The 126,362-nt window shown below is 43.4% G+C and overlaps 17 protein-coding genes and 1 long non-coding RNA gene across 24 annotated transcripts in view; 7 read left to right on the top strand and 11 right to left on the bottom strand.

The window, feature by feature from the left end:
• Positions 1 to 2,241: 2,241 nt before the first annotated feature.
• Positions 2,242 to 8,576, bottom strand: LOC103461855 (sterile alpha motif domain-containing protein 9-like). The gene is made up of 4 exons (XM_008404213.3): positions 8,341 to 8,576; positions 6,294 to 6,355; positions 6,183 to 6,221; positions 2,242 to 5,742 (listed from the first exon to the last, which is right to left on the bottom strand). The coding sequence occupies exons 3-4, from the start codon at positions 6,204 to 6,206 to the stop codon at positions 2,386 to 2,388; spliced, it is 3,381 nt and encodes a 1,126-aa protein (XP_008402435.2). The 5' UTR covers positions 6,207 to 6,221; positions 6,294 to 6,355; positions 8,341 to 8,576; the 3' UTR covers positions 2,242 to 2,385.
• Positions 8,577 to 9,545: 969 nt separating this feature from the next.
• Positions 9,546 to 19,968, bottom strand: lss (lanosterol synthase (2,3-oxidosqualene-lanosterol cyclase)). The gene is made up of 22 exons (XM_008404212.3): positions 19,834 to 19,968; positions 18,807 to 18,975; positions 18,391 to 18,529; positions 17,659 to 17,767; positions 17,314 to 17,435; positions 17,110 to 17,206; positions 16,881 to 17,016; positions 16,130 to 16,238; positions 14,844 to 14,962; positions 14,674 to 14,771; positions 14,558 to 14,585; positions 13,947 to 14,003; positions 13,793 to 13,864; positions 13,653 to 13,703; positions 13,393 to 13,542; positions 11,875 to 11,971; positions 11,540 to 11,645; positions 10,688 to 10,753; positions 10,538 to 10,618; positions 10,296 to 10,466; positions 10,149 to 10,227; positions 9,546 to 10,073 (listed from the first exon to the last, which is right to left on the bottom strand). The coding sequence occupies exons 1-22, from the start codon at positions 19,845 to 19,847 to the stop codon at positions 9,936 to 9,938; spliced, it is 2,208 nt and encodes a 735-aa protein (XP_008402434.2). The 5' UTR covers positions 19,848 to 19,968; the 3' UTR covers positions 9,546 to 9,935.
• Positions 19,969 to 22,557: 2,589 nt separating this feature from the next.
• On the top strand, positions 22,558 to 29,441 carry LOC145550893 (uncharacterized). The gene is made up of 5 exons (XM_081604745.1): positions 22,558 to 22,721; positions 22,803 to 22,854; positions 22,956 to 23,346; positions 28,909 to 29,155; positions 29,263 to 29,441. Exons 3-5 carry the CDS (start codon positions 22,962 to 22,964, stop codon positions 29,414 to 29,416), a joined length of 786 nt encoding a protein of 261 aa, XP_081460871.1. The 5' UTR covers positions 22,558 to 22,721; positions 22,803 to 22,854; positions 22,956 to 22,961; the 3' UTR covers positions 29,417 to 29,441.
• Positions 29,442 to 31,863: 2,422 nt separating this feature from the next.
• Positions 31,864 to 32,883, top strand: LOC103461853 (uncharacterized). Its single transcript, XM_008404211.2, has 4 exons — positions 31,864 to 31,930; positions 32,004 to 32,042; positions 32,118 to 32,422; positions 32,612 to 32,883. Exons 2-4 carry the CDS (start codon positions 32,024 to 32,026, stop codon positions 32,663 to 32,665), a joined length of 378 nt encoding a protein of 125 aa, XP_008402433.2. The 5' UTR covers positions 31,864 to 31,930; positions 32,004 to 32,023; the 3' UTR covers positions 32,666 to 32,883.
• A 2,648-nt stretch (positions 32,884 to 35,531) lies between these two features.
• hibch (3-hydroxyisobutyryl-CoA hydrolase) lies at positions 35,532 to 55,821 on the top strand. The gene is made up of 14 exons (XM_017303702.2): positions 35,532 to 35,683; positions 36,181 to 36,223; positions 37,595 to 37,726; positions 38,605 to 38,689; positions 38,767 to 38,847; positions 38,974 to 39,026; positions 49,641 to 49,719; positions 52,362 to 52,507; positions 53,531 to 53,617; positions 53,717 to 53,775; positions 53,874 to 53,955; positions 54,321 to 54,440; positions 54,560 to 54,593; positions 55,174 to 55,821. Exons 1-14 carry the CDS (start codon positions 35,652 to 35,654, stop codon positions 55,287 to 55,289), a joined length of 1,149 nt encoding a protein of 382 aa, XP_017159191.2. The 5' UTR covers positions 35,532 to 35,651; the 3' UTR covers positions 55,290 to 55,821.
• Positions 41,030 to 41,612, bottom strand: LOC145550894 (uncharacterized). Its single transcript, XR_014086718.1, has 2 exons — positions 41,310 to 41,612; positions 41,030 to 41,069 (listed from the first exon to the last, which is right to left on the bottom strand). It is a non-coding gene; the product is annotated as an uncharacterized LOC145550894 (long non-coding RNA).
• On the bottom strand, positions 43,133 to 48,018 carry LOC145554338 (uncharacterized). Its single transcript, XM_081613909.1, has 3 exons — positions 47,812 to 48,018; positions 43,418 to 47,571; positions 43,133 to 43,218 (listed from the first exon to the last, which is right to left on the bottom strand). Exons 2-3 carry the CDS (start codon positions 47,322 to 47,324, stop codon positions 43,133 to 43,135), a joined length of 3,993 nt encoding a protein of 1,330 aa, XP_081470035.1. The 5' UTR covers positions 47,325 to 47,571; positions 47,812 to 48,018.
• An 811-nt stretch (positions 55,822 to 56,632) lies between the features above and the next one.
• On the bottom strand, positions 56,633 to 62,161 carry akap19 (A-kinase anchoring protein 19). Of its 2 annotated transcripts, none has more exons than XM_081604748.1 (2): positions 61,894 to 62,161; positions 56,633 to 60,707 (listed from the first exon to the last, which is right to left on the bottom strand). In XM_081604748.1, the coding sequence occupies exon 2, from the start codon at positions 60,573 to 60,575 to the stop codon at positions 60,315 to 60,317; it is 261 nt and encodes an 86-aa protein (XP_081460874.1). In that variant the 5' UTR covers positions 60,576 to 60,707; positions 61,894 to 62,161; the 3' UTR covers positions 56,633 to 60,314. The 2 variants fall into 2 exon arrangements, with proteins under 2 accessions (XP_081460874.1, XP_081460873.1); XM_081604747.1 differs by having other exon boundaries at positions 61,734 to 62,161.
• Positions 62,162 to 63,155: 994 nt separating this feature from the next.
• gstt1b (glutathione S-transferase theta 1b) lies at positions 63,156 to 67,507 on the bottom strand. Its single transcript, XM_008404209.3, has 5 exons — positions 67,321 to 67,507; positions 66,636 to 66,723; positions 66,408 to 66,558; positions 65,263 to 65,439; positions 63,156 to 63,604 (listed from the first exon to the last, which is right to left on the bottom strand). The coding sequence occupies exons 1-5, from the start codon at positions 67,430 to 67,432 to the stop codon at positions 63,407 to 63,409; spliced, it is 726 nt and encodes a 241-aa protein (XP_008402431.1). The 5' UTR covers positions 67,433 to 67,507; the 3' UTR covers positions 63,156 to 63,406.
• A 737-nt stretch (positions 67,508 to 68,244) lies between these two features.
• ddt (D-dopachrome tautomerase) lies at positions 68,245 to 72,807 on the bottom strand. Its single transcript, XM_008404206.3, has 4 exons — positions 72,676 to 72,807; positions 69,652 to 69,780; positions 68,828 to 69,003; positions 68,245 to 68,562 (listed from the first exon to the last, which is right to left on the bottom strand). Exons 2-4 carry the CDS (start codon positions 69,757 to 69,759, stop codon positions 68,490 to 68,492), a joined length of 357 nt encoding a protein of 118 aa, XP_008402428.1. The 5' UTR covers positions 69,760 to 69,780; positions 72,676 to 72,807; the 3' UTR covers positions 68,245 to 68,489.
• mstnb (myostatin b) lies at positions 70,742 to 77,817 on the top strand. Its single transcript, XM_008404207.3, has 3 exons — positions 70,742 to 71,611; positions 72,711 to 73,084; positions 76,260 to 77,817. The coding sequence occupies exons 1-3, from the start codon at positions 71,236 to 71,238 to the stop codon at positions 76,638 to 76,640; spliced, it is 1,131 nt and encodes a 376-aa protein (XP_008402429.2). The 5' UTR covers positions 70,742 to 71,235; the 3' UTR covers positions 76,641 to 77,817.
• Positions 77,818 to 89,357: 11,540 nt separating this feature from the next.
• On the bottom strand, positions 89,358 to 103,905 carry pms1 (PMS1 homolog 1, mismatch repair system component). 3 transcript variants are annotated; one of them, XM_017307983.2, is made up of 13 exons: positions 103,703 to 103,905; positions 102,558 to 102,691; positions 102,299 to 102,481; positions 101,115 to 101,217; positions 100,876 to 101,039; positions 98,577 to 98,687; positions 95,464 to 95,586; positions 95,250 to 95,396; positions 94,540 to 95,177; positions 93,974 to 94,441; positions 93,774 to 93,901; positions 91,266 to 91,411; positions 89,358 to 89,985 (listed from the first exon to the last, which is right to left on the bottom strand). In XM_017307983.2, exons 2-13 carry the CDS (start codon positions 102,687 to 102,689, stop codon positions 89,794 to 89,796), a joined length of 2,535 nt encoding a protein of 844 aa, XP_017163472.2. In that variant the 5' UTR covers positions 102,690 to 102,691; positions 103,703 to 103,905; the 3' UTR covers positions 89,358 to 89,793. The 3 variants fall into 3 exon arrangements, with proteins under 3 accessions (XP_017163472.2, XP_017163470.2, XP_008402425.2); XM_017307981.2 differs by having other exon boundaries at positions 91,266 to 91,414; XM_008404203.3 differs by lacking the exon at positions 103,703 to 103,905 and adding an exon at positions 103,406 to 103,668 and having other exon boundaries at positions 91,266 to 91,414.
• Positions 103,906 to 103,998: 93 nt separating this feature from the next.
• ormdl1 (ORMDL sphingolipid biosynthesis regulator 1) lies at positions 103,999 to 107,333 on the top strand. Of its 2 annotated transcripts, XM_008404201.2 has the most exons (4): positions 103,999 to 104,156; positions 105,666 to 105,840; positions 106,347 to 106,498; positions 106,593 to 107,333. In XM_008404201.2, exons 1-4 carry the CDS (start codon positions 104,002 to 104,004, stop codon positions 106,726 to 106,728), a joined length of 618 nt encoding a protein of 205 aa, XP_008402423.2. In that variant the 5' UTR covers positions 103,999 to 104,001; the 3' UTR covers positions 106,729 to 107,333. The 2 variants fall into 2 exon arrangements, with proteins under 2 accessions (XP_008402423.2, XP_008402424.2); XM_008404202.3 differs by lacking the exon at positions 106,593 to 107,333 and having other exon boundaries at positions 104,047 to 104,156; positions 105,597 to 105,840; positions 106,347 to 106,502.
• Positions 107,334 to 108,316: 983 nt separating this feature from the next.
• On the bottom strand, positions 108,317 to 113,940 carry adat3 (adenosine deaminase tRNA specific 3). The gene is made up of 2 exons (XM_081604751.1): positions 113,822 to 113,940; positions 108,317 to 109,514 (listed from the first exon to the last, which is right to left on the bottom strand). The coding sequence occupies exons 1-2, from the start codon at positions 113,896 to 113,898 to the stop codon at positions 108,464 to 108,466; spliced, it is 1,128 nt and encodes a 375-aa protein (XP_081460877.1). The 5' UTR covers positions 113,899 to 113,940; the 3' UTR covers positions 108,317 to 108,463.
• On the bottom strand, positions 111,164 to 113,954 carry alkbh6 (alkB homolog 6, nucleotide demethylase). The gene is made up of 2 exons (XM_017303726.2): positions 113,822 to 113,954; positions 111,164 to 112,649 (listed from the first exon to the last, which is right to left on the bottom strand). Exon 2 carries the CDS (start codon positions 112,642 to 112,644, stop codon positions 111,946 to 111,948), a length of 699 nt encoding a protein of 232 aa, XP_017159215.2. The 5' UTR covers positions 112,645 to 112,649; positions 113,822 to 113,954; the 3' UTR covers positions 111,164 to 111,945.
• An 82-nt stretch (positions 113,955 to 114,036) lies between these two features.
• Positions 114,037 to 118,006, top strand: osgepl1 (O-sialoglycoprotein endopeptidase-like 1). 3 transcript variants are annotated; one of them, XM_008404196.3, is made up of 7 exons: positions 114,037 to 114,242; positions 115,410 to 115,797; positions 116,266 to 116,470; positions 116,534 to 116,682; positions 117,362 to 117,492; positions 117,566 to 117,637; positions 117,849 to 118,006. In XM_008404196.3, exons 1-7 carry the CDS (start codon positions 114,037 to 114,039, stop codon positions 117,931 to 117,933), a joined length of 1,236 nt encoding a protein of 411 aa, XP_008402418.2. In that variant the 3' UTR covers positions 117,934 to 118,006. The 3 variants fall into 3 exon arrangements, with proteins under 3 accessions (XP_008402418.2, XP_008402419.2, XP_081460876.1); XM_008404197.3 differs by having other exon boundaries at positions 117,785 to 117,874; XM_081604750.1 differs by having other exon boundaries at positions 114,107 to 114,242; positions 115,415 to 115,797.
• Positions 118,007 to 118,721: 715 nt separating this feature from the next.
• fkbp7 (FKBP prolyl isomerase 7) lies at positions 118,722 to 122,119 on the bottom strand. The gene is made up of 4 exons (XM_008404195.2): positions 121,865 to 122,119; positions 120,403 to 120,554; positions 119,925 to 120,052; positions 118,722 to 119,263 (listed from the first exon to the last, which is right to left on the bottom strand). The coding sequence occupies exons 1-4, from the start codon at positions 122,068 to 122,070 to the stop codon at positions 119,102 to 119,104; spliced, it is 648 nt and encodes a 215-aa protein (XP_008402417.1). The 5' UTR covers positions 122,071 to 122,119; the 3' UTR covers positions 118,722 to 119,101.
• Positions 122,120 to 122,522: 403 nt separating this feature from the next.
• glsb (glutaminase b) overlaps positions 122,523 to 126,362 on the top strand; it is a 48,284-nt gene continuing 44,444 nt past the window's right edge. The window contains 2 exon segments of the mRNA XM_081604758.1: positions 122,523 to 122,601; positions 122,604 to 122,985. Coding sequence (XP_081460884.1) covers positions 122,538 to 122,601; positions 122,604 to 122,985 — 446 coding nt within the window. The 5' untranslated portion in view covers positions 122,523 to 122,537.

Genomic DNA, 126,362 nt, shown 5'->3' on the forward strand with positions numbered 1-126,362 from the left:
ATGGATGGATGGATGGATGTTGATGCTGTAGGATTCTGGATCACCAAGGACATTTGAACTTGAGTATCTAGCTTATGTTTTAATTAGTTCAGTTTGTGACACAGCTGGAGTTGAACTTGATAATGGGTATATTATTCACTCTTCATTTTAATGTCTTCCAGCACAGGGGCCCACTCTGACTGTCAGTGGGCAAGAAGAGGGCAATAATTTTTAATGCATTTCTAAGAATTTATTCATGTATTTCAGTTTATTACAGGTCTTAACACACATCAGTTGGCAAACATCAGAAATTAAAACATGTCGTGTCACAGGACCATTTTCCTCTTTATGTTTGCATCAAATTACAGTAGACACTCATGTTTCACTGCATCTTCATCAAATGTCACTATTTCCAAAATTAAACATTCATTGTTTTTTTAGAAATATAAAAAAAATTGCAAGTATAATCACCATAGCAATGGGGTGCATAATAAAACACATTTAATTATTGTATAGATGAGAAAAATACAAAAAAAAAAGATTTTCAAACTTTCTCCCTTAAGAATGAGTTAAAGATGTCAAGTCAAGAATAAAACACCAGGTAAAACATTGAAACTTATCAGTGCAGTTATCAGTTCTTAATTTAAGGCAGTTTAATAAATGGATTTGTGAGTTGCTGAATGTTTGTAACCCTTCTTTTCATAATTAAATAAATAAAAAAGAACCTTGGTTCTCAAAAGACAAACTGTTTCTCATATCATTTAAGTTTGACAACAAAAATCTCAACCTAAAAATAATTTTAAAAACCTTCTAAATGCATCAGCAATGTGCCAAATTTATACTATCACCTAGATACAGTATGTTTCAACATTAAAGGACCCCAAATGGTCCCAACGCTACCTTACATAAACAATGAAATAATATGCATAATACACAAACATCTTTTTTTATCCTCTCGTCATAAATAAATTGTTTTTACATTAATAAAAGATCAAATTCTCTGGTCCACAGCAGAAAACAGAAACCTGTCTTGACTGACCTTATAAAAATTATGACAAACATCCAGAAGCTCTTAAAATATTAAAAACATGATCTAAAAAACTTGTGATCCATTTTTGACCACAACTTTGTGAGCAAGTTTTTCCAGTCTAAAGGGGTTCAGTATGATTATGTTGTGGTTATTTTCATATCTTGATTAATTACCAGTGAATGAGATTCTTGGTTGGATTTTATAAAATGAAATCATATCCCTATTTTAGTATTAATATGGTCAAATTCATGGTTAAGAGTCTTGAATTTCAGAGAGGCTCTTTAACCCTCTCAATGCCAAGTGCCAGTGGGCCTTTCATAGAGAAACCAATGAAAAATGACACCTTAAACCCATCTAATCTATTAATCTGACTTCTGAACAATGGAATCACTTCCAGTCTCAGATTGCTACTGTTATCTGCCAGTATCACGTTGCCCTTCACAAGACCTATGACTCTTTTAAGAAGACCTCTCACTTTCTCATCTTTCCATATTTTGCCATTTCCCCACTGAGACACAAACTGTTCCTGTGTCCCTGTGATGCAACTTTGGATTGCTTTTATTTGCAAAAGTCTCTCGTAGTTAGTCTTTTTTCCCAACAGGAAATGGACAATTGGGCGCTTCCCATTGAAGACTTCCTTCATCTGTTCAAAGTAGCAGGTCTTCAGCTGTGAGATGTACGGCCCCAGCTGAGTACAGACTTCATGTTCTGATGTTGGCCACAAAAGCACAACTGCAATAAAGAGTAGTGAGAAATCCTCCTCTGGCTGATGTGTCTCCTTTAGAAGTGCAGAAAGGATTCTAAGGAGGTGTTCGTATGGCACAGCAGCTGATTCTGGTTGGACACAGCCTAACACAACGTTGGCATAAATCATATTGATTATTTCTATTGTTTTTTTGTTGTGCTTAGATTGGTAAATAAAATTATACTGCTTAGCAATTTCCTCGATCTTCTCAGTTGAGATGTCTTTTGTGAGACAATCCAGAATCCCAGAGTTGGTATCGGCTTTTTCTTTCTCTAGGAACTGTCTTGCCTGGTGGGGTTCCAGGTTAAAATTGTTCTTTTTCAAAAGACGTTCAGATTTTGTCTCACAGAAAGCCTGTGTGTACCTGTCAAAACACTCAGAAATTTCCTTTCGACCTACTTGCTCCCGATTGTTCTTTACTCCGGTTATGGTACCAAGATTCACCTGCATTCTGTCAAGGTGGTCAAAGTTAAACTTCATCCTTTTTCTAAGGTCGCGAAGCATATACTCAAACTGTTGAAGAATCTCATAATAGGATCTGTTTTTGTTGTACTGGGGATCCGTTCTTTTTATGCTCTCTATTGTAATATTTCCAGAGAGGAACTCGCTCATTATATCGCGTCGAACATCATCAAAAGAAGGCACAGGAGTTTTTTCTAACAAGCCTAAGATAAGAACTCCAACCTGGATTTCTCCAAGAAACCCTGATGTGTTGATTGTTTGTTTTGATCTTATTTCTGTAAAGCGATTCCTTCTTAGCCAGGTCTTGTGTTTTCTGAAATGCTTCCCTTGCTGATTGGGCCATTTTGAGAGCAATTCCCAATTTCTCTGGGCTGATGAACTGTCCTTCCTTGCAGTTTGAAATTTCATTCTTTAGCTCATGCTTAAAAACTTGTGCTGATGTGTCTGCAATATAAGAGTTATCTTTGGAAAGTCCCATGGCTTCTTTTGCCCAATTTTTTGCAACAGTGAAATCCTTCTTTTTCAAATAGTATCTGGCCAACAACTGAGAGACAACAGCATCATTCTCTAATCTTTTTGCTGCATTTGTCAGCACAATCTCTTCCTGTCCAGGTGTTTCTTTTGCAATTTGATGAATCAGAGGAGAGAACTGAGAAACCTCAGATGAAGAAAATCTTTTCACTAAAATATCATGCACATATTGAAAGAGATTGTCTGTGCCTTGTGTATATTCATACAGCTGGTCAGTGGTCAGCAGAAACTTAGTAATTTTAGCTTTTGTGATTTTGTGTGTTGTTCTTATTTCCTCCAAGCATTGCCTTGCAATGATTGAGTATGTTATTTGTACTGCTATGTACTCAACCTTATCTTGATCCCAGCAGAAGGAAATGAAACTGGAAAATTCCCCAAAGACGTCACCAATTCTGAGATCTCCACAAACAGGGACTGTATGATCCAAAACATCCAGACATAGATTCCAGGAAAGAGAGGAGTACTTGCAGTAAACTCTCAACAGAACCAAAACTGCAAAGAGTTGTGCATTCTTTTGGTTCATATCGAAGTTTTTCAGGGTGTTCCTTACCACCCTTTCGATATATTCTGCATTGAAGTTCTCCTTCATAAACATGAAGCCATAAAAAGTTTCAAAGTCACAGTGTTGTTCTTCTATTTCCTTAAGTTTTACCTCAAACAGTTTTAGTTCTTTGTCAGAGAGGTTGTTCCCAATGAACACAATCTCTGTTGTTAGTTCTGTCACTGGATTGGACTCTGACCTCATGCAGTTCAGGAGGATGACCTTTGCAGCCTGGATGTCTTTTTCAGTACACTGTGTTTCAATTGCAAACTGTAATTCTTCAACCTTCTCCATGTCCTCAAAGTCATCAATCATCAGCAGTACAGGAACCCCTGGTGTTTGCTCATCATATTGATACATTAAAAGTTGGATCACATGATCGGCCACAGTACTAAAGTCAGACTTTTCCCTGAGGACGGCACAGCGATACCTGTCCCTAAGAGCCCACAAAACATGCATGGCCAAGGTCGTCCCACCACAACCAGGCAGATGGAGGAGATTGAACAGGACACAAGCTTTAGGTAGGGAGCATAAATCTGGTATAACTGTGTTCACAATGTAATCAAACTGGACCCGTTTAATGAATGGTGTTAATCCAGGTAATTCAGAGAAATGGAAATTCCACCATGATACCTTCCCACCTCTATAGAAATTCTCCTCTATGGCAACTCTGTCCTCATTTCCTCCTTCACACTGATTCACACACAAGATCTCCAAAGTATTCAAGGTTTGCTCAAATTTTTTCTCCAGAGGCACCTTGCTCTCACCCCCACATGGTAGGAACCGTTTGGCTCTGCGATTTTCTGACCAGAGACTGAGGACGGTTCCATTGACTTCAGCAAAACTGAGCTCAGAGATGCATCTGTCAGAGACGCCGACTCCACACTTGGCCTCAATGAGATCCCTCCATGAAATGAATGTGTTCTCATTGTCACAGATACAGAGGATCTGTCCTGGCTTTCTGAGCTCCTGCAGGAACATGCTGAAGGTCTCAACAAGGGGATCCATTTTCTCCCTCACTGTTGATAAAAGTAAGAAAATTACAAGGAACCTCTTGTTTAGCACATCTTTACGGCACAAGAAAGAAATAACATCTCGAATCGAGGCGCCCTTTTCCATCAACCACTGGTCAACCTCTGAGGGCTCCTCTTCCTCAATACCTCCATTGCAGAAAACCCAGCTTGTGCTTTTAGGTAATTCTAATTTGGCAGCAGTTTTTTTTACACTTTCCATTATTTTGTATTTTGCTGGTAAATGTGAGCTCACTGTGCTCTGCTTTTGAAAGTAAGTCTGCAATCCTTGTTCAGCTGATTCAGGATCAAAGTCTAAAACAGCAGCTGGTTTGAGCTCTACGAGAAATCCCAGATTTTCAAAATGGCTTGGATGAGATTTGTTTGTCACGATGACATAATGTTCAAAATTGGAGTTATCCAATGATGAGGCTCCACCTGTTATCATGTGAATTAACCTGGAGCCTTGAGTTGTGCTCTTTATTCCTTTGAAGTGCTTCTCCTCTGCTTCTTTGCGGTACTGTGACAGTTGAGGCATTTTGTCCTCAAACTGATTGTACTCTGACCTGGGTTTGGAAGATGTGCTTGGTGCTAGCAGGTCTCTGCTGCTGCCACCGTCTCGGATGTAGAGAGACTTTGATGGTTGTGATTCAGTTCCTTTGGTCTTCTTGCCTTTTTTTGTGCCGTAAGTGTGGAAGATGTTTTCTTCACAGATGGCAGACTGAGGCTCAATGTCCACTTCAATCACAAATTTGTCAGATGATGTTGTATTTCTGTTCAGAACCTCAACAAATCGAGGCGGTTTGATGCACATTTGAGCTGCATCCTTGTGCTTGTATTCAAAGTAGCCATCAATGGCTGATTTTAGCTCATTTGCATATCCCTCTTTGTCATCAACAGTGACTCCCACTACCTGACCATGGTCATAGTCTGGTTTGTCTCCGATTCCAAAATGTATGGTACCATTAGTGCGGCTATTCATGCAGGCAGCTGCAAACCGAATGACCTCAGTGGTGAACTTCTCCAGTTTAGCTTCATCAGGTGTCTGATAGAAACCTTTATATTCATGACAGGGTTCAATAAAGTCTAAGGCGCCTGATTCTGGGACGTCTAGAACGCTGCCCTCTACATATCTGAATGTATCGTGGTATCTACCGAATGGATACGGCTTACTGGGTTTCCCAGGCTTGTCAGAGGATCTTGTTGGGTTCTCGCTCTTTAATTTGATTAATTCATCTCTGGCATGAATAATAAGCTTCGCTGGTCCAAGCTTCACACCCCTTTCAGTTAAATCTGATTTATCCAGAAGCAAAAGACTGGGACCACAGATATTTTCTTCAAACAGCAAATCTGCAGTGGAGACATCCAAACCCTTCAGTCTAAGGGCCCAGACCCTTACATGAGATGTACTCCAGTCATTGACATCAGGAGGCAGATCATCCTCCTGAAATACAAGTAAAAACAAAAGGTGCTCTTCATGATCTCCAACTGCAAATTCTGTATTTAAAAAATAACTACATGAAGAATTTATTTCTAAGCTCTGTATGAATCATGTGTTTATTTTTTTTACATAGAAACTTTAATAAAATTATCTTCAAGATTTGTTTAGACCAGTGGTTCTTAACCTTTTTTGAGGTACCGAACCCCCCCAGTTTCATATGCGCATTCACCGAACCCTTCTTATTCCTCCTCCCCCCGCCGCCAACACACAAAATACTTTGCAGTATTCTGATTTAGTAATATCATTATATTAGCTGTGTTACCACCCCCACGCCACTAGAGGCAGTAGCAACCCCAAAAAGATGCGACCCCCAGGGGTTCGATCAAACCACTGGTTTAGACATATTGCCCTTCAAAAAGCTAATACGTTTTAATGGTACTTACTTTGGTTCCAACATTTTCTGCCATGGTCACAAATGGAAGCTGCAAGAAATATTTCAAAAATGAATCATTGATACAGGGAATAAGAATTTCTGATAAATCATAATCATTTACCTCATATGTTGTTGATAACCTGTGGCAGTCTGTCCAAATGTCTCAGATACCCAAATATTCTGCTGTAAAATACAATATAAGTATTATTTTTTTTGTACAGGACAAATGTCAATGCCAATAAACAACAACAATTAACTTTGACAAAGTACAGCAGAAAAGACAGGAAACACAAGAGATTGTTAGGCAACAGAAAAATTATTAACCAGTGGTGGGCACTGCTACCTAAAACGTATGTATGTAAGAGAAGCCAATGCTAAAGCACTAAATGTAACCATGTTGATATCCAGATGTGTCATGTTCTGTTGAGGACATTACTGCCTCCGTCCTGTGACAGATATGAGATGAAAATCATTTTAATGCAGATTGTTTTCTGTGCCTTGGAGTGCGTTGAGTAATCCAGGAGGATTTTTATGAAGCGTATATTGAGGCTTGTATTTATGCAGGTTGTGACGTTTGAAGCCTCGCCAGCGGGCCGAACCATGTGACCGATTCAGGAACTGGTTCACCAGTTTGCTTGCGGATTGGAGTAAATGGCAGCAAAACGCTGCTGTTTCACTATCACATTTTCATGTTTTAGGATTTTATTGCGTTTGCAATTCATTGGAACGTCTTTTTTTACAATGGACCCAATTTTCTCACTCCTGCAGCTGCAACAAACCTCAAAGCCTCCAGTGTTTCTTCCAGCCTTTTGTCATCCAAGTCACCAGCATTTCCTTAACGTGCCTTTTCTTGTCGACTCGAGGAATGAAGAATAACCCATCACTAGACAGAGTTAACAAACTAGAATCAGTGAGAAAGGACTAATCACTAATCTGAACTACAACAAAATAGAAACAATGCAGATGTAATGAAAATAAGAAGCACAATAATAATGGAACTAGAATGAAATGACCTATGGTTGCAACATACATTAGGCTGCTAAAGTTGTGAATTTCATTGGTTTGATTTATTTATTTAATTGAAAGTTACAGAGTTTTTGATGTTTCATTGGTTTATATCATGCAGAAATTGAAAAGATGACTGACTGCCACAGGTCCTGAGTATTTTTTTTCTTTAGTTGTATCAAAGATGTTCATAGAAACATTAGTTGGAGTCAGAAAAAAACATGCAAATGTGTGATTTGAATTTATTCTAGAATCTGTAGGCATGTCGTTTCATATGATCTCTCTGTTTTCTCTAGTTGCTTCTCACATTCAGCAAATAATATGGGAATCCATTTCCACTACTCCAAATTATACCAATTAAACATCCAGCATAATCAAAATCATAGCTATACAATAAAAGGAAATCCTAATCTGATTTATAAATCTTACGTTAAATGCCTAAAGGTGGGTTAACCACAGTAAATATGGTTTCTATGAAACCAGGAAGGTCCTCTGGTGTGTAAATTTAACACATGAATTCAGTTAGTAGACGTAAGAAAGGTTAAACAGCTTGGACTGAGGGAAATAGTCCAGAAACACCATCTGACGGAAGCAGGAAGTAGCCGATTCCCAGTAAATGAAACCTAACCAGTCCACACAGAGAGGTCACACCCACTGGCTTCCTCAACTCTTTCTTTTTATCCATAATGAAGAGAATTAAAGTGAATCTAATGAATTCACTAATTTAAGCTATTTTAAATTAGCTTAAAATAGTTCAAGCAGTAAAAGCTATCAGGCAATATTCAAATATTTCAGGCAAATGCATTTATATAACAGGATCAAATTACAAAGTGACATTCTGGTTACATTTTGTATTTTCCTACCACCCAAAAAAAGAAGTGCCTTGTGCTAATATGAAGTTACAAGTTTACATTTATGGGGTATTACCTCAGTCTGAACTGCATTTCTGCTGCCCTAATATGGTTATTATGAAACCAGGAAATCAATCTGACATGTTCATTCATCACATGATTCTAACAGAGGAGATGCAGGATCATTTCATTTCAGCAGCTGAACATGGACGGCTCAGAAATACAGAACCTGTATTTCATCAGATCACAGAATCGCGTTGTGAAACAGGTAACGTGTCTTTTAGTTAGTTTCCATAAAGTTATGTAACTTACCGACTCCAGAAAAACTCCCAGAGATGGTCAGTTTGATGCTGAGCCGTCGATCAACAGGTCAGACTGAGGAAACATAAACCAGACGCTGAACCGCAGAGAGGAGAGGCAAACTGAGAACAGCAGGAAGTCATGAGGAGGGCTTTCATTCTCAGTAATGACTAAGCAGTACACACACACACACACACACACACAGAGAGAGAGAGAGAGGTCACACCCACCTCAACTCTTCAATAGTTTTTTTTCTCCCAGAATACATAAACGTTTTAATGGAAACTAATTCAGCTTGACAGAAAGCTAAATAAATTCTCTTTTTCATGCTTTGTAATGCTAAACTTTATTTTATAGACTTGTAGCCGGCGTCGTGCCTGTTGATCATTAACAACTAGACTCGACTCAGTCAGGTTAATAAAACTGATACATGTTCATAGACCTGGTTTCATCTTACCAACAACTTGAGCCAGTTCTCATTTCTCTTTCTAAAGCTGGTTTTAAGGGTCTAATTCAGGGGTTTCCTGTATGGAGGTCTCATGTTGAGGAGAAGTTAATCACTGATTTTGGAAAATCAACACAATGGCCTGTTCAGCAGTTTCTAAATATCTGTGCTCCCACATTGCCACTACTGTTTAGTTCTACTTTTAACTGGATTAAAATGATTTCTCTTAACACAGAACCATTGGTTCTTAACAATGGTTAAGAACCAATGTTCTTAACCATTGTTAAGAACATTGGTTCTTAACAATCTACACTACACATGTAGAAGTGTAGACGAGCCAGCGAAGCTTTGCCTCGGGTCCGACCCGTTCCTCATCAGGCAGGGCAGGATGGAGACTCTGGGTCTGGTATGAGCCTGACCCTCACATGACTGCAGCCTTCAAATGAAAATGTTTGCCTTTTCATTAGCTGGCTGAAGGTAGAGACTGTGTTTCACATGGAGCTATTGTTATATTGATTTATAACTACACTTACAGAATAAATTGATCTGATTTCCATGAATGTAATCCTATTCAAAAATGTACATACATTACTAAAACACATGTAGCATTTTATGCCACTGATTTGAACATTTGCAGTTTGTTTTTCACTTAAACTCCCACAATCCTTCACTCTGGGCCAGACTTGAGAAAGAGCTGGGCCCAGAACCAGAATTTGTTTGGGAACCCTAAAGATTTTCCTTTTGTTGTTAATAAATGCATATTTTACAATGATTGTACTTTATGTACGACTCATAGTCAAGTTTATTGGTAGCATAATTGCAGCAACAAGGTAGTTAAATGTGCCTCACATCATAAAAACATCTTATCAAAATCATCCATACACATCAAACATGTTGATCAATGTTCCATTTATAATGTTTCACAGCAGCTCTAACCAAGTGGAGCAAATCATTACAGGTCTGGGATAAAACCAGAAAGTAAACTGAGGAGAATAAACTGTAATGATGGATCTGTAAACTCTTAGGATTCAGTCATCAGTGACTCCAGTCGGTTTAGCAGATTATTCCTCTTTCACTGATATCAGTGTCTCTGATTGTTGTGAAATCTGCTACAGCTGATGGAATAAGAAAGAAAACATGATTGGGGTCAGAGGTCAGGACTTCAGAGCTTCAGCTTCCCGGCCAGCGGGCTGCTGGGGTAGAGCCTGCAGAATCGGCCCAGGGTCCAGATGGGGAAGACGTTCCTGTAGGAGGTGTAGCTGATGGCGCAGCTCTTGTTGAACACACCAGAAATGTTTTCCTGAAAAGCAAAACAAAAGTTTTCTCACTGCCACTGGATCTGGTTTCAGATCGATGATCTGAGCTAGAGGTTCACCTGAGGCCAGTCTCCGTTGAGAAGCTGCTTCTGGACCAGCAGCTGGACTCCTCTCTCGATGGCCTGCTGGTCAGGATGTCTGCAGAGACAGCAGGAACCTTCAGGAACCTTCTGAACTCTTCCCTGACATCCGGCTCGGCGCCTCACCTGACGGCCATGAGGCCCAGCAAAGCCCAGCAGGTGTTGTGGATCTGAGCCGCGCGGCTCTGGACGTAGCGCCGCTGCTCACACGACTCAAAGTCCTCCCCCCAGCCTCCGTCAGGCATCTGGTGCTCCAGCAGGAAGCGGCACGCCTTCTGCACCTCCACCGGAACCTCTCTGCTCACAAAGAGGACGGACTTTAGAGTCGGTGTTCCTGAAGGCAGCACATGCGAGTTTGTCCGTCTTACTCGGCCTTGTAGGTGTGACCCATGCAGGCGAAGGCTTCCAGACCGAACCAGGTTCCATAGGTGAAGCAGACCCCCCAGGATCTGAGGAACAAGCAGAACAAAACCCAGTTACCTCTGATGGATTTCTACCAGAGATGAGAACAGGCTCACCCCTCCCAGGATCCATCGGTCCTCTGAACCCGCCGGCAGAACTCCAGGCCGTCTGTCAGGGTGGATCTGAGCAGCAAGCAGAACTTCAGCTTTCTGAAACGTTTCGGTGGCTTTTTCCTTCACTTTATTAAATTATTTTTATTCTAACCTCAAAAAACACACCACAGATTTCCTCCTGTTGTTATTAAACTAAAACAAAAAACTGTGAAATTTTAATCATATTTCAAAAACTCAAACAAAAGACATAAAATCCAAGAATTTAAAGGAAAAATAATTTTTATGATGCAGAAACAAAAACAATCTCTGAACTTTGTCATAAAAGAACAGAATGTAGAGATGATCAACTCTGGTGAGTTAAACACTTCAGGCAAGTTAGACTTTCAGCTGCTTCCTTTCTCTACACACATCCTTTGCGCAGTCACTGATTGGCTCACTAACAGGAAGTTTTCTCTTCAAACTGTTTTTGGGAGAAATCGTCTGATTCCAGAATAAAGATGCTGGTCAGAACCTGAGTAGAATTCAGGACTTCTTATAATTTGAGTTACTCTGTTAGCTCTGAGCTACAGTCAGCCTGTGTTCGCCACCGAGCTCTTAAAACTGCAGATGGAGTGCTGGGTGGTTAGGTCTCTGTCCTGCTGTTATTTGATCCTCACTGAACAAACTGATGTAAAATGTTCAGCTGTTGAACTCCCACCTCTAAAATTGGCTGCATCATCAGTTTTTTCTTCAACATTTCTTCATTATAATATGTAATAATTGTCGAGACCTCGAAGCCCGAATGTAGCTGAAAGTAAACTGTGCTTCCTGCGTATCATAAAGTCTGATGATGGTGAAGCAGGCGGATGTTCCTACCCGATCTCTGCGGCGCGGTGATCAGGGTGAGCCTGGAGGAAATGCCTCAGAGCCTGCATGGCTGCAGACGTGCACTCCACATAGGTGTAGTCGATCATGATGTCGCCTGGTGCAGACAAGCAGAGCTCAGAGTTACAACCTGCTGCAAGGCTGAAAAACCACATCAGCCCTAAACCTGTGAACAATCTGGAGGTTCAGTTCTATTTTCATGGAGCCTAAACTGCATGAAGGGAAGAATAAAAATACATTGAATGTTATGTTACTACAATTGAAACTCAGATTTGTTAAAGTATCTGTAGAAGCAGCGATTTGCTCTGAGGCTTGATGACATTTACCAAACACTTCAGACGGGTTGAGCAGCTCCAGGAGTTTTCCTCCCCGTTTGGTTTCATACGTAGCAAATCCTCCGTCTCTGTTCCTCATGCTCAGCAGCTGCAAGACAGAAACAGAGATTAGACTCAGATTAACGCAGACGGAGCAGAGAGGCCTTCAGCTGCAGCTGTGTGGAGACGCATCCTTCTCTGTCCCTCCATCATGAAGCCACTGGAACGATCAAAGATCCAGAGATTCAGGCTTCGCTCTCACTGCAGCTCTTCATGCTCAGCTTCTGGTTTCACTGTGAAAACTGGTTTATTTTTGATAGTAAATGTTATGTGTGAACGGCTCCCTGCGTTTCCAGACGAAAAACGAAGCTGCCCTCCAGTAGCGCTCTGTTTACGGCAGTAAAGATGGCCGCCGCAGTAAAGATGGCGGCCGCAGTAAAGATGGCGGCCGCAGTAAAGATGGCGGCCCTCTCTGGATGGATTGTAAAGTTGTTGTGAGCAGACGAAGGAGGCTGAAAAACAGGAAGCTAACAGCTGCAGCTTCTGACTCGGTTCTGATCCAGTTCTGACCCGGTTCTGATTTGGTTCCTATCCAGTTCTGACTCTGTTCTGATCCAGTTCTGACTTGGTTCTGACCCGGTTCTGATCCAGTTCTGACTCGGTTCTGATTTGGTTCTGATCTAGTTCCGACTCGGTTCTGATCCGGTTCTGATCCAGTTCTGACTCGGCTCTGATCCAGTTCTGACTCGGTTCTGATCCAGTTCTGACTCGGTTCTGATCCAGTTCTGACCCAGTTCTGACTCGGTTCGACCCGGTTCAGATCCAGTTCTGATCCGGTTCTGATCCAGTTCTGATCCGGTTCTGATCCAGTTCTGACTCGGTTCTGATTTGGTTCTGATCTAGTTCCGACTCGGTTCTGATCCGGTTCAGATCCAGTTCTGACTCGGCTCTGATCCAGTTCTGACTCGGCTCTGATCCAGTTCTGACTCGGCTCTGATCCAGTTCTGATCCGGTTCTGATCCAGTTCTGATCCAGTTCTGACCCGGTTCTGACTCGGCTCTGATCCGGTTCTGACCCGGTTCTGTTTGGATGTGTTGTCGGACCGATGGGGTTGAGCTGTGATGCTTCATTATTGTCATTTCCAGACTTGGCTCAGATGAACCGTCTGCTGGATTATGACTCAGATCAGATGAAATGCGATGATCGTTCAGCCTGCAGACGAAGACAATCGGATACAGTTTAGTTCCACGTTGGAAGTGGAACAGTTTGGACTCTTTCAGGTGAAAAGATCGAAATTGTGTCGTTCAAACTGCGGTGAAAAAGTCGGATTATGAGTTTCATTCGCCTGCTGTGTGAATTCAGCTGGAAACTGGATGTTGGATAAATTTGTACCAAAAACATGCAGAGAATCAGAGTTAGACAACAAACTGTCAGGACGGCGAATCCAGAAACAGAATCTAGTTAATGATGGAGGAAATTTCCCAGCATGCATCACAGAATCAATAAAAGCAGCACAATAATCAAACTGACCACATTAACGGCGTCGTACAAATGCTGCGAGCTGATTGGCTGCCTGATGGAGGGACAGAGCTCCTGCAGCAGCATCACCGACTTCAGGCCTTCAGCCGTGCAGTCGGCCACGATCCAGCCACAGTCCCGGGTGCTGAACGGGAAGCCGCCCTGACCAGCACAAACACGTTTATGTTACATATTTCCACACAGATGAAAATATACAGGTTTGTTTGTTTGAGTTTGGAGTAAATCTGAATAATTTCTGATTTTTCTTGCACCTTGTTCATCTGTCTGTAGTATTTCTGGTATTCAGGCGGATTCTCAGGAATCTGTGGAGGTGGAGGAAGTGGCTAAAGATCAGGAAACATGTTCAGGTCTCCATGCTGGCTTACAGCAGGAGGCGCCAACGAGCCGTAACCTGAGTGACCCTGAGGAAGTCATGGGCGTCATGGAGACATCGGAGCAGCCTGGGGTCGTCCTGCGCTCCAGCCTGAGGGTTTCCACACAGAAACAACGTCAACAAGCAGCAGAGGGACATGGAGGGAAACCGTGGAGACGCGTTTTCACGTCACCTCCAGGAAAGCCTGAACAGCGAAACACGTGTCCCAGAGCTGAGAGCCGTTGGTTCCCTGAGGACGAAACGACACGGAGAAACTTCACTGGCAAACACAATGAGAGGAAACATCTGGAGATCACAACTGTTCCAGCTACAAACTGCAGTGAGTTTATTGAGTCACAGACGTGACTGAGCAACACGAAGAAGGAACATTTATGATGTTCTGCAGGACCGAATCCACAGATGGACGGATTTTACTGCTTGGTAAAAGTTTTCACACCCCTTGAACATTTCTCAGTTTTGTTTTGTTGAACCCAAAGCAGTGAGTAATGAGCTGATGCATTATTGTGAGTTTATTACAAATTACAAATAATCACATTGTGTTGAAGTGATGCTAACTCCCACCTGCAGGTGGCAGTATTTATTTTATTACACTGCTGAGAGAGAATATCACAAAATTTCTCTAATATTTTAAAGTAGCACCACATAATCAGTAATTCTGACTGCAAAAAAGTCACTAAAACAATTAACAAATCCGGGCAGGAATGTTAAAGTAGATTATTTCTTTTCTCAAAATGAAAGTGGTGAAAATAAAAACAGTAAAAACTGTTAAGGCTAAATTCTCACCTGCATTTTCATCCCATCCAGTCCCAGCCTGTAAGAAACACAAACAGCAGCTGAACTGGGCCGTTCTCCTGGTTACTTTCCATGTTCTACGTTCCTGATCGGAACGTTTCACTGACCACAGGTAGTCTGGGATCCTGGAGACGTGCTCCTGAAACACGGCCGACGTGGGGCCGTCCACGTACCAGCGAACCAGCATGTTGATCGTCTTAGAGATCTGCACCAAAACATGAAAACCGTTTCCTCAGAGCTCTCAGCTCAGAGCTTGGGAGAAGTGATTCCTCCTCACCGGCCCGATGCTGATGCACTTGGTGAAGCGGTCGTCGGCCTGGATGTGGTCGTACAGCTCTCTGACGGCCATCTTCCTCAGCGCGGTGCTGTGATGAGCTTCATACAGGTTCAGCACCACTGCAGACAGTCACACTGTGAGGCCAAACAGCTAAACATGAAGGAAACATCTGGATCAGCTCAGTGCCAGGATGACCTTTGACCCAATACAGGAAGTGAGAGACACATGGATTCTGGATAAAATAATTCTAATAATAATGTGGACGTTTCCCTCCCATGGATGAAACTCCTTCAGCCTCAGGCTGCTGCATCCTCTGTGCACAAAGGAGCGTAATCACAGATCCTTCCTCCCAGCAGCTGGCAGACTTTCTAACAATGGGTTCAAATCCCTGATGGTGTTTTCCAGTCTGCTAACGTTAGATTCTTATTCCTACTTTATTTCTATATTTTGTGCCTCTAACTGAAAAGCACCAAACCAATGGTGTTCAGTGGAAGCTAATGATGTAGCGCTAAATTCAGCCATGTTTACACGCCCCATATATAAATGAGAAAATACTTTCCAACATAGAAAATCACTCTCAAAAGGTCAAATTTTCCATCGCAGACTTTCATGTTTCCACTCCAGGAAGTGATTCTCTGGACAAACTTTCACTCAGTTTCAGTTTTGTTAGCTCTGTTGCTGTTTTAGCCGAACTGACGACCGAAGGCTTCAGTCATCAGCAGGTTTTAAAATGTTTACTTCTACAGCATTGCATTCTGGGTACAGAATGAACATCATCTCCTTCACCGGATCATGACAAAACTCTTAAAAGTTTCTGTGAATTTTTACATTAATTTATTTTATTAAGTGATGTTTCTTCTACAAACCTATTTTGTTCGTTATATTTCTGCTATTTGCTCAATAAGGTTTCTTTAAAAGGAGAGGAAGTGGAACTGCTGCGTAAACAGTCTTCACCCACTTCAAAATAAAAGCATTAATATAAAAGTTTAACTACTTGAAGAATTTTCAACAGTCGTAACACAGATAATGAACTTTATTAAGCTGAAAGTTTGTAAAATAACCAAATTAGCACTTTAAAATGTATTAGGGAAAACTAAGTGTGATACACATTTTCTAAACTAGCAAAAATTAGCTCTGCTGTTAGCGTATTAGCACATCGTTGACGATAAGCTAGCCAGGTTCAGGCTTTGGTCAGAGCGTTTCTGATTTTCTACTGAGCCAGAACCAGAACCTCTGCGGTACCACTCCACGTGTTTATGACTGAGTCATGGTCAGACGGTTCTTACTGTAGGCGACAGACAGCAGCCTGCTGTGAGGAGTGTAGAGGTCGCAGGCCGCCACGTTGTTCCTCTGAGCGCTCCAGCTGATGGAGGCGAAGTCCTGGACGAAAAGCTCCTGAGGAAAAACAGAAGAATCGGTTTGTGGAGCGAGTTGGCAGTGATTTACCTTCCTGCTGCTGTTACTCGTTTTGTTTGCTGTGTTTTTCTGTTGCATTTGTGGTTTTTGTGTGTTTTGCAATTTGCATCATTCGTGTTTCTGCAGCGTTTCGTCGTTTGCTGCACATTTTCACATCATCACTTTTTACCAGAAGCATCACTAGTAACAAGTTATTTAACTCTGAAAGGATTTAATCCAGAGATGACAATCACATGTTTAGGATGTTAACATGAGTTCAATTTGGACTCTAGGGGAAAAACTGAAGTTTTTTGTTGTTTTGAGAGATAAATTAAAGGTTTAATGAATCAGAAACTGTTTTATAGACGAATGATGAAAATTCACTCCAGATTTAACGCCTCCAAATGCTGCAGTTCAAAACAAGACTCTTTCTAAGGCAGTCCAAATAAAACCAGAAAAATACTGTTTAAAACTGTTCTTTAATAAATTCATGTTCAGAAAGTGCAGAACAATCTGGTTAAGGTTTGACTGTCTCAGTAAGTTAGAGTTTTAAAAACAGTGAAACAGCCCTTCAATAGTCTCTGTAATGTAATATGTTTATCTATTGGATGAACTCATGATGTGGTAGCATCATGGTGTCACCTGTCGAAGGCTGAGAATCAGAGGGTCTTCCTCTGCCGACAGCCTGACAGCGTAGCAGTAGCTCATAGGCAGGTAGACCTGGCGGCAGTGGCACCACAGGGTGGATGGGTGGGCTGGCATCCAGGCGGGGAACAGCCTGAAACAACCCGGAACCGTCTGAGAAAGACCCGATACTGGAGAAGACACCAGTAGCCAAGCAGCCAAAACCGTGTCCGCCTTTAAAACCCACCACATCTCTGGCAGTAACGTGTTCAGCCCTTCCCAGCTGTAGACGTTCAGAACCGCCAACCAGAATTTACCCCATGATGGGATCCCGACGGCGCCACCTTGAAAAAGACGTATGGAAACACCAACGGTTCGTCACCAACAACGTTCACATGTTCAAGGGAAGCAGTGAGTTTAACATCTGTGAGTGACTGGATCTGATCCAAACCTTTGCTGTGCAGGTTGTTCCGAGCACGAACCAGATCTGGATCATCAGGATCCACTCCCAGAATCCTCAGAGACGTGTAGCTCAGCGCCGTTCCAAACACTGTGGATTTATCCTCAATGTGTCTGAGGCAGAAACACAGCAATCATTTCCCAACAAGCAAAATGAGGAGAGTTTTAAAGACTTTTTGGAGTTCAAAGGACAAAATAACTCTTTGTCTCTTCATCCTCAATGCCTGAATGGCTTTTAGTTCTGGGAAGAAAGTTTGGCTTCCTTTGTCAGGCGGTTCTACAGTTACATGGCCACTAGATGGCGCTGTTTCCCAAGATAAAAGCCTGGTTGACTCACAGCCCCCAGCCTCCGTCGGGCAGCTGAACGGAGCGCAGGTACCTCACCATCTCCCTCTTCCAGGCCTCTGGCAGAGGAATCTTAGCAACATGACATGTGATCAGGAGACCTGGGAAACAAACACAGGCAGAAATTAACGCTGCATTCACATCAGCTCTGTTCAATCTGCTTTTATCAAACTCGACTTAGTTTGCTTAGAAAGTCCGGTTCGTTTGGGGAACTGTGAATACTGATCGAACCAAAACGGCAAACTCTGTTCCGCCTAAAAACCTCAGTCTGGGTTTGAATGGATACGTGGATTCAAGCAGGAAGTGGACTACAGCGCAGTGCATTCTGGGTAAATACAACCAAACAAACATGCTAGCCTGGTGCTAGCAGTAGAAATGGCTCCTGCTCTTTAGCCAAAGACAAAAGTGAAATCCTCCAAATCTGGTGCCTCCATTTTTGTTTACATTTTGGGAAGGAGGAAGTTGTTCTCATGTCTTCTTCAGAGTTTTTGTGTTTTTTGCTTTAGTAATTCGTGGTGCAGCGCCCCCACAGGCTAGGAGGGGAACAGGTTGCTCAAAGGGTTTGGATCCTTTTACACAGCAAACCGTATCAGCTGGAAATGTAACAAATGTTGAAGTTTTGGTCCCCAACCGAACAGAGTCTACTGAACTATCAGATGTGCAAATTCTACATGTTAGGCTCCAGGATGGTTTCTGTTCCTGTCCGCCGGGTGAGCTGGTTCACCTGGGAGCAGGAAGAGGGGTCCACCGTAGTCCCCCGCCCAGTGGCCGTCCTCAGCCTGGAGCCGTCGGTAGAAGTTCATACCTTTAGCTGCAGCATGCAGAGCCGTTTCAGAGGCCGAGGAGTCTGACACAAACTGACTCTGTGGACAGAAATCCGGATCAGACTGTTGAGGCAGACCTTATTTCTTTACAACACACCTACAGCAGCCAGACTTGCGCCAGTTCGTTGGGTTTCTTGGGGTTTTCTTTGGATTTCTGTTGCATTTACAATCATCAACTGTCCAGTTTCCCTTCACTCAGTTAAAAAGCAAGACTTTCAGCTCTAGTTTCCTAAAGCATCAACAACCAAGAGCCTGAGTTTTTCAGCCCAGTTAATAGAGTGAAATGTGGAAAAATATAAAAAGACTGAAGACCTACGATGTCCAGACCCAGAGAATGAGCTTCCAGCATGGTCTGCTCCCTGCTGGGCGTCTCCTGCTCGTCCACGTAGCTCCAGGTCTGCCTGCCCTCTGCGTTTCTCAGCCTCCAGCGGCTCAGGTCGGTGGCCGGCTCCGTCTTGTACGGCCCGCCTCGCCTCCGCAGCTGCCTGCCACAGAAACAACCAAACAGCAGGTCGGATTTTACCGCAGAAACTAAAGAGTTTCTACAGAAACTTTAACAAGCAGCAGGAAATGGTTCTGCACCAGGTGCTGCTTATGTGTCATCAGTGCATGAAGAATGTGTGTAGATATTCTTAAGGGACTGCTGTCTTATGTTTTCCATGAGTTGTGGGTTTAGCCTTTGCATGCTAACAAGACATTCAGTCCATTTGATTCCACCTGAGCCAGCCTTCTCTTTAGTTTAAAACTTTCAGTTTTTAAACAGCATTTATGTTTAACTTTGTATCTCAGTTATGCTTTTTATCCTCTAGGCTGAGATTCTGACATGATAGGTTCAATTTGCTGCAACAGAAATGCATCTGAACATCAGGTAAACATGGGAGGATCATATGTTACTAATGCTGAATCTATAGATGGGAGCAAACCGAATCTTCGCTTTCCAAAGAGTCCAATTTAAGGGACAGATTAGGTCTCAGCACTCAGTGGGCCTGTTTCAGCTTCGCTACTTTCATGGAGAAAAGTGAGCAACCAGGAAGTTGTTCCACCCGGATTATTCAGAGGTTCTTCAGGGTCCTGGACCAGAAACAGACCCATACCTAATTTTGATGGCCTAGTCAAAGCCCTCCCTGTCTTCAGGTCTGAGGTGATTAAGCTCTTTACAGTTTCTGCATCATTACACTTTATAAAGTCACATATTGACACTTTATGGACAGATGTTTACATATAATCTATCACATAAACCTCCAGAGCTGATGGAAGTAGTTTGGTTTAAAGTTTTTTATGTATTACAATTAAACTCCAGAGTCACTAACTTTATTTAAATAGAAAGTAAAACAAATACTCACGTTCCTTCAGACATTTCTGCTGATAAACTCAGAAACTGGATTCTTCTGAAGGATGTGAATGAAGTTCGTCACCTGGTGCTGAAACTCCACCTGCTGCTCTGTTCGTGGGAGTTGTAGTTTCCACAGCGCCGCTCACGGGTTCAATGAATACAAGTTAACACCACATTTCCCATGAACCCCTGCGGGGAGCGGCCTCTGAGGCGTTAGCTGCTTGGTGAATGTGGAGAGACATGAGCAGAGACTCAGCTGGCCAATCACAGGCGGGCTGGGCGGAGAGAGGGCGGGACTATGCCGAGTTTGACCAATGAGATTCCTCCTGAGGTAAACACAACACATGTGCTCATTGTGGACCCGGTGAAGGGACAAAGTACCGTCTGATCCTATAAATGAAAACACCACTAAAGCCTTTAGGTCTCTTCATTATGATATTCTGTTTACATTTAATGAATTTAGGACTAGAGTTTTATATCAGACTAAAAAAAACAATAATACATAAGTGTGGGTTCAATAATAAATGTGTTAAAGACGTTTTCAAAAAATACTTTAAATCTGTCAAACAAGAGAATACTGATTCTAGTTTAATCATTTAATTTCAGTCACTTACCAGTTAAGAATATAACATAAGATATAAAATCAGTAATAATTGTAGGAGCTATTTCTCTATTCTCAGTTAAATCTTAGAATTCAGATTATTTACTTTATTTTATTTGCTTATTTTCTGGTTAGGGCTGCACAGTGGCGCAGTTGGTAGAGCTGTTGCCCTGCAGCAAGAAGGTTCTGGGTTCGATTCCCGGTCTTTCTGCATGGAGTCTCCATGTTCTCCCTGTGCATGGTGGGTTTTCTCCAGGTACTCCGGTTTCCTCCCACAGTCCAAAAACATTACTGTCAGGTTGATTGGCCTCTCCAAATTGCCCCTAGGTGTGGTTGTGTGTCTCTGTGTTGCCTTGCGACAGACTGGCGACCTGTCCAGGGTGACCCCGCCTCTCGCCCGAAACGTTAGCTGGAGATGGGCACCAGCAACCCTCCTGACCCCACCAAGGGACAAGGGTGCAGGAAAATGGATGGATGAATTTTCTGGTTAATTTATAACTGGAAATTTTGTTTAATTCTAGTTATTTAGAAAAAGTTTTTGGGCTAGTAATTCACACATTTAGGGATGCACATTGGTGGTCACATGGTTTTGTACCAGTCTACCAGTCAGTCCACCACTCAGTCTTTGACAGTCAGTCTGTCCACCACTCAGTCTGCACTCAGTCAGTGAACCGGTGCAGGAATCAGAGCAGAAGAAGCAACAGAATCCTGCAACTTGTTTGCTTGAACTGTGAAATAAAGCAGCAAAGAACTGCATGTTTACTTTTGGTCTTTTAGGAAATGCGTAGGTCAGAAACCCGCGGTGCATCAAGTGGCTGTTTTAGTTGAATTCACTTTGATCACCTTGAAGTCTTAAGTTTTTTATTTTTGAATTTTGAGTTTTTGGACAGATGGGTGGGGAAGGTACTGTTATTTCTTCACACTCAGAGCTGAACGAGGTCTAAAGTTAAGTGAGCAGGACTGGATTCTGAGTAAAACCAACTGAGTCTGAGGAAGGACTGATGGATACATTTACGCTTTCACTGTGTCAGACTGTCAGCGTTAACATAAATGTTAAAGTCCCTCATCATAATCACCTTATCAGTATTTAACAGTAAATTATGTTTATGTTCATGTTGTCTATGAAATGAGTAAAGGCCTGTAATTATTTTATGTTTCTCTTCAGTGCCGTATTTATCTCTATTCAATTTGAGGAGAAGCCGTAGTAGAGCTGATGCTAAGCTAGCGCTAAGCTAACTAAGCTAACGAGCCCTTAACATGTCGGGAAACATTATAAGACACGAAGGGTTCCCAAAGAGTAAAACGCAGCAACAGAAAATATACTTAGAAATATTTATGTGTCAGAATAAATCTGACACATAAATATATTAGGAGGGCGACTGTGGCTGTGTGGGCACTGTAGTCATCTTGCGATCGGAAGGTTGTAGGTTCGATTCCAGCTTCTTCCTGGCACATGTCGATGTGCCCCTGGGCACTTGACCCCCTTTATGGGTGTGATTGGTCAAAATGACTGGAAAAGTGCTATATAAGTTCAGTCCATTTACCCATAATAACTTGATAAGGTCAAATCAAGTCTCAAACAGCAATAATACAGAAATAAGTTTTACTCAAACGCAATACCTGTCCAGAAATAAACATTTCCATGAGGACCCACTTCGTAAAAAAAATCTGCGTAGTTAAACGTGATGTTTGAAAGGTTTTGTGTTTGGAGACTCCTCCATTCTCAGTTTCTGAAGAGCTGACCAAACTGGAAACTGTTTGTCATCAGACTCAAGTATCAGTCAAAGCTTGTTGAATTATTTATTCTGTTGTGTAACAGCTTACCGTAACATAGCCTTCGGTTTTTAAAGCATAACTGTAAATGTTGAAATACTGAAGGAGCTGTGTGTTTCACAATAAGATCTGGTTGGAGCGTCCAAGCTGTGCAAACATGTTGGCAATCGAAGTCCATCCATCACGCTGTGCAGAAAGGATGAAACAAAGACTCACTTATTTGATACGAAGGCTGGGTCACAGATTAAACTGTGAGTGTTTTAGAAAATACAACATGAAGCAACAGTTTCTCGGATCTGACATGACTTTGAACATAAAGATAATGAATGGAGCGGATTATGAAAACTGGTGATGTCATTCTTTAAGCCAAACTCAGGATGACAGCAGGAAGTTCAGACGCAGTGATGCTGAAAGGATTCAGGCTGGAGGAATCACATATAAACAGCAACGAGGTACAGAGCAGTCAGTGGATCGGCTCACCTGGACAGAACTCTGCTGAGGATTCTTCCTCTGCATCACCACAGGTAAGAGCGGTACATCAGAGTCAGGTAGGGTATTATTTTGATTCCTCTGAAGTTTGATGATCATCTGGTACTTTTAAACAGATTTTTCTGAAGAGAAACAGCTGAAGCTGTGAGATGGATCGACACGGACAGGGTAAATCTGAAATATTGATTTTTTTATTACAAAGAACCAGATTTGTGGCTTTACCACCACCCAAAAACTGGCTTTTAATTGTCTTTTATATACGTTCTCAGGAGGACATGGACCTGGTGGTTGTGGTGGGAAGGGACCTGGACCTGGTGGTTTTAGTGTCACATACCCTGGACATGTTAGCTGTGGTGAAAAAAACCTTGGACATGGACATGGTGGTTGTGGTGGGAAAGACTATGGACATGGACATGGTGGGTGTGGTGAGACAGACTATGGACATGGACACGGTCATGGACATGGTCATGGACATGGACATGGACATGGTGGGTGTGGTGAGACAGACTATGGACATGGACACGGTCATGGACATGGACATGGACATGGTGGGTGTGGTGAGACAGACTATGGACATGGACACGGTCATGGACATGGACATGGTGGGTGTGGTGGGAAGGACCATAGTCACGGTCATGGACATGGACATGGACATGGACATGGACATGGTGGGTGTGGAAAGGACAAACAGAGACGGAGGTGGAAGCGTGGTCACCAACACCAGAAGTGCCACAAGAAGGGGAAGAGCTGCCACGGGGTGAGAGCCTGTTCAGTTCTCCACTCCTTGATCTTCTCGACGTTTTCTGCCTGAATATTATTTACAGTGTCAGACTGAACATGATCGATGTTTCTGTTTCCTCTCAGTCCTCCAGCAGCTCCTGCAGCAGCGACTCTGATTAGATGGAGACGTCTCAACCATCTTCATCTCCAAAAAACAGCAATAACCTGTTCCACTGTACTCACTATAAAAACCAACAGTAGAATGAGATGTTGGATTTGTTTCTTGGTTAGATTTTAAATAAAGCATGTGAAATCCAAACAAATGACTGTGTTCAGTTTTTCATTTCATCCAAACTGCTGTTCTGGGTCTGGACAGGCAGTGCTACCAATCCACCGTGAGGAGAGACCAAAGAGAGTCTAACATTCAGTCAGAACACGGCCCGGTTTGATCCCGCAGAACCTGCATTGCAAATCAGCTTAGGCTGTAAATGCTATAGTATTATGTATTACGGTATAGAGACACCAGACTGACGTTATAAAATAGAGATCAAGCCTGAAATCTGGGTGTAGTGATGACCTCTGACCTGAACCTGACATTCTACCAGCTGAAATCAATCAAACTAACGGTCCAGAAGCTGCTGCTGGAGTTCTGACTAAAACCAGGAAGACAGAGACACCACCCGGTTCTACACCGCCTGGTTCTACATCACCCAATTCTACACCCCCCGGTTCTACACCGCCCGGTTCTACACCACCTGGTTCTACATCACCCGGTTCTACATCACCCGGTTCTACACCGCCCGGTTCTACACCACCTGGTTCTACATCACCCGGTTCTACATCACCCGGTTCTACACCGCCTGGTTCTACATCACCTGGTTCTACACCACCTGGTTCTACACCACCTGGTTCTACACCACCTGGTTCTACATCACCCGGTTCTACACCACCTGGTTCTACATCACCCGGTTCTACACCACCTGGTTCTACATCACCCGGTTCTACACCACCTGGTTCTACATCACCCGGTTCTACATCACCCGGTTCTACATCACCCGGTTCTACACCACCTGGTTCTACATCACCCGGTTCTACATCACCCGGTTCTACACCACCTGGTTCTACATCACCCGGTTCTACAGTCCTTCAGTGACAGAATAGACATTAAATTCTTCACAGTTTATTTATAATTGAAACCATAAATAAAGACACATACTAATTTCTTTCCCACAGTCTGAAGTTAAATCAGAACAAATTATTCTTACTGTAGGTTAGTTAGAATTATCAAAATTTGTCCAATTTACTAAATGCCAGAAAACTTAACAAGAAATGTTTTTAAGATTTTTTTGTAGCTTTCTTCAAATTCAGAAGTTTCATACATTTGGTCAGTGTCAGGGATAATTGGATAAACGTTTGGATTTCCTTCCTCAAGCTTCTGCCAATAGTTTGCTGGAGTTCTGGTCCATTCCTCCAGACAGAACCAGTGGAACTGGATCAGGTTTGTAGGCCTTTTCAGATTTACCCCTGGCTTCTCTGCAGAACCGATCAGAACTTTGCGATGGTCACACCAGAACAATGACTTTCCTCTTCTGAAACCAATTTATAACCACTGAGGAAGGAAGCGGAAGGTCCATGTCTCCATCCCTCATCCTCTGTTTCCAAGCCTGCGTTTTCCCTGTTTCACCACAAGGTGTCACTGCAGATCCTCCAGTCTTTAAGCCTACACTATGGACATATCGTGATGACGTTCTCCCGCCATTTTTTTATGGCCAAACGACTGAGAATTACTATTTTTTTAATTACTAAAAGACTTAATTACTTTTGGTTTTCTGAACTTTCAGGAACCAAACCTGTGGAAACCTAAAGCCCTTTATCAGAAGTAAAGGGAATAAAAGCCCCTGTCATGGGCTAAAGAGGCCGAGGCCTCAAAGATGATTTGTTGGATTCTGTGAAGATGTTTGTATTTTAAAGAGGAAAACCAAACTCTAGAGCCTCACCTCTCCTCAGGCAGAAACGTTTGAAATATGATTAAAAAGTATGAATGGTGTGTATGAACAAATACACTGCAGAATTTTCCCTGCAGGAGGTTCATTCAAGGTGAATGTTTTGAAAGACACAAAGAGGGAATTACAGAAAAAAAAAAACAAATAGAAACAAAGATTGTTTGAGCTTGAAAAACTAAAGAAATGTTCAGAAAGCTGGACGACAGAGTGAGAGGAGAGAAAGGAAGAAATATAGTTTTAGAAATATTTGAGTGTATGACGACTCTGGGGCCGACATGAGAATGTTTCTGTCTGTAATCCTTTCTGTGGGATGAAGGTTCTGTTGAAGATTGAGACACAGAGACTCAATCTTCAGTTTACAGAGGAGATCGTGATCCACTGAAGGCATCACTCCTCCACCACCGTGCTTGACGGTTAATTTCAGGTGTTTGTGCTGATCTGATGTGTTTGGTTCTTCTACTCTGGTCTCATCAGATTCATGCTGCTCATTTAACAATTGTTTGCACTATAGAATATTTTATCTGCAGAAAGACAGACCTCAGATAGTTTGGAAATAAACTGATCAGCAGCAACATTCCCGTCAGAAGCTGCTTGATGTTTGCAACTGGAAGATTTGACCTGTGAGTCTCAAGCGCCAGTTAAAGTTGTTGTTGAATTTTTTTTTCTGTTGGTAGATATGGAGATAACAGCTTGGAACACTGAGCTTTGATTCTTAAAGAATGACTGCGTCTCAATTCAACAGAAAATGTTGGAATACTAGTTTGGTTGCTTGATAAGATCTGGTTGCAATGTCATGACCTGAGAGAAGACAAAAGCAAAGACCGGGTTTGTTTTATATGAAGGCAGGGTCATAGATTAATCTTGTGTTTCAAAGAAACCTTCTGGTTTCTATGAAAGAAACCAGTTTATCAACTCTGACATGACTTTGAACATAAAGATAACGAATGGAGCGGATTATGAAAACTGGTAACGGCATTCTTTAAGCCAAACTCAGGATGACAGCAGGAAGCTCAGACGCGGTGATGCAGAAAGAATTCAGGCTGGAGGAATCACATAAAAACAGCAACGAGGTACAGAGCAATCAGTGGATCGGCTCACCTGGACAGAACTCTGCTGAGGATTCTTCCTCTGCATCACCACAGGTAAGAGCGGTACATCAGAGTCGGGTAGGGTATTATTTTGATTCCTCTGAGGTTTGATGATCATCTGTTTCTTTTAAACAGATTTTTCTGAAGAGAAACAGCCAGAAGCTGAAGCTGTGAGATGGATCGACATGGACAGGGTAAATCTGAAACTAGAAAATTCCTGCAGAAATTTTAAGGGGCATGCCAAAGTGTGCCCGTCGGCTTTGACCCAACGTTATGATGCTAAAAATTTGCATTAATCCTAAAGAAAGCTGCAATGTAGTCAATAACCTGTGGAGAGGCAGAAGCATGTTGGCTAAGCTGTACTCGTACCATTCATTATGTTAAAATTAATGCATAAGCTAAAACTAGCCAATATGCTAAGTTTAGCCTAAATGCTGGCAGTAGCATGTGGAGCAACAGGACCATATTGTTTTAATTTTACTTGCTCCGTTCAGTATACTAAACATGTCTAATTAATGAGAAAATTAGCTAATAGCTAACTTTAGGTCAAAGGCTAGTGCTAATGCACAGCCTTGCATCAAGGGCAGTGAAATGCTGACATTTGTGCTGGTCATTATCTTGAGAAATAAAAAGCATAAAGAAGGCTGATATTATTGCACCGCCTACGGCAGTGCACTAACCTGAGGGGAATATGCAGACTTTTATTTTGAAACTTTCAATAAGCTTCATTTTGACTACCTCACCAATTCAATGTGTAACAGTAGTTTGTTTAAACCAGTCACATAAAGCCCAAAAGAGCAATTACCTGATGTAAAAAATGTCAAGGCTTTTATTTTGAAATTTTCAGTAAGCTTCATTATTGTTACACATTGGATTAATGGCCACATTAATCCAACGGGTAACAGTCCAGCTATATAATGCCCAAAACAGCAAGTAGTTGTAAAGGCCAGCTCATCCCTAATGTGTGGGATCTGAGAGTTCCGCCATGTTGTAGTTCTGACCTTCAGTCATTGTAGTTCTAAAGAGCAGCTCAACTATCATGTGAGTGAGACACACAGGGAGAGATTGAATTCTAACTGTTTGAAGCAGTTAGTTTTTCTGAACAAAGCAGTCCAAACAGCTCCTTTCTGTTCAGGATCTGCAAGAGTGATCAGAAAACCGTTTGAAGCATATAAGAGGGCAATTTCTTGTCTCCAATAGTACTCCAATTTATATCTGTAGCTCTCTGCATTAACCTGAGCGAAAAACATAATAAAGGCCTGAGAGCTTCTTTATACAGGCTTTTATTTTGAAATTTTCAGTAAGCTTGCTTAATTTTAAATGGCCACACTAATCCAATGTGTAACAGTGGTTGGGTTAAACCAGTTATATAAATCCCAGAAAATTCTGCCCTGTCTGTAGTTATAACATTCTGTTCACCCTCCTTCTGTAGTAACTCAGAGTTCCATTATTATGTAGTTCTTAACTGCCAGCTCAGCCCTCCTCTGTAACAACTGAGTGTTCCGCCATGTTGTAGTTCTGACCTTCTGCTCTGCCCTCTGTATTAGTGTTTTGCCATGTTTAGAACTACAGAGTCTTTGTAGTCCAAACCAGCAGCTCTGCTTTCTATGGATTCTGTTGCCATAGCGAATAATCCTCAACCAACTGCTGTGTGTGTGAGAGACTTTATCTAACTTAATGAGACACCCAGTCAGTTTTAATGAAAAATACATTCCGAACGACCCCTTCCCGTTCAGGATCCGTAAGGCCGATGCAAAAACCGTTTGAAGCGTATGAGAGGGCTATTTGTCGTCTCAAATAGTCCAGTGATTCATATCTGTAGGTCATTCACAGCAATTGCAGTGATGAGAGAAATATGGTGTGCGCTGAGCTCAGAAATTTTTCAGAAATGTTTGTAAAACACTGGGGAGGAGCGTCAGTTAGTCCTGTCCCATCACTTTGCTCTGAAGCACCTTGACAGAAAACTGTAAGCCCTAGTGAAATTTCGAAAACATTTTACCGGAGCAGGCATTCGGTGCGATTTCATGACCAACTTTCATACCAATAGTACAAGTTTTGCGGCCATGAGAGTGATTTCAAAATTATTTGGGGGTCAAAATTCCACCCTGTTTCTCACTCTAAAAAAGCGGCAGTTGGTGTCAGTTACACTCTGTGTTTCGGCAGTTGGAAATTTTGCTTGTTTTTCGCTTTTTACGTTGCCGTCGTAACTCTGATCCCCAATAAAAATAATAGCTCCCTTCCCTGGATTGATAATAATAATGATCTCCAACTGATTTTTTTATTACAAAGAACCAGATTTGTGGCTTTACTACCACCCAAAAACTGGCTTTTAATTGTCTTTTATATACGTTCTCAGGAGGACATGGACCTGGTGGTTGTGGTGGGAAGGACCATAGTCACGGTCATGGACCTGGACATGGACATGGACCTGGACATGGACCTGGACATGGACATGGACCTGTACATGGACCTGGTGGTTGTGGTGGGAAGGACCATAGTCACGGTCATGGACATGGACATGGACATGGACATGGACATGGACATGGAGATGGACATGGACATGGACATGGTGGGTGTGGAAAGGACAAGCAGAGACGGAGGTGGAAGCGTGGTCACCAACACCAGAAGTGCCACAAGAAGGGGAAGAGCTGCCACGGGGTGAGAGCCTGTTCAGTTCTCCACTCCTTGATCTTCTCGACGTTTTCTGCCTGAATATTATTTACAGTGTCAGACTGAACATTATCGATGTTTCTGTTTCCTCTCAGTCCTCCAGCAGCTCCTGCAGCAGCGACTCTGATTAGATGGAGACGTCTCAACCATCTTCATCTCCAAAAAACAGCAATAACCTGTTCCACTGTACTCACTATAAAAACCAACAGTAGAATGAGATGTTGGATTTGTTTCTTGGTTAGATTTTAAATAAAGCATGTGAAATCCAAACAAATGACTGTGTTCAGTTTTTCATTTCATCCAAACTGCTGTTCTGGGTCTGGACAGGCAGTGCTACCAATCCACCGTGAGGAGAGACCAAAGAGAGTCTAACATTCAGTCAGAACACGGCCCGGTTTGATCCGGCAGAACCTGCATTGCAAATCAGCTTAGGCTGTAAATGCTATAGTATTATGTATTACGGTATAGAGACACCAGACTGACGTTATAAAATAGAGATCAAGCCTGAAATCTGGGTGTGGTGATGACCTCTGACCTGAACCTGACATTCTACCAGCTGAAATCAATCAAACTAACGGTCCAGAAGCTGCTGCTGGAGTTCTGACTAAAACCAGGAAGACAGAGACATCACCCGGTTCTACACCACCCGGTTCTACACCACAGTTCTACACGACCCGGTTCTATATCACCCAGTGGTGTAGAACTCTTGGTCTCGATGAAGGCGGGCGGTTTTTCCCTCTGCTGCCTCCCTTCTCCTGCTTACTCTGTTTTTGTCTTTTTCTCTTTTTCTATATTTTTTTGGAGCCTTTCTTTGCACATCTTCCTAATCTATAAATTATGGATCTGGTCAACTGGTCTCTCGATGCAATTGATCAAATTTTCTCGACGGCACAGGAGAACGCTCTTGTCCTGTGGGGACACATCCGGCGGGATTCACCCTGGATTTATTCATGATAACAGGATTCCTGCTGTTTGGAGCATATTTTTTCTTCCAGTAGGTCAAAACTGGAGGTTTTTCTATGGAATTGGCTGCAGATCTCTGGGCGTCGACATTCAGTTCGGTTGGTGTTTGTCCTTATCAGCTCGTCTCCACTGCTCCACTGCTCTGTGTATAAAATCTCATGCCCCACCTTTGTCTCGGTATCAGGGTGTGTCTGAATAAGAACCGTGTGCTGATAGGTTCATGTTTGGCCAAACTGGAGTCTTTAATTATGAACACTGGCAATGTTCTGTTGCCATAGTAATTAATGAGCGCCTCTCAATGGCTGCTTGAGAGCAGATTGATTTCTGGCATTCAGAGCAAATGACATTGACTCAAGGAAAGGGTTCGAACAACGTGCTCCCATTTGGAAACCGTATCTGAATATTTTTGGAAGAATGAGTGTTTGTCTGTGATTGTACCAAATGTCACATCTGCACCTCATTCACAGTGAAAGCATGGATCAGAGACAGATTATGAAACTCAGTGAAATGAGTGGCAGACGCTTCCATCCAGCTCTGCAGCTGCTTTGCAGAAATCCATCGGCCCTACAGCGATCCAGAGATTTATGAAAACAGAAATACAGAAAAAATGACCAAATATTATAACCGCCAGTTGCTACCAGTTTCTGAGCTCCCAGCCTTCTGCTCAGCTGTGCTGCCTGGACTGTTTGTTTTTCTTTATTTAAACCATCATCATTATTTAACAACCTGGTTCCTCCACTTCTATCCTCACCAGCTACACTACGATTCATGACACAAAGCACCGATTCCTGAATTATTCCTCTTTACTCCCTCTGCTCTCATCTGATCCTGATTTCTCTGTTTGCCTTTTCTGAAGGTTTGATGTTTGTTTTTTATTGTGTTTTGGTTTCTATGGCTGGTTGAACTGTGACCTTTGTTCTCCAAACACCAACACGCCCTAATGCTCACCTCTATGATCATTTGACCATTTATATCTTTTATTGGAAACATTTGTTCTAAAATAGGGAGCAACTGTTGCACAAACGGATCTAAAACGTTGCACTTTGGTCCTAATCTAACAGCTTTTATCTGGATCAGAATTGGGTGGATCAATGTTTTGCTTGTTTTAGGTTAGAAACATAAAACTGTTGAACTAAACATTAACTGAGGGCGTTGACTGCTGAGTCTGCAGATTCACATGGATGGATGGAATTTCATGTTAATTTAGAGATTTTATAGATTTATGGCTTGATTTTTTTTTTCTTTAATCCACAAAGGGTCAAAATTATACTTACAGGTTCAAATGCATACTAACACTCCCACTAAGATTTTATTAAATGTTTACTCAATCACATGTTTTGTGATTGCAGGTGTTTCACCTTTTCCCAGGAAAGCTGCTGTCATGACCTGGCAGACCGAACTCAACCCCGTCAGGCTAAATGACTCCAGGTTTAACGGGTCAGTCGTGTCCAGGAGGTTCATGGCTCAAATGAGTAAACTCATCAAAATCCAAGGTTCTTCAACAAATTACCAAAACATTCTCAGATGTTGATGTCTGGCCAACATCTTTTAGCTGCTGCTAGCGGCGACGCCTCACTCGGCCCTTTGGTCCATGTCTGCAGGCTTGGAACGCTAATAAAATGGACACAGAGCAGAGGAGTGTTAACATCCACCTCAGAGACAGTTAAAGTTAATGATTACACCATGCAGGCAGTAAAGCTCTACATCGATAGTTTGATGAGGACTTCCTCAGACTGAAGGTGCAGCACAGCATAAAAGCGGCTGCAGGCTGAGCTGAATCAGGAGATCCTCTGGAACCAGGTACGAAACTCTGACTGCATCCCTTCTTCATGGTAAACACTGCAGAGCTTATTGAAACGTTTCTCTCTTTCAGAACTTTCAGAGGATTTCTGAATGTACGGCCAGAACCAAGGTAAACCGTCCTCTGATGAAAGTCATTTCATTCTGTAGCTCTCATTGAATAACTCTGGGCTTCCTTTGGGTTTAGGGAACCAGTATCCAGGAGGTAACCCTGCTTTTCCTCCACCAATGTCCAACTGCCCTGCTGCACCTGGACATCCAGGACACCCTGGACATCCACACGGTCCAGGACACGGCCATGGACACGGTCCTGGACACGGTCCTGGACACGGCCAGGGTCAGTCCCATGGACATGGACACAAAGACAAGAAAAAACACAAGGACAAGCACAAGGACCAGCACAAGCACAAGGACCAGGACAAGCACAAGCACAAGCACAAGCAAGGCCACAAACACGGCCACTGCCACAAGAAAGGGAAGGACAGCCACGGGGTGAGCCGATCCTCCTGCTGCTCAGATTCCAAAATAAATAATCTCACTGTCAGTTTAAAGGTTTCGCAGAAAGTTAAGACCAGAATGTCAAGAAATGTTCAGTAAAATGTTTTAGCTTTGAATAAAACAGACCTGAGAACTGTTAAAGACGAGTAACTTGGTTCCTGAACTTGTTTTGTGTTTTTTCAGGCGTCCAGCAGCTCCTGCAGCAGCAGCAGCAGCAGCAGCAGCGACTCCGACTGAATGAACAACCAGCACTTCTTCTGATTTTAATCTCAGTGGTTTTGAATTTTACAGTAGATGCACAATTAAACCCACTAACACCAATAATCAGTCAGAAAATCTGCACATCAGAACTGGTCAGCCTTTATCATGTGGAGAATATGATGTTAGTCCTGATGGATTTTGTTTTCTGAGTGGAAAAAGTGATTGCAGTGTGTGATAAATGTGAATACACAAACCACAGCTTGTCTGTCTTTTATTTAAAGCTTCTGTTTGTCCAGAGTCACACCCTGTTCCTGCTGATATGAACTTGTTTTGATAACCGTCACAATCTGTGGATAGTGAGGAGCTTTTTCCCCTGGTTCACCTTAAAGTCAGCAGTTCCTCATTCACTGCATCAGGAAAACTGGTTCAAACCTTCATTTTATTTTTATTCCATTCACTCAGCAACACATATGAATCAGAAAACAATCAGAAAAAAATACAAATTTACAATATTTGCTTCCTATTGACATAAAAAGAAAAATTAGCTTCTGAACTCACTTCATCATCATAACTTTCACTTTTCTTTGAAATGCATCATGATCCATTATTCCATCGAAGCTCTTCTTTTACCAAACGAGGTAAAATTTTAGAGACTTTGTTTCTCTAAAATCACTGTGAATACAGGAACACAGTGTGTTTGGTCTATAGCAGAGGGTTGGGGTAGCCAGACAACGTTCATGCTGTTGGACTGTGGGAGGAAACCAGAGTTCCCAGAGAAAACCTCCACATGCACTGGGAGAGCAGGCTGACTCCAGCAGGAAGACTCAGACCCGGATCAGAACCAGAACGTTTGTGCTGCAGGATAAACACTGAACTTCACGTCGGCCTGTTTCTGTCAGCACTTCACACCGTCGACCTGGTGGAACACGTTAGGCAAACCTTTTCTTTTGGCTCTTTTCCACGTCGTTATCAGAAACACAAAGCAGTTCTGAAACATTTTCTGATGAAGTGCGGCTGCTGTCACGCTCCAGGTTGCAAAGTTCAAGTCTTTGTGATTCAGGTTGACGCCTGATTATGGGAATGTTTCTGAAGGCTGAGCAGGTTTTGTCATGATCCGTGTTTCTGTGTGTTTATTTTTGAGTTTTTCTGTGTGATCCTGTGAGTCCTGTCTCTGCGTCTTTCCCGTTGATTGTCTCCCAGGTGTGTCTCCTTCCCTTCATTACCCCACGTGTATTTAGACTCACCTGTTGTCTGTGTTCTTCGTCGGATCCTTGTCAATTGTCTAACGTGCGTCTGTTTCTGTCTCAGTTTGTATAGTTTTCCAGTTGTACAGTTAAGTCCTGGTTAACTAAGCTCATGTTCAGACTACGTGACAGTGCTACCGGTAACTAGCCGTGTGCTGTAGTTCTCTCCCGTGCTGCCTGTCCTGGACTGTTTTGTGCCTTATTGTCATCATTAAAACCATCATTATCATCAACATACCTGGGTCTCAGCGTCTCTCCTCACCCCAACAACCCCACCTTATGCCAGGTTTCACTGCTGACTCAAATCAGATTCTTAGAGAGTAAAGTTTCGACAGTAATCAGTTTATAAAGTGTTAAAATGACGAGTTGTACATATTTTTTTCCAGTCACTCAGTTGCATTTACTTGAGTAACTTTTTGGAACCAATTCCTTTTAGGAGCTGTACTTTTCACTTTACTTCAGTAATGTTATTATAAAGTATAATTTCTCTCACTTGAATAACATTTTTTGATCCTTTTTCCACTTTATTCAGTGAGAAACTTCAGCTTGATTTAAAATCACCAGACACATAAACTCACCTAAAGTTGTTAAAGTGAAACATCCTGTTGATAAAAAAGTTTCTGTTTTCTAATGTCACTTTCTCTTTATTGAGTCTTTTGGAGGCAAAGGGATGACTGTGTCTTCACCCTGCTTTACACAAACACACAGAGACTGTAAAGGTTTATATGAAATAAATTGCTTTTAAAAATATTTGGTTGCCTTATTTTATTTTGTAATCATTATTTATATAAGTTATTTTTTTTTTAAATGCCAAAATTTCCGGAAAACTTTATATTTTTGTCCATTTAATTATATAGTTTTGAAATATTAAATGATTAATGTGTTAATCGGTTCCTCTGTACTTGAGTTGTTGTTTCACCAAAATACTTTTTTACACTTTTTTTACTCAACATTTAATTTCCCTTGGGGGTCAGTACAGTTGAATTTTAATTTAAATAAATTGTACGTTTTTATAAACGTATTTAACCCTTTCATGCATCAATTGTGATCCTTCATGTCAGGATTTATTAACACAGTGTTTTCTTAAGGTAATAAAAAGGTGGGAAAAATTTTTAAAAAGGAAAAAAAAATCTAGGATTTTCCCCCTAAGTTATTCTAAATGTATTTTTCTCCAAATACAAAGTTGGTATTAGGAAAATACATCAATATTATTGGTCTTTAGGTCACTTGATGTCACAATATTTTTTTTATCTGCAAGAGTTTTGTACAGGAGGGACTGGGTTGGTCGGCAGGCTCTTTATATTAGATTTAACAAAAACATTTTTGCACTTGTAGTGGATGACCAGTGGATGACCACGCAATACACTATCACCTGATAGTGTATTGCATGATGCGTGTCCACTTCAGTGGTCTCGTCTGTGGGCATTTATAACATAAAAACCCACAAGAAACACAATAAAATGGCTTTTAGACAGATGTCCGCTGCAGTGACCACTATGCATGGAAAGGGTTACATTTTTAATACAGTAAATAGCATATGTACCACGAAAGGTATAGTATACAGTAAACCTCATCTTCTATCACCACTTTTCTGAACCAGGTGCATTCTTTCCGCTGACCAGAGGGTGGCAGTGTCGCGGCAGTGAGTACCCGCCAATCAGCGGCAGTTTTTTCGCTCTAACAGGAAGTAAACAGAGGAACCGGGAGCTCTGCTGCGGTGCAGCTTCTGGCCACCCAGAGTTGATCAGATCATCTTAATTATAACATTAATAATAATAATGCCACTAACGGTTCTGAGTTCTGCCTGCAGGTATGTGTTGTCACCGGAAGCTGGTGTAGCTGTACAGGAAGTGGAGTCGCTGTGGCCGTTAGTCGAGACATTTTTGTTTGTAACAACAGAGAAGCTGTTGTTTTAAAAGTTTAACGTGTAGTCCGTGTCTGTTAGAGGCATTGCACAAAACGGCCAGTGGAAATGTTATTCAAAGCGTCATTCTCCTAAACTCTGACTGATCTAACCGCCTCAAGCCTCCTCTCTCCTTCTAATAACATCATTTTAACAGCTAACATGCTGGTCACTATCCCTGATATCACCACCAGGCGTCGATGCAGGAAGATAATCAGAGGTCATAAAGTTCTGGCTGATCACTGAGTGTAACGGAATAAAGTTAACCAGTTTATTTCAGGACCAGGTTGAAGGTTAGGTTAGAATCACAGTCAGGCCTGTTGGCGCCGCCTGGCGGTGAAATAAAATAAAACAACATTAAATACGATTCATGTTCAGCTTGTTTATCATTAATTGTCTTTCAGACTGAAGCCTCTTTGGAGACTGCAGCGAATCCAGGCTCACATGGTGAGTATCAGCTGATGATGCACCGATTGACCTTTACTGACCGGCACCGATTACCAGATTTCTGTAAGGTTTTGATTTTCAAGGTTCTCATTTGTTCAAACCTTAATTCACCATTTAAATTTAACAATAACCCAACTGCTGGGTGGAGGATGACGTCTGCAGACCAGACACGTTCTGGACACAAACTGTTTTGACATTTACACACAATTCAGACAAACCATTAACCTCCAGAGTACCTGGAGAGAACACACACATCCACAGGGAGAACAAACGCCACGCAGAAAGACCCCAGACCTTTTTGCTGCAATGCAGCTACTGCACTGTGCAGCCTACCTTATCTTTATTTTTATTAATTTATAATAACTGGTCAAAATTAAATTATGTAAGATAATAAATAATTATAGAAAAAAGAAAATAAACAATCTAATTTAAAAATTAATTAAAAATAGGCATAAAAAATAAATAGACAGATTAAAATAAAAAATAGGAATAAAAATAAGTGGGATACAAATAAACAGTAAATATAAGTAGGGCAGCACAGTGGCGCAGTGGGTAGAGCTGTTGCAGCAAGAAGGTTCTGGGTTCAATTCCTGGTCTTTCTGCATGGAGTCTCCATGTTCTCCCTGTGCATGGTGGGTTTTCTCCAGGTACTCCGGTTTCCTCCCACAGTCCAGAAACATGACTGTCAGGTTAATTGGCCTCTACAGATTGTCCCAAGGTGTGAGTGTGTGTGTGCATGGTTGTGTCTCTGTGTTGCTCTGCGACAGACTGGCGACCTGACCAGGTGACCTGTCCAGGTGACCCCGCCTCTCACCCAGAACGTTAGCTGGAGAGGCACCAGCACCTCCTGACCCACTGAGGGACAAGGGTGTAAGAAAATGGATGGATGGATAAATATAATTACTAGTCATAAATCTAAAATGATTTAAGGAGGCCCGGTCAGTTGAGTTGCAGTGACCCGTCACACTGAGCAAGCATGTGGCGACAGATGACAACAACAACTTTCCTTTAAGAGAAGGAAAAACCTCCATCCGGATCAGAACCAGTGAGAAACTGAAGACAGAAACGGAACAGAGAATTTCAGCGTTTTAGTTTCCATCCAGATGGTTAAAGCTGATTAAAGTCTCTGGGTGAAGCTCAGTTATATAGATATTATATTAATAAATCTGCTCTCCATCCATCACTGAGATTTATTTGACAGATTCACTCAAAGAGAAAAACATCTCAGTCAGTTAAACGTGTAAAATAATCCGTTTAAACTTAAAGTCATGCAGCTACTGGACCTCAGTAATTTATGATAATTACTGAATTATTTCCTCTGGTATTTTCATCAGTATCTGTTTATCATTAAATGTTTCTGTTTCCCTCCAGATGTCGGGTCACGTGGAGCCGGAGGTTCTGCTGGAGAAAGCGGGCCGGGCCGCGGTGATCACCATGAACCGACCCAAAGTCCTGAACGCGCTCAACCTGAGCATGATCCGGCGGATCCACCCGCAGCTGCAGGTGGGCGGAGCCTCTCTCATCCCGCCGATCCAGAAGTTTACATACACCATTAAAAACACACGTCCATCTTTTTTACTCACTGAATTAAATCAGACAAAATTTATCCTGTTTTTGCTAAATTCCTGAAAACTTGGCAAAACTTTTTTTTTTTCTGTAGAGAAAAGCGAGAAAATCACAATTCCTAATCCTGGAAATTCCCAGAAATCGGTTTCAGAACGGGTTTAAGTTGTTCATCTTTTCCGCTCCTCGTTTTTCGCATTCTGCATCCACTCGCAAACCGCGGAGTTTTGATGAATCCTTTCACTTTTTTTATTCAAGAAAAAAGACAGACAGCCGAGCTAAACTGATGCTGGTGATTCAACATGCAGACATTTATTCACAAACCTACTTTTGTTTACATATAAACTGATGCAACCTGATGGAAGAGATGTAAATACATTTTACTTTTTTTTGCACTGTATCATAATTTAAACAGAATCATTAAAATGTCTGAACAGAAAAATCGTGTCTGAATCGAATCGTGACCCTAAAATCAGAATCGAATCGAAACACTGAACGATTCTCTGAGAAGCGACTTTTCAGATGAACAGTTAGCAGGTCGGGTTTAAAGTTTAGAGAACGTCCATCAGTGCTGCTCTGACTGAAGGTGATGTTTGTCACGTTTCAACCGTTTATGTCCTGCAGCTCCAGACTGAAGGTAAAATAAAAGTTTATTTAATGAGCCGCTTCCTGATTGGCTGATTCAGATCCTGTTGCTGTCAGACTAATTTATTCAAATTACTGTTATTTTGTTGTTTTGATCTCATTTGATAACAGATTCAGTTCTTCGTAATTAACTGATGGATGTTTATGATTTATTGAATTACTTTTGTTTCCAGAAATGGGAAAGTGACCCTGAGACGGACATGGTGATCATCAAAGCAGCAGGAGGGAAAGCGTTCTGTGCTGGAGGCGACATCAGAGGTGAAAGGTCAACCCCAGGGTCACGTCCTGCTCCTTCCTCAGGATTCTCCTTCACTGCTGTTTCTTTTCGTTCCCAGCCGTCACAGAAGCAGGGAAGGTCGGGGATTCCCTGGCGCAGGACTTTTTCCGGGAGGAATACATGCTGAACCACGCCATCGGTTTGATTCAGTGTTTACATCCAGCTGCTGACTTTCCATGTTTTGTCCCATCAAAACCACAAGATTCAGAGTTTTATCAGGATTAAATGTGATTTGCTGCCTCTAAGAGGTTTTCTGTCTCTTCAGGTTCCTACAGGAAGCCGTATGTCGCCATTATTGATGGAATAACAATGGGAGGGGTGAGGTGAACCTTCTATAATTCAGCTTAATTTAATCCATCCTGATTAGAATGATGGAGTATTACGGCTAAGAAAAAGCAGTTTACCAGAACAAAGTCACAAAAAATCATAATAATACTACAATAAAGTTGTAATAATACTAGCATAAAGTCATATTAATACCAGAATACAATTGTAATACTAGACAAATGAAGTGAGGATTTTACACTAAAAATAATTTTAAAAAATTAAAATGAGTCGAGCATCTTTAAGATGTTGAGCATCTTAAAGAAAGTCTTAATTTTTTAACTCATAAACATCAAATTATCATCAGTAGCCAAACTTTGAATCGATTGTTGAAATAACTGAATGTTTAGAGAAAGAATAAAAGACTCAGGCGTCGCTCAGGTCACTCAAGAGTTTTCCTCATTAAAACAACTTTGGCTTTTTTCTTAATTTTACAACTTTTTTCTGGTAATATTCCAAGTTAGTTTTGATAATAAAACACCTCTCAGGTTTTCATAACACTCTGTTATAGATTAGTTTCATTTCGGGCTCAAAATGTTTTATTTTTTATTAATGGACTGCGATGATAAAACAGGCCAGCAGGTGTCAGTAGAGAGCTTTGCTCCTGTGTTGCCTGGAAGCTGGGCTCTGATTGGAGGAAACCTGAGGCGACCGAACTGCTGCTGGAGCAGAACCTTTGACCCAAACGGGTTCCTGACTGTTGGAACTCGGACTTTGACTGGTCCGAAGCGGCAGCAGACATTGATACCTGCTGAATGTGACGAAGCTCTGGACACATGACGATGTTCAGGTCAGAGTTTCTGAGCCAGAGGTCGGCCCGTCGGTCACGGCAGCACAGAACCGACCAGGGGGATGACGCAGCGACTTCCTGTTCACAGATCAGATCCTGGATCAGATCCGGATCTGGGACCTGTCAGAGCTGAGGCTGAGTCATCAGACCTATTCCCTCTGACGTAACGGGTCGGCTGTGAACTTTGACCTCTGCGGGACAGAGCGGTCGTCGCCGGCTGAGTGCTGCTGAGAGGAAACAGTTTCAGCTCCCAGCTCCCTGGTTCTGGTTCTGGTTCTGTTCCAGGTTTCCAGCCTGCAGGTTGTAAATCAGAACCGGAGGATTGTCTGTTTACATCAGGCGGCCCAGACGCCTTATTTGGTGCCAGAACGTCCTGCTGCAGTTAGACTCACAATCCCTGCAGAAACCCTGGAACTGTTTTTATTTTCCTCAAATTTTATTTCATAAAAACTTTTAAAATCATCGAGAAATCCCCAAAACAAACCAATCAGATCATTTTCAGACCTGGGATCAATACTCTGATTGATCTGAATCTCATTTGGATCAACATGGATCTCATATTTATATAATGGCTGAACCTGCTTTGCTGGAGACACACTTGGGAGGGAATGAAATTGGGTTACCATGGCAACCCTGGTGTGTTTTTTCAACTGTCCTTGATTTATTATTTGCACCTTTTGACAGATTTCTTTCCTATTTCCTTGAACAACGTCACATTGTTGATTGAATCCTTGGTGGCGTCAGGATGGAGTTCAGTTAGTTAACTTCACAGTCTGAAGGACATTTCTGTTATTTTTCTCCAAATTAATCTGAAAACATTTACATTCTGAAAAAAATGTGATTTTATCTTCAAGAAATGGAAGCAACTGTACAAGTCAATTGGAAACTTTTAACGTAAATATCAAACTAAGATGATTAGGAGTGCACTGATATGTGGGCCGATAACCGATATTTACCAATATATCATATGAATTTCTGTGCAGCCCATCGCTCCACTCATCTATAGAAACACAAACAGGAAACAGATGGAAATAAATCGGTTATTAATATCAATCCAGGTTTAATAATCAAACCGATGCGATATGTTACAAAATGAGCCGATACTGACGATAAATCTTGTTTTAACAAAGATTGTGCCGTTACTGGTGCATGTCTGATGCAAAGGCTTTCTAACGCCTTTCTCATGTCACGACTCTGAAGACCGAAGGACGTTGTCAGCAGGTTTAATGACAATAAAAAGGGTAAAACTGAAATCAAGACAAAAAATACAGTAAATATGCGATCATATGCAGCATAAAATACACTACATTCAATTTCTACCGATCATCACATCTATATGCGTACATCTAGGCTACCAATTGCGCACCTGATAACCTCACGATAACCTCGCATCTAATTAACATAAACATACTCTACCTTAAACCAACACATTAGAGCGCTATCGCTAGACAGAAACAATGTTACAAAGTTACAAACTTAATACATACCGGCAATGCAACCATACATGAAAGATTTCAACAGTAACTTACACTAACGGACACTAACGGTGCCTATTTCTACCGTTTAATAAAGTTTTGTTTTGAACAACAAAAAACTTACTACGTTGTAGTATCTGAAAACAACATGAAAAGACAGGCTCTCTCCCCTTTTTCTTGTACACGTACTAAAACAACATTTATAACTTCAAAACGGAACACTCCCCGTCTGGCGTGAATAAACGCCACAAATTGGGTTTTTGCAAAAAAATATCTTATGAAGGAACCAAAACTACAATTTCTGAGATAGGTCTTACAAACTGTTTTAAACCATCTGCTTTGGCTACATTAACTTCTACTTTACGTACTCTATCATCTTTACTTGGAAACACCTGAGTTATAAGTCCAAGAGGCCATTCATTTCTTGGTACTTGACTGTCTTTGAGTACGACGACACTTCCTAAAATCACATTAAGTTGGTTGGATTGCCACTTGGATTGCCACTTGCGACGTGAAGAAATTCTTTCTTCCACTTGTCCCAGAAGACATTTGACAGGTGCTGCACTTGACGCCACTGGTGTCTGTAAATGTCCGAAGCTGTAAAGTTGCCAGCTGGAGCCTGAAGAGGGATAACTTTCTGCGTAAGAAGAGTAGCTGGAGTCAAGATGAAAGGGTCACTTGAATCTGAAGAGACTGGGACAAGAGGTCTTGCATTTATAATAGCTGACACCTCTGCCATGAAGGTGATGAGAACGTCATCAGTGAGTTTTGTGGTCTTGAGTTTGAAAAACATAGAGTCTAAAATTCTCCGGGCCAGGCCTATCATTCTTTCCCATGACCCGCCAAAATGGGAAGCATGTGGTGGATTGAAAGTCCAAGTACATCCATTTTCCTTTAAATAGGTCTGTAGAGCTACATTATCCAAGTTTGAGGGGATTTTCAGTTCCTTACATGCACTGACAAAATTAGTACCCCGATCAGAACGAATAGTTTTTACAGGTCCTCTTATAGCCAGAAACCGTCTAAATGCATTAATAAAGCTAGATGTGTCGAGTGAGTCTATCACCTCGATGTGAACTGCCCTAATGCTCAGGCATGTAAAAATGACAGCCCACCTTTTGTTTTGGTTCACACTTCCTCTGGTACGTCGGTAAGACACAAACCATGGGCCGAACACACCTAAGCCAACATTGGTAAATGGAGGGTCCGTTGTAAGACGGTCTGGAGGGAGGTTTGACATTTTTGTGTGCTCAAGGGAGCCCTAAGTCTTTTGCAGGTTACACAATTGTAAATGATTGTGCTCACCTTTCTTTTGCCACCCACTATCCACCATCCTGCAGAGCGTATAGCTCCTTCTGTGAACAAGCGACCTTGATGATGAACTTGACTGTGATAGTGCTTTATGAGAAGAACTGCAACATGGTGGTGGCCTGGAACTAGAAGTGGGTTCTTTTCACCATGAGTCAAGTTTGAGTCAGTGATACGACCACCTACTCTGAGGAGTTCATTTTCATCCAGGTAAGGGTCTAAGTTCTTAAGAAGACTGTTTTTGGGTAAGTTCTCATGCTTTTGTACACACTTGATCTCTTCAGAGTACACATCCTGTTGTACTGCTCGAATCACAATATTTTGAGCTTGTTGAAACTCATCCACAGTGAGTCCTATCTCACAGTAATGCCAACCACTGCAGTGATTGTTTGTATTTGGTGGTGATTTGAAGTTGTGGACGACATGTAGTAGTCTTGAAAGAGCACGGGTAAGTGATCTCCAAGTAGAAAACTTACTGAATCTTTCAGAACCAAGTTGCCTGGTTGAAGTTGTAGTTTGGAGAGTAGTTACATGAGGTCTAACATCTGAGTCCATGTTAGGGTCCACAAGATCGTAGGAGTCATTTGGAAACTCTTGGAGTTGGAGTAAGAAGCTGGGGCCAGTGAACCAGTTACAAAAGGGCAACTGGTATGTAGGAACAGAACGAGTGGCGTGATCCGCTGGGTTCTGACTACTAGCTACATAATGCCACTGGCTTGGTTGAGAAGATTTGCGGATCCTAGTTATACGGTTACTGACATAGACATAAAATCTCCTAGTTTCATTGTAGATATAACCTAAGACTACTTTACTGTCTGTGTAGAATATAGTGCAGTCTAGTTCGAGGTCAAGTTCATCTGTGATTAGATCTGCAAGCTGTACTGCCAATACTGCAGCGCTAAGCTCTAGTCTTGGTATGGTGTGATCTGGGCGTGGTGCAAGCTTCGCCTTGCCTATAATAAACCCTACTTCACAGTTTTTCTCTGCATCTGTCACTCTTAGATAAGCCACTGCTGCTATTGCTTTAGTAGAGGCGTCCGAAAAAACGCACAACTCTTTTTTTGTGGCTGTTGAGGGAGAAATGTCTGTGTATGTTCTAGGAATAATCAGGTTAGATAGTTGTTTAAGCGAGTCCTTCCAGAGAGTCCAGGACTCTTCCTTTTCTGGAGGTAATGGAGCATCCCAGTCTCCATTTTCAACTGTGAGTTCACGTAGAATAGACTTTCCCTGTATAGTGATAGGCGCTACAAAACCTAATGGATCATAAAGGGTGTTAATTGTTGATAACACACCTCTTCTTGTGAAGGGCTTTTTCTCATCTGGTATTTGAAAGGTGAAGCAGTCTCTACCTAGGTCCCAAAGGAGGCCCAGGCTGCGTTGCATTGGGAATGAATCAGCTTCAAAATCCAGGTTTTTTAGATCTTTAGCATGATCTGGTGTAGGGAATGCCTCTAACACTTCCTTTCTGTTGGCTGCTATTTTATGCAGTCTGAGATTTGACTTTGCAAGTGTGTCACGGGTTCTTTGGAGTAGGGACACAGCCATTTCAATGGTGGGAAGAGATTTGAGTCCGTCGTCGACGTAAAAGTCCCGTGTGACAAACTGTATCACCTCTGGATCACTGTCCGAATCGCTGTGTAGAACGGACTGATGCAAGCCATATATTGCCACTGCTGGTGATGGGCTATTTCCAAAGACATGGACTCTCATCCTATACTCCACAATATCTTTGGAAATGTCATTGTCGCGGAACCACAGAAAGCGCAAGTAGTTCCTGTCTTGCTCATGAACGTTGAAACAGTAAAACATCTGTTCAATGTCTGCTGTAAAGGCTACAGCTTCTTTTCTGAAGCGCATTAAAACACCTAGCAGAGAGTTGTTAAGATCAGGTCCTGTTAACAACACATCATTCAGTGATACATTCTCGTATTTGGCGCTGCTGTCAAAGACGACCCTGATCTGTTTGGGTTTACGGGGGTGGTAAACACCGAATAGTGGCAGATACCAGCATTCCTCTCCATCTTTTAGTGGAGGGGCAATTTCTGCATGTTTGTTTTTGAATACTTTGTCCATGAAAGTCACAAAGTGTTCCTTCATTTCCTCATTTTTTTTAAAATTACGAACAAGTGACATCAGTCGCTTCAGGGCCTGCGGTCTGTTGTTAGGGAGCTTTTGGCGCGGTAGTTTGAAAGGTAAAGGTGCTGTCCAGCTATTGTCATTGTCTTTTGTTAGTCCTTCTTTCATTATCTTCAAGAAGACTTTGTCTTGAATGGAAGGTGAGATGTAATTGTCATGCCTGGTTTGTTTGAATACATTACATCCTAAGTGGTCTGGTTCACAAGCGCTGTCCACAAACTGGGTGCTGAAGTTGAATGGAACTTGAATCTCACAATGTCTCTCTTTTATATTGAAAACATTGGGGCACGGTTCAAACATTGTAGGACGACCCTTCTCAGTGGCATTTGTGAACAGAGTCTTTACTGCAAGGGTTTTGTGAACATCACCAACACACACGTTTCCTACTATGACCCATCCAAGGTCCAATTTTTGTGCATAGGGTGCGTTGTTAGGTCCACTTATCTGTTTACGGACTTTGTGAACTCTAATAATGTCCCGTCCAAGGAGAATTAAGATAGGGGCTTTAGAGTCCAGTTCAGGGATGAGGTGAGCTACTGACTTCAGATGTCTGTGATGCATAGCTGCACTGGGTGTGGGTATCTCATCTCTGTCATTTGGGATGCCTTTGCATTCAATAAGAGTAGGCAGTGGAATGTGGACTGAGCCATCCAAGGCTTCCACTACATAACCTGTAGCTCTCCTTCCCATTGTACTTTTAGTTCCAGCACATGTCCTAAGTGAGTAAGGGGAACTGGGTCCACAGTCATTAAATACTTCAAAGAATTCAGGACGTGCTAAAGATCTGTTACTTTGTTCGTCATGGATAGCATAGAGCCTTACTGCTTGTTGTGGGTTGCCTGCTGGATACACTTTAACAAGACAGATTTTAGAGCATGATCTTCTTGCTTTATTCATGCCACAAACCTGTGTGCAGTTGGAAGTTATCTCTTCTAGTTCTGTGGAGTCAGGCTCCCCGCCATGCTCTACTGCAGGTTCAGTTTCTCTTAGCCAGGGAGCTGGCCCTGGGTGGAGAGCAGTGCAGTGTTTCTCATTGTTGCACTCAGAACACTGTACCTTGACTTTACAGTCTTTTGCGATGTGTGAAGATGAGGCACAGCATTTGAAACAAAAATTGTTCTCCTTTAAGAACATTTTCCTATCGTCCAGTGTTTTCATACGAAATGTCCTGCATTTTGAGAGAGAGTGAGGTTTTTTGTGAATGGGGCAAATCCTGTCACTATCCACAGCTTTGTTCTCAGATCTATGCTTATCTGCATTTGAGTAAGAGACAACATCAGTTTTGTGCACTGAAATCTCTTTTTGTCTGTTTGTTCTCCAAGGTGGCTTGTCTGATTTGGAAACATCAAGCAATGACACGAAGTTAAAGCTGGGATCATTTTTAGCATCCGCTTCTTGTGTGACAAAGTTCACGAACACATTAAATGGTGGAAACGGCACACCTCTTGTGCGTTTGTAGTTAGTTCCTACTGTAATCCATTTTTCCTGCAAGTAGAAAGGAAGTTTTTGGACAATAGGATTTACTCCTCTTGCTGTATCCAGAAAAGCCAAACCAGGGAGGTCTCCTTCTTCTTTAGCACACTGCATTTCCATGAGCAGGTCACTAAACTTCCTCAGTTTTGTGTAGTCTTTGGGCGTGATTTTTGGAAATGCATCAATTCTTTTAAAAAGTGCATCTTCAATCACTTCAGCCGAACCATAACATTGTTCAAGTCTGTTCCAGATCATGTTGAGGCCATTGACTGGGTTATTGATGTGTATAGCCCTAATTTGCTCCACCTGCTCAGCAGATTCTTTTCCGAGCCACTTTAACATCAAGTCCATCTCCTCACTTGCTGTTAGATCCAAACCCCTTATGGCATTTTCAAAGGAGCGTTTCCAAGCTCTGAAGTTTTGAGGTTTGTCATTGAACTGGAGAAGCCCTGTTGTTACTATTTCACGACGAGCAAAATATCTAATAAAATCACTTACATTAGAGTCTCGAGACTCTTGGCGTGGGGGTCTAGCATTGTAGAAGTTAGATTCTTCTATGTGATTTGACCAGTTGGGTCTGAAATCTTTATTAGTATGTGGAGACCTGGTAATGACTGGGGGGTTTTGGGGGTTGTCGAGATAACAGGAAGGACAGACTGGAACTTGCCGTGAATCATCTTTTTCAGAGTGTAATAACTCTTTGCTAGTGAACTCTGGTTTATTTTGAAGTGCATTTTCCTCTTCTGCTTGCTGAAAATCAGTATTTTCCTCTTCTTTTACAAATTTAGCTTGGCTGATGACATATTGCTCAGTACGGTCATCTGTTAATGAAGAACATGGGTTGCTGCGTGCTTCTATCTGTGTGGCAACAGCTGCTTCTAATGCCTCCGCTTCTGCAATAGCTGAAGCTACATCCTTTTCTTGTTGTAGAAATTCAATAGATGCCTCAATTTTGGCTTTTTCTACTTTTAAGTTAATTTCTTTAGCTGCAAAACTGAGACGGGCTTTGGCTGCCTCCGCCTTTGCTCTTGCCTTGGCTGCTGCAGAGCTTGTAGAGGAGACACTGGAAGCCTCGGACCGGGTCTTAAGGGATGACGTCTTGTTAGACATGGCGACGTTGACTAGGTGACGTTCGCAGGATCACTGCTGTATGCCGTGCTGCGTTAAGGCGTAGTAGTGGTCTGCTTCACTCTAGCTTCAACAACTGCGTTATCTTCTTCGGCGAGGACGTTGCCGTTTTACTGTGCCGTTACTGGTGCATGTCTGATGCAAAGGCTTTCTAACGCCTTTCTCATGTCACGACTCTGAAGACCGAAGGACGTTGTCAGCAGGTTTAATGACAATAAAAAGGGTAAAACTGAAATCAAGACAAAAAATACAGTAAATATGCGATCATATGCAGCATAAAATACACTACATTCAATTTCTACCGATCATCACATCTATATGCGTACATCTAGGCTACCAATTGCGCACCTGATAACCTCACGATAACCTCGCATCTAATTAACATAAACATACTCTACCTTAAACCAACACATTAGAGCGCTATCGCTAGACAGAAACAATGTTACAAAGTTACAAACTTAATACATACCGGCAATGCAACCATACATGAAAGATTTCAACAGTAACTTACACTAACGGACACTAACGGTGCCTATTTCTACCGTTTAATAAAGTTTTGTTTTGAACAACAAAAAACTTACTACGTTGTAGTATCTGAAAACAACATGAAAAGACAGGCTCTCTCCCCTTTTTCTTGTACACGTACTAAAACAACATTTATAACTTCAAAACGGAACAAAGATAATTATTCTACAAATGTTCACAATTAGTAAATTTGTCTTAAAATGTGTAAATTGAAACATTTAAAACTTGTATAAACATAGTTTTTACCAGAGGTGTGCCGATCGATCGGCCGATTTCCGTGAAAAAGTGTATGATCGGTGATCATTGGCTCTTGTTGCCGATCACCTGCATCTCATTTCTCAGCCTGCCTGTGCAGCTGGTCTCCTCTTTCCTTCACTCTGCCAAACGCGCAGCAACAAATCCTAAGCGATGTGGAACTATAACTATGACGCACTGAGTGAATGGGGAAGTTTGCGTGTTGCAGCAGAAAATTGAAGCAGGTCAAAATGCATCAACACAACGAAGCTAATACGGCATAAAAACAATGCCATACTTGATGGAGTTTGGCTACATCGAGGCTCACTGCAGTAAAAAAGACACGTGGAGGATCAGATAGCAGGTAAAGCAGCACAGCTACAAACACTCACCTGGATTAGCATGACGGTCAGAAAGCTAAACAAATAACCCTCAAAATGATTTAAGTCTTCGAGCTGCGATGTAAGACGCTGGTTCTGCTCTCGCTGTTGAACCGCTGCTACGCTACAGGTAGTAATATTTCACAGACGGAGCGCCGCTTCTGCTCCACCTGGTAGTGACTCTCACACCGAACCTCTGCTTAAAGCTGCAGCATCTAACCTAAAAAAATACATTTTACATACGTATTAAAACTTTCGCTGTCCTAACATGAGACAGATAATCTCTAAAAAATAATTAATCTGTTCTGCATAATTACTCCGCTCAGTCAGAAACAGCCACTCAGAACTAGCAGTAATCAGCTAGCCGCCATGCTAACAGGAAGTTTTCATTCAGTAACTCTGGATTGTTTATTGTAATGGATCCTGTATTTGCCTTTGAATGTTAAGTTTTATACTTGAATTTTTTTGGCGATGTTGAGAGGTTTTATTTTGGCTCTTTGCATCATTTAGCCTCTTCAGAGCCTCCATATGTTATCAGTCTGTTAAAGATTTTACTGATAGCAGGACAATTTGCACAATGCCTGTTTTGTTTAGTTTTCTTCTTGGAAAAAATTATTAAAAACAAGTTTTTGTCTAAATTAAGGTGAATTCATGGTTCCTTTGTCCACATAATGTAACCGGTAGTGTTTATGATAAAAAAATAATAATTATTATGTGATGGGTATCAGTGATTCGCCCTCATGGGTGATCGGAATAAGAATCGGCAGGAAAAAACCTGATCGGCACATCTCTAGTTTTTTTTATTGTTTTTTATTGTTGTTTTTTTTTATTTTGCTGAGAATCGAACACAGTTTCATGTCAGGATTATCTCATGCATGAAGCCTCATGCTCTTGGTTGCCCCCTGCTGGACGGAGGTTAGCTTCATGTGTGCTCAGTTTGATTATGCCTGGGGCCGGCTTTGGGTTTCAGCCTGCTTGGTTCAGATGAGCTGATGTTCAGCTTCGGTTCTGTTCTCCTGCTGGAAGCTGCGGTTCAGGTTCTGTCACCATGAAAGCTTCTGTTTTATGGTCTAGTCAAAGTTTGCTCTCTTTTTATTGGACTGTGCTCTGAGCCTCTGGTCAGCTTTTCATTTTGATTCGTTCTGTTTTCCTCCTGCAGGGCGTCGGTCTGTCGGTCCACGGACGCTTTCGGGTCGCCACAGAGAAGACGCTGTTCGCCATGCCGGAGACCGCCATCGGTAAGACGCCGCCTGCGGCCTCAGAGCCAGAAACTTATGGAGGAAATTTCAGAAGATTTTCAAATGTATACAATTTTTGGTTTTTGTAGATTAAACTTTTGGAAAATCTGGATTTCCTCCACAAAATTTGGGTTTCCATAGCTACGAGTGACATCAGCACGGCAGGGCGGCCATCTTGTTTGACAAGCGATCTTTTAGCTTCTATTTACTTTCTGAATTCAACTTTGAGAAATTCTGTTTCAGTTAAAAGAAAAGTTGTTAAATTAGCAGAATAAAGTTGATTTTATGATCATTTTAACATAAAAAATAAAACATTAAAATGAGGAACGGGCAGCATCTCGTGGAGATTTACTACTTTAACAAATAATACTTTTTATAAATACTTAATATTTCAACACATCAACATCACATTGTTATCAGATTCTAATTAATCTGCTTTCATCACATGGTACCATGGTTCTGGTTCTGGTTCCGGTCCTGGTCCTGGTTCTAGTCCTGGTTCTGATTCTAGTCCTGGTTCTGGTCCTGGTCCTGGTCATGGGTCCTGGTTCTGGTCCTGATCCTGGTCCTGGTTCTGGTTCTGGTCCTGGTCCTGGTCCTGGTTCTGATTCTGGTCCTGGTTCTAGTCCTGGTTCTGATTCTGGTCCTGGTTCTAGTCCTGGTTCTGGTCCTGGTCCTGGTCATGGGTCCTGGTTCTGGTTCTAGTCCTGGTTCTGGTCCTGGTCCTGGTCCTGGTCCTGGTTCTGATTCTGGTCCTGGTCCTGGTTCTAGTCCTAGTTCTGGTCCTGGTCCTGGTACAGGTCCTGGTACAGGTACAGGTCCTGGTTCTAGTCCTGGTCCTGGTCCTGGTCCTGGTTCTGGTTCTGGTCCTGGTCCTGGTTCTGGTCCTGGTCCTGGTCCTGGTTCTGGTCCTGGTCCTGGTTCTAGTCCTGGTTCTGGTCCTGGTCCTGGTTCTGGTTCTGATTCTGGTCCTGGTCCTGGTACAGGTCCTGGTTCTAGTCCTGGGTCCTGGTTCTGGTCCTGGTCCTGGTCCTGGTTCTGGTTCTGGTCCTGGTCCTGGTCCTGGTCCTGGTCCTGGTCCTGGTCCTGGTCCTGGTTCTAGTCCTGGTTCTGGTCCTGGTCCTGGTCCTGGTTCTGATTCTGGTCCTGGTCCTGGTACAGGTCCTGGTACAGGTCCTGGTTCTAGTTCTGGTCCTGGTCCTGGGTCCTGGGTTCTGGTTCTGGTCCTGGTTCTGATTCTGGTCCTGGTCCTGGTACAGTTCCTGGTTCTAGTCCTAGTCCTGGTTCTGGTCCTGGTCCTGGGTTCTGGTTCTGGTTCTGCTTTATTTACACTCGATTAGGTTGCAGTCAGTTGGCCTCCTGTGTAAACATCAACTCTTCCTGTAACCGGATTATCAGATTTATTCTGAGCCCCTCCAGCCTCCTGAACAAAAGCCGTAATCTGACACATTTCTAATATTCCAGCCGTAAATCGGGTCAGCTCATCTAATCCATGCTGCTTCCTTTCATGGCCGCCGCTTTCTTCTCACACTGAACCACAGGCTGTGAAAACCCAGAGACCAGGAGAAACTCCATCCTGTAAGGAGTACGAACCTAAACATCATAGCCGAAAACATAACAGGAAGTAGAAACGACCACAAACTGCAAGCTCAGCAGGTTTTAGTTCTTTAAAGCAACAACAGAAATAAAGAAATAAATAAATAAAATGTATAATATAACCAGAGACCTGATTCAGAAACAACCCAGACATCCAACTAAAAACACAACCAACCAACATCCAGCTAATTAAGGAAAACAACCAATCAACATAAAAACATCCATCCAGCCACAGGAAGTAGTCGGTGGTCCAGCCACAGGAAGTAGTCGGTGGTCCAGCCACAGGAAGTAGTCGGTGGTCCAACCACAGGAAGTAGTCGGTGGTCCAACCAACAGGAAGTAGTCGGTGGTCCAACCAACAGGAAGTAGTCAGTGGCCCAGCCACAGGAAGTAGTCGGTGGCCCAGCCACAGGAAGTAGTCGGTGGCCCAGCCACAGGAAGTAGTCGGTGGCCCAGCCACAGGAAGTAGTCAGTGGTCCAACCAACAGGAAGTAGTCGGTGGTCCAACCAACAGGAAGTAGTCGGTGGTCCAGCCACAGGAAGTAGTCGGTGGTCCAGCCACAGGAAGTAGTCGATGGCCCAGCCACAGGAAGTAGTCGGTGGTCCAGCCACAGGAAGTAGTCGGTGGTCCAGCCACAGGAAGTAGTCGGTGGTCCAACCACAGGAAGTAGTCGGTGGTCCAACCAACAGGAAGTAGTCGGTGGTCCAACCAACAGGAAGTAGTCAGTGGCCCAGCCACAGGAAGTAGTCGGTGGCCCAGCCAACAGGAAGTAGTCCAGGAGACTCTGACTGGCTGCGTGGAGCCGCTGGACTTTAGGACCTCCTGAGCTGATCTGAGTCCCGCTAACATGACGAGTCTCCGACAATGAAAACTGTTTGACATCACAAAAGGCCCCTTTAATGACATTAACAGGAATCCACCACATTAACACACAGCTGGAGGTCAAATGAACAGGAGAAACGGATGAATAACCCGCGACGTGTTGGATCATGAGGAGTCTGATGACCTCAGAGTCACCTCAGCTGTGGTTGTTTTATTTTGACAGGGCTTTTCCCTGATGTGGGAGGCGGCTACTTCCTGCCGAGGCTGCGGGGGAAGTTGGGGCTGTTCCTCGCCTTGACGGGCTTCCGGCTCAAAGGACGGGACGTCCAGCGCGCCGGCGTCGCCACTCACTTCGTAGAGTCTAAGAAGGTGAAGCAGCTCCAGCTAGCGGAGACGCCAACGAGGGCAAACGGGTCTGAGTCGGGCCGGCGCTCTGCGGTTTGGGCCAGATGTTGAGTCAGTGGGTGAATCAGGGTTTTTATTGTAGTGGTGCCAACTGGTCCTGACAGGCCCGGCGGCCAGGTGTGGGTCAGAGCAGCGGGCGGCAGAGGACAGAGCGTCCGCCGGATGGTTCTGCTGGAGCTCTGGATCAGAACCAAGCCTGTTGAAATGAATCACAGGACGAAGATCTGACTCTCCACTCTGTCACTTCATATTTACATCCCATAAGAAGAACTTTTTTATCCAGATCAACACTTTCAGTTTGAGCTCTGAATTAGATTTTATTTGATGAATGTTGGAATAAATAATAAGACAGAGAATGTTTTAGGTCATTTTTCAGATTCACTGTTAGTCCGGAAGCCATCTTGGAACCACCTAGTTGGGGCACATGGTCCACCTGGACTCCCATTTGGACCCGGTACAGTTGGGATGGTACAAGAGCCATTAAGCCCAAACAGTTTCAGTCTCATCAGACCAGGACTTTTCTCCAGAAATCAAGATCTTTGTCTCTGAGGACTAAACACTGTGTTGGTGTAGCGCTTTAGAGTTAGCAGTGCTAATGTTTATGATTAGTGCTTTAGGGAGCTAAAGCACTAATGCTAATGCTAAAGCGCTACACCGGTCTCCGTCCTGACCCGTTCCCAGGATGTTTGCCCTTAGACATAGATTCTCCAAAACAGTTTAAAGTCACGGTGACCTTGGTGCAAATTTCTAAGTTTGCCAAGAGTTTTTTAAAAATGTAATTTTCTTTAATCCTAACAGTAAAAACAGGAACGCTGTCATGTCAGGGATGTTAGCTTGTTTCCGTTTTCTGGTGTTTATTTAAATATCTGGTTTCATCTGTATGTCGTCTGTGAAACACCCGATCAGATTGATGAAAATCAATCAATCAAACTGTATTTGTATAGCTCATTTCAGCAACAAGGCAAAATGTGAAGTTTTGTTTGTTAGATCCCAGAGCTGGAGCAGCGGCTCGTTGGCCTGAAGTCTCCATCGGACTCGGACGTCTCCCGACTGCTGGAGTCCTTCCAGACGCAGGTCAGAGGGTTAAAGACGCTGTTTTCAGTAATTCAGTTATTTTTAAATGTTTTTTACCATCCGGCGGTTTTGTTTCTAAAGTCGTGTTTTTGTCCACAGAGTGATCTGGACTCTGATAAACCGTTCGTCTTGGACAAACATACGTCTGATATCGACAGGTGAGTTTTTACAGTGTGATAACTGACATGTAGCATGTAACCAGTAGGTGAACTGGTGGAAACCCTCACTGGATGCCGTGAACTGGTTCTCCTCCCAGGCTGTTCGGCTCCAGCAGCATGGAGGGAATCCTGCAGAACCTGAAGGCCGACGGCTCCGATTTCGCTAAGAAACAAGCTGAGGTTCGTCTTTAAGGCTGATTTACACTCAGAGCAGAGAAAGTGGCAGAAACCTGCTGACACCCTGCAGGTCGGCTCTGCAGCAGCGTTGGGCTGAACTGGGACCGTGTTCGGCTCTAAAGTCCTGCTGTCGTAATTATTCACCCAGTTTGGGGGTCAGGGTCAGGTTGAGGGTATTTTTGTGTTCAGGTAAATAAAACCTTTTCTTATTCACAAAGAAAACTCCGGACGTCTTCTGCGCCTGATTCCAGCAACATTAATAATCCAGTATTATAACTTTTCTGTCGTTTTTACTGCATCAGTGTCTCCTCAGAGCCGAGCCAGGGCAATAACCGTGTTGATTCTGGTTCTGATCACGGTTCGTCCAGATTCTGTCCAGAATGTCTCCCACGTCGCTGAAGGTCACCTTCAGGCAGCTGCAGGCCGGCGCCGCCATGAGCCTGCAGGACGTGCTGGTGATGGAGTACCGGCTGAGCCAGGCCTGCATGGTGAGAACCGGAGAGTTCTGCAGCGTTTTACACTCAGTGACGACTTCTCTGGGCCGGCCGCTGGATTGTTGTCGGTGTTAGTAAACTGTCGTCTGATTGGTTTGTTTCTGCCGTTCCAGAGAGGCCATGACTTCTACGAAGGCGTTCGGGCAGGTGAGTTGGCGCTGCGCTACGTCCTGCTGTTCTGTAGAGTCTGTAGGATGTTGAAGAGGAGAGAAGTCAGGACAGAAATGAAACTGGTTGTAGTGTTTCTGGAGCAGATATAACTTTAAATGAATTTGGTGCTCTAGTGTTAGCTTTTGCTAAATATTATGTTGATGTAATCATTTAGGATTAGTTTCTGCTACATGTTTGAATAGCCACTTAGCATTAGCTTCTGCTAAATGTTGTGTTTGTGTAGCACTTAGCATCAGCAGAGCTAATGTTTATGATTTGGGCTGTAGGGTTAGTTAGCGGCGCTAACCGCTAGTTCTGGTCCAAAGAAATCCACTCCAGTTCAGTCCAGTTTAAAGCCAGATTTTCACCAGTTGGATCCGGTTTGTTCCAGTTCTGCTCGTTGTTCTCTTCATTTCCATCAGATTCAGATTTCAGTCTAAAATCAGCCTGGAGGTTTTATCAGATCTCGCTCTCATGTTGCTCCTCGCTGCCTCAGCAGACGATGCGCCGCCGCTAAGCGATCTGCTGCTGATCACGCCGACCCGGTTAAATGTCACGAATCTCTCTGCCTCTCCAGTTCTGATCGACAAAGACCAGAACCCGCGCTGGAGCCCGCCGTCGCTGGACCAGGTTTCCGACCGCTTCGTGGACAACTGCTTCGCCTCGCTGGGGGAGAACGACCTGAAGTTCTGACCAACCCGCCGCTGGGCCTCATCTGAACCATCAGAACCAGACTCCTGGATCGGAGCAGCTCTCTGGAGCCGGCAGAGGAAGTGACCTCACCGCTGAGTGCTTTAGGACTTTTCCCCTGGGTGTTTGCTGATGCCACTCGGATCGCTCTCATCCGTTTCCTGGTTTCTCTCTCCAACACAAACATTCATGATTTAGTTCTTTTTTAATTATTAATAATGCAGCAACAGGATTTACTAGTGACTGTAGAGAAATCAAATATAGTTTCATTAAACTGAAATCTGTTTTCTGGTTTATTTCTAATCAGCTAATTGTTCTGTGGTGAGACCACTTCCCCAAACATGGCGTCTCCATCTCTGCATTATTTATGAGTCAGAAGCAGAAAGCAATAAAAAAAGTTTATTACGTAACTGACATTTTTTCAAGGTTATAACAGGAAGTGATGTGTTTGCATGTCTTACTTTAAAGTTTAATTATCGCCTGCTGCTCAACAGATCCTGGAATGTGATCAAAATAAATCAAATAAAATCATAAACAGCTTCATTTATGGTATCAAAAACAGAAATATGCACCAGTCACAGCATTCCTATCGCAGCAAACTAAAACTTTAGCATTAGCTTCAGCTGCAATCGTCTTGGTAACCATCAGCTGCTATCGTCTTGGTAACCATCCCCCGGCCTGACGTTGGTCCAGTTTCTCCAGACGTGAAGCTCTGGTCCGTCTGTCCAGATGTTTTCTCCTCACAAGTCCTACAAACTAAATATTTAGTTTTCGTATTAGTTAGCAAGCTAAATATGTAATTTAGTTACTAAGTATTTAGCTTGGCTGTAAAATTAGTTTATCATCTTAATGTTTAGCTTGAGATTTATTAGCTACAAGCTAAATATTTAAATTTTTAAATTATATGTTAGCAAGCTAAATGTTTAATGTTGTTACTAAACATTTAGTTCTTGATCTAAATATTTATCTTACTAAATATGCGTTAATCTAGATTTACTCTTTGAACCAAATTAGTTTGCCAACTGAATATTTAGCAAGCTAAGCTAAATATCGTTTGCTAAATGTTAGTTATCCTAAATATTTCATTTAAAAGTATTTAGTTTGTTTTCCAGTCACAGCTGTCCTGATGAGCCCCAAGCATCAGCCTTCCGCCGCCGTGCCTGGAGTTTGGTCCGTCTCCTTGTCCTGGCAGCCATTTTGTTTTTTTGGGGACGTTTGCTGCTTCATGTTGGTGAATCAGTTAAATGGAAGGTGTGTTTACGTCCTGCTGGCAGCTTCCTGTTCTCACCTGAAGCCGTTTTAATGCTTCCTCCACCGTAAAACTGACGCTTTGCAGCTGTAAATCCTTCTGTTTGTCCTTTGCTCAGCCTGACCTTTGACCCGCTCTAAAGCAAACACTCAGGCTGAAGGCATGACTTGTTTCCACATGCTGACGGTTCAGCCTGGAGGAGAGGAGGAGTCGTTCCTCCTGATATTCACTCACTGCTCTCATCTTTACAACCACTGAAAACAAGCATCGACCGTCTCAACGTCCCACTTTATTTACCTTCAACACATTAAATATTGTAATTAGGGGGAAATCTTTAGTCAAACCAAAAATAAAATTGTATGAAATTACATAATTTTTAGGCAGGTTTGTGGAACTGGCCCTTTAAAATTTAGTTCTGCAGGTAGGAAACTACAGGTGAGCAGAAACTACAAAACAAAAACAAACTCTGAAAATGTTCAGTTTGTAAAGTTACAGTCAAAAATTAACAGCAATAATTTAGTTTATTGTCAGAAAAAAAGAGGTTTAATTTTTCAAAGTCTTGTTTTCACCATTTTAGTAATTTATTCAGAAATTTATGTGAGTTTAGTCAAACTAAATACTTAAGTTTAAAACTTTACTAATTTGGAGCTAACAAATATCTGTTCAAAGACATTTTTTAGTTAGCAAACTAAATATTTAGTTTTTTCAGTATTAGATGGTGAGCTAAATATTTAGTTTCCAAGACAGACATTAACTACATATTTAGTTAATTAAATGTTTAGCTCAAAGCAAGTGTGAATATGTTGTTAGCTAAATGTTGCTAACTAAACATTTAGCTCCAAGCAAGATATTTCACTTTAAGCTGAAACTGACATTTATGAATGAACAAAATGGAGAAAAAACTTATTAACGTTTGTTTTTCTCTTTTGAAACTCAGATTTTTGCTGCTGCGAACTTCAGGAAACTCAAATGGCTTTTTTTCTTTATGGCTCCACAATTTTTCTCCTCAACAGTTAAAATTATTTCCCTGTTTTATGTTTGTTCCTGAATTCATCCAGACTCGCTGGCAAAACCACAGGTTTTATTTCTGAAATGTAAATTATGATTTGATTACAAATGATCTTTTCTCTGTTGGAGCAAAGCTGAGGTATGAAGTAAAACAGTTTAGTCTCAGATATGCGATTTGCTACAAACAGAAACCAACATGAGTCCCAACAGAAATCCTTCCCTGGCCTCTAAATGGCCCGGCGCCACACTTTGGACACCGCTGCTCTAAAACTGCTGATTTTGTGTTTTGTGCAGAAATATTTGCTACAGAGCTGATTCTTGATTCCTGGAGAGGATTTTTCTCTTTTCTTGGCAACAAAAGTTATAAAGTTTTCCAAAACAGAGCATAAATGTCCTTTAATGAGAATGCAGTAGAATCAAATCTGGTTTCTGTGTCTGTTTTGAGGTCGACGTGTTTTTGTCCTGCAGCTTTGAGTCGTTTGGATTTGTGGAGCATTTCCTCCGATCCTCCGCTGGTCTCAGGCCAGTTTCTGCTGCTCCACTTTAAATAACTCTGAGCCGACAGTTTGGATCCGAACGGGAAAAACATTTTCCTAAAGCTTCTGATGGAAGACTGAAGTTTTAATAAAGATTATTGATCTTTAAAACTCCCTGGAGACGCAAAAATCACACGATGCCGGTCGAACTAGAGGAGAGAAACCATCACCAAATGAAACCTGATTTATTTTAAACAGGCGGGAATTTAACGCCACAGAACAGTTTCAGGACCAGAAGACATTTAAACTTTTTCCTGAGGCCTTTTTGGTTCATTGTAAGGTTTTTATGACCATGGAGGCATAAATGTTTGGCAGATTTAGCCTCTGAGGTCTCAATCTGGATGAACACCGACGGAACCCGATCCGACTTTGACCCAAACGGGGCGGCATATTTAACCTGAGCTGAACTTTCCTGATTTATTCTGAATTTCTTTAAATTTTCCTTCCAGATTTCTGGATCTTTTTCTTTGGATTTTAGTAGTTTTTGTTTGTTTTTTATCAGATTTTTTTCTGTTTTTTGCTTGTTGAAGCCTCTGACCTCTGATGACCCAATTAGACATGAAAGGATAAACTTCTTCCTGTTTCTTCAAATAAATCCATAAAAAATCCCAAAATTAAACAATTTCTAGTGGAGAATTTTTTTTTTCCATAAACAAATTGTCTCTGATTATTTAATTTATTATCAAAAAATTAGTTTATATCTTCAAAATAGGGAATTTAAAATCCAACATGGCTGCTGTGACATAAACAACAAGAATAAACATCCACTAATTTCATTCAGCAAATACTAATTTAAATATTTGGAAATATTTGACATAATTATCTCTTCCAGGCCATTTTTCATGTTTATTTCTGCTGGAGATCTGAGTTTTGCATTTGGCTGCCTGTTTATCAGTTTTGATAATTTTTCATCCCTCTTAGTGAAAATAAAACCAGATTTCAGTCATTTTGTGAATTTAAACATTTTTAATCATCAGATTTGTAAGTAAAAAAAAACCTAAAACCCAAAGAAAAACTTTGAAAGATTCAGAAAGTCTGGAAAACGTTTGATGACGACGGGATTGAAATGTTTTTAGTTCCAGTCCTGAAACTCATCTTCAGGTTTTGGTTGGAGTTAAAATCCTTTTATTTTTGTCAAACTTTGTTTTCTTTGGTGTTTTTCATCGATTTAACTAAAGAAACGGAAGAAAAACTGAAAAACCCTCAACAAAGCCCGTCTGTCTGAGCAGACGGGTTCAGGCTGATGATCCAGACTTTTGTATTGTGGCTGTTTGGTTGCCGAGTTTCCAACGTATCAACGGCGGCACAAAGTTCACGTTCTCACAGCAGGTCTTCAGGCTCAGTTCCGATTTTTCGCTTAAATCCGATTTTTTTTCTGCGTATTTGTTTGTCCGGTGGATTCGGACCCGAAGCGGTGCGTTGGGATGCGCCTCACCAGCTGCGGTTCTATTCGCCTTAAAATTACGCAAACTGGAATTGCAAAAATAAATTCACTCAAAGGAAACACACCAATTTAGTAAAAACGTTTTTCAATAGAAATTTACTGCAATGGCAACACGCAGGATCAACAACAGGAAGTTACTACTGGAGGAAATGAAGAAGACAACAGGAAATGATCTTCGTGTAATTTTAATTTTCATTATTTAATGGAAATGACTAATGAAATTGTATTTTTTAGTTTTCCAACTGACTCAGACTTCGTTCATCAGTTCATGATTATAATTTTCATTGTTTATGTCCAGATTTACATCTTTCTTCTTCTGGTGCAGAATTATGACGCACATTCACCTCAACGACGTAAAAGTTGAATAAAATACATTGAGATGTTTTGGAAATAATCCGATTTCTTTTCGAACAAACCGGTGAAAGATCGGAAGTGGGTGAATTCGCCTGCTGTGTGAACGTAGCCAAAGTGGACGAACCAAAACCGAAACGTCTCGTCGGTGAGTCAAAGTTCCCAATCTGGAGAGCGCATCGTCAGCGGCCCAGAAGGCCCTCGTGGCAGAGGGCAGAGGTTAAGGCGAAGCAGTGGCAGTGAAAGAAGCTCCAGGGAGAGTTTCCAATCTAGGGTCAAGGGTCGGATGGGATTCCCGGGTTCACCGGTAATCTTCCACCTCATTGTCACAGTCGGGATCAGAGCGCTTTGGTCGGTTTGGAGGAAGGTTTCAGGACGAATCCCTTCCAGTCAGAGCGGATTCCCGTCGACTCGTCCGCCGCCAGGCGTGAAGGTTCCCGTCACGGAACGTCACACTCGATGTAGGGGATGTCGCTGTAGCGGCTGTCCACCTCCAGCCACTGCTGCACCGCCCGCGCCACGATGTCCTCCGACAGCCGCTGGGCGTACTCCAGCAGCGCCGTGTTCACCTGCGGCGAGCCGTCCGCCGAGCCCGGCGCCGACCCGCCCACCAGGTAGGCCTTCTCGCCCGCTGGCTTCCCCTCGGTGGAGTTGGCGTGCTGGGAGGCCGCGGCGCTCCGCTTGGATTTGACGCAGCCCATGCTCTGGAGGCGACCTCGTCTTCCTCCGTCTGGGAGATTTCAGCTGCTGTCATCCACTGGATCCCATCGCTGAGAGCCACGCTGGGCGATCAGAACATCCCGCTCCGTCCGACAGAGAGGCTCATGCTTCAGCTGTGGGAGACGAGAGGAAAGAGGTCACTGGTTTATGCTCCAGAAGGTGACTCAACAGAAACATAAAAGATTTTAGAAACCTCAAAGTGGACGGTAAAATCCCACGTTTGACTAGAAAGTTTGGTTCGTTTCAGGAGGTTTGAACACAAACTGGTCCGTCTACAAACCTCTACCTGCGTTTGTTTGAAATGAACTCTGGTGTGGTTTGAATGTGAAAGCCAAGCGGACTACAGCGCAGGGCATTCTGGGTAAATACAACCAAAGCTAGTGTGCTAGCCTAGCGCTAGCAGGAGAAATGGCTCGTTGTCTTTAGCCAAAGACTAAAGAGAAATCCTCCAACTGCTTAAATCTGTCGCCACTCCATTTGTTTGAAGGAAGGTTTTCAGAGGTTTTTGTGTCGTTTCCTTCAGTGGATCTTGGTGCAGCGCCCCCACAGGCCAGGAGGGGAACAGGTTGCTCAGAGGGTTTGGTTGGTTTGCGAAAGCGGCAGCAAATGTTGCAGTTTTGTTTCCAAGTCAAACCTAATCTACGGATGACCAGGAGGAAAAACAAGCTGAGGGGAGGAGGGGGGGGGCCGACTGGAGGTCAAGGCCTCCCCTGACCCTCTGTCCTGGAGAGTTTTATGACTCAATCCCCTCTGCCTGTGACAGTGTGTGTGTGTGTGTGTGTGTGTGTGTGTGTGTGTGTGTGTGTGTGTGTGTGTGTGTGTGTGTGTGTGTGTGTGTGTGTGTGTGTGTGTGTGTGTGTGTGTGTGTGTGTAAGCCTGTGTGTCCCATCTGTTCCTCTGCAGCCTGATTCTCCCAGCATGCGCTTCATTCAGGATCTTCCTCCACGCAGCTTGCAGGCCATCAATGATTTACATGCGGAGTGTCTGAGTGGGCGTGGGGGGCTCAGCGCCCCGCCTGAGCTTCTGACCCCATTAAGGAGCCGAAAGGTTATCAAGCATCAGGCAGACGAGGTCACAGCAAACGCGACTCTCACACAAACATGTTGCGTGGAAATGTGATCCAGCGGAGCTGTACGTACTTTATCTGCATTAAGGAAAACGATCCCGCTCCTCTCCATTCCCGGAAAATCCTCCCGTCCACAGCAGGAACAACGCAAGGTCGTTCAGGGATGAAATCCTGCACAAGCGGTCCAATAAACCCAATAAACCCAGCAAAATCCCAGCCCGGACACAACTTGCCTCTTCTGCGGGTTGTTGTTGTTCTGGATGAAGCGCCGTTTCGTGCCAGATCTACAGATAATCTGAGCGGGTTTAGACCGGGGGAACAATCCCGGGATGCTGGAGGCTTCCTCCGCCGCCGGCAGGTCGCTGTGCGGCCGCCGGAGCTCCGCAGCAGACAGGGAGGAGGGAGAGGCGGTCCGGAGCCGAGCGGGTCTCCGCCAAGGCGCAGCGGCGCTCTGGATGAGTCCGGGGCGCAGCGCGGCGCAGCGCGGCGCGGCAGCGGCAGCGGCGCGGCGCGGCGCGCTGCTGCCCCCTGCTGGACGAACAAACAGCCCGGAGCTGGAGGGCCGCTTACAATAAAACCCAAACTACGTCCAGAACATGACGACCCACTGACCGACAACAAGGCGGGTTATTCAGCAAAAAGGAGGAAAAAGAATCAAGGTCATATTTTCACCAAGTTAATTTATAAACGTCAGTTTGAAGATTAATATTTAGTAAGAGAGATTCATATTTTTTAGCAAACAAAATATTCAACTTGAAAATAAACATTCATTTGTAAAGCTACATTTAGTTGAAGTTAAATTCTTAGTGAAATATTTGAACTAAATATAAAAAACAAAATAGTCAAGAAAATATTTAATTTCAAACTAAATACTAAAGATACATATTTATATATTTACATACATAACGGTTTCCCAAGGATTTAGCTTCAAATAAAATATTTAGTTCCAAGCTAGATATTTAGCTACTGGATAAATATCTGCCTTCAAACTAAATATTTACAAAGTAAGTTATGCATTTATTGCACAATTTATATTTATATTATTTATACGATAGATTAAATATTTAGCTTGGTCACTAAATATGTAGTTTGAAGGTAAATATTTGGTTTCTAAATAGATATTTATTAAACAAGTGAAATATCTGGTCAAATAGTTTCACTTGAATTTTCCTTCTGAGGGAAATAAATTATATTTCTGCCGTAAGTTTGTGGTTTTAATGTAACTAATATAGAAAAGTTAAATAGATTCAAAGGCTGTGAAACTTTCCTAACCAGGCAGACTTCTTTAGTCTGACTTTTATCATTTTCTATGTGAATTTTGTTGCTTTTGGTTCTTAAAGTTTAGGAAATGATCGGACTTCCTGACTGCAGGTGCTTCACTTCCTCCACCAGGGGGCAGCACCTCCCCATTCCTTTTTAAACGGCTGAAGCTTTAAATTTCACTCTGACCCACATTTCTCTTCATCTTCAAAACTCCAAACACCAAATCATCCCAAACTGTTTCTTAAAGTTTATTGGAAGTTCAGGATTAGCACAGATTAAATCAGTAAACAGGTTATGAAGCAGAACTGAGCCGATGGCCTAATGACCGACATTCCACAAATCTCAGAGAAGCATCACGTTTCACTCCTCGGTTACACAATCAGTCCGTTTAGCTTAGTCAACCTTATGTAAGCGGGATCATTAGAGTAAAAGTTAAACGGAGGCTGAGGCTTTGTTACGACATCCGTTTTATCCTCCTGTTTTTCAGAAGAACAGCCGGAGGATCTTTGGCTTGAAGAGCTCCAGTTTGCTGGGATCCAGCTGCTTCATGCTGTCCTGCGCCCCCAGGATGCCCCGGTGGGCCTCGTCGAACAGATCCTTCCCGATGGAGGCCTGCACCCGGTCCCGCCAGGCGCTCAGCTTCGGTCGACCCTCGAACACGTCCAGCCCGGCGCCCAGCGGCTGGAGGACAGGAGAAGAAGAGAAACATTGCCGTGTCTCAGTCAGGAGGATGACTGAAGTTTTAGCTCAGAACAAAACACAACATGAAGGTTTCATTCGGAGCTTTTTGTGTTTAGTTGGCTTGTAATCAGAACTAAATATTTAGATATTATGAAGCAGTTCAGTGCAAAGTGGAACAAACATTCATCTGATAGCATCAGCACTGCTGACTTGGCAGCAATCCTTCATCCTCAGGAAGTGGTGAGGAATCACTTCCTCTTCATGCTTCAGTATCGTATCATCAGCAGGAAAAACATCAGTAAAGCCTGGATAAGGTACCAGAGTCACGTCGTCCTTCAGCTGAACTTTCCTGAATGCTGAAAACTCAGATTCAGGTTTGAGCTCAGAGAAGCATCACACTTCATATATTCTGTTAGCTAAATAATTAGCAGTTGCATGGAGTCTCCATGTTCTCCCTGTGCATGGTGGGTTTTCTCCGGGTACTCCGGTTTCCTCCCACAGTCCAAAAACATGACTGTCAGGTTAATTGGTCTCTCCAAATTCTCCCTAGGTGTGAGTGTGTGTGTGCATGGTTGTGTGTCTCTGTGTTGCCCTGTGACAGACTGGCGACCTGTCCAGCTGACCTGTCCAGGTGACCCGGCCTCTCGCCCAGAACGTTAGCTGGAGAGGCAGCAGCACCTCCTGACCCACTGAGGGACAAGGTGTTAGAGGATGGATGGATGGATGGATAAATAATTAGCTCTGAACTAAACGGAATAATTGTTAGCTAGCTCAGTTAGCAAGCTAAATTTGGGTTTGCTCATCAAATATTTATCTTGCTTTAACTCAGTGCGTGATATTTTTTAACAAGCAAAAATGTTTAGCTTTCTAACTAACAAGTTAACTAACTTTTTACCTCAAAGCTAAATATTTAGTTGCAAACAAAAATATTGAGCTTAGAGTTAAACTCTGACCTGTCAGCAAAAACATTGTGTTAGTAAATCACTTTTTGTTTGCTGATTAAATATTTAGCAAGCAAGAAAAAAAAGACCTCAGAGCTAACTAGCTAGCTAACTTAATTTAGAACACAGTTAAATAATTAGATGGCAAAAAATAAATACTTTATCTCAGGGCAAAAACATTTCCTTAGCAAGTCAAACGTTTAGCTAACAAACTGCATGTTCAGCTTGCTATTGCTTACTAAATATTTAATAACTGAATATTTGGTTTGCTATCAGAACTTGTTTCCTTGGCTGAATTTCCGGACCGGACCGGACCGGACCGGACCGGACTGGACTGGACCGGACCGGACCGGACCGGACCGGACCGGACTGGACCGGACTGGACCGGCGTGAAGCAGCGAAGAACAACAACCTGTGGCTTCCTGTCAAAGTCTCACCGACCGACGGATCCTGAAGGTTTTCATTGCTGCTTCGCTCTGCTGTTAGCCAGACAGCTAGCTGCTCGGTTTGGCTCGTCATGAGGATTCATCAGATGGTAACAGATCTTTAGAAATCACTTTCATCCCTCGTTTTTTTTATTTTAGGTCCATTTCATGAGTGAGAAGCAGTTTGAAGGACCTTCAGGGAGTCTGGAGGACGTCCAGAGCCAGGATGGAAATCCCCTCCCTCCAGAGCAACCAGCTCCTGCTTCTGGCCCAGTTGACCCTTTCAGCTCACCTGCATGATCTCCACGATGGCCACCAGGTCGGCCAGAGACATCTGGTCCCCCACGATGAAGGGCCGGTCCTGGAGGAAGTTCTCCTCGATGAGGGTCAGCGAGGCGTTCAGGTCCTCCAGCGCTCCGTCCATCTTCTCCTTCGGGACGTCGATCCCCATGATCTTAGGAATCATGAGCTGCAGACAAACATTCATTCTCCATGGCAACCATTCAGCTGATTGGACCTAGCCCCGCCTTCAAGGCGCAGCTCCTTCAGACTAGCCAGCAGCAATTAGCAAACATCTGCTGAGCTCATTATAGGAGCTGCTGCTCAGAGCAGCTCTGGTAAAAACATTAAAGGGTTAATAGAGGAGGTGGAGCTTCTTAAAGAGACAGAGACCCAATTTCAAGGCTTTAAATTATGAATTCATATTTGATATAAATATCATTTTTAAAACAACTGAAGGCAACATGTTATCTTCATTGTGTTATAAAGTGGATCCATGTGCCTGGCCCTTTAAGGCGGTTCTGTCTGAAGCCTTTGACCCGGTTCTGGGTCTCACTCTGGTTCTCTGGTTAATAACTGATCAGATCAGTAATCATTGATCACAATCAGTTTTCTGCCTTGTTTGGCTTCAAGGAGCAAAAGTTCCATTGATTTACTTCAGCCATAAAATAAGAGATAAAACAAAATGAATATTTGGACCATATGAGACCCGAAGCTGCTAAACTTCAACGTTTGATAAATTTAATCAGATTTTATCCGTCTACATCAACATGTGAATAATTATTACACAGCTTCTTTTCTTCAGGAAGAAATGAGAGAAAAATGGATTTAACAAAATCTGAAAAGTCAAAAACGACCAAAAGTCTCTGAGAGGGATGAAGCATCGGGTCAGAACCAGCTGCTAAAGGTCAGCAGGGTCAAACGAAGGACGGTCCTTGGGACTTTTCTGGGGGAAATTGTTACAGCTGATAATAAGAATATCTTGGTTTTTATTCAGTTTCTTTTTATTTTGGTGCCAATTTTACTTTATTTTTCACACCAGACTTGATTTAATTTCTGGTTTCATCACCATGAAGCATTTGGCTGAAACTGTTGGTGAAAACGTGTCTTTGTCCTGAACTGGAACCAGTTTGGACCAGTGCGGTTTGGGGAACGTACCCGCATCCAGAGCATCTTGGAGCCGTGCATCCGGATGGCCGAGTGCTGCCAGGACAGATACTCGTTGACCCGGGAGCGCAGCCGCAGGTCGGCCGGGAACCAGCGGTCCGGAGTCTGGAACTTCTCGGCCAGGTAGAGCATGATGGCGACGCTGGAGGAGAGCGGCGGAACGTCAGGACGCATCCGGACGCATCCGGACGGAAACCACCGCTTTCAGCAAATGCTCACCTCTCAGCCAGGCAGAAGTCTCCGTCTCGAAGTGCTGGAACTTTTCTGATCTTGCTGATTTTCCCAAATTCATCTCCAAAATGTTCACCTGGAACCCAAACAAACATGGCAGACCAGCAGGAAACCAGGCAAGACGAGACGAGACTTCCTGGAGGAAGTCCAGGAAGTATCGGCCAATCGGTGCAGCCAATCGGTGCAGGCTGCACCGATTGGCTGCACCGATACTTAAATAGACCGATTCCATCAACACCCACAAACATCTGGAAATCCACCTTCGTCCAATTCATCAGTTTCTGACTTACCGACTTTTCAGACTAAAAAAAAAAGTTGATATTGATCCAAATCAAAGTCAGCAGATCAGGTTAAAGGTCGCTGCAATCGGTGCAGCCCTGATCAGTTATTTAGTAATCGATTATTCTGATGATTGATCTGATTTTTAAAACGACACATTGGCTGATTTTTCATTTAAGCTTTAAGTACATTTAGAGCTGCAAATAAATTAAAATCCATTTTTATATAAGAAATAAAATATTTTTAAACCTAAAATGCAACAACAGCATTTATTTAGTAAACAATCATCTGCAGTAAAAATCAGTGCTGCTTGGGGGGAAAATAAAATGAGCCAAGTTTTGTTTTATTCACGTCACAAGACCGTTTGGGTTCGGAACCAGCGGCGGAGACTCACCGTCCATCAGGGAAACCTTCTTGAACTCGAAGGGGATGTTGTTCTTCTTCGCAAAAATAAAAACGGAGCGACATGGCTGAGAGAAAAGGTCCAGATAAAGTTCCACCACCATCTTTTACCCGCGTCTCACTGCAGCTGTCAACGATCCTCCCAACAGCAAGAAAAAACTGAAAACACCGGAAGTTCGGCCCAAACCTCCCACATTCCAGAAGAGAACCTCCGAACCCGTTTACCATCCCGCCGGTAAATGGGGAAACTACGACACCTGCTGTCTGAAAACGCGCACTGCAACTCAAATTCCAGACCCGGTTCTGAAACTGCGGTACCAGAACAACTGGCGGGACCGGGACTTAGTGATACTAAATACATTACTTCTTTCTTTAGTCACAACATGCATACATACAGTCACGTTTGTCTTTAGATCAAATATTAGTCAGGATCATTTAGACTGTAAAGTGGTCTACTGGACCGAACCAGGACAGACGGACCGAACCAGGACAGACGGACCGAACCAGGACAGAAGATTCCATTTTGGATATTTTATTGTTTTTCTCTCTTTCTTCGTCACCAACACAGAAACACGTCCAGACTGACGTCTGCAGCCTGAACAATCATTTCATGTTTTCATGTTTCATGACCAACGAGCTGCGTTTGAATAAAAACTCCGTCATCTTTACATTTCTGCACCAGCTCAGAGGATGTTGTGACCAAACGACTGTATGACTAGAACTGTTTAACTTATCGAAAGTCATTTTGTCTTGAAGGTGAAAATGACTGGAGTTTTTGTATTCAGGTCCATTTCAGAAACGGTCAACATTCCAGCCTGTACTTTTACTTTTACTGGAGTATTTTTGAAAACATCATTTCTACCAAGTAGAGAATGTGAGTATTTTGTATTATGGGATGTGCAGTGATGAGAGATGATTGTTGTTCAACATTCTGCCTTTATTTCATCTACAGGAAGATTAATCGATCCCAGAGCCGATCCAGAGGAACCGGGACGACCAAACCGTCTTCAGCTCGGGTTCCTCCGGCAGAACCGAACCAGCCCGGATTTTACTTCTGGAATTAACAGCTTCACTTTCAACAGTGACATTATTTCAACAGTACAAATCTCCAGTTGGGATTCTGGAATGGGCAGAGGTTAAAGGTCGTCTGCTGCTGGTTCTTCACAGGAAGCTCATCACGGTTCCTTTCTTCCCCACCTGGTGAGGCTGCAGCTCCAGGAACTGGATCACAATCCTGCAAACATCAAACCAGACTCATCACTTCCTGTCCCGTCAGCCAAACAGGAAGCTGTCAGCAGAAACAAAGATGGCGGCTCTGTCAATGCTTCAGCATCTTTAACTGGATTTTATTCCATTATTGCCTCATTCATTATTGATTTAAACTAATAGCAGCTTCATTTTCAATAGGAAGCAGAGAACTAAAGGGACAGAGTGACGTATTCTCTGTTAACGTTGACTGAATGCAGCGTTTATAGAACCGTCCAGCAGGGGGAGCTCACCTGTCTTCAGCCAGGCCCAGTTCTTTGGTCAGGAAGCCAAAGATCTTGGCGCTGTGCTCCTTGTTCTTCTCGGCGGTGTCCGTCACAGAGATGGCCGACACCGACACCAGAACACACGGTGTGCAGGAGCCGCCCACCAGCATCGGCAGCCCTGGATGCACCACCATGTTCATCCTCTGGGAGGGAAAAGAGCCTCCGGTCAGTTCGGCTGGTTCACAACGACAATTGTTCAGTTGCCCTAAGGATCATAATAATTAATGTAAGGTAATCCACAAATACTTGAGATCATCTCTAAAATGCTTAGAACTGCCTGTTTTGATAGTTCAAACACCAAATATAGCATAAAATGCACACAGTAGAAACTTAGCTCTACTGCAGAAGCTAACATCCCGGCCTGCTCCAGGTTTCAGCCAATCAACGAAAAGGAAAATGAACAGTTCTGGATTAGCAATGTAGCCAATAGCGTATGTCAAGTAGCATAGCAGACACATAACTCAGCTTCACAATCTGCATTTTCTTTTAAATATTTAAGATATGCTATAAGGAACAAAAAGACCAGGAATAATTTGGTGCTACCACAGAAAAATCTGACATTCCACTGTAAATAATAACTAATTAATGAGCCAATTAAACTCCATCCAGACTCCACTGAATCTGTATTGAATCTCTGTTGTTCTGAATAGTAAGGGGGGCCCCCTCATCTAATTCTGCTCAAGGCCCCATAAAACCTGGGGTCGCCCCTGCTGACAACTCCTCTGGCTCCGGTCGCCAGATAACCTGGAAACGCTCAGATCTGTTACACGAAGCGGGTCTGGGTTACTCACGTCCTCCGGTTTCCCCAGCGCCGCCGCGGTGACGGAGCAGAGCCGCTTCAGGAAATCCTCCGAGAAGCTGCTGGCAGGCAGGTTGCTCTCCAGGACGACGAAGGGCATCTTTACTGGCGGGACTGGGAGCTGTGGTTCGACACAACACGCGAAAGGTCAATGACAGACTTTGGTGGCAGGAGAATTCTTCTTCCGGTTGTCACCTTCAAAATAAAGAGAGTGTGGTTTTCTTCGACGTCTCCCGAAATAAATGTAGTAAAATATGTCAGGGATTTTATTACAACTCGGTTCTCCTCTTTCTGTTTTAACTCCACATTTATTCGTTACTTGCGACATAAATTTTGGGTGTTGTATGCGTCATGTGACGTCATTTACGCGCAGAAAAACTACAAAAAAAACTACTGAAATAAAATACATTTTGAGGATATAACTCTGTCTACCATAATTTTTGATTTTCAAATATTTAAAGTAATAAAAGCCTAATATAGCAAGAGAAGTAAAAAATAAAATAAACTGACTCGTTATTCTGCTTACTATTAAAGCCCATTTCCGCCATGACAGAAAAATAAAAGCCCGACAGGAAGTGAGAAAAATGAATAAATAGTCATAATTTTGACTTTAAAAGTTATATTCATGCAAGTCACGCTGTTTCTCTACGGAAGCTTCCAAAATCTCACATGACTGAAAATTGAAATTATTACTTAATCTCATAATTATGACTATCTGAAAATTACGACTGAACTTCGAAGTCAGGACTTTATATCTCATTATATCTTATTAATAAAAGTCAAAATTATAGCTTGGGTTTTTAAATTTTCTTTTATGGTGGAAATGAACTTCCGTACTTTTCAGATTGTGTTTTGAATTATTTTCTCCAGAATTATTAATTATGTCTCCAAAACTCCGAATGAAGCAATTCTGCTGTTGAAACGTCACCAAACGTGAAAATCTTTTCTCGATGCTGCGCCTGTAGGATCTCACAGATACAATTCTCCATATAATTTCTAATGTTTATTTCCTGGATTATTTTAATATTTATGTATTTATTCATCCTCTAACGCGAACTCATGTGATATAAAACACGCCACATGGTGGCGCTGCCTCCTCAACAGAAACATTAATAAGGATATTAGCCAATGTTGATGATTTTTTTTAAATTATTGGTTTTTTCCGTCTTGAATGTTTTGTAGCATAATTCCGTTTAATCTGGAGATTTTTCGGGGAAACAACCAAAATCCTGAACTAATATATTTTTCTGTGGAGCCGCAGTGACTGTCAGAGGAAAAACTGAGACATTAAAGTTTTTTTATCCTGTTTTGTTTGACAGATGTTTCACATGCTTTGGTTTTTAAGTCTCATTCATGTAATAAAAATCCTTCCTCTCTGTTTGAATCCATCGTTGCCTCTCCAGCCAATCATGGTTTCTGTTGCCACGTAACGGGCTAAAGTTGGAGTATAAAAAGCTGCGCGCTAATAAATTATGACGCCCGTCAGCGCGGCTCATTTTCCCACGCAGCTCCGAGGCGCATCACGTCGCAGCGGATCTTGTCCTTCTGGTTCACCTGAAGCCGAGCAGCAGAGACCATGCACCTGTCCCGGACTGCGCTGTGCCTCAGCCTGCTGGCTGTTCTGGGTCCCGTGGTTCTGAGCGAGCCGGACCCGCAGCCGGCCGCCGCCACCAGCCCCACGGACACGGAGCAGTGCCTCACCTGCGAGGTGCGGCAGCACATCAAGACCATGCGGATCAACGCCATCAAGTCGCAGATTCTGAGCAAACTGCGCATGAAGGAGGCGCCCAACATCAGCCGGGACGCGGTGCAGCTGCTGCTGCCCAAGGCGCCGCCGCTGCAGCAGCTGCTGGACCAGTACGACGTGCTGGGAGACGACAGCCGGGATCCGGTACCGGAGGAGGACGACGAGCACGCGACCACCGAGACCCTGATGATCATGGCCACTGAACGTAAGTCTGCCTCGAGCTCCACTTTCTGCTCCATTTACGCGTCTTCTGTGCGTAAAGCCACATTTTACGCTCAGAACTGCAAGTAAGGAGCTTTTTCCCGTCGCATGGAGATTCTAGATGTTGGTTGTGAAGAAATGAATGAAGAAAAATCCAGAGGACTTTGTTTTATGTGTTTCTTGCAGAACAGTTTGGCGGTTTCTTGACTATTTTTGTGCGTAAAACAAGATTTTACGCACAAAACGGCTTTTATTTTGGCATCTCATTGAGGTGCTTAGATGTTGAAGCTGCTTTTTACTGGAGCTCAAGACAACAAACAGAAAACGCTCTATTATGGCATCATTCTGAGTTTTAGATTTTAAGATGAATATCGAAGCATTATGAAGATTAAGAAGGTTTATGGCACTTTTATAATGGGTCAAATGAAGCTTTACGCTCAAAAGAGGAGATAAAAGAAACCAAGTGAGACATCAGATGGAGGTTTTCGGTGATCCTGGTGAATTAAAAACGGTATTTCTGTTGGTGTTTGCAAGACAAAGTTTCTGTTTTTATTGATTTCTGTGAATGAAATGAAGTTTTGCGGACATAAAAACGCAATAAAAACATAAAGTTTGACATTACCTGGAAGGTTTTTGGTGATTCTGGTGAATTGAGCATCATCAAGATTACAAATTGTATTTTGTTCGAGTTTGCGACACAAATTGTTTATTTTTATTGCACATGTTGGTAAAATGAAGTTTTGAGCGAAAACGTTTTAACAATAAAACGAGGTAACGGGTCAGACATGAGGTGAAGTGACGCGCAGGGATTCAGGTTCGGATCCGTAAAGGTTCTGAATCCGCCCTCAGGTGAAGCGCAGCTCCAAGTCGAATCGAACGGATTCGGTTTGTTTCAGCTTCATCTGTCACCTTCAAACAAAACAACCTTCATCTCTTTCCTTCTGACGTGAAGCCAGAAGCTGCGGCTCTGGTTCTGTCCGCAGCCTGCAGGGTCCGCTGGACGCGGAGCGAACAGGAGAACCTGAAAATCACCCGAACCGGTTCCATGTTCTACCTGTGAATATTTACCCTCCGTGCGTCATGTCCTGCTCTGTTTCCTGCAGCCGACCCGGCGGTCCAGGAGGGCGGGGAACCGACGTGCTGCTTCTTCTCCTTCACGCAGAAGCTGCAGGCCACGCGGATCGTGCGCGCGCAGCTGTGGGTGCACATGCGCCCGGCGGCCGAGGCGACCACCGTGTTCCTGCAGATCTCCCGCCTCATGCCGGCCACGGACGGCGGCAGGAGGCACGTCCGGATCCGCTCCCTGAAGATCGACGTGAAGGCCGGGGTCAGCTCGTGGCAGAGCATCGACGTGAAGCAGGTGGTGGCGGTGTGGCTGCGGCAGCCGGAGACCAACTGGGGCATCGAGATCAGGGCCTTCGACTCGCGGGGGAACGACCTGGCGGTGACCGCGGTGCAGGCCGGGGAGGACGGGCTGGTGAGTCCCGGCGCTCCGCCTGGAGCTTCAGCCACAAATATCATTTATATTTTCCTGCAGTTTGAGTTTCATGAGAACTTTTCTCGTCATCTTTCGGGACTCTTTAACTTTAACTCCTCCTAAACTGACCGAGTTGGAAAAAGAGAAAAAACTGTTTTCAAACCAGGATTTCATTTATTGAGGAAACAAAAAAGAACCGAACTAACCTGGTTCTGCGTGGAAATGTTACAGACCAGCAGCGGGTGATAAAAACTATTTAACATCCTTCATTTTTATTAATTGTTGCCCGTCTGTGGCTTTGAATGAGTCAAACCGATGTGAGCGCATTTATATTTATGTAAGTAAACAATAATTGGTGATGCTGAGCAGCAGTGGTGGGAAGTAACGAAGTACAAGTACTTCGTTACTGTACTTAAGTACAATTTTTGTGCATCTGTACTTAAGTAGATTTAATAATGGATACTTTCTACTTCACTACATTTCTACAAACTCTCGCGTTACTCGTTACATCCAAGTCGCGTTGCTCTTTTTGTCCGTTAAAATGTGAAGTTCAGGGATTTAAGGTGGCGCCGTAAAATCCCAGCAATAACGTGACTTAGTGTCTGTTGTCACCCATCGGCTCCACCTTTACTCGCACGCGGAGCTCCAGACATGCGCAGTGGTTTCCTCTGAGCGGGAGAAGATGTCTGTCTAATGTCAGTAATATAATAGCTGCATAAATTGATATGGCGACATGTAAAATCAGCAGCGCTTCGCTTTCACAGACGGTGGGACTTCATCCAACTTTTAGCGTCACTTGGAAGGAAAGCTTAAAGAAAGGTAAGATCTGTGGACGTGATGCTAGCTAAGCTAGCTGTACTGAGACACATGTTGCATCTGCGATGAAAAAAAGTCACTGATGCGCTGAATTATTGTGTGGAGGTTTTGACTGAGGTGTCGCATGTATGGGACAACACTGGTACCAAAGTCTGCTACATAGTGATAGAACATTCAGGAACGATCCGATTCTTCTGGATGGATCTTTACTATGGTTGATGGGACTGAAGTATCACTGAGAGACGTTCTGTGTTCTTGTAATGCTCTGCGTGCACTGCAGTAGCTATTATTTATATTTATATATATATATATATATATATATATATATATATATATATATATATATATATATATATATATATATATTTAATTGGCGAATAAATTAAACAGGAACGTAGGAACGCAGAGCATGCTCATTGCTCTTTGTTGTTTTCGCCTCCTGTCATGGTGGCCGACGTTGCAGCAGGAGGGAGGATGAGAACAGTCGCCTCCTTCTGCTCGGTTACTTCAAGCTTATTGTTCCTTGGTCAGTGTTCATGGTTGAGCGTTGTTTACCGTTAATGCATTGCCTTAATTACTATGTTTCATGGTGCAGACAGTTGTGGTTTCTGACATTGGCAGTATGGGCAACCGCCCAGGGCGTTATTTTTTTAGGGCTGGCAGGAGACCTCTGTGGATTGTGGTACAGAGATGAAAGCAAAACAGAATTAAGAGGTTAAATTTATTTCAGCTCTTAAGTATTTAATATCCAGGTGTTTTTATGGGAATGTGGATCAATTTGAGAAGCAACTTTGATAGGTAAACTTCATTTTATTGTGTCACGTAGCGCGGGGCGCCGGTCTTGATTTGGTCTCTGGTTCGGTGGTCTAGACTACAACTTTGACCTTTGCAGGCGTAAACAGAGCTGGTTAGTAACTTGTTACATTTACTTGAGTAACTTTTTTGGAGGAAATGTACTTTTAGGAGTATTTTTACTACGTTATACTTTCTACTCTTACTGGAGAAAAAGTTCTGGATTTTACTGAAACACCAAAATCTCAGCAGACAGACTCACCTGCAGCTTCTGTTCAAGGTTTTTACTCAAAGATTTTATTTTTTGGTCATTTTGGTCTGTGTGATGATGCGGTTTTTAAACATTAAGTGACTGATAATTTGATCAGTTCCTCCGTACTGCAGTGGACTTTTTATCGAGTCTGACTGGCTCGTGCCGTTCAGCCGCAGCAGGCGGTCAAACAGGAAGTAATCAGGCTGGCTCACCTGGACCAATCACATCAAGCCGCTCCGCATTCCTCACAGCATTCTGTGTGACTCTGCAAATCAGAGTAATTGCCTGCACACACACACACAAACACACACACACACCCTGGGCGATCGATGACCAGCAGCTCCGGCCTCTGCAGCAGCTAACCAACCGTCTGATGATTTAATTTCTCTGAAAGTCGCGGTTTCATCATGTTTCCGTGACACGTTTGAAGACTCGCTGCCAGGAGGAAATTAGAGGCTGAACGCTGACTCCGCTGCATCGGGGTCAAAAATGACCCGAAATAATTTGGGTTAGTTAGCCGGTCATAAGAGGAAAACATGGAGGTTTGCTTTTTAAAGTCGGATTTTCACCATGTCATTCATTCATTCATTCCTAAATGTTACTGTTTCAAACTAGATGTTTAGTTAGCAAGCTAAATATTTAGATCCAAACTAAGTAATAAAGTAGTTCTAAACTATATAGTTAGTTAGCTTTGAGCTAGCTAAATATTTACTTTAGAAATTAAATATTTAGGAGCTCAGAGATAAATATTTATTTAATATGCATATTTATATTTACAATAAGTAAAAGTCGACCATTAAACTGAAAGTTAGGTCTTATCAGTAAATATTTAGCCCTGAGCTAGCCAAACATTAAGTTAGCTTTGAGCTAGCAAAATATTTATTTACCTCTGAGTTAGCTCAATATTTAGCTAGCTCAGAGCCAAATATTTAGCCAACATGCAAATTCACATGCTGTGAAGATGTATCTGGCTATCAAAATAAAAGCTGTGGGTTAAGAACTTCCAGGAACTCCTGCTGGTGAGACTGAATCCACCGATCTTGTTTTAAGCTGAATTGTTGCACAAGAAAACACATGAAGAAGAGATATGAAAACAGGAGTCCATGAAGCGGCAGGGAAGCTTTTATTTTGATAGTCCACTTCCAGTTATCAGCAACTGAATTTACATATTATACTTACAGTAGCTTGAAGCCAAATATTTAGTTGGACAACTAAATATTTAATTTGAAGCTAAATATTTAGCTTGCTAGCTAATTGTTTAGCTATAGCGAATAGTTAGCTTCTAATCCGTCTCATTGTGTTCTGTCGTTCCAGCAACCGTTCATGGAGGTGAAGGTGTCTGAGGGCCCCCGTCGGGCCCGGAGAGACTCGGGTCTGGACTGCGATGAGAACTCGCTGGAGTCCCGCTGCTGCCGCTACCCGCTCACCGTGGACTTCGAGGACTTTGGCTGGGACTGGATTATCGCCCCAAAGCGCTACAAGGCTAACTACTGCTCCGGGGAGTGCGAGTACATGCACCTGCAGAAGTACCCGCACACCCACCTGGTGAACCAGGCCATCCCCCGGGGGTCCGCGGGCCCCTGCTGCACCCCCACTAAGATGTCCCCCATCAACATGCTGTACTTCAACGACAAGGAGCAGATCATCTACGGTAAGATCCCGTCCATGGTGGTGGACCGCTGCGGCTGCTCCTGAGCGCGGGGCGCCGCGCCTCAACCCTTCAGACTCCAGACCGATCCGATGCTTTCCTGCAGCCACCTGAGGCCACAAGCAGCCCGGCCCCCTGCAGGGCGGCGCTTTCACCACCAGCATACTGTAGCTTTCTTTCTTCCAGTGAAACTTTAGCCGCCCGGCTCGAAGCCAGACGGGCGCCAGAACAGAACAACGCCTGATGGACCGTGAAGTGAATGTAGAAAGAAATGATCCAAGTTAAACCAAAAACATTTGTTCCCCCCCAAAGTTCCTGTCTCTCTTTTCTGTATGAGGAATAAAGTTACAATAATTTGGGTTAATTAACCCGACAGAGAAAAACATGGAGCTTCATTTTTCAGTCCTATTTTTTTCATGATACTCATGAATGTCAGTTTCAAACTAAGCATTTAGTTTGAGTCTAACTATTTAGTTAACAAGCTAAATTTAGCTCCACAAGTATTCAGTGAGCAAGATAACTATTTAGCTCCAAACTAAACATACAGCTCTGCGCTAGCTACCAAGCTAACTGAATATTTAGTTTGAAACTTTGACATTTACGTATGAATGAATAGTGAAAATGTGAGTGTGAAAAATGAACCCTCATGTTTTTCTCTGATCTCAAATAACTCAGATTATTGCTGTTAATTTTTGACCGTAACCTTAAAAGCCTGGACAGACCAACACGCGTTTCGACGCTTTGCTGCGTTTGTGAAAACCAGTTTAATCGTCTCTGACGTTTGGAGACCCGTTGGAGTCACATTTCACCCCAGCTGAGCCGCCAACAATGAAACGTCCAGAACAGTAACAGACCGTCTGGTTAGCAGCATTCCCCCGTTAGTCGACTAATATTCAGCTAAACTCTCCCCAGCATGGCGGTTTGACTGGAGCAGAACCAGTTTTGGGTGAACCCAGCTGAGCGGTTCTGATTGTAGCGTCGGCCCTGAACTGGAGGCGCAGTGAACCCGAGATGTGAGTGACCCAGTTTGCACTATGGACACCAACAGGACGAGTTGGTGGCTACAAAGAGTTGTAAAAACTGATTTTGATATGTTTGGTTATTTGTATTGTGTGCAGTTGTTTCCACTGATGGTGTGTATAAAAACCACAATGTAGCAAATAAAACATGTTATACAGAAACTCCATATGTACTTGTTTCAACAAATAAAGTCTGTAGCTTGTTTGTTGACTTCTGGTTCTTCTTCTGCTGGTTTCTTTCACTTTTTGCACCTACAATAGTTTCAAAATTTTCTTTAAATTTGCAGTTAAATTCTAATAAATCCAAAAATAATCCAAATATTGCCTTAAATGTGTTTTGAATAAAAACATGAGGGAAATCACTGATGTTTGTTCAGATTAATCTAAACTTCAGGATCAACAACATCCTGCAAAATATTTACATCTCCTTTTTGTCACATTAAAACTAACTTCTTTGTATTTTAAACTAATATGCGTTTCTTTTTAACAATCACAATCTAAAAAGTGTGGTGTGCATTTATATTCAGCCCCCCTGACTCAGAACTAACTTCCTCTGGGTTTTATTTCCACCAGCTCTGAACAGCTTTTCACATTTTAGACTTTTATTTTTACAGAATAAACTCATTTCTTAATTTCCTCCCACTGCAACACGTTGATCCGTCATAAAATCTCAATAAAATATCAGGAAGTTTGTGTTTGGAACGATGGAAAGCTGTTTGTGTGACCAATAAGTAGATGAATACGTCATAATCTTCAACAAGCTGCGCATGAATTCATGTACAAACAGCTGAGCTGTAAACAAGACAGATTTCATATAAATCAGCTGATTTATTGACGTCACTTTAATGTAAACTAACTTTAGTTCTTAATAATTCATCTCACTTTTACATTTAAAAAGCAGGAAATCTTTTTTCCCCATTTCTCTTTAAAGCTGATAAATTTAAATTTTTACACTTAAAAATACATAAAATGACTAAAAACCTTAAACCGGAGGGTCTGGTCCAGTTGGGTCCGGTGATGTCGCGCTGCAGGACAGGATGTGACGGCGGCACCGAGCCGGGCCGCCGGCCTGGTTCCGCCCAGCAGGAGGCGAGAGGAGCTCCGCCCCGGAGAGACACTTCAGCTGGAAGCCTGGCACGGAGAGCGGCGGCGGCGCGGATCCGCGGAGGCTGCAGCCACCCAGCTGCTGCAGCAGCTGCTGCAGCCACCCAGCTGCTGCAGCCACCCAGCTGCTGCAGCCACCCAGCTGCTGCAGCAGCTGCTGCAGCCACCCAGCTGCTGCAGCAGCTGCTGCAGCCACCCAGCTGCTGCAGCAGCTGCTGCAGCCACCCAGCTGCTGCAGCCACCCAGCTGCTGCAGCAGCTGCTGCAGCCACCCAGCTGCTGCAGCAGCCAGCAAACAAACAAACCCCAAAACAAAACAGACACCATAATGGGCTGAGCTGCAGCAGATTTACCGTTTCTGCAGGTTAACATGTTTATTTTCACATCATGTTTTAGGAATTTGCAAAATAAAAGTCTTGACGAAACTTGACTATTGAGTTTTATCTAATGTGGGTCCAAACCGGGTCATCAACAGAACCAGGATCCAAACACAGCAACTAAACTACAGCAGAAAATGGAAAGAGTCAAAGTTCTGCAACGGCCTAGTCAAAGTCTGAAGCTCCACTTTATCGAAATGCAGCAGTGGGATCTTCAGGAAGCTGAAGCAACGAAGTGAAGAAATCTGGCGGAAAATAGTTTTTCAATCAAAGATTCTCCTTTTTCTTTCGTCTCTGCAGAATGAATAATATTCACACATGACATGTAAATGCCTCCAACAATAATTACAAATAATGATGAAGCCTTTACTTTCTAGGACAAAAACAGGAGGTAACTATTAAAATGTGATTACAGGAAGCAGGAACGTCGTTTGTAAAGTTATACAGTCAGGAATTAACAGCAAAGATTTAAATTATTTAGCCATTAAACATTTTCAAAGTCAGATTTTTATCATATTATTCATTAATTTATAAATGTCACAGATTCAGACTAAAACATTCAGTTTCAAGCTCAATATTTAGCTTCGCTCAGAGCTAAATATTTAGCTAATATGCTAGTTCACGTGCCGAGAGCCGGAAGTGGACTACCAAAATAAGAACTTCCGGTCATCGGCATATGAATTAGCATATCTAATCTAGCTTAATATTTAATTGGCAAACTAAATATTTATCTTGCTGACTAAGTATTTGGCTTCGATCTAAATATTTAGCGTGCCAATTAAATATTTATGAATATTAGTGAAAGTATGACAAAAGAATTCCCACGTTTTGTAGCATGACAGGCTAAATAACCAGTTATTGCTGTTCATTTTTTAACTTTGTAGCTTCCCGGTTTATGGACCTTACCAAGCTCCGCCCAGAAACGCCCCTCGAAAGTCCCACGTGGCTGCATGTCTCACAAACAAAGCCTCGCGGTGCTTAGTTTCTATGTGTAATTTCATTTCGACTGACTCTGCAGAGTATTTCTGAGTCGATTAGTTTAGCATTTCTGCCGGATTTTCAAAAAATATCAGCCACGACAAGGGAACCAACAAGTTCATGTCATCTATTTTGGACGACATCAAGATGTTTGAGCCACATGATGCCTCCAACATTGTGCGCGTCGCAGCTAAATGCTACCAGTCGATGAGGAAAACAGCAGATCCTCAGACCCTCAGCATAAATATAGCTGTGGATAAGATCACTGATGGCTGTTGTTCTGGCTGGGTGAGTCGGACATTCATGGTTTAGAGGGTTACTTTTGAAATCACTGATTTCTGTTGTTGGCAAATGTTTGAGTGTTCCTAGGCCTGCTGCTAGCGTGGCTAACGCGATTACAGTTTAGTAAAAGCTAGCGTGGCTAATGCAATTACAGTTTAGTAAAAGCTAGCGTGGCTAACGCGATTACAGTTTAGTAAAAGCTAGCGTGGCTAACGCGATTACAGTTTAGTAAAAGCTAGCGTGGCTAACACGATTACAGTTTAGTAAAAAGCTAGCGTGGCTAACGCGATTACAGTTTAGTAAAAGCTAGCGTGGCTAACGTGATTACAGTTTAGTAAAAGCTAGCGTGGCTAACGTGATTACAGTTTAGTAAAAGCTAGCGTGGCTAACACAATTACAGTTTAGTAAAAGCTAGCGTGGCTAACGCGATTACAGTTTAGTAAAAGCTAGCGTGGCTAACGCGATTACAGTTTAGTAAAAGCTAGCGTGGCTAACGTGATTACAGTTTAGTAAAAGCTAGCGTGGCTAACGCAATTACAGTTTAGTAAAAGCTAGCGTGGCTAACGCGATTACAGTTTAGTAAAAGCTAGCGTGGCTAACGCGATTACAGTTTAGTAAAAGCTAGCGTGGCTAACGTGATTACAGTTTAGTAAAAAGCCTTTTCAGGTGAAATAAAATCTTTAATGTATGTCAGATACGGTACACATTGCATATTGATCTGTTCAGCTAACGTAAGGCTGTAACAGACAGGCTTCAGGGTGTAGAAGTTGTATCGGTACTGCCATTATGCTGTACTTGGCTAAAAGGTTTTCATAATGGGTGTTTATTATTGACTTTATCTTTTTTATTCACTAAACACAAAGAAAGCAAAGCAGTAATACTTACGCCAGCAGACACTTTGTTCTTATCGATCCTACGACGGTCGTGCACAAGCTTTGATCCAAGCAAGGCTTTCCGTTTCAGATTTTGGAAATCTGTGAATTTTAGTTCCACAAATACGATCAGGATACCTGACATCACCTGTACAGATACCCCACTGACGGTGGAGAACCATTCTTTGTAGAGTCCTGACGCAAAAACTTTCTGCTAGTCCACAATGTACATTAGCATGTTTACTACTGTAGCTTGTTTGTGAGACGGTCACGCACGTGGCAGCTGCGCTGTGACGTGAAATGGGCATTAGCCAATGAAACGCGGCCCCTGTGGTAAGGTCCATTGTGAGTTGCTGACATGCAACTTAATGCAGCCTCTTTAATAATCTATTCTTTTATGATTTTTGCTTATTTTGTGTTCTGAGGACATTGCTGCAGGATGATGAAGTCTCATTCAATCTGTTGTTAAAAGACTCCAAATATGTTTTATCATTATAAGAAGCAGAAAATAAACTTAGAAATCTTTATGGCCCATCTTTACTTCTAATTTCTTAGAGAGTGAGGTTGTGAATCCTCTTTGCCATCACCCTAATCTTCAGATTGTGTCTCAGGTCTGGACTGTGTGGGAAATGGCCGCTGCGTTTCCGGCCGGTGAATCGCCGCCGCTGCTTTACCGGCCGGTGAATCGCCGCCGCTGCGTTTCCGGCCGGTGAATCGCCGCCGCTGCGTTTCCGGCCGGTGAATCGCCGCCGCTGCGTTTCCGGCCGGGGAATCGCCGCCGCTGCGTTTCCGGCCGGTGAATCGCCGCCGCTGCTTTACCGGCCGGTGAATCGCCGCCGCTGCGTTTCCGGCCGGTGAATCGCGGCCGCTGCGTTTCCGGCCGGTGAATCGCCGCCGCTGCGTTTCCGGCCGGTGAATCGCCGCCGCGTTTCCGGCCGGTGAATCGCCGCCGCTGCGTTTCCGGCCGGTGAATCGCCGCCGCTGCGTTTCCGGCCGGTGAATCGCCAGCCTGGTGAAGCTCCTGGTTGATCCTGAGCTGCAGCAGCTTGTTGTCTGCAGCAGACAGCAGCTGCTGGTAAACATTTTCACTGAGCGTCGTTACATCTGTCATGTGTTGGACCCTGGAGGACAATCTCCGCCAGCAACATTCCACCTCTGACAGGTGAGGAAGTCCGAGTGAGAGAGCGGGAAGAAGGATGTTAGGGGGTGAGGGAGTATTCCAAGGCAGCTGGAGACCCCGTTATTGGCCCGGATTCCTGTTGTGTAAAGTTAATAGAAATTTAAACTACGGAGCAGGCATCATTTCTCTAATTATTATTCCTTGAATTTGATGATGATATAAAGACGGTATTTTGGGTTTATTGATCCAAAGTACCAGAAATAGAAATTCAGACACCAACAAACAACGTCTGGATTATCTTAAGCAGTGTTTCCCAACCCTGGTCGTCGTCACACTGCCCTGCATGTTTCAGGTCTTTCCCTGCTTCAACACACATGATTTCAGTTGATGGCTGATTAACAAGCTTTTTCTGAACTGCTATCATTTAAATGGGGTGTTGAAGCAGGGAAACGTCTAAAACATGCAGGGCAGTGGGCCTTGAGGACCAGGGTTGGGAAACACTGGTCTAAAGATTAACTTTGAAAAGCATGAAGGGCTGATGAAGACAAGATGGCTTCCTCAGATTCTCTGCTTTGCAGGGTCACACAGTCCAGCTTTATTTGTTTAGAACCTAATTATTTAGCTTCAACTTAAATATTCAGCTCACTCGTCACTCCAGATGCGTTGCCCCAATCGTCCACATGACCCTGAAGAGACGCTTCAGCCTCCCCAACCTCACAACATCCTAGTCTTCAGCATCTCCTGACCCTACCTCAGCAAGCGCCTCCATGGCAACAGATTCACCTTCCTCTCACTCGTCCATTCTTTGAAGGACAACACGCTCCCCACCCAATCCTCACAAAGCAGATGCACTGTGGGCTGCGCTTCGTTTTTCCAGAACTTCCTTCTGGTCAACCAAAGTCCTTCTGGATTCCTCTCACACCAGAGTCTTTGGTTCTGCAACCAGAAAAGCTGCAGACCTTCTGGCCACTCCACGCCGTCTTTATGAGGCTGTGAAGCCACCAATCTTTCCTCCTCAGAGGATCCAGTGGTTGAGCCGGGCCTCCGCTCCTGAACACGGCCCATTCAGGTCACATGTCCCCAATGAAAGAAAATGTGTTTTTCCTCTTTCCTTTGTAGCATCACCAAGGTTTTCTTTGTCATTTCCTGCCTGTTTTGCATTTTCCCAGATTAACAACAGAAAACCACAGGGTGCCATCTGCCTCTTGAGGTTGGTGTCTGTCCAAAAGCCAGAGTGTCTTGATCAGCCCAGGACTCATTATGGCACCTCTGGAATGAGAGCAGGCATGCTCCAGAGCTGCGAGCGGCACTCCGCGCCAGCTCGCACTCATAACTCTCTTCCTCCGATTAGTGCCAGCTGCCCGGCCCTCGGGTTTTGACAGATATAGTTGTTACATTATCCCTGGCTGCAATACGTGCTTCACAGATTTGTGCTGTAATTTCAACCACAAAGTTAAGCAAATCCCTAACAGCGTGCTAATTTATGGCCGTGCTGCTTCCTGAAGACATCCGTCTGTCATGTCAACCTTGTTTTCCAGGACTGCTTGAGGTTTTCAGAGATGTTTGAAAAACAAAAGGTTGCATTTCACCTAAAAGGACATAGCGTCAATGCAATCCATAAAAAGTTTATTACCCCAAACCTAACCATGTGTAGTAACTGATAGAGGAACTCTGACCCATGCTGCTTCGATGAATCGCTCCAGGTTGGCAGCGTTCAGTGGTGGACCAACTGACAGCTTTGGGCCGGTTTCCTGCTGCGTAACCAAAGTGAGTTTGAACTTTAAGCCATGAAATGGTGGATTCTGGTTCCATCAGTTGGGCGGCTGAAGACTGAAGCTACACATGAACTTAACACGTTTCCGCTTGTGGCCTTCATCTGGACTTTGGTGCAAGCCAAAACGCGAAGGTCATTCATGTGTTGCTGGAGTCTCCAGCTCCCCAGATGTTTGATCCACTTCACCTTCAGAGACGGTAAAGTGGTGTTAGAAACTTTTCTGGATCTGAACCAAACAGTCATCCATGTCCTAAAGCAGCAAAGACAACTGTCACCTTCGAGGGAATCATTGAGATGTTTTTGGTAAATGTGAGATGGGTCGTTTGGATCATCAATGGTTCTGGCGTTGGAACTCTTACAGGGAGACCATTTTTACAGTTTTTCTCATCTTCATTGCTGACTCATGATCTTAACTGATGGCCTGCAGAGCTGAGTGCCTCGTTTCCGGTGCGTTTTGTAGTCCAGCGTATTCAGGAGACTGTTTGATTCTAACTGGGCAGGAAGGGTTAAACCCAAATGCCTGATGTTACGTCATACGATTAAGACGACAAATAAGATGCACTAGTGACATTTTTTCTGTCAGCCAATCAGTGGACGGTGTTGTGTTACGCCAGTAGCACCATCCTAACCGGACCGTACCATTGTCCTGTGGACCTACAGGAATGGAGCCTGATCTGCTTTTACAATGGAAACAGACAAAACAGCAAACCGAAGTGTACCAGTCAGCTTCCACTGATCGGTGCGCTCTTGGCCAGTAAAGTTCAGTTCATCATTTTAGAGAATATTCAGAGCGTTTCCACCGCCAGTCAGACTCTCACTGGGCAGGCAGGATTAAACCCTAACGCCTACAAGTACAACCACAGACTAGCTACGTTGTTCTGCCTCCAGATCACTGGTTGGTGTTGCGTGACACCAGTAGCTCCACCAGTAGCTCCACCTGGAGCCGATGTGTCATTCATGGACCCTGAAGAGAGCTGCGGCAGTTTCCTCTCCAGGTTCTACTCGTTTTGTTTGATGATCTGAAACCCTTTAATTGTGACACAAGCAGAAGAAACGTGTTTGTGCAGAACTAAAGTGTTGAGAGTCACTTGTCCACATTTGGGTGAGAGGGATACAAACAGCCAGGGAAGGTTTTTGCTTATCATCACTACATATGGATACCGAATCCCACCGCAGGGAGAAGTGAAATCGGATCGCCTCAGCTTATGATAATATTATAGTTGGTGCTGTGAAAGGTCAAACCGCAGCACATGTCGGGCTTTATGCTGAGAGAACTCCCAGATGGCCCCAGCATTGCAGGACCGAGGCTCTGCAAATGCTTCTGGGAAAAACATGAATGCCAGTGAGGACCTGTGCTGTAGTCTGACCCGTTTCCCTCTGCGCTCGCTTGAGGCCGGTCGCCGGCGGATACTCGCTGCTCAGAAATGCGTGCAGCAGCAAAAATCTACACTGTTTGCCTTGGGCCTCCAAGGGACGTATCAGAGTAATTAGGGAGGATTAGGTGATGATCATCTTTTTACCATGTGACCAGGCTGTTTAAAAGGTCAGCAGCGGTTCGTTTTGCCAGCTGTCTTCTGAAACACCTGTTTTAATACAGTTTCTGCTGCCGGAATGAGGGATTTGCTCATGATTTCTCCCACAGGAGGGATGGTAGGAAAGGAGCAGTTTTGGAAAGCATGCAAAATGTTTCACTTCTTCATTTCACACACGTCATCGAGACAGGTTTCTGCTCTCCTGTTACTACCTTAATGTGCAGAGCCACAGGTCCCCGTCAGCAGCTGGGCCACTTATACAGCCGTCTCAGAACCCAGGAGTAACCATAGACTTTAACAGACTCATCAAATTTGAAATAAAATCACATGAACTATATTTAACACCTTTCCCGCTCTATTTTTGGATCTGTTGGAAGAAGCGATCGTACGGGGTACCGAGGACTCGGACCACCTGCTTCTGTTTAGAAACATGAAACTAGACCAACAGAACAAGATTGGGGAGTAGATAAAGACACCTGAGTTAGCTAAATATAGACTCTCCAGCCTAGACCCGCTTTTCCCTTCAGATCCTCCTTAATTCTTCATGGCACCGATTCGACAAGGTGTCAGAAACCTTCTCCAGAGAGGTTCTGGAGACCAGCTGGGTTCCAGAAACCAGCTGGAGACATGGAGCATCATCCTGCAGGAAGGAACCAATCAGAAAACGGCCCAAAGGGCAGAGATGTGGGCTGTGGAGGTCAAATGATGCTCAACCGTTTCCATGGCGATGCTTCAGTCAGTTCCCCCTGATTTGTCTCCATTTGCTGACCCTGTGTGGTTCCTTCCTGTTTAGGCGGTACAAACCGGACTTGATTGACAGCAGAATGCATTCATAGTTTGGGCCACAGATTGAGGAAAGGCGATACTTTCTATGAACAACTAAACCAACATATTCACTCCGTTAGTAAACTAACTATTTAGCTCACCAAGAAAATTTACAGTTTACAGCCAAATATTTCAGTTAACTAAAGGTTTAATTTTAAGCTAAATGTTTAGTTTGTAAATTAGTTTCAACAAACAAAATATTTTGTACACAAGCTAAATATTTACAGAATAGAATTTACAACTCAAGTTATTTCTAAATTTACTGTCAAACTAAATACTATGAAGCTAAAAATGTCTAATGTTTTTGTTTAGTTAGTTGAGCATTTAGTTTCAAGCAAAGCTCAGTTTGAAAACTAAATATCTTGCTAACTAGTTTGGGGCTGAATAGGTAGGGCAGGGCGCGGCATAGGAAGTTAAAGTGACGACAGGTCCAGGGTCCTGACCAGCAGGGGGCCTCCACAATTTAATTATTTATTTTTGTTAATAGAAATAAAAATTAAAAAAAATCGTGGCCCTGTCAATTATAAAATTAATCGTATTGTATTTTCAAAGATTGTTTTTAGCAGTAAAAATGTAATGTTCCGACTCCCAGACCAGAAACACACATCCATATCTGCCCTGATCCCCCATATCTGCCCTGATCCCCCATATCTGCCCTGATCCCCCATATCTGCCCTGATCCCCCATATCTGCCCTGATCCCCCATATCTGCCCTGATCCCCCCTATCTGCCCTGATCCCCCATATCTGCCCTGATCCCCCCTATCTGCCCTGAACCCCCATATCTGCCCTGATCCCCCATATCTGCCCTGATCCCCCCTATCTGCCCTGATCCCCCATATCTGCCCTGATCCCCCATATCTGCCCTGATCCCCCATATCTGCCCTGATCCCCCATATCTGGGCTAAATGGTTCGTTCCTGCTGGGAGCTTCAGAGAGACGCTGTTAGCAGCAGACAGTAGGAAACACGAACGATGGTGGCAGATATGCTGCTAAGAAAAGTTATGAAATCAGGTTTTCAAAAATAGAGAGAGAGAGAGCGAAAAAGGCAAGAGTGTTAATTTATAACCCAGTTTTTCTCCAAGAGAGGTGAGTAGACTGTGTGACATCATCAACCATTTAGCAGTTAGCTTAGCTACAAACTACTGTTTGCCTCCTTTTCACTAACGTTTAATGAATTAAGGAAAAAATTACCAACATATTCATATATTTAACTTATACCTTATACCTTTCGCCACTTAACAACAGAGGAGTCAGTCAGCAGCAGCTCTAACCCACGTCCCTCCTGATCCGTCCTCTCCTGAGTGAAATTAAAGCTGCAGTTTGTCACTTTTATATAAATATTTTTTCACATATTTGTTAAAACTGTCATTATTTTGTGACAGTTTGGTATGAGAGGTAATCTGTGAAAAATATATTTCCTCTACTTTCTCCCATGGTTCTCTAGAAACAACCAATCAGAGGCAGGAGATCGGGGCAGCAATCTAATATTTTGTCAGGGGGCCCAAGATTCCTATCGGCGCCCCTGAGCTAGGGCTAAATATTTAGTTAGCAAGTTAACTAGTTTGCAATATTAAGCTTTAATCTAAATGTTAGCGAGCAACATATGTAGTTTGAAGCTAAATATTTAGTTTGAAACTGACATTTGTGAATGAATGAATTACATGGTGAAAATTTGACTTTGAAAAACATTTTTCCTCTTATATCTTATATAGCCTCTTATATCAGACTAATAACTGAAATTATTGCTGTCAATTTCTGACTGGGACTCAAACTTTTCATCACTGACTGTATTTTTCCTGAATCTGGGCTGTAAACACATCAGGCTGTTTCCCGTCGGCCAGCAGTGAGGCTGGATTTATCTGCTGAGGATTAACTGTGGAAAGTACAGCCTGCTGCTTGAACGTCTTGTAAACGGAATCTGTAAAACTGTACCATACCCGTTACTCCTGAGCTGTCAGGGCCTGACACATACCTGACACCGCTCGACATCCGTCCGTGTCGGGCGCCCGCGCTCTTCGTCAGGGGGTCTCCTCGGAGGAAGCCCTCCTCTTCATCACTGTCATCCCTGCGTCCCGGAGGAGCGGCGCCGAGCTGGACGGGTTTTTTCTGATGCCTCGTCACAAACAAACGCTGCAGCGTTCTGTAAACGGACCTGGAGGGGACGGCGGCTCGGCCCGGTCCAGGAGCTCCCAGTGACCGGCCATCAATCACATCACGGCTTCCAGATGTGGCTGTCAGCTGTGGGGTCAGCGTGGCGATTCCTCATCCGTAAGTGGAAAAGCAAGCGCAGACGGAAAGGATAAATTACAGGCGAGGTGAAGACAGGCAGCGCTCAGCAGCTGGCCATCTGGCCCTCGGGCCCCGACTGGTTGATTTTATTGCTTTTCATTGCTTCCCGATTGTCCAGGAGGGATTCAGCGACCCGCCTGTCAATCCTCATCCTGCAGGTTGGTTTACAGATTACAGCTCCAAACTATCCTCACCAGGAAGTAAGTGCACCCTCCGTCCGATGAAAACCAAACGTAAAGTAAACACATCCAGACTGAAGAGACTCACAGCAGGGAGTCCAAACTTTCTGCTCCGGAAACTACTGGCTTATGTAGCAAGTAGTTACTTTAGGAAAACATTTATTTTATGAATATTTTTACCAAGTTAAATTCATCATAAAGTGTCGCTACTCAAGTTAAATGTGTGGATTTTATTTCCAGTCAGAAACTTCACTGAATGAAAAACAAACCAAAAAAAACCAGAAGCAAACGAGGAGAAGCAGCTTCAGCTTCTACGCACCAAACATCTGGAACAAACTTCCAGAAAACTGCAAAACAGCCGAAACACAGAGGTCCTTTAAATCTACAACAAAACCCAGCTGTTTAGAGTCGATTTGACTTATAATAACCGTTTATTGTGTTATATTTTATCATGTAAAAAACTCTGAACTGCTTTATTGTTCAAATATTCTATAAACTTGACTTAACTACCAAAACGTGTCCAGATTAAACCAAATAATTATTGTTGAGCTCGTATCTCTGTTCACGCCATAATTTAACAACAAAATGTTTTTTTCAGTTGAAAATGTTTGTCATTAATCCCTCTGGTTGAAACCAGAGAGGCTCTGAGTCCAGACCGGACTGGACTGGACCGGACCGGACCAGATGGTCCGTTTGGCCTCCGCTGACCGGTGAGCCACTTCGTCTCCAGAGTTCAGCTTCGTTAGGCGTTGGTCAGCGAACCAGAGGTGTGTGTGTTGGTCAGGTGTGTGTTGGTCAGGTGTGTGTTGGTCAGGTGCGTGTTGGTCAGGTGTGCGTGTGTGTGTTGGTCAGGTGTGTGTGTCCAGCCGGGCCTCCCGCTGTGAGGACGGGACGTCGGCCAGGTGGTGGAGGAAGAGCCGCCCGTGGATGCAGGTCCGGTCCGTCCCGCCCAGCCGCCGCTCCGCCCGCTCCAGCAGCTCCTCCACCTCTTCACCACATAAATCTGAAGGCAGCTGGCGGGCGAGCCGGACCGCCTCGGCCTGAACACAAAACATCCAGATCTAATCCATCTAGATCAGCACTGCTGACGCTCAGAGCTTCATAAGGAAGAAAAGCCAATAAATAAAAACAGCTCCAGTCCTACGGTTCAAATCGCTTATGAACGACATCAATGCATCCTACAAGTCTGAACCAGAAGTGATCGGCGCCATCTTGGTAGGCAAACAGCGAACATGTGGCTGCTGTCGAGGCGGAGAATGGAAACGTGTCGGACTTTGAGGACCAGCTGCCTCTGATCTCCTGTTCGCTTCTCAGTGAGCCTGAACATCAACGATTGCACGGCTTTGTAAAACTCTTCACCAGACTGTCGAGGTTCTGGTGACGGCAGAGCGAGAACGTGTAGGAACACACAGGCTACATGTCTGCCGATAAAAGCTACATTAGCCAAGTTCATTTTGCTAGTTCTGCAGTAAATACAGTAAATATCCCTGATGTTTGTCTTATTACCCCAGCAGTTATAATGTATTTATATTGTGTATAATTTAGGAGGTGAACACTAGTTCTAACCTTGTGTTTTTTTTTACTGTTGTCATAGCAACTCCATAACAACTGCCTACCAAGATGGCTGCCAGTTACAAAGTACCTGGAAGTGTGACGTCACTTGAGAACCGTGTGAACTCAGGAGGAACATTTATCTTTAGAAGCTTAAAGCTTTTGCTCCATTTTCCATCAAAGCTGTGAGTTTCTGTTAGCTTTTTGTCGTAAAGTCGTCTGTGACCTCTGACCTCTAATGAGATTAAACAACGACTAACTACATGCTGGAGGTTTTTCTCAGCTGGCCAGGATTCCTTCAAACAATCGAGAGAAAGAAATCAAAGATGTTAGACGTTGTTTTCTTTCAGCCCGACATAAATAATAATAATTTTTTAGATGTTCCAGATGCAGGTAGTCAGCGCGGGGCGCAGCGTGTCTGTCTGCCAGCCGGTGGTCAAAGTTCTGCCACTCACCCCAAGAAATGACGAATATTCCTGCATTCCTCTGATTTCATACATATACAATATAACAGTAACAGTATAAAAATCCGAGTACGTCCAGCCAAAGATAAAACAAACTTAATTTCTAAAGAACATTTAACACTGGAATCAGAAAACATTGTAAACATCCAAAATAAAACAAAACAACAGTAATTAAGATGGAGGATGACGTCTCTGTAGCCACACAGGGAAAGCAGGCAACAGGAAGTGCAGACCAGCTGCTTCCTGCTGCGGTTCATCTCTCTGACGGCTGTTGGAAATGATTTAGCTCATTCTGGTGGGTTTACCTTCAGGTAGTTGGTGACTTTAAGCGGCCGGCTCTGCGGCACCGTGGCGGCCTTCCTCTGGAGGACGGCGGTCAGAACCTCCTTCAGGTCCTCCAGGCCCAGGAAAGGCACGCAGTCCGCCACGGCCGTCGCTTCCAGATGGCGCTCTGCTGACAGCCGGCCGGCCAAAAAAAGCACAAAACAAGGATTAATACACTCCAGACGCTGCTACTATCTCCAGGAAGGAATAATAAATAAACACGGAGCTTTACGGCCGAGCCGCGGCCCAAGGGCAACAGACCCCGGGCCAAATGGAGTGTTAAATGACTAATAGAAGCCCCAGCAGACTGGAAGGAAGCTGTCGAGTAGCCGGGAAGAATGATGGGCCGCAGTTTATGAGGAAATACTGTAAATCATCCACAATTTTGATTCTGATTTAATAACCTGCAGATTCAGAGGCGCCAACGAAATGCCTCAGCTGGTTGGCTGCCAGAGAAACGCAGCAAAAGACAATCAGTGACGAGTTTCTGTCCAATTTACCATCTAAACGCATCAGTAGACAAGAAATAAGGCTAAACTGACTCACTAGTAACTCTTCATATAGCAGATTCTTTTAAGTTAATAATTCCCAGTTTGCTGATTTTTCTCCACTTATGCAAAACATTTTCTGTTTTCTATTTTTTTAAACTTGTTTAGAGAATTTATGCAGCTTTGAAAACCTGAAGTTAAAACTAAGAATTAACCTGAAAATGGAAAACACATTTTATATTCAAGTTAGGAAATAATTTAAATATTCTCCAGAAGATGAAGACAAATACTGATGGACATAATGGAGAATGAAACGCTGGAAATATTAAATATATATATATATATATATATATATATAGGAAAGAAACTAGTGATTATTTTAGAAATCCATGATTCTGATCATTAGTCGGATTAACAAATTCTACTGATTTTTCATTCACCCTAATATTGTACACAATATTAGAAATGCATTAAAATACAACAATACACTAAAAATTAAATTCCTCAGGGTGCTGCAACGGCCTAGTCAAAGTCTAGACCTCATCCTGACTCAGATGCTGTGGTGGAACCTGCAGAGCTGAAGCAGCAACGAACTAAATGTTTCCAGCATGAAGCTCAGACACTAATGAAGCTCTGATGTAGCAGCCCGCTACGCTAACCAAACAGCTAGCTACGCTAACTCTGAAGCACCAACCATACACATTATGTTTAGCTCTGCTAATGCTAAAGCACTGCACTGACACGGTATTTAGCTAATAGCTAAAGCGCTGCGCCAACATCAGGCTAATGGTAAAATGCTAAATTCCACCATGCTAGCTCCCATCAGTGGTGTTCGCTAAAGTACTGACAGCACAGCTAGGTCTCCATTTAGCACTTTTGCTAACTTTGACAACATTTAGCGCACTTAGCTTCTGCTAAATAAGTTTTTTCAGATAAATTCAGATTTTACTCGGCTGATTGATAAACTTTCAGTAGAATAAAGTTTTAGTTTTGGTTATTGACTTAATATTTCTTTGGAGATGTTTTTGGGCTGATATGTCGCATCGTCTTTTCGTTCCAGGGAACCAGGAAGTCGGGGATCAGTTGGTGAACGTTCTCAACTCGAACAGGCTGATGGGTGTGAAGGATAAAAGTCCACAGATCAAACCGTCGCTGCGGTTCCGACTAAATTCTGGTTTTAATCCCGTAAATGAAGCCGGACTGAAACTGGGCCGAAGGCACCTGCAGCCGCATGAAGCATTCCAGGAATTCCTTAAAGGCCAACTTCTCCCTCATCACCTGCACACCGGGCTGCGGTCCCACCGGGAGGCCCGCTGCCGGGCCCAGGGCCAAGGTCAGCCGGGGTGAACCGCTCCAGCAACAACAACAACAACAACGAGCAACGAGCAACAAGCAACGAACAATAAGCAACAAGCAACGCAACTGATGAGGCAGAGCAGCTTCAGTCATTCAGGAGCTCCGGACAGGAAATACAAGGAGAAATACTTTAAAAATAAAAGATTCCTGGCAGGTGTAGTGATGACAGATTCTTCTGCAGAATATATAAATAGAAATTATTATTAAAAATAAAACAGAAGCTGATCCAAACCAGATACTGTCGGTTTATAAAGGATTTCTGCAGAAGAAGAAATCCCACATCAGGCTGAATGAAAAATGATAAATGGATGAATAAAAACTTTGAGTAATCCAGACATACAGATACGTTCTATCCTCCATTTCTGTTCTCCGCACTTGTTTATGCTCTCAAATTCATTTTTTTTAACTGTCGAACTGTGGAAAATGAAACAGAATAAAGTTAAAATGAGACTATTACTGTAATTGTTGAGATATTTTGGCTTTTATTAATTATTTATGGGACAGAAACACAAGTGAAAAGATTTCTTGGAAGAAAAAACATCCAGAAATAAGATTCAGACTTTTACCCAGCACAGGAAGTGAAGTGAAATTGTTGCCATGGCAGCGGACAGGAAGCTGGCAGGGGGAAGGATTTTGGTGGCGTACCTGGACTGAGTTTGATTCTGAAGCCGTTGGCGACGAGTCGGGGGTCGGAGAAGAAGACGCTGCCGTCCGGCTCCGCCGCGCCTTTCTCCAAACTGCACAGTGTCTCAAACTCCGCGGCGCCCAGGTTCCTGGAAGAAAGCAGGAGTTTACGGTCTGCCTCAAGAGTGTGGTTTCCCCGTCGCCGTGGGAACCAGAGCTACCTGTCGGTGAGCAGCAGCGGCTTCTGCAGGCGGACGGCAGGAAGGATGTGGTCCTGCTGGAGCCGCTGGAACAGCAAGGCTTCCTCCGCCCGGAACGGGTTGAGCAGCATCAGACGCCGCCCGCCGCACAAAATCAGCCAGGCGTTCTGAGAGGCCAGCCGGCCCACCGGGCGGAGGCCCTGGGGCTCTGCCGCGCCGCTCTGGGCCGACAGGCGCTGCAGTCGCCGACGCAGCGCCGCCATGCTGCAGGGAAGCGGCCGCCACGGCTTAGGGGGCGGAGCCTTCTTCTTCTTCTGGGGCTGGGCGGAGAAAAGCTCGTCCAGCAGCTGCTGATTGGACAGAGGAGCTTTACGCTTCTGAGCCTGGAGCTTAGCGGCCCCCAGGGGCCGATCGGCCGGGGCCCCGGGGGCCGCCAGCCTGGTCCTCTGGTCATGGAGGTCCTGACTCTTCCTCGCCTTTTCCTCAAACCTGCAATAACAGAAGAAGAAGAACAAATCATGCAAATGGATCATTTCAACTGATCAGCTGATTGATTGATTAATGTGATCGGCCTCAGCTGCTCTCACCTCTTCCTGTCTTCGTCTCCCAGGTTTTCCCAGCGGTTCTGGACGGCGGCGCTGACCTCCTGCAGGCTGGCGGCCGGTCGCTCCATCAGAACCTCGGACCGGGTCTCCTTGTCGAACAGCGAGGCGGCGGACGGTGGCACCCTCAGCGCGCGGCTGCTGATCATGTCATACGGCGTCAGAGCGGCCCGTTTCTCCGTTATGGCGTTGCCTGACCTCTTAACTTCCGGGTCGGGCTGGTGGATGGCGACGGGCTGCAGGGGTTCTCCCGACACCGGGTCGGTCAGCGCCGTGCCGCGGCTCCAGGCCTCGGCGGACACCTGCGGCCGCCGGGGCTCCTCTGGGCCGGGCTCGGCGCTCTGGGGTCGACTCCGGGTCGCCTCGTCGTCGCAGAGGGAGAACCCGGATTGGTTGACGATCCAGTCGTCCGCCATGGAGGAAGAGGAGCTGCAGCTGGAGGCCTGGTGCTGCAGGGCAGCTGATTGGCTGGCGTCTTCATCGCTCACCTTCCTGTTCTCCGTATTCTCATCCGTCTCCACACAACCAGCAGCAGGAGGAAGAGTTTCAGGGTCCGGCTGCTTTTCAGGACGAAAACCGTAAAGAGAAACCAGCAGAGCCTCAGTGGCAGCCAGAACCGCCTCCTAAACACGGAGAAACAGGAAGTCAGAGCGAAGGAACCTGAACCGGATGGGCTGGGCTGGAGCCTCTGGTACCTTGTTATGAAGCAGAACCTGGGTTTTATCTGGCGTCACATTTACATCCAGAGATGAAGGACAAACTGTGATGTTCAGCAGGAGGACGGGGAACCGATGCCGAGCCGCATCGTCAGGATACTGAGCCGAGTGATGCTGACGCAACAGCTGAGGAGAAGAAACGTGATAAATGACAGAAAAAAACCAGAACACACACAATCTGAATCCATTTCACCTTCAGGATGTCCTTCTGCTGGACAGGACGCTTATTAATAAAGATGAAGGTTTTATCAGAGGTAGAGGAGCTCGTTAAGGACAAATCAGCTCCGGGTTTGGGAAGAAAACCGTCCAGAACCATCTGAAGGAAAAACAACAACAATCACAGAGATAAAGTACAGAAAACTGAGCAGAAATCTCCATAAAAAACAGTGCAACAACCCAAAAGTATTAATAATAACTTGGAAAATCAATACTACCATAATTTTCTCATGGTCAAACCACCCATTATCTTAGGATTAGACGTGTCGGTCTTGACTTTTTTGGGGGGTTACATTTATAATTATGTCTTTATAGAAACATTGTCATGAATCCAACTTGTAACAAATTTATAAAGTGAAGTGAGACACACAAATGTGTGGTAACAGTTTTTTATTGATAATTTAACCGAATTAAAAGGGCGTTTAAGTATTGAATTGCGGTGCCGTACCAGGTTTCTCCACAGGGAGGCGGTGTAACCCGTGAGACGGTTTGGTGCATCTATTACCCTTTTTTGCCGTCCTCACGTGAAGAAGCGCACAATCAATTTTAATTTAGTTTAATTTCAGGTTGTTAACGTCCAAAAAAACACAGGGGTACGATTCTCACTAAGTTTTTATCCTATAAACATTTGTTTTTATTCGGCAGTCTTATGTAGATGTCCATTGTGTTAGCATTCCGGCGCTAGCATGTTAGCTGTCCCGCTAGCTTTACTAGCTGCTGTTAGCGGTCTGGTACCTGCTGAGAGGCACAGTCATGCAGTTCAGACAGAAATAAAGACAGCCCATGAACAGAAATGCGCGAGTCATATTATAAATCCTGTATTTTATGCAAAATTAATTTGTTCATGGAAGTGGCATAAGTAGGTCATCAATTTGTATTTACCCAGGTCTAAAATAAAAACATCACTAGTTATAAAGTCGGTTATCTCAGACTTAAACAGCTTGACCAAGTAACCAAGGGGAATAGGAGAAAGGGGAGAAATGCCGCAGTTACAGTAAAACCAACAGCAAGTACAAAATGCCACAAACTCGCTATACAAAACAGAAGTCCTCCAGGCCAGTGGGGGGCGTCAGCCACCAGCTCATATGGGAGCAGACCCTCAGGAAAGATGGGATGTCCAGAAGGAAAAAGTGCTTTTACGCTTCATGTGTTTTACACTAATATAGAATGGCGTCGGCAGCATATTAATGTACGTAATATTTATCCAATTCAAAAATACTTTATTGATCACAAAGGGATCAATAACTGCAGACTCCCCCTAGTGGCCTGGAGGGCCTCTGTTTTGAAGAGCAAGTCTGCAGTTACTTTTGCCATGTCATGTTTTGCTTCTATTTGCAGCATTTTGTCTGATTGTTTGTTTTTGTAGGTTTTTCTTCCATTGTGTGTTTGCGGATGATTCTGCTGTTTCAGCCCCTGTAGAATACTTTCACTAAGCGTTATATTTCTGAAGTCTGAATATTCATCGTTTCTTCTTCTGTGCAGGATCCCGACCCGATCTTCCAGCCAGAACCGCTGGATCTGATGACTCAGCAGCTGCATGTAAAGGTCAGCCTGGTTCCTACGGAGGGCTATTAGTTGCTGCATTTTTCCACACGGCCTCATTATGAGCAGCAGAACCCGGTGGTGACATCCAGAACCGAGCCGCTGTTCCTGCTCATTACGCACAAACCGGACCTTTGGACCCCCGGAGCTCCTCAGCGGGGCAGCCAGAGCTGCCAGCGTCACATTTAGTTCCTCCTGATCAGCGGGCACAAAGGTCAAAGGTTACTCTCATAACCGCAGCAAAACAACAACAGAGGGAGAGCGGGGCTGAAAGCGGCTGCGACCGCGCAGAGGCCGGCATCGCCACGGCGACCCGATTAGCGTCAGGAAGCACTCAGCTTTCATCAGGAAGAGCTGCGGAGAAAAGGGCAGAGCGCGCTGAGCCGCCGCCAACCGAGCACACGGCGGATCAGCTGCTTCTCCTCTGGATCAGCTGATTTACACACCGCCACACAAACGGCCGCTTGACAGCGTTCAGCGCTCTCAGCTTCCCCTGAACTCATTTTACCTCATTAATTCTAAAGCACTATGTAAACGTGTCAGCTGAATAAAGCTCCACGTCTACCGAAAATGATACAAAACATAAGTTGTGTATTTCTAAGCTTATTTACTTTAGTCTGACTAAAAGACAGCCTTCTTGGTTAAAGTAATTTCAAGTATTTCTTATTGAAAAACGTCATATTCTTCCAGAATATTATTTTATAACAATCCCAAACATCTCCACCTGTGATGAAGCAGCAAATGATTTTTATTCTCTACCCAGAATGCATTGCTGTACTTCTACAGTAAACAGTTTAAAATCTACTGATGTTTTAAGTCCTATTTCGCTAACTGAGGCTAAATCAGAAACATAGTTAGCAAAACTCGACAATTTAAAAAAAAAATCACTTCCTGAAACACAAACTGACAAATTTGACCCCGTGGAGAGCGCTATGCTAGGTTTTAGCACACGTTGTGTCAATGACATATGGGGTTATACAATGTTAGTGGCGCTTTGGCTCCCCTTAAATACCATCATTGTGAAGTGATGCAAAGTTAGCTTTTGCTAAACATGGTGATGTTAGCCTCCACTAAATGCAATGTTGGTGTAGCGCTTTAGTGTTAGCTTACCTTAAATACCATGCTGATATATAGCTTTAGCATGAGCTTAGCTAAATACCATGATGTAGCATTTTATCATTAGCTTCCCTTAAATACCAAGTTGTTGCAACATTTAGTGTTAGCATAATTAATGTTTATAATAGTGCAGCTAACTCTTTAGCCCACGACTGGAGTGCGGCAGCCATGGCCTGCTGGTGTTCAGTGGGTTCACAGACTGCACCGACCACTGCGATGGTTCAAAGGTCAGACCCTGTGGGCCTGAAACTTCTCAGACCTGAACCCGACTGAGTTGGAATCAACTCCAAACAGAAGATAAAAACGGGTTTGGACCCGATACCCATCTGAATCCTCTAATGATCTTTTCATATTGATATTATTTAAGGTGCCATCTACTTTGGGTAAAATACTGACTACTAAATAAAATTGTTAAGCCTCTGTTTAACCAACCTCTGGCTGTTCTTGATGGACGGGCAGCAGGTTGGTGACGGTGCTAGCTCCTAGCGTAGCAACCAGGGCGCTCCTGTGGTCCGCCGCTCTGGCCTTCTGCCAAACCACCACCTGCAGAACAAAATGCCTCCATGAGTCCCCGTCCCCTCAGCAGCAGCGGCTAGCAGATACCCTGGTAAAGGGTTGCAGGACATGTCTGATATTTTACAGTTTGGCTCATGAAACGGATCCTGCAGTAAACAGTTCCTGAAAAGGCCGTGAAGCGTAACACAAGCAGAGCTGGAGGAACCGATAGCAGCGGCAGCAGCATGACTGGACAGACTGTGCTCCGCTGCAATCCCAAGCTGCTTTCCACGAGAGCTGCATGGCTGCTGCATGCAAACTCACTGACCTGCAGCAAGACACTCTGCTGCAGCCTGAGGCCGAGTCCAGAGCTCAAGGAGGCTTTAATCTGGGCTTAAACCGCTCAGATTAGGAGACAGATGTGCTTAAAAAGTTCAGGAAATCCCAGAAAAAACTCAAAATACACAATTTAATCAGATAAACTGGCTTCTTGTTTTAAAGATTTATTCTTTTTGTTTGGATATTTAGGCTAAAACATGCAGGAAAAATTTCAGTGAGGACTCAGAACCTTTAACGGGACAAAATGGGTTGTAATCCAGAGTTTAGCTTCATTCACTAGTGATTAATCTTTGAAATTAAAATCAGATTCAACTGAAATGTTGAGATGTTTCATAGGAACAGTAACCTCTGCAGCTGCAGCTCTGATCCATTAGATTTAAAATCAGCTGCGATCCCTTTAATCGGTACCAGAACAACAATCAAACTTTACTGGTTAATCTCTGAAAAACACCTGAAACGATTCGTTCACCTCTCAGAGCCTCTGGAAGAAGTTTGTTGTGTAAAAACATCCAGGACCGAATCGTGATCAATCGTTTACTGAGGTCTTTTCAAATACTATAGTAATCAATTATCTTTAACTGGAACATACAGACGCTAAAATTTGTTGATGAAAGAAGTGAAATTTAGTCAAAACTGAACAATAAATATAAACACTTTGAACTTGAGGTAAATCTGTTCCTCAGATGTCCACTAGTGGCCGCTCTAGAGTCTGTTAAATGAATTATTGTATTTTAGGCACTTAAATGTTATTTTGTCTTTTAAAGCAATTCTAATATTGTATAAAAACAGTTTTCATGGTTAAATGAAAAATCAGCTGAATAAGAAGTTTTTAAACCAGATTAATCGATTGTCAAAATCAACGATAAATAATCGTTAGTCTCAGCCCTGATTGGTTTAACCTGAATATAAACATAAATATGAAATAGTTTTGATTTAGTTTCTATGAGATAAAATGAAGAATCAAAGTTTATTCAAGTCAGATTTTAATTTTATTTTCCATCCTGATGACATTATAAAATAATTTCTGCCTTTGTTCAGAATTTATTCACATATTATTTTCAATGTTCAATTTCCACGTCAGAAGTGAATTTTAGTTGTTTGGATTGTGAAAAGATAATCTGGGATTATGGAGGCTTTTAACTCAAATAACTGAACTTATTTCAACAAAAATTAGTTTTTAAATTTAAATAAATCAAATTTAACAGATACATATAACCCTGTTCAGCATAGAAATTATTTATAAATATTATTATCAGTAGCTTCAGTTCTGACTTTTAAACCTGAGTTTCTGTTTCTCACAATAAAGTTTGAATTTTATCATTTTTTTAAAATTTGGGAATCATTTTGAAGCTGTTCATGTTTCATATTTGTCACATATGATTTTAGATTTTACTTGTTTGTAATCGCTTCACCACTAATGCTTTACCTGCAGTCTAAAGCAGGGCTTCCCAATGTGGGGGTCGGGACCCCAGGGAGGTCATGAGACACCAGGCAGGGGGTCGAAATCTCATTTTCAGATTAATCATGATTTGGATGGTTAAAATAGGAATAAAAAATAAAACATAGATTGAAATAACAATAAGTGGGGGCCACCAGTAGGGCTTTATTTTATAATTTTTTATTTTTGGGGTGAACAGTTTGGACCTGAGGGTCCAACATGTCATTTCAGAACCAGAGGAAACGTTTCAGCAGCTGGAAATGCAACGAGGACACCTAGTGGTGGAGAATCTGCACTAAATAAACGACTGAATTACAGCAGAGCTGGAAACCTGGAGGCGTTTTGGGATCAAACAAACATGGAATTAGGAAAAACTAGATTAAAAAAGGATGAAGACCAGATAAAAACGTTTTTTAGAAACAGATGAAATGTTAACGGGTCAGACCAGCAGGTTCTGACCTTGTTGTGCGCCAGCGTGAGCCGCAGCTCCGGCTTTATGACGGCGAAGGCCATCAGCAGGTCCTGGACCTTCCTCACTTCCTCCTTACGCTTCCTGACGGAGGAGAAGAACTGCCGTCGCACCGGCAGTTTCCCGAACAGCTTCGCCACGCTCACCGACGTTCCTGCAGGAACACAGCAGGGCTCAAACCGCCATCAGAACGCCTCGCTTCCCCCCCCGGTAACCGCCGGCAACCTGCCTCCACCCAGGTGGGACGGCCTCTGAGAGACGATGCCCCCGCTGGAGTCCAGGGTGTACTGCGTGCTGACATCGTCCTCCTCTGTTTTAGTGGTCACCGTGACCTGGACAGGAAACAGACTCTGAACTGTGAGCAACAAACAACTTCAGCTTTTAATGTCCCAATTACAGATTTAACTTAGAAAAACTAAAACAAACATGTCAGAAAATGTAAACCTTACAGGTGATCTGTTACGCTGTTCAGCGGTGAACTGTAGTCCAACAGAGAGATTTTCTAAGAAAGATCTTTTCACACTAAATGTCTCTTAAATGATCAGATTTCATCTTCTCAGTTCTATTTTTAACTCCGTTCAGAATAAGAAGTTCTACGGCTTTACCTCAGCTATGCAAATTAGCTGCTGCTGGCCACGCCCCCCGCATCAATGTCTACACTGTTTACATGTACAAATGGCTGCCAACAGATGAGCGTCATGTTTAATCTGCAGCAAACGGGAGGAAAGACATTTTCATGTCACCATTCAGCTGCAAACGCCTGGGTGGACCTAGCCCCGCCTTCGAGGCGCAGCTCCTCCCCCACTCAGCTCCTTCAGACTAGCCAGCAGCAATTAGCAAACAGCTGCTGAGCTCATTACAGTAGATACTGCTCAGAGCAACAACAAACATTAAAGGGTTAAAGAGGAGCCATGTTGGGATGACTTCCTGGAGACGGAGCTTCAGGAAGAAATGGAGCATTTAAAGAGACAGAGGCCCAATTTCACAGCTTTAAATTACAAAGTCAGATTTCTTTTAGGACATATTTGAGATATGTCTCACTTCTCAACAGGAAGTGAGACTAATATATATATATATATATATATAGCATTTTTATAACTGAAGGTAACATGGTTACTTTATTTTATGCTATAAAATGATTTTATGTGCATGAAAAACACATAATATTTCCCCTTTGATGATTGGGAGGTACATTTCCTTTAGCAGACACTAAAAAATATTAACTTGTCGTCAGAAAACGTCTGGATGGTTTTTAAAGAGTTCAGACAGCAGAGACTCAAATGGAAGAACAAAACTGTGCAGAAAGAGAATTTTCCACAACAGACCCGCTTCAAAACCAACAGATTTCTCTTTTTGCATCTGAAGCTTTGAAAGTTTCCTGAAGCTCTAACTTTAGTGTGGAAGGAGCGTCACCTCGGCCACGGCGCAGATGGAGCCCAGCGCCTCGCCCCTGAAGCCGTATGTTTCCAGACGCTCCAGGTCTTCATGGCTGCTGATCTTGGAGGTGAAATGTCGGACGGCCATCACCGCAGCGTCCGCCGCTTTGATCCCACAGCCGTTGTCCCGAACTTCGGTCCGGTCCAGGCCGAAGTTCTCCTTCAAATGAGCGACACATAAATGAAGCTGAGGGGAAAAGCCAACAGGAAGTGAGACGGATGGTCTGTAAACGTACCAGCTTCACGTCGACGCTGGAGGCGCCAGCGTCCAGAGAGTTCTCCATCAGCTCCTTCACCACGCTCACCACAGACGTGACGACCTGCGAGCTGGACAGCAGCCGCACCGTGTCTGCAGGAAGCTGCTTCATCGCTGTGTTGGTAGGAAAGCAGAGTCAGTCATGGCTTATCCAGACTGCTGCATCCACGGTGCACAAAGCAGCATTAATGCAGATCCTTCCTCACAGGAGCCATCACTGATCCCAACAAACTCGGTCTTCACATCCCTGCTGGTATTCTAGTTTTAAATAACATTTTAGTTTTTATTGTTCATTTACTGCAAGTTGTTTGTTTTTTAAAGCACAAATACACTAATTTGTAAATTTTAAAAAAAGTGCTTTCTCCTCAGTTGTGTCAGATTTATTCTTAATCTTTTTTAATTTACTTTTAACAGTTTTTCATCTTTTGTGTGAATCTACATGTCATTTGAATTTTCCTGATGTGGCACCATAAAGGACAATTCTAGTCTATTCTAAGAAACGTTTTGCCTGAATGTCAGATTATGTCAAATAATCTGACATTCAGATTGAAAACTTTTCTGGGTTAAATTGAAAATTAGTTTATTTTTTTTTTAATGAATCCATTTTCAGGATTTGGGTTACTCATGTAGTGTTATTTTCCCCCTGGAATTAAAAACAAAGAGTCTCAAAATGTATATCGTTCTTGAAAAGAAAAATCCACCCATGGACTACAAAGGGCCCCCGAGCCACACTTTGGACACCGTTGCTTTAATAGGTCAAATAGTAATTTGAAACGACTTCTGTATTTAATCAGGCTGTTTGTCTAATATTAATATTTAGCCGATTACCTGATTGTATTTGAGTGTAACCAAAAACTACTTATTTAACCACTGTTGGGTTAGCTGAGCTGAAAACGAATAAAAACCGCACAAAAACGAAATTCTGGTTAATTCATAGGAAAATATGGAGAAATTACTTCAGGAATCTTATCTAACACCAATGATTTAAGCTTTACTGTCTTTCAGCGTAAAAACCCGCGTTCTCTACGAGACGTGCTACACCATGTCTAGCTCGTTCTGTCGGTAACTTAGCTTAAATACCAGCCCACTAAACTGGAAAACTAACCGAACAACGGCAAAACTCACCGAGCGGCTTCCACCATATATAACCTCCCACAACAGGCACGAGCTACAAGAGAAACAACCTGGTTCCCGCCCCCAATGCTGTCTGCTGATTGGTGGGCATCAATGAGAGGGCGGGTTCAAATAGGATTTAGGAGAATATTCTACACTGAGTTCAACCTGAAGGCTAAACTTTAGCTTTACTATCCAAAAATATCTTCTCAATCTTTAAAAATATGAAATTAATTATATGTTTTTCAGACGTCTGGTTTAAATAAATTCTATTTAAATAAAATCAAACTGATGTTTGTTGTGTAATTGCTATGGGCGGACCGAACCGAAGTGGTTTATATTTGGACTCGTTTCACCGCGACACCTACTTCCGGTCGGTGCAGTCTAGCCATAACAACAAGGATACACCGATTCTCGCCATAGTGATTCTTTTAATAACAAAAACATCTACTGCTCGCTGCTACATGTAAGTTGACAGATCAATCTTTATGTTTGTTACATTTTGCAGACATTAATTTCCGTATTTATGTCGAAACCAACTTGTTTTGGAAACAATGGTGAATAATGGGCCTGGCTATGTAGTGAAAACAAAAGAAATGAAAGGTCTAAGGGACAAAGGAAAAAAATATTAAGGCAGGTTATATAACCCGACATGGGGTAAATATGGTATTTAATAAGCTCGAAATTGCATAAGTTTAAATTTTGTATTTTGAACAGCGGTGCAGTGATATACAGCCATGAATCTGTCCAACAAATAGACGTATCCAGAATCATGAGCTTGTTTGCACAATTTAATTCAAATAATTTTCTGTTCAGAAACGCAGGAAAAACTTTGCTGATTGACATGCTGGCAGATCAGTAGCGGCTAATGAAACTCGCTGCATTGGCGAATAAATAGTTTATGTCTACTTATGCAGAAACAAATATTATAACCCAAAGTTATAATAGTACAATTTGTAGGCAATTGTTGTTTTTTTTAAATCGGAATAATTTAAATATGAAGCTTCAACTGTTTTGTTTTTTGTCTTTAATCCGTACTGGCAGCTGAAAGTGTGTCAGAGTTCAAAGTTCAGCTACATTACACAATATGTTTTTAACTTTTCTTTCTGCACAGACGAAGAGTAAAGTACAGCTGTAGCAGCTCACTGGGTTTATTATTATTATTATTATTGTTATTATTATTATTATAGTTTTTCTATCCAAGTTGGTAGATTTAGAGAACATAATCCTTTAAACTTCTGGAAGGCTATAAGACAAGATTTAAAATGCTAAACAAATTGGATTTTGAATTGAAGTAAATACTACAGAACAAATGTTGTAGTTTAAAAGGGGGAAAAAAACAGAAGAAGGAAAAATGTAAAATTAAAGTTTTCCCAAAAGTCCAGAACCTGGAAAACTTTATTCCATTTGGATCAACTAAGCTGAAGTGCAAAAATAAATATAATAAAAATCACCAGATAAAACTAAAACATGCTAAATCTAAGCTGCATGATGTCAGAGTAAATAAAAAACACAACAAATAAAACTGAAGGTTTGTTCTAATGTTCATTTAGGAAAACAAACAGATGATTTTCCAACATGTCTGTTTTCTCTGCATTGTTTTTTATTTTCTCTTTTATTTGCTGCTCGGTGTTTTCCCAGACTGACTTGTCTCCTCTTCCTTCCTTCTGCACATGTAAACAAATCATCACTTCCTGTTGTAACTGTCAGATGCGTTCGTGTGCGACTCGTTCCTTCGCCCTCAGCTTTAAATATTTTGTGTTGCTTTTGCACTGCAGCTTAAAATATTCTTTACATTCCTGTCATTTTAAAGAACCATCATTTTATTTCTACAAAATGACCAGAACTGACAGACCTCATTTAAAACCTCTGAAATGTAATCAACTCACTTAGTGATTGTTTCCAGAGTTATTAGTGGCCGTTTCAGGCATGTAGAGGAGACTGGATGGTTCCTGAAGGAGTTTGTCTCTGTCAGGATGAACGTGGGTGTGGCACACAGTGAGGTGAACCCAAACACCCGCGTGATGAACAGCCGAGGCATCTGGCTGACCTACGCCCTGGGGGTCGGCGTTCTGCACATCGTGCTGCTCAGCATCCCCTTCTTCAGCGTCCCGGTGGTCTGGACGCTCACCAACGTCATACACAACCTGGTGAGCGCCGCCGAAAACAAGGTTTTAATCTTTGATGCAAAATGTTTACAACTTTTGTAGTTTTGCTTCATTCCTGTTCTGACTGTGTTGTTCTTTCAGAAATGATTTTTCTAGAGTCTCTATACTCCAGTTAATAATTAATCAATGACTAAAATAGCTGATTACTTAAATGGCCAATTCATCAGATTAATAATTCAGACCCAAAAGCAACATACTATAAATAGCAGGGGTGTTGTATGAAAAGAGAAAATCTAGAAATACAGCAGGCATGTGAACACTGAGTCAGTTGGTGGAGGCAGTATGATGATCTGGGGTTGCCCTGCTGCTTTATGGATCCTGAAGGAGAAGATCATTTTCATGCTGGTTTAGCTGTTTTTGCTCCTGAATTAAAAATGTTTTTTTGTTGTTTTTAATTCAGTTCAACTTTGATACAAAAATGATGTGAAATGTTCAGCAGGAAAATGCTTCCTCGTCCAGTCCTCCCCATGGTTTGTGTTGCTGTGCAGGGCATGTACGTGTTCATGCATGCGGTGAAAGGAACGCCCTTCGAGACGCCCGACCAAGGAAAAGCCCGGCTTCTGACCCACTGGGAGCAGCTGGACTACGGCGTGCAGTTCACCTCCTCCAGAAAGTTCTTCACCATTTCTCCCATCATCCTGTGAGTGCAGATGCAGCGGCTAGCTGCTAATGTGATGCTAGCAGCAGCTGTAGCAGGTGTAATGGCGCTCATATTTTTGTCTCGTCTTTTCCAGATATTTCCTGGCCAGTTTCTACACAAAGTACGACACGACGCACTTCGTGATCAACACGGCGTCCCTGCTGAGCGTCCTGATCCCCAAGCTGCCCCAGCTGCACGGCGTCCGGATTTTAGGCATAAACAAGTATTAATAACAGGAGAAGCTCCGCCTCCCTGTGTGTGTACTGCCGATTCGTGTACTAAATCATTCAGTCAGTGTGTCGGGTTAGCGCTAACAGGAACCAGATCATCGGACATGATGTGCATCAGTAACTTATGTATTTAATTGTGTATTCGGGCCTGCATGGACCTGGGCTGGCCCAGGCCGCGGTCGGGTTCTAGGATGACTTTAATTTGCTTTTCTCCACCCCGTCGATCACAGAGTGATGCGTGTTGAGTGCTGAAGCCACTCAGATGCCCTGAAGTATTTCGTTTTGTTTACCTTTGGAGGCTGTCGCCCTCCGATTGTCGGTACCGTCTTGGTTTCATTTCATTAAGTAGCAGAACCGCTCTCCATCTGCATGGCTCCCCTAATCGGACCGGAGCGGCTCGTCTTGTTTTACAGTGTTTGTGGACCCGTGTCCTGTGTAAAGGTATGATTGGTTATCTGTTTACTGAGGGAGGTTTACTGTCTGTGGGAAACACTACAGTCACCCAGCTGCTGTCTGGAGACCCGGACCGCCGGTTCTGATCGGTTCCTCCAGAGCTGGACGTGATTTTTTCCTGTTCCTAATCTTTAATAAAATGTTTGCCCTCAGCTCCTCGCCTCAGTTTGTGATCATCAACACCGTTTTAAGGTTTTTGTAGAAGCCTACATTCAGTTTTAGTTCATTCAGACCTTTAGGATAAATTATGTTTATATTTATTTGTTTATTAGGATAAAAATGATCACTAGTTAAACCTCTCTTGCATATTAATTTGTTATATTGGACTATACTAAATTCTTCTTGTAATTTGCATATGTAATTGGTGTTAAGGACATTAGGTTGTGGCCAGAGAGTGATTGGGCAGTTGGAGAAGAGCCACAGTTTTCAGACCTGTCTCTCTCGCTTAAGACTCTTTTGTTTACTCTATTATTTTTGTGGAAAAGTAACATTTGTACCGTTTTTATTTTTCAAGTAAACCATTGAACTTTATCAAGAGGACCCAGTCTGAGTTTTTTGTCATTTCGTCATCAAGTGGACCGAAGGGGAAAGACTGAGGGCGTCAATGGCTTCATTATTAAGGAATATTCAGTTTTTATTACATGTTTTGGATCAGAACCAGTTGACATTTTTTGTTTTTCAATAATCTTTTACTTTTTTTAAAATCTTTTTGTCTTCAATCAAATAATCTTGTCTGGAGATGACCCTTGAACCCGTCCCAGGTTGTTGGGCAGCATCACTTTAGATTACTGATCTAAAGTAATTTCTGATGTCTTTCCACTCTGGTGTTTTTCTAAAGAGCCATTGATGATGATTGGATGATCAAATTCATCCAATCATCATCAGAATCTGGCTGTTACCGTCCCATTAACTTTTTTTTCAGTAAATATCTGTTTATTCTTGTGTTTTTAAGGTTATATTTAAGATGTTTTAGAACTTCATAAAATTCAAAGGACCATACAACCAATGTTAAAGGGTGCACTTACTTCTGGCCATATTTGTGTTTGGTCTTTAAACTTGACTCCTGTAGCTTTTTATATGATAATGCCTAAATATTCTGAAATCAAAATGGCGTCCAGACTGGACCTAAACAGGATCAAAAGATTAAATCTTTATTCAAAATAAAAGATCTTGTAGAAAATGAAATTTCTTCTTCTAGTTTCAGCACAGAAACATCCGCATGCTGTTGTCAAGTCACACACGCCCCCTGGTGGTCAGGTCCTGACACTGCGTCCCCAGTATGCTAACCAAGAAGCGGTGGTTCAGGTGTTTTGCGCCCCCTGCTGGTCAGATCCTCACACTGCCTCCTCAGGACCCCCCTGTACACCTGGAAGCGGTGGTTCAGGTCTTTCTGCGTGTGGATCTTGAATCTCGTCCCCAGAGCTCCGTCAGCGGTGGCGGCGCCGTAGAAAACCCGGCCGATGCGCGAGTGCACCAGCGCCATGGCGCACATGACGCAGGGCTCCCTGGTGACGTATAGGTCGTACCCGCTGCAGATGTACGGCACAGCGGCCCCCTCTGGTTGGGGGTCTGTAGGGGCGAAGCGGCAGGCGGCGTACCTGTCGTGGCGGTAGCAGCCGCCTCCCTGGCTCCGCGCCACCAGGTCGATGCAGACCATGACGGCGTGCTGCAGCGGGTGCTCGCCTCGCCGGTCGTGGCCAACGGCGACGACCCGCTGCGTCTCAGGGTCGACCACCGCCGCGCCCACCGCCTCCATCCCCAGCTGCGCCGCAGCTCTGGCGGCGGCCACGGCGGACGCCATGAAGGTGTGCATCAGGGCTCTCTGTTGGGGGCCGAACAGTTCCCCTCGCAGCGCCACCGTCACCTGCTTGTCTTCATGGAAGGTCGTGGGCCAACGGCGGCTCGCCAGCTCGAACTGCGGCCGGGTCAGCGGGGGTCGCGCTGGGACCTTCACCACAAACGGCTCTCCCAGCCCCTCCCAGCTGCCTGCGGGCAGCAGAGACGGAATGCTGGCGTCCGCCGGGTTCGGCACGTCGCTCAGCAGGCACAGCAGGACCTCCAGAGGGTGGGGACTGTCCTCGGCCCGGCAGGCCCGGACCCGCTTCACGTGCTGCAGGCCGGTCAGCGGGTAGACGCCGTTCAGCTCCCTGACGAGCCGAGACGTCGCCTTCCTGTTGACGATGGGCGCGGCGAACGCCTCCACCAGCTCCACGTCTGCTGACTGCTCGTCTGACAGGACGGGGAAGGCCACCCAGGAATCGTCATCGCACTCTGACCCCTTCCCGTCACTCTTTGACCCTTTCCACCGCTTGGTCTCAGGCTCCATTGCTGCCCTGCCAGGACCCAGAGAGAACATGATGACCAGCAGTTTAACCATAATTTATCCAACATGCTGATGAACTTCTGTTCAACCGGACCGTTACCTGGTCCATCAAGAGCCTCTCTAATTTCATCCGTAAAACCTAAGACTCTGTCTTTGGGTGTTTCTCAGCTCAGTTTAGATGCTTCAGTTGCTCAGTGGTGGTCAGGTTTCAACCCTCCTTACCTTGAATGTGCCTCCAAGATCTGAACATCTGGTACTTCCAGGTGGTTTGTAACTAACTTAATGTGTATAGCTAATATTTACTGAAAATCCTGTGTGAGGGCTGGTGTAAGACCTTTATTAGAGACTGATTGCTATCGTTAGCTAGCTAGCTTTGCTAACATAGCTTCCCTTTTACATTGTCAAATCCTTTGTATGCTTTCTTCTGGTTGTTTCATAAGTACATGATTTGAATTCATCCATCCATTTTCTTCCGCTTCATAAGGGGTTGGATCGCAGGGGCAGCAGCTTCAGAAGGGAGGCCCAGACTTCCCTCCCCAGCCTCTTTTTCCAGCTCCTCCAGGAACCCCAAGGCGTTCCCAGGCCAGTCGAGAGACATCGTCCCTTCAGCGTGTCCTGGGTCTTCCCCAGGACATCCAACGGGTGGGACCTGAACTCCTCACCAGGGAGGCGTCCAGGAGGCATCCTGACCAGATGCCCGAGCCTCAACTGGCTCCTCTCGACGTGGAGGAGCAGCGGCTCTACTCTGAGTCCCTCCCGGATGACCGAGCTTCTCTCTCTAAGGGAGAGCCCAGCCACCCTGCGGAGGAGGAAACCCATTTCGGCCGCTTGTACCCGTGATCTCGTTCTTTCGGTCATGACCCAAAGCTCATGACCATAGATGAGGGTGGGAACGTAGATCGACCGGTAAATCGAGAGCTTCGCTTTTTGGCTCAGCTCTCTCTTCACCACGACGGACCGGTACAGCGCCCGCTTCACGGCAGACGCTGCCCCAATCCGCCTGTCGATCTCCCGCTCCCTTCTTCCCTCATTCGTGAACAAGATCCCCAGATACTTAAACTCCTCCACTTGAGGCAGGACGACCCCCCTGACCCGGAGAAGGCACTCTACCCTTTTCCGGCTCAAGACCATGGCCTCGGATTTGGAGGCACTGAGCCTCATCCCGGCTGCGAACCGCTCCAGTGAGAGCTGCAGATCACGTTCTGATGAAGCCAACAGGACCACATCATCCGCAAAAAGCAGAGACTTGATCCTAAGGCCACCAAAACGGATCCCCTCAACACCTCGGCTGGTCAGAGATTCTGTCCATGAAGGTAATGAACAGAACCGGTGACAAAGGGCAGCCTTGGCGGAGTCCAACTCTCACCGGAAACGAATTATGTAGTAAAATTCATTTTACTGAAGATTTTACAGACATCTTGTCCCGCTCAGTCAGCCACAGCTCACTTTGACAGCAGAAGCAAAAATACATAATGATTCTCACGTCATTGCTTGGATTCTTATGTTTTACATTCAATGACAGGAAGCACTTTAACCAGCAACCAGGTCGATGGGAGGATCTTCACCCCTGAACCTTCAGCCTCCACCTTCTTCATGGATAAGAAACATTTTATCTGATCCAACTCAACATGATCCGGTTTCAATAAATCTCTCAATGTGCAGAGTTTAGAAAATAATTTATTTATTTTGGTTATTACAAAAAGAAAAAAGGCCCAGCAAAATAAGACATAAATCAGTTTTTAAGCTGTTGCATTTATGACAGCAAATATGTAACATATAAAATGTTGACATATTTTCAGATGATACAAATAATTTGTCACCAGAAATTTATCACCATGACTATCCATGTTGGTACGCTTCCACCGAGTTAATTTTTTTTTTTAGTTAGCACATTAGCTTTTTTGCTAACTTTGAAAACATTTAGTGCACTTAGCTTCCCCTAAATTAATTTTCTGCATAAATTCTGAAGCACCAAGTGCAGTAAATTATATTTGTCTTGTACCCTGAATGCATCGCTGTCTGTGTGCTTTCTGACCAAATTTAATTTGCCAAAATCAGCACCAGAGTTAACGATGCTCAACTACTATAAATGCACTTTAAAGCTAATACACTTTAGCATTAGCTTCCATTAAACACCATGTTGGAATGAATAGCGTTTTAGCATGAGCCTTTGCTAAATACTATATTGGTAGAACAGATTAGTGTTGGTTTCTGCTAAAAAAAATCACTAATGTTTATGATTAGCGCTTTAGGCTTAGAGGAACAAACTTTTCAGTTAGCGATGCCCATCACTGAGTTTTATTAATATTTGAATAGATCATTTTTAAAATTCACATAGGAATGTTGTTCCTGCAGTAACAGTAATAATAATAATTCAGACCAAAGCATTCATCATGAGACTCTTCCAGCTGTGGTTCTGGTTTGGTTCTGATCCGGTCGGGTCATTTCCTTCCCAGAACCATCCTGGTTCTGATCACTTTGGGAACGTGTCTGATGGTGAGCGACACCCTGGTTCCCCTGCTCAGCGTCTCCCCGGGCCGCGCCCTGGCGGCAGACAGGTTGGCCACCAGGTCCGTCAGCGGGTCCATGTCCCGGTTCTGGATGCCGTGCAGCAGCTGACGGTACATGTCGTCCTGCAGGACCAGCAGGCTGCGCGGCCTCAGCAGGAGGGACAGCAGGTAGCGGCTCTGCTGGGTCTGCAGCCCGTCCTGACTGCAGACGGGCCGGTAGAAGTCCAGCAGGGTGTGCGAGCCCAGGCTGATGGTGCTGACCGTGGGGTGGTACAGCGGGCCGTCCTCGTGGGCCATGATGCCTTCGCCTGGCTTGTACTCGTTCACCAACACGTGGTTGGCCGTTTTCCCACCGAACACTCCCAGAGACGAGACTTTCTCACAGCAGCTCTGGAGCCAGTCAGGAAGCGTCTCGGCCAGCATGCCTTTGGGGTGCGGCAGGCCGCCCCAGTTCTGGAGCCGGCGGCCGGACAGCTGGGTCCATTTGGTTTTGGGGGACTTGTACACCTGCTGCAGGAGGAAGGACTCCTCTTCCTCTGATATGAAATCCGGGATGTAAAACGCAGTTTGTGGAGCTTCATTGACAACAAACTGCTTCAAATCTTCCACAACACAAGATGGCCGCTCCATGTCTCCTTAAGAGAAGTTCACATGAAATCCTAATTAAAACACGTTCAGAACGAGTGAGACCAAAATATTGAAGTAATGAACTGACTGGTAACGCAAACCGCCAGTAGAGACGAGTCGGCCACAGTGTTGGGTTTTAACATGCTGGGTTTCAGGTTAAACATGGAAGCCTTCATTCACTCCTCACTCAAACCAAATCATGTCCAACATGTGCAGGTTGTTGTCTTCAAACAAATCTCTTTTCGTCTCATTTTCATTTCAGTTTCTCTCAACAAGTGACCAAAACAATTGATGACATCATTATGGACATGATGGATCGTCAAGGAACAACAACAACCGATACACTGAGCTGGACAGAGGGGTCCACATGTACTAAACACTACAGTACTGACCTTCATGCCCTGTTCAATAACTTTAAAGACCCCAATATTGACCTCAGTGACCCTATCAGGGTTTTAATGAACTTTTTAAAAACCTGTTGGTGAACCTCTGAAGGGAAAGCAGGAATGGTAGAGGTCGGTTTCTAAGATAGCTCAATGAGACCGATGGGTACCGAACTGCACCAGTCGGTGCCACGTAGCTCAGTGGAAAAGGGGCGGCGGTGACCTTAGCTGGTGTGACTGTTCTGGCCTCAACTCCTAATAATGTTAATTCTGTTCAGGACTGAAGAAACCATTTAGATGAGACATTAGTCTTCAGGAGACGAGAGAAAAAGTCCAGTTTCCTTCTTCAGAAGCCTTTAAGATTGTTATGTTGTGAATTACAGAGTTGGAACCAACATATCAAAAGGTCTTTTATATGAAGTTTAACCTTTGACCCTTCCTATGACCTATACAAAATGCAATAAAAATAAAGAAATGTGTAGCTAGTTAACACGCACACTGGTCACTTTCTTGAGATTTTTTTAAAAATCAGGCTTTTGGAAACCTTTACGTCATACGTCACTGATTCTTACGCAGAGTGAGTTTCTACATATAATCCCTATATGCTCATAAATCCTCAGAAAAATATTTTAAAAGACCCCCGACGACTTTTAAAAATGTAACACATATTTCCCAAACGGAAACGGGTCGTTTTTACACGTTTTTAACCGGTAATAGTATTGATATAACATCTACATCCATGTTAGATTAATATTTATACATTCAAAAACACAAATAAAGAGAAAAGTTGGACTAACCTGCACAGTTTTCGATAAAAAATACAGTTTATATCCAAAGAGCCGAACTGGTGCTCTCCATCTGTGTGTAACCACATAAAGTGTCCGGCGGGAAACGCTGGTGGCTACATTTCCGACAGGGCTACTCCGTATTTTCTCGCGTTGTTTTAATAGTTTAATGGTAGTTTAATGGTGAAGCGGTAGGATTCTAAACTTTTCCACCTCACAGAGGGAACATGGCGTTTCCAACCATGATCCAATCGAAGGTTAGAATCCTGCTGAGGCTGCTGCGGTGCAAACACACGGCAGGAAGCAAGGCATTCCGTTCCAGGCTGGTTTTAGGCATCGAGACGAGCTGCGATGAGACTGGAGCTGCTGTGATGGACGAAACTGGAGCCATACTGGGAGAATCCCTGCATTCCCAGAAGGAGGTTCATCTGAGGTGAGGGTCAGATGTCAGAGGTTCTGTTTCAATGTTCAGTTCGTTTATATTTAAATTCTTATGGTGTAAAATAATCTGGTCATAGCAAACACTAAAGTTTTGCATGTGTCAGTCTGCTGACCTGCAGCTCACAGGTTGTTAGTCAAAGCGGAAAGACATCAGCGATGACCTCAGAGAGGCTGGAGAGGGTCAAAGGTCATCTCCAAACCTCCTGAAGTCCTTCATTCTCCATTTCTCTGCCTCATATCTCATTCTAAGGCAGAGGTGGGCCAAAAACATACTAAAAAAAATGAAACCACAAAGTATTTTTTAAATTAACCTGCTCAATAAAAAAACTAAATGTGCAATATTTTAATTAGACAAATGATGCAGGCACATTTTCTCTTTGTAGGAAAATAATGTGTAAATTATTTTTAAGAATTTTTCTTAGAAGAAGTCTGTAAATTCTTAAGGATTAAGTTTATTTTCAGGATTTGAGTCACTTTGTGTAAAAATAATAATAAAAAACTTTTGCTGTATTTACTGGAGTTAAATTAATAAAAGCATATTTCAGAATGTTTTTGATATTTTGGTTATTAAAAGACAAATACTTTGCGTTCTACATAATAGTTTCCACCAGAAGATTTTAATTTGTTACTTTATATTTTTGCCTGGTTAATAAAAGTATAAAGTCTCAAAATTTATATCGGTCTGCAAAAAAATCTGAAAATGGCCCCCGGACCACACTTTGGTCAAATAATCAGAGACTGTTTCTGTGTTTATTCACGTTGTTTGACTATTCAACTAAATATATTCATACTTAGTTTTTCTTCAGTTTGCACTATTTGCTGTTATCTCAAACTTTTAGTTTTCTCAGTTATTTTTTCTCTCCAGAAGCTCCACCTGGTCTGACGCTCTGATTGGCTGAGATAGAAACTTTTTAAAATAATATGAATAATAAATGTAACTTAATTCTCTGATTGAGAGGATCAATAGATTTAAGCAAAATTATTTTTTTGGTTGTAAAGTGACTCGAAATTATATTTGTTGTTAATTTGTGTTTTAGAAATAAACTGATTAAATCTACAACAAAAATGATTGAAAAAGAAAAGAATCCATGTGCTGCAGTGGCCTAGTCAAAGTGCAGATCTGAGCAGAGACAGTGGACCATGTGTTTGGTTGCTGCAGGACAGGCGGCATCATCCCGACTGTGGCTCAGGCTCTGCACAGAGGAAGCATCGAGCGCGTGGTGCAGGAGGCTCTGGACCGGAGCGGCGTGGCGCCGGCCCAGCTGGCCGCTGTGGCCGCCACCGTGAAGCCCGGCCTGGCTCTGAGTCTGGCCGTGGGCCTGAGCTTCAGCCAGCGCTTCGTGAGGCACCACAACAAGCCGTTCATCCCCGTCCACCACATGGAGGCCCACGCCCTGACCGTCAGGATGCTGCAGCCGCTGCACTTCCCCTTCCTGGTGCTGCTGGTGTCCGGAGGCCACGCCCTGCTGGCCGTGGCGCGGGGCGTCGACGACTTCCTGCTGCTGGGCCGAACGCTGGACGAAGCTCCAGGAGACACGCTGGACAAGGTGCAGATGGCAGTTACCTGGGAAAGTAACTAACTCTGCTGATTACTTAATTTCAAAAGTATCACGGCGTATCAGGTCCACTTTAGATGGGAGTCAGTACCCTGCAAAAAATCATTTCAGAAAATTTCTGGGGGAAAAAAGGAAATTTCAGAGCTCAGAATGATAAAAAAAAAAAATAATTGATAGACACAATCATAAATGTTGAGATTATCAGAATGTTTCTTAAAAAAAAAAAAAAAGAGTATTTCTAAGTTTTGAAAAAGTTTTTTTCTAGAAAATTTCATAAATTAATCTCAAAATTTCAGTTTCTTATATGAATGTTTGTATTTAGTGTTTTATGGGATTTACGGATGGAAATGAGCATTTATCTAAATCCAACAACACTACGTTCATTAACGTGCACTGGTCAGATTAGGTGTCGTGGTTCTGTTGTGGTTCTGAACCGACATCAGCTGTTTGACCCTCCAGGTGGCTCGCCGTCTGTCCCTGAGGAAACTGCCGCGCTGCGCCGCGCTGAGCGGCGGCCAGGCCATCGAGCTGCTGGCGCAGGACGGCGACAGGACGAGGTTCCGCTTCAGGACGCCGATGGGACAAACGCCTGACTGCTGCTTCTCCTTCGCCGGGCTGCGGAACCAGGTCACCTTGCTGATCCAGAAGCAGGAAGCCGAGGAAGGTAGGACGGTTCTGGACTTCCTGTGCAGCTTTAGCCTTCCTGACCACAGCGATCCATTTCCAGGCGTAGAGGAAGGAACGGTGCTGTCGTGTGTGAACGACATCGCTGCCGCCACGCAGCACACCGTGGCCTCACACCTGGCGAAGAGGACGCACCGGGCCGTCCTGTTCTGCAGAACCAACCGTCTGCTGCCGTCACGAAACCCGACGCTGGTGAGAAACCGACCGCTGGATCCGATCCGTTTGTTTTTATTTCATCACATTCAGTTCAGTTAGCCGCCAACCAGAGCATCGAGTTCATCAGTTTCTGAGGAAACCAGCTGAGCATCGAGTCGTTGACACGCTGCAATCACTCCTCCTGACCAGCAGGGGGCAACAGCAGAGAGAGAAACTTCCCTTTGACAGGAAGAAACCTCCAGCAGAACCAGAACCAGAACCGGCTCAGTCCAGCAGCCATCTGCCACTTTGTCAATATCTGCGTTCCATTCACTGTAAAATTATGCAGATTGGAATAAAGAAAATAAATTGGCTTAATTGAAGCAAGATTATTTCAGAAAAACTCGTTTTTCAACAGGGTTTTTGCTCTGAGATGTTTTTTCATCTGTACCAAAATTCGCAAAACTACCATAGAAACATTTTTCACATCACACAAGTCACATGATCAATAACAGGATGTTACTGCTGGCAGAAGCGACGAAGAAGACGACAGGAAGTGGTATGAGGATGAGGACGTCTTGAAATTCTCTGCAGCCAAATATTTTATCTGCTGGGCAAGAAAATTGTAACTTCAGAATCAGTATCGGTTATTTGAAAATTAAAAACAGAAAGCTGCAGTGTTTCCATAGCAACCCAGCATATCCATACTTTTAGATTTGACCCAGTTTTTTTCCAGGTGTTGTCCGGAGGCGTTGCCAGCAACCAGTACATCCGTAAAGCTCTGGCGGTCGTCGCCGAGGCGACCGGGTTGCGGCTGCTCTGCCCTCCGGCTCGGTTCTGCACCGACAACGGAGCGATGGTCGCCTGGTGAGTTCTGGTGACCCGGCTGCAGTTGGAAACGGGTCCGGTTCACCTGAGGCGTTTGGTTTCCTCCCCGCAGGAACGGAGTGGAGCGTCTGAGGGAAGGAATCGGGATCTTGGCGCCGGAGGTGGAGGTCAGCTACGAGCCCAGGTCAGTTCTTAAAGGGTCAGAACCAGTTCAGGTTCTGGTCAGGGCTTCACTTCCTCTCATTCATATTTTAAAGACTGTTTACTGTAGATTTTTGGATCATAAAATAACCAGTACATTCTACCGTACTGACCCGGTTCCTGCTGTTAGCGGATCAAACCCTCAGACTGACATGAGCTGCAGGTTCTGACCCGTTCTGCTGGTTCTGCTGCAGAGCTCCGCTGGGCGTGGACATCACAGCCCAGGTGAGGGCCGCTGCCATCCGGCTGCCGTCCATCCGGATCAAGATCCCAGACTGACCGGCAGAGCTCCATCTATCCAAACTGTGCAGAAATGAGATGTTTATTTATGAATAAAGTATTTTAATATGAAGATTTATGACTTATTTAAAGGATTCTGATCATGAACGAATAACTATGAGGTGTGAAGCTTCAGGATCACCAACATTTAATGAGGCGCCGTTTGTAACGTATCATAATCAAAATTGACTAATTATTTGAGTTATAACAAAAAAAGCGCTTCATTTTTCAGTGACATTTTCACTGTTATCAATCTATAAACGTCAGTTTCAAAGTAGAAATTTAGCTTGATAACATTTAGCTGCAAACTAATTTAATTAAGCGAAATATTTCAAGCTAGTATTCAATTTCGCTTGTCGATAACCGGAAGTTGAGTACCAAAATAAAAGCTCGGTCTTGCGAAGCTTTTGTTTCGTTTTTTTCTCAACGTGTGAACATTTCAGCTGTAAACAGTCGTTTTGATATTAAAGAAGTTTTACCGATGGGTCTACAGTGTTGGACCCATCTGATAACCAGCAGGAGTTCATACAAGTTCGCAAGATCCAGCTTTTGTGAACTTCCGGTTATCAGCTGGCGAATTTGACTACCAGAAGCTAAATGTTCTGTAAACTTCTGAATTTGAAGAAGTTTTAAATTCTATTCTGATATTCGGCTACTAAACTAATATATCTTAACTAAGCTGTAAAAGGAAAACATTTTTGTAGAGTGTGACTATTTCTGGTTTTACTCGTAAAAAAAGACACAGAAATTAATGTGAGCTTTATTCTCATCAAATCAAAACACACGTATTATTTGTTCTACGTCTTTATTTCATGAATCCAGCCTCAGAAGTGGTTTCAAATAAAAAGTTCTGCCTGTGGCTCATCCGCCCGGCAGTTATGTGACCTGTGCAGCCTCGTGGTTAGTCCGGGTACTACAGCAGGCTTACATCGGTTCCTACCTTCCAGTTCTAGAACCGTTAATCTAAAGGCATCGATTCTGGACGTGATCCAAACCGATAAAAATCAGTTACTTAGAAATGTGTGCCACTAAATTAACTTTAAAAACACCAGAAGAAGAAGTGTGGATGTCATCTGGGAGCAGAAGTGGTTTAACTCATGAAAACAGACCAACTGATTCAGTTTCACTTCTTCCTGTTTCCTCTCTAAAGGAATCACAGACACAGCCGCTACAGCTCGTCCCGTTCATATATGTTATACTCCTTGGCGCTGATCTGCCCGTCTCGGTCCTGGTCGCTCTTCCAGAAGATGTCGGCCAGGATTTTCTCATAGAACGGCTCGTCCCGCGGCTTCCCGCCCTTTTCATATTCCAGCTTCAGGTATTCCTTCACCTGGACACAACGGAGCACACCTTCAGGAAGCTCTAACGAACAGCAAAAATGCAACACCAAACTGTAGCCCACTGATTTATCAGAAAGTGAGAAATCATTGGAAGCGTTGAGCAACAGGTGTGGGAGGGGCAGAACCACTGCTCAACGCTGCTCCAGGTGTTTCTATATTCAACTAATATAGAACATTTTTTGTTTTTTTTTTAAATGTGACGACGTTTTCCCAAAAAAGCGACTAGAAATAAATCTGCCGACGTTTTACAGAGAAAGTGACTAGCAACAAATATGAATCATTTTTTTCAAAAAGCAACTAGTGATAAATCTGGCCACATTCATAAAATATAAACTATAGACAAATCTAGCAACTTTTGTAAAAAAATAAAAAAGTGAAACCAAACAAGTTGGATTGTTGGAACCAATCAGAAAATTCATCTGCAGTACCACCTTCAACCCAAAGAGGGCAGCACTGAGGAAGCTTTAGGACAAATATTACAGAATTAAGAAAATTTACATGAAAATGTCAATTTATATTGAAACAAAGTTGGAACCCAATCAACCAATTTAGACAGTTTATGTAGGAAATAACTAGATTTGGAGTTTAGTTCCTCTTTAGCAGCTCGAGGCGTTTGGAGAAGTTAGAAAATGGAGGAAGGCTCTGCGTTACCTCCGCCTTGGTGAGGCTCTTGTCCTTGTCCACGTCAATCTGTCCGAAGGCCTCCATGCTGCGGGGGCCTCTGGACACGGACAGCACCTCCACCTCGAACACCACTGTGGCGTTGGGAGGAACCGGACCTTTCTCAGCCGGACACACAAACCAGAACCGCTTTAACCTTAAACGTTTTAAATCGCTCTGCAAAAAACCTGAAATAATCCCAGGAAATGAGTTTCTACTGGAAGGAACATGCATTTTATCCATGAGGAGAAAAGACTTCAGCAGAAGTTCGAACCTGGAGTGCAGGAACCATTGCAGCGCCCCCTTCAGGTGGCACAGATACAGCGTTAGTTATCTCAGCCAGCTCCAGCGCATGCAAAGAAAAACCCTCTGAGCATGCTCAGCCTACAGGGGGCGCTGCTGCAAGAGAGGACAAGACAGCATGAAGACACGGAGGACGTCCCGGTCCATTCCTGTTCGGCAGACCAACCTTTTCCTGTCGGACCGAACGCCAGCTCCGACGGAACCGTCACCTTCCTCTTCTCCCCGGCGCACATGTCCATCATGCCGACGTCCAGGCCTCTGATGACCTGTCCCACGCCCAGGACAAACCACTGGGGGTGTCCCTGCTTGTCCGACCGGCTGGCACAGAAACAGTCAACAGGTTACAGAGTCCGGGCGGACAGAACCAGAACCAGAACCAGACTCCAGCTTCAGTTCTTTGAGTTTTTCAGCTCAGATTTCTGGAGGTTTGCAGAATTTTCCTCTGGATTAAAAACCAGCCAGGAAACAGAAGCAGCTTTTATTGAGGAGAAACGTTTATTATCTTCCCATCATAAAGCATCATATCAGCCGCACAGCACTTTGGTCAACTCGGATTGTTTTGCCATTTTTAAATCTGATTTTGGACGCCATTTGTAAAGTTAGTCAAACATTAACAGCAATAATTTGGTTTATTTAGTCATGAGGTGGGGCTGCACAGTGGCGCAGTTGGTAGAGCTGTTGCATTGCAGCAAGAAGGTTCTGGGTTCGATTCCCGGCCTGGGGTCTTTCTGCATGGAGTCTCCATGTTCTCCCTGTGCATGGTGGGTTTTCTCCAGGTTCTCCGGTTTCCTCCCACAGTCCAAAAAAAACATGACTGTCAGGTTAATTGGCCTCTCCAAATTGCCCCTAGGTGTGAGTGTGTGTGTGTGCATGGTTGTGTGTCCTGTGTGTCTCTGTGTTGCCCTGCGACAGACTGGCGACCTGTCCAGGTGACCTGTCCAGGTGACCCCGCCTCTCGCCCGGAACGTTAGCTGGAGAGGCACCAGCAACCCTCCCGACCCCACTGAGGGACAAGGGTGACAGAAAATGGATGGATGGATGGTCTGAGATTAAAAAAAGAAAACGAAGGTTCATTTTTTTAATTTATAAATGTCAGTTTTAAAATGAAATATTTAGTTAGCAAAATAAATATTTTGTTATAACCATTAACTAAATAGCATTTAGTTTATTTTGAAGCTAAATATTTGGTCAGCAAGCCAGGTTACTAGATTCAAATACATATTTAATTTGAAGCAAAATATCTACTTAGCAAACTAAACATTTAGTCCAGAGATTATTTAGCCTGCAAGCAAAATATTTAGCTTCAAACTAAATATTGAGTTTGAAGTTAAATATTTAGTTAGTAAGCTAAATATTTAAATTCAATATTTAAGATAAAAACATGTTTAGTTAGGAGCTATTTAAATATTGCTAAACAAATATTTAGTTTGAAACTTTTATAAATGAATGAATGAAAATATGACTGAAAAATTGACCCTCGTTTTTCCTATTTCACCCAAATTCTTGCTGTTAAATTGTGACTGTAACTTTACAAACCCATATTATTCAGCCCGCTGTTCCCAGTGAGTCTCCGAACCAGAACCAGGACGTCTTTAGAGTAAACTGGACCAGCCTCCTGTAGAACCGACCTGCAGTAGAACTGGGAACCATCTTTTTCCAGGAAGCCGTCGTAGTGAGCGTTGATCAGGTCTCCCTTCTTGCTCCTCCTGCTGCACTCTTCGGGCCTGAACAGAACCTGGATCTGGACCTGGTCCTGCGGTTCGGCGGCCCAGACGGAACCGAGCTGCCAGCCCAGAAACACGCACACAGCGCAGCTCACCAGCCTCCGCATCATCCCGCTTTGCGTTCGTGGCAACTTCTGAATCTGACCCCTGACGCTGACGCCCGGGTGACGTCACAATGACGCTTTCATTGACAAACTGAGACATCTATGTTTCTTGAAGCAAACAGCCATTATTCATAAACATAAAATTATGAAATAATTACTTATTTATGTGCTAATTTCAAATAAAACGGGAATTAGATACATCAAATAAATCAAATAATATATATATTTTTTAAATATACAAAAAATATTAATGTGGAATTTAATTAGTGTAAAAATCACATGTATTTATTTTAGTTTCTAATTATTTTATAATCTTGTGTTGCAGCATATTGTGAATTATTTCATCTGCCATCAAAGCAGACATTAAATTTTATAAACAACAGTAACACAGGGAATGTGTTTTAATGTAGTTTTAATGTCTGCCAATAGAGGGAGCAGTGCGCCAGTGTAACACGTGTTTCAGAAGAAAAAAAATGAAGCGGAATTGTTTCCACCAATCAGAGCAGAGGTGGGCGGGGCCAGACGCCGGTATTTATTTAGAGCGGGTGACTCATCGCCGCTCAGACTCTATTCATTCCGAGAAGCAGCTCCTCCAGACCGACTCGTTAGGACCCACGTTTCTCCCCCACAGCCGGACAGGATTGAGATGTTACATTTCAGGTTCTCCACAGTCCTGAAGGAGTGTTTTCAAGCCACCGTGAAGCGTCCCTTCCCCTGCCGCACCCAGGAGAGCTGGTACCCGGCGCCTCGGCACCACCGCTGCCTCGGTTCTGTCCCCAGTGATGTTGCTGCCGCCGCCGCCGCGCCGCGCCGCACCGCGCCCTGCTCCGCGCCGCGCCGCTCCTACTGCGTAAAAACAGAAGGCGCAGCCACCGTGGAGCTGGACGAACACCTGAAGAAGGATGGGGCCGAAGGAGACAAGTACGTTTGCTAGGTTTTCTCTCTCCCGGGGTGGGTGGATTATTCTGGGGGTCACGGTGAGTCATGACGCACTTGAGCGGATGCGGGGTCCTTTCACCGCCTGAATAAAAATGTCATAAATAACCCGTAAAGTTGCTTCCTCCCAGTTAGAATATGAACATATGGTGGCGTCCGACAACATGAAACCATCAGAACCAGTGTAGGCGGTGGCAACGCGGACTGGAGACGGTGTAACGGCCTGTCCCGGATAGCAGCAGCGGCGGCCACCGCACCATGTGACTGCTGTTCATTTCTGTCTGGAGCTTCATTTAAAACAGCAACACGTTGAATTAACCCCATTAAGGCTCCATCTGGCCAGTCATAGCGCTTATTGCCCCCCAGCGTGCTCCTGCTCTGACGGCAGCCTGCTGGGATAAAGGGCTATTACACAACATTTTATGAGTTTAAAATCTAAAATACGTAAACAGATTGAGCCTGGACTGGATTATTACACAATTATGATGGATTTTATGTAAAAAACTATTTGTTATATGTAAAGTTTGTAATAATTATTTGTTATATTTGACGTCTAAATGCACCAATCCACTGTTTTCACTTCCAATACCGATATCTGAGGTTTAGCATTAGCTGATCCAGGAAAAACGGCTGAAATGACTCAAAACACAAATGTGCTGAATTAAAAAATGTATTTGATAATTCACACCAATAGCTTCACAATCTAGGTCAAACTCTTAAAACAACACAACTTTAATTATTTCAGCCAATAAGGAGGATAACAGTCGGCCTGTCGTCATAACAAGCTTTACTGGACCATAAATCATCATTATTGCTTATTGAGGCCGTTTTCAGGTAATATATTATGTCCAAATAATGCAAAAACACATTTTCAAAATCAGTCATTTTAAATTCTAATGAACATTTAACACTGGAATTTAAATATCCAAAATAAATAAAAAACAACAGAAACAACAAATAAAATGAATTATGAAATATCTGTGAACAAACTGAGAGCAAAGGTCCAGACCGAAACCTTTATCATCCAGAAAAACGAGTCATGAAAATGGAAATTATTCATTTTGTTTTCATTTATCATAATTTATTGCTTTATTGATTATTGTGACGGGTCCAGAAAGCAGCCAATGGAAGATGGATAATAAAGAAACCGACAAAAACCTTTCAAATGGTTCAGAAAGTGCTTCAGATCTGGAACATTGCTCTAGAAATGCTTTCAACATTGGGACCAATACAGACATTGATAATGGTTTTACCTCAGGTGTTTCCTGTTTCAGCTCACCTGAGTCAGACTGACGCCTGATTGGCCGACGTCTGCAGGTGTGTTAAAGCATCTGAAACATGCAGGATTGTTTATGAGCTGCAGATTAATTTTCTCTTTCTGTGTAAACTAACACAGCAGCATTTTCAAATAGGCCTGTCGAAATGATCAATAAATCAATCACATGATGGATCAAAACAAACTCACTTTCATTTTCTTGATTTATTGTTTTTCTCTTTCTACCTAAAACTGGGTGGTAATTTTTCACAATTCATTTTGTTGTCTCTGTTATTTATTTTGCATGTTTAAAAGTCTAATCTGAGTGTTTTAGATCTACGGTCCAGATTTGCTCTGAGTCAAACGAAGAGCAGTTTTAAAAGATGGCAAGAAAATCTGTGAATATATTAAGTTTTTTTATTATTATTGCATTTTACTGTAAAATTGGATCCAAGCCTTTAATCTCTTCTAATTCCAGAATATTTAAAGAGGCAGTGTTGCGTTTTTTAGCGTTTCATCGGGTTTTCATGTTTTTCCCTGGAGTTTTGCTTTCATGTTGGAGAAATGGTTTAATCTCCATGGCAACCATTTAGCTGCTAAACACGTGGGTGGCCCTAGCCCCGCCTTCCAGGTGCAGCTCCTGCTCCTTCAGACTAGCCAGCAGCAATTAGCAAACAGCTGCTGAGCTCATTATAGGAGCTGCTGCTCAGAGCAACGCTGGTAAAAACGTCAAAGGGTTAATAGAGGAGCCATGTTGGATGACTTCCTGGAGGCGGAGCTTCAGGAAGAGCAGGAGCTTCTTAAAGAGACAATTTTAAGGCTTTACATCAGGAAATCAAATTTCTTTAAAGTCATATTTGATATAAACAGCATTTTAATAACAACTGAAGGAAACAGTTTCTTTATTAAGCTGTGAAGTGGGGAACACGTGACGCTGCCCCTTTAAGACCAAATTTCCAGCTGTTGTAGGATAATCTAGTCCAGGTTTGAAGAATCTAAATGTTTTTTGTATCTCAGCTGCAGCTGCTGTAGTTTGATCCCGATGAAAACTTCAGAAATCCCAGATTAGATTTTAAATATTCTGCCTTTAATCTGGTCTCAGAGTTTTTATCGCCGGTGTCTTCTTGCCCGCGGCCGGCTGCGCCTCCCCCTCCTCTGCTGGTTTCCAGGCGACCGCCGGGTTCCTGGGCTCGGTCCGATCTGTTTGGACACGTTCTGGATGAGCTGGTTACCGTGGCAACGCGTGGAGTGTTTACTCTGCTGAGAGAAGGAGCAGAGCAGCGTTGCATTCTGGGAAATGTGCAAAGCGTGGCAAACTGCTGCTGCCTGGTGGAAAACACGAGAGGATTCTGATTAAACAGGAAAGTTTCCTCAGATCAGCTGATCGATTAACAGAAACTAATAAAACCAAATCAGTAAATACACAATGGGCGATTGATTACTTTAGTAATCGATTATTCTAATGATTAATCGATTAATCTGATTTTTTTAAGTTGGTTATTCTGCAGATTTTTCATCTAAACATTGAAGCATTTCTTATATAACATTAAAAATGCAAATAAATAAATAATCAGATTCTTTTATTAAATGCTAAAATCAACATTTTGTTTTCTAAAAGTCAATAACCGATCAAAGGATCAATCTGCAGCTTCTGACACCAACAGGAGAAACTAAAACTGAACATCAATACAGAGATAATAATTGATTAACTGGACAGAAAGATGTGATTAATGGGAGATTATTTCCAGAAGGTGAATCTGAAGGTGACCCTGATGGTTTTCAGACTAAAAGTTTTTCATCTTAAATTTGAAATGTTTATATTTTTGTTCAGTTTTGTTGAATGTTTTGTTCTTTCAGCAAATAATGTTTTACAGTTTGTGTTACTGATTAATCGATCGGTGGATTACTTCAATAGTCGATAAATCAATCGCTGCCTGACAGTCAGCAGGCGATTGATCGGAGGCATCGGCTCTGGTTGGTGCGCTGAACCGATCAATGATCTGTAGGAAAATCTGCTGATTATTTATTATTGTTTTTGTTAAAGTGCAGAATGTCCTGGTTTGGCAGCAGAGTGGCGATATTTCAGACGCAGATCAAATCGGTTTCT

Source organism: Poecilia reticulata, chromosome 2 (assembly GCF_904066995.2).
Source record: "Poecilia reticulata chromosome 2, P_reticulata-male-v2, whole genome shotgun sequence".
Taxonomy (NCBI): Eukaryota; Metazoa; Chordata; class Actinopteri; order Cyprinodontiformes; family Poeciliidae; genus Poecilia; species Poecilia reticulata.

Bases quoted from the DNA above. Each gene is read 5' to 3' on its own strand.
- LOC145554338 (XM_081613909.1), bottom strand. From the start codon at position 47,324: ATGTCTAACAAGACGTCATCCCTTAAGACCCGGTCCGAGGCTTCCAGT. The intron at 43,219-43,417 runs GTAAAGTAGTCT...CACTGGCCCCAG, and splicing joins CACTATATTCTACACAGACA to CTTCTTACTCCAACTCCAAG.
- osgepl1 (XM_008404196.3), top strand. From the start codon at position 114,037: ATGGCGTTTCCAACCATGATCCAATCGAAGGTTAGAATCCTGCTGAGG. The intron at 115,798-116,265 runs GTGCAGATGGCA...TTGACCCTCCAG, and splicing joins CAGGAGACACGCTGGACAAG to GTGGCTCGCCGTCTGTCCCT. The intron at 117,493-117,565 runs GTGAGTTCTGGT...TCCTCCCCGCAG, and splicing joins AACGGAGCGATGGTCGCCTG to GAACGGAGTGGAGCGTCTGA.
- akap19 (XM_081604748.1), bottom strand. From the start codon at position 60,575: ATGGGCTGCGTCAAATCCAAGCGGAGCGCCGCGGCCTCCCAGCACGCC.
- gstt1b (XM_008404209.3), bottom strand. From the start codon at position 67,432: ATGGTGGTGGAACTTTATCTGGACCTTTTCTCTCAGCCATGTCGCTCC. The intron at 66,724-67,320 runs GTGAGTCTCCGC...TTTGGGTTCCAG, and splicing joins GAAGGTTTCCCTGATGGACG to GTGAACATTTTGGAGATGAA. The intron at 65,440-66,407 runs GTACGTTCCCCA...GTTTGTCTGCAG, and splicing joins CCAAGATGCTCTGGATGCGG to CTCATGATTCCTAAGATCAT.
- fkbp7 (XM_008404195.2), bottom strand. From the start codon at position 122,070: ATGATGCGGAGGCTGGTGAGCTGCGCTGTGTGCGTGTTTCTGGGCTGG. The intron at 120,053-120,402 runs GTTGGTCTGCCG...CGGCTGAGAAAG, and splicing joins GTTCGGTCCGACAGGAAAAG to GTCCGGTTCCTCCCAACGCC. The intron at 119,264-119,924 runs GTAACGCAGAGC...CGTTGTGTCCAG, and splicing joins AGAGCCTCACCAAGGCGGAG to GTGAAGGAATACCTGAAGCT.
- hibch (XM_017303702.2), top strand. From the start codon at position 35,652: ATGCCACTAACGGTTCTGAGTTCTGCCTGCAG. The intron at 35,684-36,180 runs GTATGTGTTGTC...ATTGTCTTTCAG, and splicing joins GTTCTGAGTTCTGCCTGCAG to ACTGAAGCCTCTTTGGAGAC. The intron at 36,224-37,594 runs GTGAGTATCAGC...GTTTCCCTCCAG, and splicing joins AGCGAATCCAGGCTCACATG to ATGTCGGGTCACGTGGAGCC.
- alkbh6 (XM_017303726.2), bottom strand. From the start codon at position 112,644: ATGGAGCGGCCATCTTGTGTTGTGGAAGATTTGAAGCAGTTTGTTGTC.
- LOC103461855 (XM_008404213.3), bottom strand. From the start codon at position 6,206: ATGGCAGAAAATGTTGGAACCAAA. The intron at 5,743-6,182 runs GTAAGTACCATT...CTTGTATTTCAG, and splicing joins CAGAAAATGTTGGAACCAAA to GAGGATGATCTGCCTCCTGA.
- lss (XM_008404212.3), bottom strand. The intron at 17,436-17,658 runs GTGAGTCAACCA...TTTCTGCCTCAG, and splicing joins CCCGACGGAGGCTGGGGGCT to ACACATTGAGGATAAATCCA. The intron at 13,543-13,652 runs GTGCAAGAAAAA...TGTGCTGGTCAG, and splicing joins ACTACAGACAGATGAACAAG to GGCGGCTTCCCGTTCAGCAC.
- ddt (XM_008404206.3), bottom strand. From the start codon at position 69,759: ATGCCCTTCGTCGTCCTGGAGAGCAACCTGCCTGCCAGCAGCTTCTCG. The intron at 69,004-69,651 runs GTGAGTAACCCA...TTTCCCTCCCAG, and splicing joins CGCTGGGGAAACCGGAGGAC to AGGATGAACATGGTGGTGCA. The intron at 68,563-68,827 runs GTGAGCTCCCCC...TGATGTTTGCAG, and splicing joins CTGGGCCTGGCTGAAGACAG to GATTGTGATCCAGTTCCTGG.
- adat3 (XM_081604751.1), bottom strand. From the start codon at position 113,898: ATGTGGTTACACACAGATGGAGAGCACCAGTTCGGCTCTTTGGATATA. The intron at 109,515-113,821 runs GTTAGTCCAACT...GGGTCCTGGCAG, and splicing joins TTTTATCGAAAACTGTGCAG to GGCAGCAATGGAGCCTGAGA.
- LOC145550893 (XM_081604745.1), top strand. From the start codon at position 22,962: ATGGACCTGGTGGTTGTGGTGGGAAGGGACCTGGACCTGGTGGTTTTA. The intron at 23,347-28,908 runs TGGACATGGTGG...CGGTCATGGACC, and splicing joins CATGGACATGGACATGGACA to TGGACATGGACATGGACCTG. The intron at 29,156-29,262 runs GTGAGAGCCTGT...GTTTCCTCTCAG, and splicing joins AGGGGAAGAGCTGCCACGGG to TCCTCCAGCAGCTCCTGCAG.
- pms1 (XM_017307981.2), bottom strand. From the start codon at position 102,689: ATGAAGCAGCTTCCTGCAGACACGGTGCGGCTGCTGTCCAGCTCGCAG. The intron at 101,040-101,114 runs GCAGGTTGCCGG...GTGTTCCTGCAG, and splicing joins GCCGTCCCACCTGGGTGGAG to GAACGTCGGTGAGCGTGGCG. The intron at 95,587-98,576 runs GTTGGTTAAACA...TTTTTCCTTCAG, and splicing joins TCCATCAAGAACAGCCAGAG to ATGGTTCTGGACGGTTTTCT.
- mstnb (XM_008404207.3), top strand. From the start codon at position 71,236: ATGCACCTGTCCCGGACTGCGCTGTGCCTCAGCCTGCTGGCTGTTCTG. The intron at 71,612-72,710 runs GTAAGTCTGCCT...TGTTTCCTGCAG, and splicing joins GATGATCATGGCCACTGAAC to CCGACCCGGCGGTCCAGGAG. The intron at 73,085-76,259 runs GTGAGTCCCGGC...CTGTCGTTCCAG, and splicing joins AGGCCGGGGAGGACGGGCTG to CAACCGTTCATGGAGGTGAA.
- LOC103461853 (XM_008404211.2), top strand. The intron at 32,423-32,611 runs GTGAGCCGATCC...GTGTTTTTTCAG, and splicing joins AAGGGAAGGACAGCCACGGG to GCGTCCAGCAGCTCCTGCAG.
- ormdl1 (XM_008404201.2), top strand. From the start codon at position 104,002: ATGGGCGGACCGAACCGAAGTGGTTTATATTTGGACTCGTTTCACCGC. The intron at 104,157-105,665 runs GTAAGTTGACAG...TGTCTCTGTCAG, and splicing joins TCTACTGCTCGCTGCTACAT to GATGAACGTGGGTGTGGCAC. The intron at 105,841-106,346 runs GTGAGCGCCGCC...GTTGCTGTGCAG, and splicing joins CCAACGTCATACACAACCTG to GGCATGTACGTGTTCATGCA.